The sequence below is a fragment of the Calidris pugnax genome, unplaced genomic scaffold, assembly GCF_001431845.1.
Source record: "Calidris pugnax isolate Ruff unplaced genomic scaffold, ASM143184v1 scaffold14, whole genome shotgun sequence".
In the NCBI taxonomy this organism is placed as follows: Eukaryota; Metazoa; Chordata; class Aves; order Charadriiformes; family Scolopacidae; genus Calidris; species Calidris pugnax.
Window position 1 is genome coordinate 1,921,279 of NW_015090793.1, and position 105,790 is coordinate 2,027,068.

General features: G+C 39.3%; 1 protein-coding gene across 4 annotated transcripts; it reads right to left on the reverse strand.

The window, feature by feature from the left end:
* Positions 1-27,836: 27,836 nt before the first annotated feature.
* Positions 27,837-102,571, reverse strand: EVC2 (Ellis van Creveld syndrome 2). 4 transcript variants are annotated; one of them, XM_014936074.1, is made up of 21 exons: positions 102,323-102,571; positions 94,594-94,754; positions 93,839-93,904; positions 88,811-88,997; positions 85,568-85,677; positions 84,384-84,446; positions 79,506-79,640; positions 77,377-77,525; positions 66,555-66,879; positions 62,607-62,846; positions 61,768-61,943; positions 55,473-55,632; positions 53,744-54,204; positions 50,469-50,673; positions 49,180-49,299; positions 41,779-42,006; positions 39,283-39,497; positions 37,748-37,835; positions 30,643-30,836; positions 29,742-29,843; positions 27,837-29,266 (listed from the first exon to the last, which is right to left on the reverse strand). In XM_014936074.1, exons 1-21 carry the CDS (start codon positions 102,342-102,344, stop codon positions 28,993-28,995), a joined length of 3,681 nt encoding a protein of 1,226 aa, XP_014791560.1. In that variant the 5' UTR covers positions 102,345-102,571; the 3' UTR covers positions 27,837-28,992. The 4 variants fall into 4 exon arrangements, with proteins under 4 accessions (XP_014791560.1, XP_014791558.1, XP_014791559.1 ...); XM_014936072.1 differs by having other exon boundaries at positions 49,180-49,302; XM_014936073.1 differs by having other exon boundaries at positions 49,180-49,302; positions 53,744-54,201; positions 102,323-102,570.
* Between the last annotated feature and the right edge of the window lie 3,219 nt (positions 102,572-105,790).

The following is a 105,790-nucleotide window of genomic DNA, read 5'->3' on the forward strand; positions in this document are numbered from 1 at the left end:
TTTTTCTTTTTTCCGTGGGGGTTGGGGGGGGGGGCGGGGAGCAGGGGTGGGGAGGGACTGGTGTTGGTTATAGATCTTGGCACACTGTTCAAAATGACATCAAAGTACATAATAGAGGAAATATTAAGCTCCAATCCACCCATCCATCCGTCCATTCATTTAGACATTTTCTGCTTGCAGAAATATGTGATCACAATTTCAAACTGATTTCTGTCAGTTTAAACTAAACCTAAACATAGATCTATTGGGATGCACTGAGGAACTGTGGTTGGCTGAATAAGACCTGAAGCATTTTTCTGTTTTCCAGTTGGGTAGCTGTGCCAATACTTCTGCTATGAAAATAGTGTCTGCCAACATAGGAGAAGCTTAGAGGTTTTGGTCAGGTACGTTTACAGTTTTGTTGGGAGTTGGAAAGGAAGGAGATATTCAAAGTGCATTTAATTAAAAAACCACAGGTATCCTCTTGAATCTCCACCGCTCTGGCACCTGCCTCAAGAGGAGACCTGGAACAAACTACTGGCCTGCAAATATCCCCTATTATTTCTATATCTGGCCCAGATTTCTTCTGTGGCTAAATAGGTTCATCTGTGGAGGCTCTGAATAAGAAACGAGCAGCAAAGGCAAACCCCCTCCTGTTTGCAGTGTGGGGCTGCCCAGACTCTGCCTTCTCGTACAGCAAAAGGAACAACAACTTGCAGCAGCCGCTGGAGCCAAAGTCATCAGTCCTGCTTGGAAAAGCAGAAATTATTTTTTCCTACGCAGCAGTTGCAGTTCAGTCCCTAAGCACATGCTGCCAAAAGGCCCTGTGGTAAATTTCGAATGAGGAATAATGTAAAGCTTTTATAGATCCTTCTGGTGCCACACAAAAACCTCCATGATAGATTGGTGTGATTTTTGAACTAGAGCTTTGCAGTTGTTCTTCTGGAGAGCATACTGGTAGCTAAACGACTAATTTCCTCTGCATATTGTGCTTAATCATCTTAGAGTAGTTATTTCTGTTTATCTCTATTTTAATGATTGGATCAACTACTCTCTGGCCAGCAGGGAAAAATGTTTTGATATTTTTAGCATTCGCTTAGCAATGCAAATTACCTTGCTATAATCGTGTTTGTGAGAAAACACACAGTACAATCAGGACCTTAATAATGACTGATATTAGCTATGCTCTATACATCAATGAACTTGGCTCAGAGTCACAAACTCCCTTTTTCTGTAATTTTTAATTGCGAAGGAGGAATGTGTCTAATCAATTAGAGTACTTTTTACAAAATAGCCAAACAACCCCTATGAGTCCTCCCAAAATCACAACACAGGGCAGAAAGCTTTGTTGCTCGATGTTTGGGGTTTTAAGTCTGTTATAAACAATAAAGTAAGCAAAAATCAAAACCTCTGCAGTTTTCAATAGCCATTAAGAGAAATATAACTGAGAACAATCCTAAAATCCAAGTCTTTCTAAACTATATCTCCATGAATATAGCATTATGTAAAATCGGTGCCCTTTGAGTGGAATTGCCTCAATAAATTTAGTCATAGGATTTTTCATGAGCAAAAAAATGTTGGAACTAGTGTTCTGGACTTTTTTTTTTTCCACTTTTTGATGTGTGCTATATTACATCCATGGAATTTTCCCACAGTGATTATTTTGTACTTGAAAAATCCCCCTTGGAGGAGTACTATACAATTTAATTAGTAGTTATAACTTTTCTATATAATTCTATAGCAAGGATAATATTCACTAGTCAATGTGCTAAGATATTGAGGCAATTTCAGTCTGGTTAATTAGTAATGAAAAAATGCTTTAAGTCTTGAGCCCTGTCATGATAAACATTATATCCACACATTAAGGTTAAGTTAGACTCTACCACAAGGAATTTACAGTTTGAACTAGCTTTATAAGATATATCCTGAAGCCAGAGATAAACTGGAGAAAGTGTTCAGGGCAGCAGGTAACGGTGAAATCAACTTATTAAATGTAATGGGTGGCCATAAAATGCAGATTTATGGATTTTGTTCTGCATTCAATTATAGGTAACGTCTCTTTTAAGGCCATAAATTTCCTGTTTATACTTGAAAGCTCAGGCTATATAATCTTAGTGAGTAGGGAAAGGGCCGAGGGAGTGGAGCAGTGGCAGAGCTGGCTGCAGTGACACTGTCATCAGCACCTTGTCCTCAGCCCAGCTCAGGCCAGACAGAGCACAAGAGGCTGGTTCCACTGAGCCAAAAATCTCTGCAACTGCAGAATCAAACCAAAGAGAGCTGTGAAGAGTTGAAATGAAGAAGTATGAAAAGAAGGTGAGAGCTGTCATTGGAGCTGGCTTGTTGGTTCTGCACCTCCTCATGAGAACCAACCTGGTCCTTTATAAATCCTGCCTTTCCCATGGTCTGGCAGGGGCATTCGCTCCACCGGGCTGTGGAATGCAAACATCCAGGTGCAAACACCGCAGCACAGATATCAATCCCCACTGAACACCATTTTGACTGACACAGGTCAATCACTGCCCTCCCTCTCACTGCCAAACACCACCTACAGATGTACATCCCCATCTCCTCTCCGCTCACCAACAGACCTGCCAGACAAAGGACCCCGTTTACCATCTACACAGTTACTTTGAGGATGACTCACAAACTCCAGGAATTAAAGGTCTTGGAAATGCCTGGAGCCTGCTGAAACCCCACCAAGTCTACTGGTCAGACTATTACAGAAGGTTTTCTCATAGCCAGCATTCCTCTTACTGCAGTACTGGGCTTAATTTTACATTTTTCAGAGGCACAGATTAATACCGAACAGCTAATAAAAAAGAAAGAACACTAAATAATAGAGCAAGACAACCAGCAAAACAACGTGCATTTTAAAGAGGCTTCTGAAATATGTTTTTGCTATCTTATAGGCACAAGTATTTGAATAAGCAATGTAACTTTTTTGCAAATGAGAGGCATAACGACTCAATCTGGGCAGAGAAATACTCTAAATGTATGCAACTGATAGTGTGCTCTCATTATTATAACAGTAACTTTCACTACCTTCTCATTATTTTCTTCAAGATAAAGTATTGGATAAAGCTTGTAGTAGTGATATTGAATCCTAAAGGTCAAACTATGTATTAAAAAAAAATAATAACATTTCACATAATCAGTCTTTAATTTTATTCCACTTTTCTTTTTTTTTCTGTTTTGAGGATGAACAGGACCACACAACTAGTCTTTTCTGGATCCTTCATTGCTTCATATTACCCTCACCTGTATTTGTCTTCGCTTTAAATACGCAAATATTCCCCTGGCAACACACAACACAAACACCCTCCTGTCACAGGCTTTTCCATCGTTCCACACAAATAAAGCTCTCTGTGTCTCTAAGACATCGTGCTGTCCCTCTTTGGAAAAAGTTCTCCATGATATGTGCTGATTGTTTACAATTGCCCCACCAGGACTGCAAGTTATTCATACAAAGCTGCATCATCATTTTTAAGATACATGAACCTGCTAGTATTTCATGCTATCATCCTTCATGACCCTACTGTAGGGCTTTGGGAAAAGGGTATTTTTAAGGAGGTAAGGACAGTAGGTTTTTTTCAGAGTCAGTATGCATTGAGCAGACACGTACATGACAAAGCGCTGGGCTATTTTATTGCACGGTTTTGCACATTTGTACTGCAACAATGCGTCTAATTCTTTCAGTTTGCTCCTTTCAACCTTGAATGTGCCAATACTGATTTTCACCTTCCACCCTGTTGTACTCCTCTCTCTTATTGGTAAGACAAAGATTATTGTTTTACTGAGCCAGTATCTATACCAGGGACATATCCCTGTTTTTCTTGAAGAACATACATATGTATGAACAGATTAATTGACTGTATTTTCCTCCTTGAAGAAAGAGAAGTATTTACTTTATTTGCACTACCTAAGATTAACAAATTAAATCTTTTCCATTTAGCACACTTCAAATAAAACCTTTTCTCACTTTCCATTAACTGTGTGCTTAGAGCCTGCTCTTTTCTTTTATTTCACAGGGGGGACATCACAGGCACCTCAGGGACCTGAGCAGCTGTGTCAGACACACAGAGCTCACCAACAAAATGTCCTAATCACTGTCTGAAAGTCCTACCTCTTCTGAGGCAACGGGGCCTCCATCTAGCTCAGATCTACAGCTGTCCTAGAGATAATATACTTCTAGACTAGCAATACCCGTGACAGCTTAAGACTGTCAAAATTCATCCAGAAAATGGGAAACTCAAATTTGAAACTTTCCACAGTCCAGGGAGCTTAAAATATGTCCTTCCAGGAAATTGGACAGACAGTAGAAAGTAACATGTCTCTCTTTTTTCCCAGCCTCTGAAGAATTCAAGATTACCATGACCGTGTTACAAATCTTCAACTAGGGGAGGAAAAAGCTATGAAAACAAGATACCATAATACAGAAGACTGTAAACAAGAGCACAATGCACACAGTACACTCAACATAAAATACAAAAAAAACTATAAATACATGCTGCTGAAGTTCCACATATTACTTGCTCTCAAGATCAGCTACAGGAAAAAAGTTACTGATTTCTAATCAGTATTCATATACAAGTGTTCAAACTGTAATTCAGGATCCTGAGAGACTGGAACACTTCTCAGTTCCACCTTTTTAAAAATGAGAATTAATTCCATTTCAGTGTTAGCTTTGATGTATTTCGGGCATTTTTTTCTACATTGGCTGAAAAAAAATTATTTGCTCCAACAAATCTTAATGTTTTGATTTTTGTCTTTCACTATACTTAGATGACAAACATTTTTTTTAGGAAAGTCCAACCATTTTATGAAAGCACATTTAAAAACATCTATCTCCTGGTTTTAAGACATACTAGAAATGAGTCTTGGGTTTGAATTTCTGTTATTTAAAACACAACTATGTTGAATGATCCCTTTTATGCATGAATACTTTGGGTGGAAGGAAAGGGGAAATGTTTTTTTAGCACAAAATACAACTGGCAAGAGCTCTTCATTAACACTCACACAGAATTTGGTTTTGCTAAAAGTACAGAAATGTGTATCACAGGGAAAGATGTGGTACATAAGGCTAGGGAAATTCATTCCATTTGCTGCAAAAACAAATTGGCAAGTGAACACCATTCAGCCAGCCTGTAAGGTAGTCCATTGACAACAAAATGTAGAGGAAAGAGAGGAACGTGCAGTGAGCCCAAAATGAGGAGCACTATGTCCCTTGTTCTTTTATCAAGAAGTCATATTACCTGAAAAGATCTCTTCAACGTAAAAGATGCAAGCGGAGATACTAGTGCTATTATAGATCCATTTCCATTGAAAGATCAAAGCAGCAACATAAAAGCAAGTGTCCGCTGAAGTATTTTCTTTTACTTTCAAGGTAAAAGGTAAAAAAGGTGCTGAATGGAAATCTATTAAAATGTTTTATTCCTGCATGTTGATGGTAATTATCATGACTGATATTAACCTTGTTAAATTGTCATCAGTGTCTGCTAGAAAAGTGCAGAATGGAGGAAAGATGGCCAATAAGGAAAAAGTCAGGTCTTTTCCTTACTACTAAACATGATCAGAAGCATAGAAAAACATAATTTATACTGGAAGTAGGTTTTAGTCCCTTCCCTACCATTTCATGTTTTCTGTAGCTTAATTCTTTCTCTAATTTTTAACCACTTCCTTCACTCCTTTCTTTTCTGAGAATGAAAATAGAGAACGTTGTTTTGAGTTACTCACCTTCAAAGAAGCTGCCTCCATCTCTAGCAGTTTTCTCACTTGCTGTTCCCACTTCACAGCTGCAAGTTGATGCAAAGAAATCACCACAGCCCAAAGTTTTGGCCCCTCCTCAAAGACAAAGTCCAAACACATGTGGCAACTGAGTATAATGCCAAAGTTCATGCTGTCTAAAGAATCAAGTAAAATCAAAGCCAAATGCTCTACAGCCTCAGACACAAGTAGCTCTCAGGATCCCATTTTATCCTATTCCTGTCCTAGATTTTGCACCCAGTTAATACTAAGTTACCATCAGTAGTCTGGGCAGAAGTGACACAAGTCTCAGAGAGTCTCATTCAGTAAAATGCTAAGAAACCTAACACCAAAATGGTGTATGATATCAAAACCTTCTCTGGTGTGTTGTTTGCTTAATGCTCTCCAGGGAGAGCTGGACCAGTACCCCTGGAAGAGAAGGAGCAAAGGTAGTGGTGGTGAAGCAGAAGAAAAATTGAAAATGCCTGAGCAAAGAAGCTGAGTCTGGGAAAAGGAAAAGAGAAAAAACACAGAGGCTACAGTGTGAGATCACATGAGGAGACTGGGCTGGAGATTAGGTTGGAACACAGCTGAGGGACAGGCAACACCAGGAGCCTGGGACCGATGGCAGATCTCAGATGGGGAGAGGCAGCACAGATGAAGGAGCCCAGGGATGAGTAAGTGAGGAGGAGAAGCACAAGGAGCAAGAGCAGGGAGCGACCTGGGATGAAAGTGGGTCTGACAGGACATGACAAAGCAGATTCTTGAGGAGTTGGATGGAAGAGTTGGTGCCCAGTGGATCATAGTCCCATTCAGAGACCTGATTTCTCGCTGTCCCTCTGGTGTTAGAAAACACTGTAAATCCTCCAGCAAAGCCCATCTCATCCCTCTCCGGTTCCCATGGAGAAATAAAGGGGGGAAACAGCTACTGCACAGAGGTCTGTGCAACAGAGCCAATGTTTCCAGGCTTGCTGAGGAAATATATGAGTGTGAACAATGTACTGCGATTAGAGCTCACCAGCTTCCAGGAAGATATTTTTCAAAAAACATCAGTCCAGGACCAGAAAGTGCATTTGTTCACTTTGAAACAATCAAAACACTTCACAGCAGGAGCTTTTGGTGCCTCTAAAACTGGAGGGCAAGAAAGCTGATACCTATGGGCTGCCAGGACTCAGGGAGTTGTGCAAAAGCCTTGACATTTCATGGAAATTGAGATATTCCCTAGGAACCTGTGGATTTCTGCAAATCTTCATTATCTGACAGAACATGCTGTCTTGAAAAATTTCAACCAGCTTAAAACAAGGGAATCCTGGTTTTCTGGCTTCTTGACAGACCTAGTGATTACACACAAAAATATTATTAAGATTGGGTTAAGGAAAAGCAGAGGAAAGTTAGAAAGTGCCAGAAAAAAGTAGGATTGGCACAAGAGCCCACAAAAAACAGAGTGAAAGTCCAAAGACAATTTAGCAGACTCAGTGGAAAAATTCTGGTTTTCTTTTTTTTTTTTTTAAACAAAAAAACAACAGTATTTTTCAGAAAGGTTTTGTCTCTTCTACAGGGGGTTGTTTAATGGCCAGCAATTATGGTCAGTGTTTCTATTACCCAAGTAACGAGAAAAGCAGCATCCCAGATTTATAACAACAAAGATTTTCAGATTCTCAGTAGGATATAGATGGACATAGCAGGATGTGGTGAAATCCCTTTTCACTGTCAGCATCCTCTTTTCTCATTTGCTCATCAGCGGTGGGGCTTCAGCAAGAGTCCTGCCAAATGCACCCATAGAGAAAACTTTGTCTACGGTTAATGGCCTCTCCTTTAATCCTGGATTAGATTGTCCTCAAGAAGAAGACAGCACTGAACAAATATTCCTCCCATACAAAGTGGGAACAAACACCCGCTTTGTGTGAGTTCCCTGATCATTGATTTGTTGAAGGGGAAGAACCACCTCGACCTTGGGAAAAAAGGTTTTAAAAGGTCTCACCTGCCCTTGTCTTCTTGCAGTCCAGTGTTACTGACCCTGAATGAGAAACAGGTGTCCCTGGGATCCTGAGGCAATCAGAGCCTGTGAGAAGCCTGTTGAAGGTTACTCATTGCTCAGGTGATGCACTGTGAACATGGGTATGCATTAGTTTTGAATGTAACAAGCAGAAAAGAAATGGTACTTCCTCATCTTTGATTCTGTTTTCCATGAAGACTGGATGTTCCCAGTTTTTGTTTTATTTGTTTAGGATCACGTACTATTTCAATAGTTAGCATCTGGTCTCAAAAAGCCCAACAGAAACCATTTACAAAAACCAGCAATTCCCAGACTGCAAATGCCATGGGACTTTGGCACTCTGCAACAGAAAAACATTCCAGCTCATTAAAATATCCTGATGGGAAAGGGAAACCGCAGGCAAGAGCAGAGCCCTGGGTCCCTCCCACGGCAGAAGATGTAACAACAAAACTACACTTGCAAAATCCCACAAACTTACTGCGCAATGAGGTAGGACAGTCCTGTGTCTGGTGAAAATGGCTGTTGATCGGTAGCGATTGGGAACAATTTTCCTGTGAGTAATCAGCAGCCTCTTAACCATATGGTTGGGCTGTTGCTCAGGGAGATGTGACTGCTCCGGCAGCTCAGGGAAAGCACCAGGGACCCAGCTTTGGTCTAATGGGGAACGAGCCCTGTGCTGGCTGGTGCCATCAGGCGCCAAGTGAAACAGGAGGAGTGTGGGATTTGGGTGCCTCATGCTTTTTTAATCAATGTCTGGATTCAGCAGGAAGGGAAGTGAAAGAAATCCCAATTTTCTAATCTTCCTTCATGGTGATTTCATGAGGTTTAATGGATAAGTATTGATAGTCTTTTAAGTATATCCATGTTAATCTTAACTTCCTACCGCCTTGTCTTTTATTTACAGTATTCAGCACCTGTGCCCCTCTAATTGTGATTCTGAAGAGCTATTGCACCTTTTTATCTTGCCTTATTGTACACTTTTATCAAAGCTGAGACATTCACATGGAAAGCAATCCACAAGAAGGAAAGATTCCTGGGCATGGCCAGTGCCCGGGATAGAAATAGTGCCCAATAGAAATTTCAAGTGCATGACCAGGTACATTTGATGTGTTGTTTAGGATTCTGACTTGCACTCCAAGAGTAAGCATTGAAGATCCTTGGTTTTGAACACAAATTGATAGCTGGTAACAGGAGCCCCACCAACAAAGTCGTCTAGCAGTATGCAGCAGATTTTGCACATAAATGCTAGAGGTAAACAAGAGGGAAAAGCCAAGGCAGAAATTAAACCAAAAGCCTTTACCTGTAGCTGCAGAAATCTCTTTTTCCTTTTACACACAGCAGCACGGTATAAAATGAGATGTGCAGTGTGCCCCCATTTTACCTCTCCCAGCAGCCTGGAAGTTAGAACTCGCTCTCCTGAGGCCTGAAAATGTGTATGGCAGAGCCTAAGGGAGGAGTTGCATTACTTGTGTGAATGCCATTTAGCAAAAAATAAGATGTGACTTCTCTTCAGGCTACAGTTTGAAATAAAAAAGTGAGCTGACCCTTCATAAGGAAATTAAAATGCAGGATCTGAGTCCATCTTCCTCTCCTGTGTGGGTCCATGCTGGTCCCCACCGGCTCGCATACTGGCTGCTCTGGAGGAACCTCCTTGCCTCTGCTCCCCCATGCTGCCCAGGGAACTGAGGGGAATGCCCCTGCAAAGCCAGGCATGTTGGATCTGACCACTAATGCTTTATTCTGACGTTACACTGTCACTGTAAGCCAATATTAATAACACTTTCTTAACTGTGCACCTGATAATGAATTGTTCTAATTTCCCAAGTTATCATGCATTCGTTATAGTCCTGTGTTCAGTTACATTAAGTGTCACTTTGAAATTCAGCTGCAAAGGAACTTTAAAACTCTTTGGAAAAAGGTTAATGATTGGAGAGTAGTTTTCTATTTTTAATATTTTGCTGGGATCAGCATTTAAGATAGCACAGATTGCTTTGTCTGAATCACACATTTCTGCTAAGCTCGACAAAGGAAACCGATGGCATATTGAACTCTGAGATATCTAGGTTTTTAGTGCACATAGACACAACTCTCATGTGCTTAAATGTACTCTTAAATCTGTGAGATTTTCCTAGATTAGATAGTATTTCTAGTCTTTGGTTTTCCTCTGAAGTGCATAAATAGAAGCTGAAAAGTAATGGTGAAAAATATTTTATTCTCTTGAACTGTTAACGTCAAGTTATTGTGTTTACTATTTTTGATTCTCTGTTTTAAAATATTATCCTTCTCATATTATCATTTTGTTATAGAACTTCATGGTTTTTTACAGTTTTTTAGTGTTCTTCTCATGCATGCTAGTTGTAGCCAACAGTTGTAGTCATACGACAGTGCTCAGAAACACTAATATGGGGATTTTGACTCTGGAAGAGGCATTATGGACAATTTTCTCTCTTGAATTATATTAGATGAAGAGAACATCTGTGCTCCTTGGCTCCTTCCAAGCAATACAGCTGTGAGCCTGTCGACTTCTTCTCCTAGCTTCTTAAGGTCACCAGGAACCTGACATACTCTGCCGATACTGTCATCTTTTAGAGAGAATTAAAATTCAACTGTTGTTGAAGGTCTTTCGGTATTTGCAACAAAAGAAGGTACCATAAAGTTGTAGAAAAAAATATAATTTTGAAACCAATGAAAGTTTTACCACTGATTCCCATGGGACCAGGATTTCACCCTCCCTAGTGTAGAAACTATTCTGTCCTGGTAACCTCCTCCCTAAAGTTTAAAAACCTCGGGGTAGTTTTGCTATCCCCTAGGAGTGTATGATCTACAGTGTTTAACTAGAACTTGGAAATGGGTAAGGAGGCAATACTAACCTGGAGATATGACATATAAGAAGAAGTCAGAACCCTTGCAGAACTCAGTTTTAGGAGTACAAAGCCTTTTGATGCTTCAAGCCCACCTACTGGTTGCCAAAGAGAAACAGGTAACATACACAGGAGAGTCTTTAACAGAGTCTCCATTTGATCACACCACAAAAATCCAGTTTAAACACCACTTGTGAACTTCAATTGCATGTAATTTGACATTACCCACTTCCAATGAGACAGCCAGAGGGACTTTTTAATATTATCAGCATTAGCATTCCTCCTGTAGGAATCCTGTATCTAGGTAATACATTTTATTCATGTTTCATCAAAGTTGTGTAGTAGATGGGGAAAATACTGATCAGTTGGTTTATACTGAGCAAGAAACCAAAGCTGAACCAAGAGGCTACAAAGACTTTTGTCTAGTAATCACACTTGATCTTGAAATATAAATAAATGTGCCATATTGTAATATTAGTCCTTATACAGCATTGTCTTGAAATAATTTTGTATTAATCTTTTGTTTCCTAGAAATAAAATGTACTTTTTTTTCACTATAAATAGAGGTAAAAAAGTAGGGGTGAAAACCAGCTACAAAAACTTGCAGAAGCCTATGGCAGATATAACAATCCTGAATTAAACCTCTGCATTTCATTATACTACTGCTCAGAAAGTTTTAAAATAAATACTGGCAGATTTAGAAATCAAACTTTCTCAGAAAATAGGTTACTTTTTTTTAAAAAAGCAATTTTCATAATTCTTAATTCTTTTGACAAAGGAAAAGTTCGGGTTTTGTCTTTTTGGAACTAGGAAAATTAATCTGAGACAATGTTCCAATATTCCATGGCAGGGATGTTGGAACAAGATGATCTTTAAGGTCCCTTTCAACCCAAACCATTCTATGATTCTATGATTTTTTGCAGGGTATTTCAAAATTCAAGACACAAAGTAATTGACATAGAAGAATATCCCATAGAATGTAAACCATGGTGAGGAAAGTTTGTAACTAGTTCCACTATGTATTCTCAATAGTTACAAAATTCCAGCTCTTAAAATTATTTTACGTCTTTAGCACGCTGAGATTCAATTGCTTGGTTTATTGCTAGCAATGTTAGCAATGGCCCACAGATTCCATAAGCACCTACATTTTTGAAAAAATAGGCTCATTTCCTGCGTTTCACTCCTTCAAGCTCCTTCTCAGCTAGCTGATTACTGTAATAACTTGGCCCCATGATATGGCAAATTTGCCCTCAGGCTAGTCTTATTAAATTACAATTTCAGGAGCTGTGTTACACAAGAGTCTACAACAAACATGGGGAAAAGGTCTAGTATTACATCGAGCCATCAGCTAAACAATTTATTTAGTGTGCATGGGAATAGCTCAACAGCTCTTCAATTATGTTGGGCGTACCTTTCTTTCCTTTTTTTTTTTTTTTTAAATCTGCAAAGGAAAACTAGAATTTAATGAATGGAAGGTTAGAAATAGTGTTCTTATCCCTTAATGCCTTATCGGTTATTTATACACCAAAAGCTGGTATTTGTATTATGTTTTCTATTCTGGAAAGTATCTGCTAGAGATGCTCCCCAAATCTGCCACGCTGTTGACCTTAGTTAGATGAACACAGCCCCAGCCCAAGCTGACCCGACAGAGAAGGGAATGCCTGTTATCAACATATTAAGGCCTAAGGGGGAAATAATTGGGATGGCAACATTTGCATTCAGGGGGCTGTTCATCTTCAAGTTTGTCACTGTTTACATATGATCCTCAGAGAATGGTTGGCTGTTAAACACCTCTCCATTTCAGCCATAACCTATTTAATGTGGGCTTTAGAACACGATAAGAATAAAAAAAAAAAAAAAAAAAGGCTTTTAATTGTAGAGCAAATCAGAAAATCTCTTGATTTTTCAGCCCAGGAACTTAAGCCTATATGGAGCAAACAGAGAAATAATTCATGCGAGACTTACACTTAGTAGTCTGTGCCGAAGCTAGATGAGACTCACAGCTAAGAGAAGCTCGGGGTTTGGGGACCTGGAGGAGGTAAAGAATGACAGAAATAAAAAATACAGATTTGGAGATTCAGTCCTCAGATCAGTGTTTTGAAATAAGCCTAAGCTCATTGAATTAGCCACTTAATTAAGTGAATTGAAATACTGAAATGAACTTCCCGCTGTAATATATTTTGTAATAGTTTCATTTGAACAATTTAATTGCTCTGTTTGAGGCTTTTATGCAGTTGATTGATTAGTGAATTCAGTTTTGCTGTTTCATAGTAAATATCTGTAGTGGCCTGCATGATTTAATGGCCAAAGAATTTGGTGCTAATTCACTATGAGACCAAAAAAGACAGAAAAACATTGTGTTTCAGTTGTTGGCAGTTGCTATGGCTGAGTTGTATAAATACAGGGGCTAATATCTCTCCAAGAACAGTGGTAGCAGTTAGAAGACCCAGCTGTGCCAGGCACTGCAGGCTGGCTGACAAAATGTGTTTCAAAAAGGCAACTGACGACCAAACCCAAAATTCTGTAAATTGAATGAAAAGCCTCCTAATGTCATTAGGAAATCCTGAATCAGGGTCTTTGTTTCACTATTAGATTTCAGGCAATGATTGTGGTCTGACACATATTACGAGGCAGTAATCCTTGGTAAACACTGAATGTTTTCCTTGTGACCATTTCTGTTAGGAATCACTCTGCCTAGATTTTAGCGCAACCAATTAGTACTAAGCAAAAAATACAGTTTAGGTTAGATAAGTTCTGTCCTACTTTTCTACTTGTTTGCAAGTGCATGGGTAGTGTCATCTAAACCCACAGTAACACTGAACAGCAAAAACTGCTCTGCTGAGAGTTATGATCTCTCTTTCCGTGTTTGCTATTGTTGCTAGCAATTTCTGAGTATTTCTCATGACTGTTTTAGACATATTCATCCAAAAATCCATCATCCTTGCTCATATCCCACATAGTTTGCCCTCCTCTGGAACTGCATCCAATATTTAAAAGGAGTGCAAAAAACCACTTGTGCTATTAACAACTTTTTCACTGAATATAAATACAGTAATGGAGTTACCTAATTGAATCAGGAAAAAAAAAAAGTAAAAAAAATAAATTCACAGTAATGTTGTAGGTTATTTTGGGGCAAGATCATGACAGTTTAAAAATGATATCTCATTCAGTATCCTAGAAAAAATAAGTCCATTGCCCTGCAGAGAAAATAAACTGAAATAAGAGCTTTGAGAATATACCCTTCTCTGTCATTTGCAAAATAAAAATAAGAGTTAAAATAAGAATGAGGGGACAGCCACCATATGACATTTATTAGTCACATATAAAACTCAATTTTGCATCAGAAAACAAATTATTAGTGGATTATTTATAACTGTAGAAAATTGTTAACAAACTTAGGATGTATAAGTGGTAGCAAAATACAGTAACTTACCCTACTAAATCTGCTTCAAGAAAAGAATATATCAGTCTAATGTTGTCAATACTTTTATATCCCCAGAGAAAATGAAATTGTCTCAATGCTCCTTCACCCACTGGTCTATCATTTTGGAAACTGCACTTTCTAACTGGTTGCAAATATTGAGCAGAAAATACATGACAGGTGCCAGAATATTTTAACAATACATCATCTTAGATATGTAGATAAATGAGTGAATTCAAGTGAAAACACTAAAAAACTAGAAATATGATGAAAAAGAGAGAGAATGGTTCAGAGGTTAAAGTACTGAGCTGTTATTCTCATCAGCTTTGCCACAGAGTCCTTGTTTGACCTTTAGCAAACAGGATTGTCATCAGCTTTCCCAGGTGCTAGACCAGACCTTGAATGCCTCCGCTCTCCTTCCATAAAAGAAAGATAATCCTTCCCTAGAAAGCAATTGTGATGATGCATTCTGAAAGGTTTAGACACTGTGGTGATGAGCACTGTACAAAAACAAACTATGTTGAGATAAAACTTGCACTGCCAATCACCAGCCTGCTTGGAGGTAATTTTCAAAGTGACACTTTCATATTATTTATTATAAAGAAGGGAAATTTTTACTTCTCTTTTCATTTAGCATAGAAAGCTATGGTATACTAAGCATCGACAGCTTAGAAATAAGACAGCTAATAGTAAATGTGTAAACTCTGAGTGATGACAAGTGGTGCTAAGATTCATCTTCAGACCTCTTCTTTTGGCACCCATGTGAGCTGAGGAGGAATGTGGCTCCAAAAGAGCAGCTCCTGCCAGAGCTGGAGTCGAAGATGGACAACTTGCAGTAAGGACTTGCTCTGAAGGGACTTTGCACACTATTATTTATGCCCTATGCCAACTCCTCTTTATACAAAACAAACAAAATGGTGTACTGCTTAACAAATAGACCTGCTGAACTAATGGCCAAAGGGTGCCATGGGCGCTAAAGTTACATGGGTACAAGGATGAAGAACCAGATGAAAGAGAAACCCACTGAAAACATAGAAAACACATCCAAATGTCAGAAAGCTAAAATAGCTGCACGTTGGGAAAGGATGACACCTGCTTGACCAGTTCTTGTTTTTCCCTTGGCATTAAGTTATGGTATCACTGGGGACACAACAGACTTCAAAAGACCTTTGGATAGACCAGTTAAAGCTTTTCTTAAGGCAGCTCAGAATAAACTTTCCAGGATACACACACATGCTTTCTTGTTGCCAAGACCTAAACCACACCTGGCTGTAAGGAGAGCATTCGAGGTGATACGCCTAGGCTGTCCCACGAAGGCCAGGAGCTTCAGTAGAGGCTTTCATCCTCGTTGACTGGTGTTCTACTCTTTCTCCTCTAATTCAGGCAGTCCACATTACTGAAGTCATCCTCTCCTTAGAAATAAGGACACAATTTTTACTTTTTTTTTTTGTCAGTCAGAAACAACATTTATTTTAGAACAAGTATGATTATCTGGTGAGAAAAGGTTTCCTGTCACAGAGAAAAACACTGCCATGTTAAATCAGAACAACTGCATGCCCCATGCATTACCTCTTGAGTTGTGTTTCTCTAGAGCAACAGGTTTACCTCAGGAGGGAAGATAAATATGTGACCTAAACCCTCAGATGGTACTTCCTAAAGAAATGACTGATACTGCCATCAGCTCATAAATGGAGGAACAGTACAGAACTACAAAGAATAAGATGTATCACCATCAGAAACACAAGCTCTTGCAGTTCATTGTGTATGTGCTCACTCATGTATTACCGTAGTTCAGCCTGCCCTATAGAAAAAATGGCCCCTTTTGATCAGAAAAAATAACACCGTTGGATCTAAACGTGCTTGAACTCCAAGATGAACATTTTAATGGAAGGTACTGCTACGTTGCTACAGATAAATGATACAGACTGCAGTTTAATTACACAATATTTCTTAGTGGACTTCTCTCTTTTAATTCTGTTAGAATACAATAATGCTAATTCAAGCCCTGACCTGACGGTGTGTTCAGAAAAGCTATCAGTCTTGTGTTGTGTTGCTAAGATTGGCTGTTTGCCACGGTGTCTGCACAGGCATTGGTGTGTGCAAGGGCAAGAGAGAGTCTGAACAGGGCAGCATCTCCAGAGGGAAATGCCACCCGTCACCAGTGGAGCTCAGCAGCATGACCAGCTCCCCAGAGCAAAGGCTGGACTTGGAGCTCAGCCCCTCACCTCTGGCCAGGGCTTAGATGCAAGACGTGTGAAGGGCTGTGAATTCCTTGGACCTTCTCCTCTGCTCCATGTCCAGAAGAAGGACTGGAGACTATTTCACCTTTTAGAGCTAAATGCCTGTGTGATCACAAAAAATTAAACTGGTATTAAAAACACAATGGGATAGATCAGATTGACTAACTTTCCCTTCTCTCTACAAAGCTCTGATGATGACATCATTCAGGATTATCTCTTTGCGATGTCAGCTGGCAAGGACTGCTCAATCAGTTGTAATGTTTAGTAAAGCTATTAAAAAACCCTGAAATAATTTGTCGGTTGATTTGCAAGCGTTGCCAAATACAGCATCTCTTGTGTCTGTCTCTGCACACACATGTTCTGAGTCTATGAAAAGACTTGAGAAGTGTTAAAAAAAGGCCCGCAGACCTTTCTTTCACATTACATTTATTCTGCATCTTCTCAAGGCAAAATCAAGCACACATTCTCTACCAGCTGGGGTGCACTGTGTAAATTTTGATAGAACAAATAGATCCAGACAAAGCTGTAAACAGGTACAAGCACTAACCAAGGTTCAGAGGAATGAATGCAGGCACCTTGGCATGAGCACCATAGCAACAACCTCCATTAAATCTTTTTAACCCTATCTTAAAGATATAAAGGAGAGAAAAACTGTTAAAGCATTTGAAAAGTGAAAGACAAAGTGAAATTAAATTTAACAATTCTGTTTACCTTTTCCCCTTCACCTGTAGAGAAGATTTATTTTAAATGAAAAATACATTTATTTGTCAGTCTTTTTAATGGCATTCAAGTATTTAGCTGTCTCTTCGGGGAAAAAACAGAGGAAGGAGAACGGTTGTTGCTCTTTGATGCCGATTTTCCTTCCTAAAAAGCAAAATGAGAGGGAACAAAAGAATAGCAGAGAGATTCAGTTCTTGTCTAGATCTGTTAAATCTCAGACTAGGGGAGCACTACATAGAGAACTGTATTCGCTGCCTCTCTGGTTGTGCTGTTGTTAAAGATATCTGGGCTTCTGCTTTTTTAACTTTTTCTTCTCTTTCTCCTGTTATTTTCATTCTTCTTTTTTTTTTCTCCTGTCTTTCCTTCTACTTAATTTCTTCCTTCCCATCTCCTTCCCTTTCTCTTTCATTCTTTTCTTCTTCATTTCTCTTTCTCTCCTTTTTCTTTCCCCTTTTCCCTAGCAGAAATCACGAGGAGACAGATGCTGTGCCCAGGAGACAGCGCAGGGAAGGGGCAGTATGTGAAAGAGGGCAGATAGAGGTGAGCAGAGTCCTGGGGGAGGCCAGGTCGCAGGTCATGGCAGGCCCAGCCTCAGATGCCCTCTCTCTGCTTCAGTCTTCACTGAGGAGCAGAGCGATGGTGTGGGGATGCAGCACAGTGGGGATCCTCAAGCAGCTCCCAGAGACGATCTCCCTCCTGTCAGCCCACCTGCCTTCTTCACACCACCTGAAGAATTATGGACCAAGGGAAGGAACTGAGACAGGGAACAGTTTTCACAATTTGTCTAGCAGTTAAGCCAAAATCAAAGCTTGATTTCTTTTTTGTGTTGTCTTCTAGGTAACTTTTGATCTCAGTAGCAGCAGTAGGCCTTTTGTTTTGCTCCTATTTTTACAAATTCAGAGTTTTGTACTGCTTGCAAAAACATTTATGCAAAAAGAACTCGTACTTTGGCCAGCTTGGGTTTTAAGCCTCTGTACGTCTTCTGTTCCCAGTAATCCCTTGTACCTCCTTTTGGTAATATGCAGAGCCCAGCAGTCATGGTGTGAGATGCAGTGGAAATAACTAAAGTAGATGCCTTCCCCTGTCTCCCAGTTATCCCCCTCTGAGCCCTGCCTGTAGCATGGGATGAGGAATACAGCCCTGAACAGCAATCTTGGGGGAGGAGAGACACCCCTGTTCAATCAAAACACTTGAAGTTTGAGCAAAATGTTACTTTCGTGATTTTGTGGAAACAAATCAAAATTTCCTTCAAGAAAAGGCAAGCAGAATAGTTATTTTCCAATCAACTACAATCAACAGTTATGATTATAGTAATTTGAATATCATTATTTCATGCTATTAATAACATCAGCACTTCAGACAAAACATGAAATGACTTACCCAAGACAATGTAAGCAATAACTCTGAACCCAGCGCCTGCTCCTGACTTAGTGCATACTCTGCTTGATCAAGAAATTCAGTGCTATTCCAGAATTGCCACCTGAAACAGAGCTTCATGAGGGCTGTATGCAGACACATCTTTTTAAGGCTTTTATACTCCCTGATGCTGATTACAACCCTTCTTGATGACTCTATCCATAGTTATGAATTTTACATCTGACATTATATCCTTTTAACATCGTGACAGCTTGAGCAGTTTTCTATTCACTGAAAAGAAAGAAACTCACATCCCATCCCTCCATCTTTCTCCACACACTTTTCACTGAAATAATAGTGGTAGAATTGGCTTGATATCCCTTAATTCCACACTAACTTCTCTGCAGTCACCTTTTTTTTAAGCGATTATCTTCACAATGGCATGTAAACCAAACAATTTTTGAAATATACAGTGTTTTCCAGTAATAACTAAAATTATATCAGTAATAAAGATGCCCTTTTTAATGACCTGCATTGTCGGAAGTGAGTTTCAGACTTACTTTCAAATTGTTGCATGCTCAAGAAGTACTTTTCTTATTGCCTTCTTTCACCCTCCACTGCTTGTGAAATGGCTTCAGCTGTTCTTCACTCCTCGTTGGGAAAGGATGGCATACTGAAGTTCGTGGGATAGATGCTAGACGATAGCACTTGCTGGAAGGACCACTCTCTATTTCTTTGAATCTATTTATTCTGTGCTTTATTTCTCCCTCTGTTAAATGGGAGTAGCAATATTTCTTTGCTGTTTTTTTTTCAAAACAACTACTGGCGGAATGGAAGTAATATAAAGTCCGTATTACTGAAACACAAAGAATTCCCTTTTAAAGAATAAAACCCACTGAAAGTAGGTGAAAGGAAGAGATTCAAATTACATTTTAATGTACATGCCCACAGTGTGCACTATGAGACCAGTAATTGTCATTCCACCTGCAATTCTCTATACGCTGGAAGGCTGCTCAGTATTACCAGAGAGTCCAAATGCAAAGGAGTAGTTAGAATTATTCAGTTTAACTGCGGTGGGAATCAAATGAAATTAAAATTCCCTAGTCAATGGGAGGGTTTACAAGGATGAATAGAGCAGAAATGGATTTCAGGTCTAAGAATTTGTTTCCAGTTACAATATGGAAATCACACAGAGATGTATTCATTTCTTCTGTTTATATGTTTATGCTAAAGCAAAAAGAAAAATTAAAAAAACCAGCCACAACTGACAGAGCAGAAACATATGAATCATCAAGAGAGCTTCAAGGGTATCAATTAGGATACATCTGTTAACATCAATGGATCTGTGCTCAAGATCTGGCTCCAAGTGAAATTGTCACAGATGTGTAATATAACAGCACAGTTTCATAAAGTACATACGCATACTTAGCTCTATGGTTATTTAATTCAAGCCCCAGGAAGAACCAAGAAAAAAAACCAACACATAAAATTGCCTCTTGGGACTGATGGGAAGATATGATCAACACTTTTAATTTCTGAAACGCAATCACATGGCATTTCAGCCCACTGCAGCGGCAGTTCCCGGGCACGATGGCATCATCCACAACAAGAAGAATTAGCAGATTTCTTATGTCAGCAATACAGCCATGCACTCCCAGGCAAATATATCTCCGAGACAGCCTTTTCGGCTCTGTAGATATTAACTGTCATGAAAGGAGTCTAAAGATTTGTTGGTGTTCATTTTGATTAACACAATCTGTGGCGATAAAACCAAGGCTCTCGCCCAGAGCACAGCGAGTTACAGCTGAGCACGGCAATGTTCTGAGCACACTGGCCTCATAAGATCCTTTGGTGCCCTGTAAATGGTTTGTACCTACCTTCCTCCAGGGCTCGGCCCCAGTTTTCACTCACAGCAGCTGGAGAAGGAGCACGAGCTGTGGGTTGACAAACTGGCAGCAACTGCTCAACGTGGCAAATTAATCGCTTTCAGGAAAGAGGTATTTCTCAGGGTGACAGTGCCAGAATTTAACTGCTCACCAGAAAGGTTTCATTCATTCATTCAAAAGTCTTATGATGCTTTGATTTCCAAAGTACCACTCAACACCACCAGGCGAAGAGCAAAGGGCTCACTCTGCTTCCCTTCAGACGGGCGGCACCAAGGGTCCCAAACAAGTTCAATTAATAAGACATTTGACTGATTGGATTTTCAGATTTCAGACAATTATATTAAGGGTTTCGGAGAATTTAGACAGCATGAAGGCTACCTCTCTGGCAATAACAGTATCGTAACTCGGCCTAGTTTGAGAGAGTACCTATGCTTTCAAGCTTATGTTGCCTCCACTCGTATAAGTAGGGGAGGGCTCTCAAGTTGCATCTTCACATGATTTCTATGGCTGCTTTTTATATATTTGACTGCTTCCTGAGGACAAACCATTAAAATATATTTAAAAAAAACCCCACACTCTTACCTTGTAAAGCCCTGCTGGCTCATCAGGAAGGCATTAGAAACTAAAAAACCAAAACCCAACAACTCTTAAATAAAAAAAGCACCTATATGTCTTGATTCCTCCAACAAGCATGACCTGTGTCAGCCAGCTACCCCCATGTCAGCCTGGCCCCACAACCAACCACATACAATATGCTGGTCTGGGAGAAGCACACAGATGTAGAGCCTCAACTGAGCCACCTCCATCAAGCTTCTAGGTGATAAACATGTTTCAGGATAAATAATACACCAAGCTATGCAGCCCCAGTGAGACTGGACTACTTTGGGATCATCGGCGCATAATTACCAATAAACATTTAGGTGAATGTGGAAAATAATGGTTCAAAGCTTATGAAATGTAGATGCCTTTAGGGTGAGACTGTAGTGGAGAAGAATTAATTGAAGATCACATTTGGGTATTGGGTAAATACATACCCTATTGTTAGTATCAAAAAAAGGTCCCAAGATTGAGGATTTAGCACTAAATGACTGGCTTAAAATGAAGAACTCTTTTATCCAAGTGTTTCATAACATGTTTTGCCTCTATTAAAAAAGGGCTTATTTTCATAAAGCCAAGGAAAAGCAAAAATTCAACATTTTCAGACATTTAAAAGAATTAAGCAAAAGAAAAGGAAACTGGAAACAAACCAGACTAAATGTTATTTCCAATTTTGTTTAATATGTGTTAAACAAGTTTGGTTTTGAAATGAAAGCCATTTGTTCATTAAAAATATTGACCAGCTCTAATCACATGTTTGTTTGAAATTGTTCCCCTGGCAACTGTAGCCAGAAGCTGAAAAGATCTGTTTTTGTTTGAAGAAACACTTGGATGCTGAAAAGCTCATTTGCTTTGCCCAAGTATATTAGTTAGTCTAATAAAACACAGTTCTCCTCCTTCCTAACCATCATGTCTGGCACTCAGTAGATTTTCTATAAGGAGGTTCTGAGACCCACCATGAAAATGTACGTCTGCTTTGCAGAAGTCACACACAGCAGAAAAGTCCAAGAGAAGGAGAAACAGATTTTTATGCGATTTTTATGTTTTCCTACGTGGTAGCATGGAGTCAAATTTCCCAGTTCTTCCGCTTCTCTAATTTCATTTAGTAACAAAGCAGTGAAGAGTTATTCAAAAGACAACCTATACAGCCTGTGATAAGATGTTAGATGAACTGTCCCAGGGTAATGCCTCTACCTGTCTCTCAGTTACGGGGAAAGCCACGACATTTAGCTTTGACTAGACACCGTGACATTTAGATGATCAAAATAAAGCAAAACAAATTGCAGCACGTACCCTGTGCATGGAGCGCACCTTGACAGCCAGAACATGCTAGCAGGATTTTGTGCCACACTGAATTACTCTCCAGTCTGATCCGACACTGAATCACAGCGCGCCGGGTTTGTACTAACCAACCCCTGACATCTCTATTCATGTAAATAGTATTATTGCATTTAAGGAACTATTCATATGCATAAAACTTGGAGGAGGCAGGAAGATGCCTGGTCATTTCTGCAGGGTTTTTTTTTCTCCCCCGAATTTATAAAGGTTTTGTTATCATAATTTTCTTATCACATATTCTTGGCAAATATTATTTCCAAATGCTAGAAGTGCTCTCTTCATATGCTTCAATTAGGAATAAAACCTCTCAAACACACACAAAGGCAGCAATACAATTATTCTTGGAATAAAGTCATTTCCTAATCTCATTTTATTCATTCCGTGGTCTAGGCTTGATATTAGAAATCAACTTCACTCTTGACAGCAACATGCAAGATGCTTTTAAAGATCTTTGTCAGCACACACTCCATTAGTATTACTGTTTCCTGCTCTGCATCAAAAGCCTACAGGAAATTTGCTGAACCTGTGGTTTTTCTGTGCCTGGTTTGGAAGAGAGACAGCTCCCGAGCCCTCTCTCCCCTCTGCAGTGCTCTTCAGGAGCCAATGCCCACGAGAGACGGTGCTGCATATTTATCAGCTGGCTGAGAACTGCCTTATTCCAGTGTTGGTACGATTTTTCACTTGTTTGATTCACAAGTGAAATGCAGTGCACTGGGGCCTGCGTTCCCAGACCTTTGTTGGTCCACCACTGGGATCAGAATCACAGAATCATAGAATTGTCTAGGTTGGAAGGGACCTTTAAGATCATCTAGTCCATCCATCAACCTAGCCCTGATAAAAAATCATCACTAAACCATGTCACTAAGCACTGTGTCGATCTATCTTTTAAATGCCGTCATGGATTTTGCCTAAACCACTTCTCTGGGCAGCCCATTCCAATGCTTAATACCCCTTCCAGTGTAAAAATTTTTCCTAATATCCAATCTGAATCTCCCTTGGCACAACTGGAGGCCATAATTCACACAGGTTTAACTCAGGACAGCAAATCTGGATAAAAGGAGTTGACAAAAAAAGCCCAGAGCCTTCCTTAGGTGTTTGGCTCCCAGTGCAGGTGACAAATTATCCAATCTCTGTGCAACCAGGACGAGACTCCAAAAGGTAGGGTAGGAGCTGACCTGTAAGGAATCATTTCATCCCATGAGGGTGCTGAGCAGAGATGGAAGAAAAAGGGATCAGATCCCTTTGAAAGAGATCACTTCCAATAATGCAACCCTGAATTACCCAGTTTCTACCGTACACAAAGAGCAATAACAGACAGACTCCTGTGCATGCAGCATCCATAAAGGCCAATTATGCAGATACAGCCAAGATGGCAATTTTAGAGGGACGAATTACCAATGATCAACAACAAATGAGTAAAAATCTGCTGGCAGACATGACCAGATTTAATTACTAGCAATGATCAAGCCATAAGCAGAACAAAAATACATTGGAAAAGTCTGACAATTATACATTTATTCCAATTTATACAGACATTGCACATCTATCCACTCAAAATATTTTCTAACAGCCTTTCAATTTATACTCCTGAAAGTAATTTTTCACTCCTTCTAAAAGACTCTGTGTAGGGATATTTTTGTCGTGTAACTACAAAACCACTCACACATTGTAACCAGATGTCATTCTCAACTACACAAAATCAAGGACTAAAGCCCAACACCAACGCTCAAACTTACCAAGTTCTCCCCTTTGATTCCGAGCGCTACTTTGGCTTGGAATGATACCTACCACTTCCAGGTTTTAATTTATTTACTTATTCAGCTACCCTCCTTCAAACAAAAGTGGCTGAAAATACACAACCCCGTTTCTGCAGAGAGCTTCTCTGGCATAATTGAAGAAGATGCTCCAAAGAAGTTGGCTTTTTTCAAAAGTAATTCACTTCCCTGCTCATATAACCCAACATCTGTCTCCTCCTCTCCAGAGGAATGTCTGAACCTTAGGGAGAACAAATTGCTTTCAGTCAATGTGGCCCCTTGAACGTTTTGATCCAGCTGAGGTGAGAAAAATAACTATATGCCAACAAGCACAGACTGCTCAGATACAGAGATGGACGTATCAGCTCTCGTGAAATGGACTGCTTATATCACAGCTTGTCTGCAGCACAAAGGCCAACAGCAAGTACGCTGTATAGTCTTTCACAAACGTTGAGCCTGACTTTCCCTGCCTTGTTCTCTCTGAATGACAGGAAAACAAGTGGAAAAAAAGCACCGAAGACCTGACCTGGTGGCCTTTGCCAGCCATTTTGCAGAAGAGGAGTTGACTGGAGAAGCAGAAGGTGGAAAAGGCTGGGTCTCACCTGGAGCACCCAGCCAGGAGGATAACGTTCATCACTTGCATGATACTGCTCAGCTGGTACAAGTGTTCGTATGAACTCTCCTACAGCTGTCAACAGCCTGTGACTTCTACTACCCAGCAAGGAAAATAAGCTTTATGCTGGTAGACCTACGTCTGCCCCAGTTACACCAGTGAAACATCTGGGCCAGCTGAGAGAGTGGGCTTGGCGTGGGGTGTTTGAAAATCCCACTGTCAGTCTCTCGGGAAGCGAGAGCTGTTGATAAAAGGCAATGCAATTACTGGCGCTGGGTTGTATTAAGATAACAGCATAAAAACTTAACATTCCCCAGAAGAAATAAAGGTGTTAAAATAGCAGCTGGGTAAATACAAGATAATGAAAGAAAGCAGCGTGATTTCCCCAGGTTCAAATAAAGCCGACGAGTATTTTGTAGGATTGACCTTATTAAAGAGACATTGTCACTTCAAAAATTAATCCAAACCCAAAATTACAATAGCAGTAAGTGAAGATAAACTTACCTGTTAAACATAACAATTAATTCCACAAAAGCATTAACCTTTTAACTTCCATTTTTACATTTTTCTGTAGCGAAGTGCTAGGTCCATGTATGTATTTTTAATTTTCTTTACAACTGATTGACTTTTTGACACAATGTTGAAAGTCTCTACCAGAAGATCCAGTCATTCATTCTTTGTATTAATTATTCTTCATTAGGCTTAGCATGTGTATTCTACTTTATAATAAATTAATACATAATACTGAGGAGAGGAAATGAAATAGAGACTCATTGTAGGAAATCTCAAGTCATTTCATGGAAACGTTTTCATCTCAGTTGCTGCAGAATAACATTTTGTGTACATCTTCCCTAAGATGTTTTTCCCCATGTGGGATCTTTTTTATTAAAAACCTTAAAAAATTAAAAAAAAACACTTTCAAAATTAAATCTTTTAAATAAAATCTTGATCATAGAGTTACACTAAACAATTGAGTGAGCAGCACATCTCGCATGCTAATCCAGTTTCTGTCTCTGACATGCCAAGCCAGAAACGTGGCAAGGAGAATAAACAACCTTTTAAAATCTTATTCTTTCTAGAGGGAACTATGCAGGCTTCACGCTGTTCTCTATGACACTGTAATTTTTGTTTCAACCTCCATTAAGAGATGTAGCAAAGAATCTCATTATTCAAATTAATTAGACTTCAGTAAATGCATTCATGAGGAAACTACAATGTACAACATGAACGACAGGATCATAATATGACACAGCAGAAAACCTGGTGAATAACTAATTACTCCACTGCTAATAGTTGCACAGGTCCAGAAGCATACTGATTCTGTTTCAATCTATGGACACTGAGGACCCTAACAATTTTAAATGTTCCAGCAAGTGCCCATTTAATGTTAAAAGGACTAAATTATTTTAAAATAATTTTATTCGAGTCTTTATATGGCTCTAGCATTTTCTCCCCTACCGATGCATATCTCTGCTTTGACAAACAGGACGTGGTCCTTCATGAGGGATAATACCATGAGCAGAAAGCTGGGCTAGTGATAATGCCGAGGAGCCTCCAGAAAATCCTGAACTGGGAGCCAGGCAGTGCCCTGGGCAGGAGGGATACGCTTAGAGTCAGAGCACAAGAGAACATTATTGAAGTGCACGTTGAAGAAATGATAACAAAACCCCACCGTTTATTAGTCCAGTGTGGAGAATAGTTCCTTCAATAAACGGTACCATTGTCAGTAAGTCAGTTTTCCCTGGGCGGATTAAAGCATCACTGCCCAAGGACAGTTACTTTTGTCTGTTCTTTGAGCATTTTGGCTCCTTGGTCAATGGCTTCAGGTTGAGGGGAGACAACACCCGCAGCTGAGATGCAAGTACATTGTCAACAGTCAGGGACAAGACGAGAATTAATGAACTTTCCGGGGAACACAATTAATTATGGGATTAATTAGAGGGTTCTTCATTTCAGTTAAAGGCATTTTTCACCCACGTAGAAACCAACAGGAAGAGCTGCTAAACAAGTGAGGTGTTTCTTTGAAGTCTCAATTCTACAATAAGCCTGATATTAGCACCCTTACCAGATACTTTTATCCTTTTAATTTGGCTACATCTGTTTAAAATAGGAGATTCAGCCAGACTATAAGGTGTCCCTTTCTGATGTTAATTATGTGAGATTGAAGAACAACTTGCCCCATGTGGATCATGTTCAATATCCTGAAGAATCTGGCCTTATATAACTTATTTTATTGATGACTATGAAGCTAATTGTGCTTAATTTGAATGGCTTGTCATTCTTTCATATGACACAAGAGATGTTAAGATCTAGACATTTCTTTTGGATATGTATTGCACGATATGGAAACTGATTCATCGCAGGGCATGACTTTCCCTACTGAGCTGCTTCAAATTTGTGATGAGCTGCAAGAGAGCTACCAATCAGCTCTGTGTTATTAGAAATACAGATTATCTGTTAAGGATAATAAATTGATATTGCAACCAACATTCAGATTTTCTTTCATAAGGCACAAGAGATGTTAAGATCTAGACGTTTCTTTTGGATATGTATTGCATGATATGAAACTGATTCATAGAAGGGCATGACTTTCCCTGCTAGCATACTTACAATCACTGAGCTGCTTCAAATTTGAGATGAGCTGCAAGAGAGTTACCAATCAGCTTTGTATTATTAGAAATACAGATTATCTGTTAAGGCTAATAAATTGATATTGCAACCAACATTCAGATGTTGCTTTGTATTATTGTAACTGATTAAAGCTATTGGCCCCAATGTCTTACCTGTGATTAGTACTGTCATTTCCCTTTTATATTATAACACTCTGGGCTTGTGAAGAAATTTTGGAAGAGACTCGTATTCAAGAGAGGGTACTTCAGTTCCCAAGCGCTCCTTGCAGACCCCAGCACAGCTCAGCTTTTCCTGTTGGCTTTTCTTGCACTGGGACAAACCCCTTTCTGAAACACCTGAGTCTCCTCTGATACAACACAACCTACCTCCAAGGCAGGACAGACCTTCACCTACCCACACCTGGGGGATGATAGACCAGAGGCATGAAAACACAGTGACTCTGAAATCCCACCACCCTGACGGGCTCCTCTTTCTTTGAGAGCAACAACTTCTATGAAAAGTCTGGAGAATGCAATCAAAAAATAATTAGGATTATCAGGCTAATTACTGAATACATTTTCTAATGCTAATAGCATTAGATATGAAACACTAATTGTTGTTTACTGTGGGATGAATACTTAAACTTGTCAAGAGAAGTGGGGAAAAAATATGTTTTTTTCCACTTAGAAGAGATGCCTACTGCAGACACATGTACATTGTAACATTTTTATTTTTATAATGAAATTGGCACCCTAGTAATAAAAAGAACCACAAACTCCATGCGTGAAAAATTGCAAAATATATGATCACAGTACCCTTAGAGCATAACATTTAAATGCAGTTCAAAAAAATTTCAAAACAGGCTTGAATATCATGAAATATTAATAAATATCTGTGTTTCTTTAATTAGCCTTTTCCTGTTCCTGTTTTTAGAGTTCATACTTAACAGGCTGTTTTCTGTCAACTAGAAAGGTTTAGAAATGAACTCTTTTTGAAATATAAAATTACATTCTCATCAATTTAGAGAAATCTGGGAATAAGAACTTCAAAAATACACACCTAAAATTGTGGCAAGTGGCAGTATTGCAATCAAAAAAGCTTTTGAAGGTATTACATGCCCATTTACAATTTTCCCTTTTCTGCTGAGCAAGTGTGAACATTGGTTCCCCAAGAAAAAGATTGCATTAAGTTGCAAATATTTAGTACACTTTTCAACTGCAGCCACATTCATAGTTCAACTGAAGTAATTTTAGAAAGAATAGCGAAAAGCTGAAGTGACTCCAGGCTGTAAGGCTTAGTTCGTGTGTATATGCTGAATATCTGGACTATGAGCTATCATTGTAGAACACAGACTGCAGAAGCAACCCTCAAAGCCTATAAGGAACACAATATTAAACAGTAAATTAGCTAGAATAACAGAAAATCAGAGAACAGAGGACTTGTGGGTCATCCACTTCATCTCTTCATGCCATCTGCTATACCGTAGCTTATTACAAGAATACATAAATACAAGAATAGTAAATCAGTACTTACTTTATATAATAAATAGCCTTCCTATAAATAATGAAAATACAGCTACAGTAAAATCAGTGCAAAAATGATGAAAATGTACTGAAAGAACAGTCCTGCCTGCCAGAAAGTGCGTCATAAAACATCCATATTTCATCTACTGCATCATACGCTGACAAGAATTAAAAAATGCACAATGCACGTTGCTAACTGCGGCGTTCTAAAATTACAGCTATTTACAATGTCAGACAAATGAGATTAAAACAATGTACGTGTTATTTAAACTGCACACTTCATTCTTTCTCATTATTTTGCTGAATTTTAAATAACTTCCTCTTCCCTAATTGATACTTTGGAATGGAAGTCGCCCTCACGAGTCCATATTTGCATGAGCAGCCTTTTTGGAATTCAGAAAGTTCTTTTTCTTTTTCCTGGGAGAATTATGCAAAGAAAGTATTGGATGACTCAGCTCACGGAACACCACCACCTTCTCCCCTGTGTCTAATAGCTCTATGGCTTCTGCAGCTGCAATGTTCAAGGGAACAGGAGGGTCAGACTGTTCCATAGGAGGACGTGTAGGCAAACATCCAAGATGAAGGAATGAGGCTTCTTCCAAGAGGGCAAGTTGCTTCTTCTTTACCAAGCTACATTAATGAAAAAAATTGAATTGGAAAATGAATACTTGGGCAAAAAAAGTATAACTTTCTATGTCATATCCTGACCTAGAAGTGGTGACTTCGGAAGCTAAAGAAATTCATATTTCAATAGACAGAACTGCAATTTGCATTCCAGTCCCTGATAATTTACATATAATTTTATGAGATACTAAATTGCATAAGGAAAGGAATCTTAAAATAAATACCCATACGGAAGATGGGCAATTTATAGGAAAAATGTGTGAATTTTGTGGATATGTATGGAAAAAAAATCTTTTTAGGCATACTATTACTGCTTATTATGTGCAAATACATTACAGCAAAACACAAGCACCAAACAGCAGAAGTGTCAGAAAATGCATAGTTATGAACTCATTTTCTGATTTCTAACAGAGGAACCTTTGGAGATGAAATGAAACATAAAAAAACCCCATATATATATTTCTTCCTGTTTTCTCCTTACCTGTCTTTTCTCTTGTTTAGAGAAGGGAACTTTTCCAAACTTCTGTTTATGAGATCTTGCCTTACTTTGTCCTCCAGTGTTTGCCACAACTCCTGGTTCTTCCTGAAGGAGCAGGAAAGAAAAAGATTCCCAGCAGAAGGTTCCCAAATATACACACTTTCCTCCCCTTTCTGATTTTAGCTACCAAACCCACGACAGCAATACCATGAATACAAACAATAATAGCATTCAAGGATTTTTCCTGCCCTGCCACAAATCACGTAAATCACATCTCAGGGCATTGTCCCAAGGACACTTTTCTGTTCCTTGACAACTCGTATCTGACACAGCATCTGCTTTTCTCTCCTTCCCATGTCATGGCAGGGAGTTTGGAGAAAGGGTCCATGAGCATCTCTCATAAACAGTGGAATGAACGCTCTGGGAGATTATCCATCTCTGAGAGTAAAGGGAAAAAAAGTCCCACTTGGTACTTTAGGAATGAACTACCAAGGGACAGGCATCTGCAAGGTTGAAACTTCCATTATTAGAAATGAGGATCTCCTTTATATCTTTAGGAGCTACAGACATCTGAAATCTGTTGTGCTATGAATATTATTAAGCTGGAAGGAAAATATTTTAATAAAATCCAATTAAAGTCAGCAGAAAATTATCAGAACGAGATGTATACATTTATAAAATAACCATTTAATTATTAACTATCAATCAATTTATTATAGTAAAAATACTTCACAAAATAAGGTAGCAGCTTCTAAGTATTTTTACTCCACAAACTTATTTCAAAAGGAAACTTATTCACCTGTGATTTTTCTATCGCTGTCAATCTGCTTGTCCAGCAAATACATATACATTTAAAGCAATAACCTTTTCTTGCAGTGTTTTACCACAAAACCACCACACCTACCTTTTCTTACAGCTGCCAGACTCATCTGCATTACTGTCACTTTCAGCAACACCATCTGAATATTTACTGATGGAATTGAGGACAGAAAGAACCTCACTTTGTGAGCTGGAGGGCAGCAACAAATTCAGGATCCTATGCAACATCCCCATTGGTACCCTCATGAGTTTAGCTAAATAACCTGCCAGACGGAGCTCCTAGAGAATTAACGAGAAGATGACAGATAAATTTAGCACTGAAAATAAAAAAAAAAAAGTGATAGTGAATTTTAATTACTATCATTAAAGAATTGTTCATTATAGAAACAAAAGATATTTTTGAAAATCATGTTAGTAGCGACAGTTTTGGTTTCAAGTGGACACAGAATCCTACAACGGTTTGGGTTGGAAGGGACCTTAAAGATCATCTAGTGCCAACACAGTCCCATGTTCACTGTTTCTGTCCACAATGGCCCATATATATTAGTTGTACATTTCATTCTAGATACAGGCAATGTAAACATTAACCAACCAGTTGATCTTAGTGTATGTGCTTTATATTCCAGCATGAAAAGTTGAGTTAATTTACAGACTGTACTATTATAAAGAAATCTTTTCAAGATATCAATGAAGCGATATGGCATTCCTTGGTCTGTAAAATTTGGGGGAAAAAAGTAGCCTCTGAAACCTAATGACAACATTTACATGTTGCCATGGTTGAGCACTTCATCACTGAACCTCTCTTAACACCAGATTCTGTGATGAGCTCAGAGAACAGCTTGTAACATTTGTTAAGGGGTGAAGGAAACATCTGCTTTTGTTTCGGTGTTTTATTTTCTTTCCAAATGCCCCCTCTGTTTTGGCCTAAAGGTCAGTGGTAAAGCATATTCACATGGTGTTCAAATAGACTAAGTTCAAATTTAGTTGTTCCCTAGACAATCAACCAGCCCCATTTCCTGCCCCCCCTCCAAACACCAAAATTCTGTTCTTATTTTCTGCTCTGTTGTCAAAACATGTCCCCAGGGCTGTTCCAGTGGATTTCTCATGCGTATCAAATATGAAAAGTCTACAATATATTGAGAACTACATGGAAAGAAAAGAGTAGAGCAAATTAAAGCAAGTTACATGCCTCAAAGGACGCCAGAAAAAAAAGCTGTTGTAGTCTGTTAAAACCATACTTGTATCTCAGGTAGCTGAAGTTAGGCAAGATGTGCAAAACGTTTGAGATAACTCGTGGCAGCTGAGCTGCTCAGTAGATCCTCCAAAAACCATTGACGGGGGAGATAACTACAAAGCCCACGTCACATAAAAAAACCACAAGGTCCCACCACACAGGAAGACAGCCAATTTCTTTGTCCACAGTAGATTCAAAATGTCACAGCAAATACCTGAACTCTGCCTCTTTTTTCACGATGAATTTTCAGGGAGTGAATGCAATGCACCTAGGAGATCCCTGTATTAAGTGAATCTTCTTTGAAAGAAACCATTTCACTATAAGGATGCTCTGTAAAGGACAATTCTTTCTGCTAAATCCATGTTAAAAGAAACAAAGCAATCACCCCCAAAGCAGCCCTAACCCAAATTCGGATGGCCACACACATTTGGATGGCTGTCAGCTCTATTTCTCATCCCAAATCCAAAACAGCACTATACCAGCTGCTAGTAAAAAAGTTAACTCTATCCCAACTGAAATCATGACATCAATAACCTCCCTTTCCCATAACCCCTCTCCAAGCAGAGAACTCTATTCCAAAAGGAAGGAAAACTACTCACTTCCCAAAGTTTCTTGGGCTCTTCAGTGTTGTTATAGGTTTTCCGTGGAAACCACCAAGGTACCAGAATGAACAACACAAAATCCAAAGACTGATAATTAGTATCTAAGAAGTCCAATATTTTTTACCCTAAACAGACACCAAAGTTAGGTAAAAGATATGTCTGTTGGGGCTACTTAGGGAAAGAAATTATTTTATTCTTCTCTGGAAAGGGATGTAAATAAAAGCTTAAATCTTAATACAGATACCTAAGTTGAATTTCTCTATTTCTATACAGACTGTGTTGTACTCTTGCTCTTTAAAAACTTGTCTAGAAATTTACAAAAGAACAACATTAAGTGAGAATAAGAATGACACATCTCTGTGATCGATTCTGCCCTTTTTGGCTAAATAGTCTCCGGACCTTTAACTCAGTAATTTATACACGGATGATTGAAACATCATGACTTCAGTACTGCTTTCCTCTGTAATAGTTTCCTCTAAAATGTTCTTTTCTCCACTCTGAACCTTATCTTTCTGCACCAAGTATGATTTGGACTGAGAGGCAACCCTTGATGCTTTTCTAACAGCAGAATTCACGATTAAGTAATCCTACAAGGTACCACAATGCTGTCAACAGCACCAAAAGCGGCAGAGGTGGCCATCGGGCAGGTGCCTCTGACATCTGCAATGCAAAGGGAGTGCTGATGTGTGAACAGGCACCAGCAGTGAGCAGCGCTGCCAGATGTTCACAGCTACCCTGACCAGCCTGCAGAAGAGAGAAGGAGAAGCGAATGTGCATGCAAACACAGGAATGGTCACACTAGTTAAAGCAGAAGCCCTCCAGGGTGGGCTGAATTTGATTCTTCAGGTATATTATACGGTACGGTACCACAAAGATTAGGAATTCACTTTTTTCATAACACCTAATGGATATAAATGATACTTGCGCCACCAATAACCTCATCTGTGTTCACAGAATCACAGAATTATCTAGGCTGGAAGAGACCCTCGGGATCATCGAGTCCAGCCATCCACCCTACTCTAAAGTACTCCCCTACACCATATCCCCCAACACCACATCTAAACGGTTCTCTGAATTTGGTCAAAATAAACATAGGAATGAACTGCAGTTTACAAACAGCAGAATTACTTTGAAGTATTCGGCCTGAGCAATGTTTACTTAAACAACTAATGAATCAATGAACCCAATCCATGCTGTGTTTCCAGTTTACTGTGCTGCTTCCACATGACAGTCTCTAAAATGCAACCAGTGTTCCTGGGGCTATAGCTATAAGGTTATTTAAAAGTATCTTCACAGGCTTATGATCCTGAACTCAATATCATTCAAGCAAGTCTCTTATTGAACTAGATCTTCCTCGATAAGGATGTCAGCTGAAACAGGAGATGTAGGAAAGCAAACCCAAAATCTGGTTTTCCAGAGTGGGCAGCATCCACTGTTCTGAAAACTAGTCTAAAGAGGAAAATCTTTCTTTAAGGAAAAGAATGAGTGAAGACACAGAGCCATAATAGCTACAGTTTCCTAATACTTGTCAATGTAACATGTTCTGTAAATTGTAAGAAAACAGGGGGGGAAAGACTTTAAAAAATCAGTTCCCATATCAGCTCACAGGATAAGCACATCCAGAAGTAGGAACATGTTACACTGTGAGCCTTAATAAATTACTCTTCTACTAAGCACATACTTCTTTACAGTTGAATTAAGAGTAGTCAGGTTTGGAATTATAGTTGGAATTATTATACCATTATACTTGCTGAGAACAGAAATTGCGTTTTGTACGTCTGCAGGGTAAATATGTATAGGTTATATGGAATTGCAATAAAGTATGTCCCAGAATATCTCTGGGCTACACTTTATATGAATAAATATAAACACAAAAACCCCAGTGGTATATCTAATGCATATTTACACAAATTAATTATTTCTTCAGGGAATCTTATGAACAAAACATAAAGCACAGTCCCCAAGTAAACACTAACAGTGCATCCACTTTTTCAAGTGCAGTGAGGTGACTGATGCTCTTAAATCTCCGTCTTCAAGATGTCAAAATCTATAATTATCAAAAGTCATCATTCACCTGCTTAGGGTGCTAAGAGGATTGGGCACTGTGAAAATTATGACGTATTCTATTTGCATGCATTTGTAATCTGCAAAACAATGATTTTAACCTCTCAACTTGCAGAATACATGAAATGCTGTTCAGAAGCTCTTTCACAATGTATCTGTGCCAAAGAAACTTAACAACCATCACAGAAAGACAATTAAATTGTCATCAACTTAAGGAACATGCTTTACATACACTGTAGAAAAGCAATATCCAGCTTCCCTCCCAGACAAGTGGTATCATCTTGGGGAATACAGAACAAGGAGCATCAGTATTTAATTATGAAACTTTCTAGGACCAAAATGAGCCACAATAACATGCAAAACAACTGTATTCCTGGTTAGTCCTGTGAGGTCGAACGATAAATATGACTAACACTTCCAAAAGAAAAAGAGCACTCTCTTTGAACTAAAATGATAAGAAAAGAGCTGAGCTCTCTTGGGATAGGGTGCAGCCAGCAGCAGCAGCATTCAGTCGCCAGGTCTGTCTCTCTTTGCTCCCACCAAGTCCTACACAGCTGCTTCAGTGTACATCTTAACACGCCACACATCTTGAATTCAGGCCTTCATGAGGGTGATAGATTCTAAGACTCTGTCAGAGGCAACCGAACTTAAGAGCATCACAAAAACATTTCACAATATCCTTTGGAAGATAAAAACTCTTCTTCTGAGAAGCTGGTTGTTACACGCATCTTCTTCCCTTCTATGCCCAGGAGTATGGCAAGCTAAGAACCACTGTATGAGATTAATGCAGTTTTCGTGCTATATTTTAAGAGTTCCCACTTAGCAGTGACTGTTTTTGCCAGCTTTTGAAATTGCTAAATAAACACTGTACAAGGTCTTTTCAATTAGTCCAAGATTGGAGGGCAATAGCAGATTTAAAAGCATTGAAATGAAACTATGATAATGGTCTCAGTAGTGCTAATCTGGAGGAGTTGGTCTGTGCTGTTTAAAGCCTTTATAATGGCCAGCATTTCTAGATGCAACATATTTTGTCAGATAAATATATAATGAACTAGGAAAAAAAATAACCCAAAAGTATAAAAAGAATTCGCAAGACTACGGTACACCACATCCAATGACTTAAACTACAGCAGTACAGCAAGAGATCAGCAAAGCCCAAAGGACCTTTCAAAGCATTTTCAATTTTTGTATCTGTTCTACTGTTTGTTTTCCACTAATGTTGAACGGAGTTTATTTTATCCAAGACTCATTTTATATTTATCACATTCAACATGTATCTGAAGCACTGTATGTTTCAGCAAAATATTCACACGAGCCTTTTATCTCCTTACCTGTTTTACAAAAAAAAAAAAAAAGGAATGTTGAACAGTAAAAAAGATCATCCTTTCTCCTAGAAAAGTGTTCTGAAATCTTGAGCTATTAGACAAACTGCAACTATAAATGGCAAATAAAGCCCCAAATTTAATACTGCCTCTGAAAAGCGTTATATAGCTGTTACTGCCCGCATCACCATTCTACAACTGAACAAATAACTGAAAATAGTGGGTAACTCCCTCATCAGCATTATGCAAGTTATTTTAAAGAAGCATAAATGAATACATATAATGTCTAAAGTTACAAGGAAATAACCAGGTTAAAACTCACCATCAAGTGATTATTTACAACGTAAGCACCCTACAAAGGCCTGCAGCAGAAATTTTTATCAATGTCAGCAGGATGCTACTTCTGTGAAGTCCAAATAAATGACTAGGAGCTCTGTGTGCAGCAGGCCATGGGGGCACAAAACAGTGAGAAGGAACTGAAGGCTGGAAGAGAATTCAGCAGCTCCTGACAGCCACATCCCCTTACAATACCCCAAACTGTCAAGGCCAACAGGGTAGCAAGCTGGTTTTAAAAAAAAACAAAACAGTTGCAACAAGAGGCAGGGGAGGAAATCAAAGAGGATAATAATAATACTAAAGAAATCTCAAACTCTAAGGGAACACATAGCTTGGATTTAAAACTGGAAGGCTGGATAATGCTGGTCACGACCTCCTAAGCAAATACCTTCAAATGTTACACTCGGCAAGACACACCAGAATCGTGTTTTGGTGTTTATATTATTATGCCCAAAGTATAGGATGCTCTTGGAAAGCGTTGAGGTGAGGTTGGAATTCCCACTCTGCCTGATTTAATTCATTAGCAGAAAGTGAGATCTTCCATTCAAGGACAACACCTTATCCACCAGGTCGTCAGATATTCAGATGTAAGTTTCTTCCAAAAAGGCTCATGGAAAGACTTCGCTCTGAATGGAGCCCGAGTGTCCCCACGAGAGGCAGAGACTGAAGCGTTTATCACGCTTCTGGGAGCTTCAGGAGATCGTGATGCAAACTCTTTACCCAAATCAGAGCAAGGATCTGAAAACATGTGCTGCCTTCCAGGTGAATCTCCCAGCACAGATATAATATACGGGACTCTCACTCCAGTTCTTCACAAGAGCAGCTGACCTCAAACAGACATCTAATTCAGGAGAGGAAAAAGAGTTCAGAAAACTGAACAGAAATAAGCTAAAGCACAGGAAAAGCTGAGAGACCCTTAGTCTAAGTGGTCCCTTCCTTTGCTTGCTGACCTCTGAAGCTCCCAATTTACGATACAGGGGATTGTGACCCCACTTGTCTCTGAGAGGCAAGATACCTGGATGCAAAAAGCTGCAACACCAAGTCTCTTTCTGACACTGGCTACATATCTCGACCAAGGCCTGCAGATAAAACTTGGGGACAGCAGCGATTCATTTTTAATGCTTTTTGTGGGACTGATAGCAGCAAATTACCTGAAGAGGTGATGCTCTTTTAGAAAACCACGTGAGTAATGATAACTAGAAAATTGAACTAGCAGTCCTTCTGTCTTTTAGTTTTGTAACAGAATAAACACAAATAATTCCTAGTGCTGATTAAAACCTAAACAAAACCCTTGTCTCATTACATGAAAAATCAGCCTGTACATCTGTCTGTAAACGAAAAACTCAGGCAATTTAGCTCTCCACAGAATCAAATGCAACAGGACAAACCCTGGAAAGCATTTGTAAGTGAACCAAGAGAAGTTTAACTCAGTAAAATTCAAAAGGCTGAAAGTAGGTCAGAATTAACTAAAGTGAATGATAACACAGGCTGCAAACGCCACAACTAGTAGCAACTATTAGCAGATAGTCACTCCAAATGCAGCTTTAATCGTTCCTAAAAAAGAAGAAAAGCTGATTTCCACAGATATAGCTGTAATTTAAACCTGGAAGCTTTGTTCAATTTCATGCTTACCTGACTATAAAGTGCCAAAAATGCATCCATTTCTATATTTTCCAGGAGATCTTCAAGCACCACGCAATTCCATTGCTCATCTCTCAGACTGAAGTGAAAGACAGAATTAACATTGAAATCTTCTCAGGCGCAATGACTGTATTATAGGAACAATATCTGAAAGTTGTCCATTCAGGAAGTGTATCTTTCTGTCAGCAAAGCTGAGTGAGCAGTGTAACTTCTAAAATAAGCCATTTTCTCCTCCCTTTTCCCCTGAACCACCAAGCAAACACCAGAGCAGAAACTAAGATTACGCTCTTGCACACAATTCAAATCTAGAATCACTCCAAAGCAAAGTGATTCAACCTGTCCCCATCCTCCTTTTTGAATTTCATCACCACACTTCATGGCAAATTGTGGATCTTTTTGTGACTGGAATATAGTAGTAAACAGTTAACTTCCTCACTACTGGTGATTTTTTGTGTTTCTGGACCAAATCATAGAGCCACCCTCGTGTTGTTTGGCAAAAGCACAAAACTTGTTTCTTCCATTAATTTTTCAGATAAATAGTAAAGACTAGTTGCAGTTTCTTTGAAGCCTTCACCGATACATCTCTACAGTTGCATCCACAGGCCAGTAACCCATCTGCTCTTCTAGTGACTCTCTACTTCTGCAATAGAAGAGTCCTTAATCTACATTGAGAACTCCAGCCCTTTCGGAATTCAGACTTAAGAGTGCAGCAATTCCACTCAAGGCCTATCAAAGCCATTGTAAATATATCAATTGTTTCATGGAAAACCCTTTTTGTAATGGAAAGAACCCTCATCTTGCATGAGCCTTGAAATGTGGTAGGCTTTTAATATTGTGCAACACACATGGAAATGTAATTTATAACTCCTGTAACCCTAATGAATTTTGCAAATTATCATCCATTTTTGCTAGGCAACCTTCAAAACAAGAGAGACACTTGATACTTCTATATACCTCCCAAGAGGCGCTTTTTTTTTTTTTTGTCACCAATATCTTTACTTAAAAACTGGCCAGGGAAAAGTGAAATGAGCCTGTTTCTGATAAAGAGTTTACATATCCCACCAAAAATGATTGCATGACAGGGAATTCAGTCTACAGTGTGACAGTGGAAATGGAAATTCAATTTAAATTGGCTTAGGTACTTCCTGTGACCCCAGCAGATCAGGTTCCACTGAAGTCCTTACCTATCTTCTTGGGAGACGAAGGAACAGGACTAAAATTCTTTTCCTCCTTACAGCTAAGGAGTACTGTTATTTTTCCACTGTTCCCCTCAAGAAACAGTGATTGCCATGCAGTATATTACAATCTATATGTAACTAAACTATTATTATTTCATGTTTCTTATTTCAGTATTTCCTCAATTCAAGACTCCTCAGTTACGCTCTGGGCCACATCACAAAAATGCACTGTTCAAACATAGATGTATAGTTCCTCCTCAACACAGCAGAGCATTCAGCCTACTGTTTCTCTCTGATATCTTATGGTCTATGCAGTAACCTAGTAAAACCAAAGATCAAAGAACTTACCTTTGCTGGTGCAGATTTATAAATTGCCCACATTTACTCATGGCCTGTCTTAGCAGAACTGTCACCTGTCTGTCTGCATTTGTTTCCACAGCTTCACTCAAAAGTCCAAATCCATCTGGGGTCCACCTCTGCCTGCTCGTTAGATGCTGCTGCCTCTGAGCTGACTCCTTATGCAACATCTCATACTCCAGCTTCCTGTCAAGTTCTTCAATCTCCTAGAGGTCGAAAACACGTAATGATAAAAAGACATAATTTAACTTGGAAGAACAAATTACAATTGGAGTGAAGAAAAAAGATGGTATCAGAATTTCTGATATTAGTTTATTCATTTCTCATTCTACCCGACCACTTGCAATCATTACACTTTCCAATTCATTGCATGGCTTCAGTAAACATGACTTGCATGCTATGAATATCAGAACAATGCTGAAAGATATGAGTCTTTCATTTTCATTGTGTTAAAGATATTTCATTGTGTTCAAGATATTTTTATTGTGTTAAAGGTTGATGCTCTCTGAAACTTTCCACTGTAGAGGACATCTAGAAAGCACACTACCAGCATCGCTGAGATCTAAACAAAAGAATGGCACCACTAAAATTCATCTATAAGCTGAATAAAGCCACTGAAACAGCTTGAGAAACCCAGACTGACTAGTTTTAGTTTTAGTTATACTGAATCAACAAGGCGTATTAAAGAAGTTTGAAGTTAAAAGACAATATTTAGTGTGATAAAATTAGGGTTAAAATACAATGTTTAAAAGTCAAGGGTTAAAACCCAAAGTCTTAAGTTGACTGGATCCCTCATGCCAAAGATCTCTCTTTGGTCACAGCGTTAAACTAAACATCAGAAGGAAGGGTTCATTTCCAGTTTTCCAATATCATTGTTGTCTGACCTCAAGCTTTAAATTGCTTAATATCTCAGTGCCTTATGCTTCCTAACCTCCACCTTGGAGAAAATGATGAATTTTAATCTATTCCTCTGCCTCATCAACTGTATTCAGACTACAGATTTATTGGAGCACGGCGTCTCTAAGTGTCTGCTCCCCGGTCAGGAAGATTTGACATTGAGGCTTGATCCACTCTCCAAATGTCAAAAACAAGTATTAACTCATTATCTTTAAGGGGATGAAGCAAATTCACATATAGCCAGACGTGTTTGTTTTACTGATTAGTAAAACTGATGTCCTCACTATTAGAGAATCCCATGTAATCTGATGTATTTGTTTCGAAGTAACAAATGTTAAAATTTGCTAGCCAGAGGGACAAAGGAGTTGGACAAACACACAGGAAGAGAGAGAGAGGTGTGATCACCACGAAACAGTCCCTGTAAACCAAGCCTAACAGGCACTTTGAAGAACACCTAAAATAATTTTTTTTGCCCCCAAAATAGCGCTCTATTCAGTTCCTGCACATTGGATGAAGAATCCAGTGTTAGGGTGCTCTAGATCTCTCTTCTGCCTCTCCTTCAATCCCTTTTCTTCCATCTGTTCAAGGACAGAGAAGCTAGAAGCAAACTCTTTGCAGAGACCCCATACACTTGTTGCATAAAAGACAGTAATTTCAGATTATTTTTATTATAATTATATAATAACAATTACTTTTTAATACTCTGTCTACATGCAACTTTCAATATTTCCTACAGATTTGATACAAATTTAAGAAAACTGGAAGCATATAAGCATTCTAACTGCCATTCTAAGAGAAACTGTGTGGAGATGACAGCATTAAAATTTATCCAGGAGTTTTCACAGCAATAGCTGTCTAATGATGCCCTCTAGCAAAAAGGTTTTGCTCTTAAAAACCCATTTTGTTTGTTCTGCTCCAGTGCTCTCCCAAGCCTCACTTGGATGGCTGCAAATAGCAGATGTAAAAAAAAAAAAATAATAAAAAAATAAAAAGAATCCTTTTGCATACAGAGCACTGAGGTATTAAAAAAGGATTAGAAAACTGGCACATCCCAAGGATGTAATGAATACGATGAAGGGAAGAGACCTTTCCAAAGTCTCTGCTATTTAAAGTGTATGAGTGTGCTAGGAGGAAGACAGACCCTTAAAAACTTGATGATTGAAGCATATCATGTGCTTATGGATTTTGCCATATGGGTAGCACTGTAACATGATGAATTTTGCAACACAGTCATGACAATTTGCACACTACCCCAGTCATGACTCACAACCACCTCCCAATTGTCTTTCTTGCAGTCAATAAATCTTTAATATTAATTAGCCACCAAAATACTGCTCTTTCTGAATGTAGATCTCTGGACACTACTATAACAAAAATAAATAATAATAATACATAATCTTTCCTGGCTGTAACATTTTCCTTCTCTTTATTTCTTTTACTGAGTGCATTAAAGTCCACATAATCACAGAAATTAAAGGCTGGGCTACCAGAAGCTGCAAACCAGCCCAGCTCAATCAAAGTCAAATAAGCTACTGCAATAGTTGCTGTCTCCTAACAGGAATTCTTCCTTTTCACAACTTCATTACTTACAGGATTATGTGCTTCTAAAATCTGAATACATTCCAATTTTGACAGGGTTTTTGACGTGCTCAGTTGTTCAAAGAGCAAAGCTTGCACACTTATGACAGCAGTATACAGCTCCAACATTTTGGATTTTTTAACAGTCTTTTGAAAGGCTAAAGCAGCAATATACTCTCCAAGTTTATTTTCCAGATCACGCAGTTGACACTCTCGCTCAAGCAGCAACTCAAACTGAACCTAAAAAATACCAAAACCACAAAAGATAAGATTAACAGAAAACCTTACACGGATGCTCATCATTTTACTACTTTGTAATTAACAAGTAGGATTAACACAGCAAAGTAATCAATATGGTTATATTACGGTGTAATACATTGTTTTAAAAAGTGCTTTTAACATTAAATTCCAAGCTTTTACTGTGTTTAAGTGATTAAAAACATATTACAGTAAGGTCAGACATTTCAAAGAGATCAGACTTTGTTTTAGGGTAGTCATAACTTTAATATTAAATACTGTCATAACTGATATCAAATACTAATCTAAAATAGAGGATCCATAATTTTTAATATAATAACAGTAAAACTTATAAATAGATCTACACTTACCTATATGATTGGTTAAATGGCAATAAAATACATCCTTCTGTTTAGCAAAACCACAAAATTTATAGAAAGACTGTACCCAGTTTCAAATTGGCAAGTGTCAGTTAATATCGACCAACAAAATTGGATCTACTATTCTTTAAGCAAATAACCAAAAATCCTCTTATAAAAAAAAAAAAGATTAAATCAAGAGTCTACTGGTAATGGATCTCAAACAAGATTAAAACTGTATCGAATGGTCATCAAGCAGGATTAAATCACAATGATTTAACTCAGTAACTGTGTTGCTGCCACACATCTGCTGGGACATCCGCAGAAGCTACCCAAGGGTGAAAGGCAAGTGTGACATATGCAAACATAGGATCCCACACAACGGGACTGACGAGCTCTCCATGCTCCACCAATGACATTCACAGCCTGGGATACTGCACTGTGACCATTTTTTCTGCAAGCCAATGTGGATAGGAACCAGCTGCAATTACCCCCTTTAAATGCTTCCTTCTGAGCTTGTCATTTTAAGTTCCCTTTATAGGAAAAGAAAAGGAAAAGGTACTTCTCGGTGTGTTTTGTATCCTGAAAAATTTGTTTCCACTGACATGTAAGTGTGGATGTCTAGGTTAGACGTTGATGGCTACACTGACTATCTAACATTTGGGGAGCTGAATCCTCAAAGACAGTAAATAATTATCAGTGTGGTTTGCCTCTCTCTCCCTGTATTACCCACACAGGCCCAAAAGCTGGATTGTAAGAGAGAGAAGACACAAAAAAGTGCACATGTAGCCATGAGAGCTCCAACTCCACTGCTTGGTGTTGGTATCAACTGCTTTAGCTTTGATTATGATTAGCTTTAAAGGAGCACTTAAGGAGACTTACACCAAGTTTTTAGATCCCTAAGATGACAAACATGTAACACGATGCCCATGAATTTTCTCTGGAAATTTTATTGATAAGGGACCTGCTAAGAGCGATTGTGTATCATCCAAATTCTATTATCCAGCAGATACAGCTAAATTTAATGTGATTTGGAACCACATATGCTTGTGATATTCTCACTCAGGCTCATGTGATATTCTCCAAAGTCCCCATTACATCATCTGGAATGTCTTTGAATGCAAAAGATGGAAGGTCACCTTCAGGAAATTTTTCCCACTAACATGAATTTAGCCCATTACAACACAAGCCTAAGAAGTTATCCTAGAGACACAAAGTGGAGGCAAGATTCATTTTCTTGATATTTTTAACAAAACTCCACCTTAAAAGACAGACATTGTCTTCAAACTTACTGTTAGATTTCTAACAAATCCATCTTGAATAATGTAGATGTGGGATACTAAATAATAAGTAAGCATATGGGGCACAAATAAACATATGGGATATTTGAGATAGGAGGAGAATTCAACTCAGAGATCATACTGGAATACGGTAACCAAAATGAGAAAAACTAAGCTGCTATTTCTGAACGCAGGAGGCAGAGATCTCCAGTGAAAAGCAAAAGAGATGGCCAAAATTGGGAGCTTATGGAAAAAGAACTGAGCTGCCTTCAAGTACTTGTTTAAAAAAAGTAGATGACATTTACCTTAGGATAGATACAGAAATATCCATTGCTTGTTTCTATGTTTCAGTTGGAAAAAAAATCCGTAATAATAACAATAATAACTTTTTATATCTATCTTCTATGTTTTTGCAGTGCAGACAAGAAACCTATTAAAGTGAATTTGAGGCCTTTTGTTTTCTGTAGAATGCTTTCTACTGAAAAGCAAGTAACTTTATTTAGCATCTGTTTAAGCTCACAGTCCAGCAGTTCTCAGGCATTCAAAGGTGTACAATAAACTCTAGCAGCACCGATCAGAAATTAAAAATAAAAACTTTTGCAGAATATTCTACAAGTCATGACTTCGATGCAAATTGCACAAGACAGCCAATCCCACCCTAAATCAGGGGGGCTTAGGGGACTGGTTTGTTTGGTTTATTTATCTTGTCAAAGCAAATTGATTTTCAAAATCTACAGTGTTATTTCAAGATATTCTTATGAGCTAGTTACATAAGATAAAGGCCTAGAAGCAAGACTATTCCACACCTCAGTGCCAAGGAAAATATTTAGAACAAAAATAATAAGTATTTAAAAAAAAAATAAATATCTTTCTTCAAAAGCCTGTGCACAAGACTCAAATTTCTCAAATAAGATTGAAGTTTTTGTTTTGAAAGGCACATTGAATGAATTGTTATACTACTGATCACTGTGACACAAGACAACGTTCTTAAAAACAATTAGCAATTTTCAGAGCCATATGGTCCAACTGTCCAATTTTTTAAGATCTCAGTTGTGAAGTTTCCATTGACTTGCCCTTACCCTTCTTTTCGGTGGTGAAACTTGCTTCACTCTTTGGTGATTCTTAAAGAAAGGATGGAATGGAAGCAAGTCCTTAACAGTGAAACAGACAGTTTAACAACTACCAGAAGAAATAGCCTATAAAGGCAGGCAAGGAATTTATATCCGATTTAGCCAACCACTTAATACTTCACTAACAGCAACTGCTCTCTAGCAAGGTGTTCAGGGAGATGCATCGCTAAAGCAGACATCACTTTAAGGGGCAATTCATGTTAGAAATGAATCAGGCTGGAGAGCTAATGCCACAAGTGACCTTTCAAAACTTCAGCAATCTTGTTTTGAGTTTGCCTAAAAGCAGGAAAACGAAGATGGATGAGAACAACTAATGTTTTTGTTGCGAGAGACTAAATGATTTATATTATGATTTTCATTACAATAACACCTATTCAAGGAATGGGGAAAAAAAGGCAAGCAGATCTACCTGTGTGGAAGTAAACAGGTCCATTTTCAAAAGGACTAATGCTTTAGAGTCAATGTGATGCTCCCTATTCAATGTATTAGGGCAGCTTCTTAACTAATAGAAATTACTACACCACTACTAGCTTTAATGAGTTACGACAAAATACACACACTGAGGAGGTGGTCCCTCTTTTCTTCCAGCTTTTATTTACATGCCTAAGACGCTGCCTGCCAGAATACACACATGTTTACAGTACCTCAAAAAAGGGGAAAATATATGCTTGAGCTATGATTTGTTTTATATGACACAAAATTAATAAGCAATATGTGAAGACTGCCTTGGTGGTTTAGGAACAGGATGCGCTATAAACCTTTAAAAATGCAGATAAAAAAAATTACACAGAAATGTTTTGACAGGTGTGTGCACACAACTGAATTTAAAGTTTGCTCTTTCTTCACAGGAGGCTCAGTTTCAGACGCAAGGATTTTAAATGAATTATACATACATGAAATCTGGGGATGAATGAATAATGAATAGATGAATGAATAAATGAGTGATCACCTTTAGTGTAAGTTTGAACCCATTAAAATGAATAATGAATAAGGATGGAAATGCAGTTTGACAACTCAAGTTCACTTCTAAGGAGACATAGGAATGTATATTTTAATTACAGCTGAATTCAAAGGCAAAAGAGATGCCATCAGTGACAGAAACACTTATACTTTTGTCATCCACTTCAAATAACAGGGGGTTTATATGGTATGTTCAGTGTATTCCATGAATCGTAAGATTTATGGTCCAAACTGCAAAACAAGATACTATTTACATATCACTAAGTATGAAGCCAGACACTAAGCATGCCCAAATATGAGGGATAGAGCACCTCTCTTATGAAGACAGGCTGAAATAACTGGGGTTGTTCAGCCTGGAGAAGAGAAGGCTCCAGGGAAACCTTATTGTGGCCCTTCAGTACTAAAAGGGGGCTTACAAGAAAGATGGGAACAAAGTTTTTAGCAGGGCATGTGGTGACAGGACAAAGGGTAATGACTTTAAACTAAAAGAGGATTGATTTAGACTAGATATAAGGAAGAATTTTTTTACAATGAGGGTGGTGAAACACTGGAACAGGCTGCCCAGAGGTGGTAGATGCCCTCATCAAGGTCAGGTTGGCTGGGGCTCTGAGCAACCTGGTCTAGTTGAAGATGTCCCTGCTCATTGCAGCATGAAGGGGTTGGACTAAACGTCCCTTGCAACCCAAACTATTCTATGATTCCATGGGAATGATGTTCAGCTTTATCATTCAGCATGTATTCAACATTATACGAGCCAAACACAACGTAGTATTGCTCAACTGGTACTTCTATCTATCCCCAGCCACCTAAGTTTCTTTCTGCCTTTTTATCAGCTCTGAAATCACAGCTCTGCAAATAGGAATATGTTTGTCAAAACCAAGCTTGCAAGTAGACCTGACTTCAGTGTGACACAGAAGGTGATTTCAGTAGAAGCTGGAACAAGTATTGATTATAAAATAAATTATAAACTATTTATAAACTAATATCCTCTGGCCATTTTTGAAGCCTTTTGTCATACCAAAAAAAGGACTGTAAAATACTGCTTGACGTTGTACTATTTGACATATTAGAGCATCACACCACTTTGGTTATGATGAATCCACTCCCATAAGTCGGAACATTTGCTGCCGATTCCACCTGAAGCATCCAAACTACATGAAAAATTGCTAACCCTATGTAAATGCACTATGATTGCTTGAAAGCATTGACTTCTGAATTCCATATTTAGTTCAGACTAACTGCTAACAAGTGTTGTCACAGTGCTAAATATTGCAAATAAAGAGAAAAGTCTGAAAATGTAATTGATTATCTGCAATCTGAAAGGCATTTCTCATGCCAGTACTATTTTTAAGCCCATCAGGCAAAATAGGCTAATGAATGTCAGTATTTTCACCACTGTTCTTCTTTTGAGATAGGTAACTGCTATTTCACAAAGGAACACCTACTTTCTCACACACTACAGTTCAAAACTGCCTTGAAATGCAAAAGAAGCAGATACAGTCTGCTTCTGAAGATTTTCATAGTGAGGTCAATGATACCCTCAGGTGCTCCAAGACCAGGCTTCAAACTTCTTGCCGTGGCCTCCCAGCTCACTGCCTCCTGTCTCTGAGCTGTTAGTTGTTCTTCTCTGTCCTGCCTGCTTTACGGTATTCCAAAACGCACCCCGCTGCTCTTTTCATAGGCATTAGCTGCAAACCGTTTTACAGCCATCTGTAGTGAGACAGAACCCTCGACACCACCTGAAGTTTGCAGCAGTGAAGGCAGGAGAAATACAGCTCCATCCTGCCTCGAATTGGCTGCACAACTTCAGATGGTTAATTTTGAGTGAGATGACAAAAGTGTTCATGTTAACGCAAAATTTAGAAGTGTAAGATTCTAAATGAGGAAGGAGGTAACAGATTGCAACAGCCAAAAGAAATAAACTCCAATTCTGTGATCAAGGTAAGGTTTGTTGCTTACACTTCTCTGTCCTAACAATGTGTGAACTGACGATTTTCTTTAACAATAGTTTAGCTTCTTTATTGGGAAAAGCCCAAAGCATTTAGCTTTTTATAACTAATGTGCAGCCATACAATTAGAACAACAGGTAAGCCAGATGGCGCATATAAAACTGAAACAATGAGGCTTCGAAAAGCTACCTTTCCAATTTTAAAACAAGATTCTTACAAAAATATTCATACCAAACAAGTATTCAGTACTTCTTGTAACGTAAGAGCTTAGCCCATACTCCGTTGTACTTTCAAGTAACAGTATAAAAAAAAAAAATATCTAAATTTTGGGGGTCAGGGCATTGGGTATTGAAGTCAAAAGTTTAAATGCCTCCATTAAATGATTAAAGTATTCTTGGACGAGAGTTACAAAATTATTAAAGAATGCCAGAACACACTTGCCCACTTGCTGCATTATTGACATGCACCTGCTCTCACTTTCAAAGATTGCCTTTATCATCTGCAACCAATACTGACAATGTGTTGCTCTCATATAAAAGACATTATTTCTCAATGAACATGCTGAACCAGTGTTTTTCACTCCTTAGGATGCAAGTATAAAAAGCACAGGAAAGAGGTGTAAAAAACAGATTTTTTCCAAATTGGTAGTAAAATTGATATTGCAATCATTTGAAACAACTTGAAATTCAAATCAAATTGAAAAACAATTTGAAATTATTTTTTATCTACCAATTTTAACTACCAATGATTCCTGCTTGTTCTGCATAGTTCTTATAGCTGTGCACCACCTATATCTAACACAGTTATCACTGTAATGTTCCTCTGATATACAGAAGTGGTATTACCCACATTTTACAAGTGGGAAAGAGAGGAGAGAACTGTTAAAGAACACACACAAGACCTCATGGAACATCTGCTGGCAGAGAAGGAAAAAGCCTCAAAAACACCTGGCCCCACTCATTCCTTAAGGATTAACTCTAGACTGGGACTGTGAGCCTTTTAAATGATACCCACCAGAATCAAGGGTCCTTTCAATAAGCCCTATACAAATAAACTCAGCCCCTACCCAAAAAGCCTTTGGATCTAAGAACCCATTTCTGGGTTTTCAGTAGCGTTAAGAGAGGTCCAAGAACTAAATCTTGCTCAACTGAAGTATGCAGTGAATCACCTCCCAAGTTTTGGGCCTTACTAAGAAAACCAGAGGATCTAGGGGAGTCTTGCAATCATGCATACGCCAAGCCCCAGAATCACCAGAAGACAAAAGCGCAAGACATGAAATCAGTTATATAACTAAGGCACAAAATTTAAATCATAGCAAAAACTATTAAGCTTGAAATACATCATCCTGATAAATTCGGACAAAACTAGAGAGATGCATCATGCCACTACATCTTATGCCTTTTTTTATATGGTTCTTATTCACATTGATAGAAAACTGTCTTTTTTTAATTACGAAAGATCAAGGTTTGACCTCAGTACAGAAAAAGTTTGCATTTACCTTATTCAAATTTTCATCTTTCACTGAGTCTTCATAAATAAGTATTTTGTCCTGTAAAGATTTCTTCAGAATATCTATCTTATTTCTGTTCCTGGATCCTGGTGCTTTCATTTTAGAATGCTGCTGTAAGAAGATGAACACAGAATGCTTTATTGGTAAGAGATATATAAGGATGCTAACATTAAGACTATTACTTGCTATTATTGGCAGATCCACCAATTAATGAAACACCTGCCAAGGATGGCTTACACTGAGAAAAAATAATTCCGAAATGAAGGTGCTGCCTATTGATTCAGAAGATTCCTTTCAGACGTTCAGACAAAGTTGGAAATTTCCTTTTTCATTTATTTCAAGTAGAATTATATATTCGTCCTTTCTATGAAAGCTGCTAGCACATAAATTTGATTTTAAACAAGTTTTAGCAAAGATAATAAGAGAAGATTTTAACTGATAGGTTGTCTCTGTTGCATGGTTAAAAATGAACAAAGAATATTAATTTAAGACTACATTGTTTTCAAGACACAGTATATGAATCACAAATGAACCATGATAGTATTAAGGGGCACCGCTCCATGTAATCAAATTATTCTTGACCTTTATATTTCTTTACAAGAATATCAACTAAGTATAGGGTACTCTTGGGGAAATGATAACATCTGTTCAACTATAAGGCTTTGCAAAGTCATTTCCTTACTTTAGAAATTATTAAGGTTTTGAACTAGGCTAATTCCTAGTACAATTAACCCAAGTTAGTTTACACATTTAGAAAACAGCTGAACCAAAGCAAAGCAAGGGAAAGTCCTCTTTTTTATGATGGTATCAGATACAATTTGTACAGGAAACACTCTTTTCCCCCTCCTATTTAAGAACTGAAAATAATTTACGACTCCACAAGTTTTACATTTTACTGAAGGAATTAAACATCCCTCAATTTTTTTTTAAAAAAGTGCTAGATTTGATAGACAGACAGACTTCTTGCTGGGAATGCCTCATCTTTTATGTCTTTAGATTTGGCAAAAAAAAAAACCTGAATCAAAACCCACCTTCTGTATACACCCAACTCTTTGGGAAAGAAAGAAACAGAAATCAAGCCCAAATTCTTGCCAAGAAAAAGCAGCTCATTCTGGAACTTCACCTTCCTAAATGGACAAGACAACATAGGAGAAGTGTGCACCACTGTCGCACCTACAAAGAAGCTACAGACCCATATCTGCAGCCGAGGCCAACGACCTGCAGATACACCCATGAACCTCTCGCACATCCCCACACTGATCCCACATCATTCTCACCTGTTTATTGGTCATTGCTAAAGTCTGATCGACTTTCAGCATCTCTGCATCCCTCTGCTCCATCTCAAATGTCTGAAGCAAGGTTCTGGCTCTTATCTTGGGCCAAGCCAAGCTGCTGTCCACCTGAGAGAAGCAGCAGTGCAGCTCTTGCCTCATTCTAAGCAATTCCTCTTCTGATAGTGACAGGGGTAAACTTAGAAGATGCCTGTTAAAAGAAGCAAAAGCCATTTGCTGTTCAGTGATACAGGCAACATTGCATAAAATATAAGCGACAGCACACAAATGCTTCACGTGACAATGATCATCCTTTTTTGTCTTACTCATATATCACTTAATGATTCCACTCATAGGTCTGAGCTACTCAGCATGTTCAAAATATCCTCGAGGATACTTTACATTCTGCATACAGAACTTCCTGGACTGTAAAATCTCATTTTCAAGGAGAAACAGTTTTTGAATATTTAATAAATAAATAACTTCCAGCACATTCCCTATGCACACAATCTTTCCACCTCTTCAGACAATAAAACCCCTGAACTTAGGGCTGAAATCGAGATAAGAGCTTCCCGCAAAGCCTCCCTGTGCTGTTTCCCAGCACTTAGCAGTCACAGCTACTGAGAGGGGAAAAAACTAAAATAAAAGTCTCTCTCTGTTATAAACTCCTATATGTCATTCCTTCCATCACCAAGTCACAAGGGTTCCAGCTGTTCCCTGTAAAAAAGCTTTTAGCAGTCTGAACAACACGGAATATATTTTAGCAGTAATTTGAATCACTCAGAGTTCCCATTTTGCAGAAGGAAGGTTCTCAACATAGGCATCTGGGGAACTAACCCTCGGGTCAAGCTAAAGCCGAAATTCTTCTTCCAGTGGTGAATAACCTTAGACTATAGTTATCTTCTTATCTTGTGACTGAAATATTTTCTTAAGAGTGTTTAATAAAAAAATAGCATAATTTCTTGTTTGGAAATGTTCTCTATTTCCCCAAAAACATATTTGTATTTAAAGAATGAACAGCTTATTTTTTTAACAAGTAGTTTTCTTTTAAAAATATACTGTATGTTCCATTAGGACTGATGTTTTTATTTAGTGTATCACAGGCCTATACCACCTCATCATTTCACTAAAATATTTCTGAGTTTAGAAATCCTTATTTCGCAAAATACAGTTAAAACCTAAATTAAAACATTTTTAATGCATAAAGTTTTTATCTTCAAAAAATTACTTACTTTAAGGCAATATTACTCCAAGCAAGCATTTACAATATGCTTAACCGTTTCTCATATTGTCTTTGAATTTTAGAAGAAAATCCATACTATATATCCCTATATACAGAACCACAGAGATATAGAAGACAATACAGTCACAGTTTTGTCACATCTGTGTTTAAAAGGGACTTTAAGCATAAACGATCTTCATAAATATTCTGGACTAACTCATGGTTTCTTTGATAAGCAACAAAAATGAAAAGCTATCATTCAAAATAATTCTTTGTGAAAACTTGATAGCAGATGAGAACATAAACATGAGAGATGGCATCTGTCATTGAAATATCAGAATTGACAGGCAGCGGACTGAACATAAAGAGAGTGACAGATTTTAAGGGGCTTTTGATAGGACAGAGTTGCAAATGCTGCATTTTTTGTATATATTTTCCAGTATTTTACTGAAGAAAGCCAAACATCTTACTGTTGCTGTAAATAAAGATATCATCTATCAAATACAACAGGTGACACTGCAGGCTGGAACACAATTATCATGGAATTGTAAGTTAGAAACAGGAAAGATGTGTTGGGTCATACAATCTACTTCCCTGCCCCTGTGAGCAATGTGAGTAAGAGATAATAAGACACGCTAGAAAATACATTGAAATGGCTTATAGAAAAGTATGTAAAATGCTGAATAAAATACACAGCCCTTGAAATTAGAACCAAAACAAGACAGAAATGGATTCTTTTTTTTGACAAAGAAAACATAACAGGCAAGGTTTCTTTTTATATTCCTGCTATATGGTTTTACTCTGTGCAGCAGGCAAACTTACACAGATGCTGTCTGGGCAAAACTGCCCGTGCAAATCTGTTTTGCTTTAAAGAGGTATGAAGGCGAAACCCTTACTAATGTCTTTTTGGGGTTGTTTTGAGGGTGTTTTTTTAACTTTCCCCCTCTGCCCTGCACCTCTGTTCTACCTCTTATGCTTGGTACCATTTGCTCCAGGGGCTTTGTCTGTTCCAGTTGCTTCCCCTACAGCTGTGACTTTGACAGCAGACTATTTTTTCATGTTCCCATGTCGCTAACAGTGTCTATTATTAAATAGACATTGCATAGGAAATGTAGTACTGTAAATATTCAGATACTAAAACAACTAATTATAAATGTATTTGAAAGCTAAGAAGAAATGGTGCAAATCTCTCAGGGACCTTGCTGCCTGGTCTGAGAAGCACCACACACGACCACTCTTGGCTGCCACAAGGTCTCTGAATGGTGGCAAGGCCACCACCCATCTTTCTACCTCCTCAGCCAGGATCATGTCGTAGCAGGCAGCAATGGCCATAAGGTGCACTCGGGGCCAGCAAACCTCTCTGCAACATGGCCCATGCTGTGATGCCTCTCTGGCTCGGGGCTTTGTGCCAGGGGCACTGTCAGCAGGCCAGATTGGCCAAGTCTTATGTGTGGAGCCCACAAGCTGGAGAGATAGGCTATCACGCTGTGTATTTATGGAACATGTGGAAATACTGGGGCTGAGCTTAAAACAAACCCAACAAGTAAGGCTTGACTTGTGGTTGGAAGGAATATTTTGAAATTGGACATGGCGCTAATTGGATGGGGAAGCATTCAAGGCCAGGCTGGATGGGGCTTTGAGCAACCTGGTCTAGTGGGAGGTGTCCCTGCCCATGGCAGGGGGGTTGGAACTCGATGATCTTTAAGGTCTCTTCGAACTCCAACCATTCTATGATCCTATGATTCTAATTGGGCCTGACATAGTAGATGACATTTCCAAAGTGTCCGACCTCCGAGAACAGACTGAGAATAATAATGAAAGAAGTGCAAGTGAAACCTGATGCAGCGTAAGTGGAAGCATAAAAATACCACTCCATGGTTTTGGTTTCAAAACTGCTGTTTCCTGGGATTCCCACTGTAGGACTAGGCGCTCAAAACAGTCAATTCTCAAGTGCCTGACAGAACCAATCATTAGGAATTATACCCGGACAGGTGTGGAAACTCCTAGTTCATCTCTATTTGCAATAATAACTATGAAAAGGGTGCAGAGGGATACTTGCATGAATACTGATTGTTCCCAGCTCCTTAATTTTTTTTGTTCCAAAATGCTCGTTTCTAGTTCTTGGCTGAGCTTCTGCCTGGTGAGCTGAAGCAGCTCTTCAGCTGCCACGCTCTTATCACGCTCTTCCCTTTCAAGCTGCTCGTGTTTAACAACCATTTCTTTTTTATGTTCCTCCACAGCTTCCAGCAGGAACATCTTTGGCACACTGAGCTTCACCAGTTCTTGCACAAATACTCCATACTGAACACGTTTAAGCTCTTCAACAGTTTTCTCTGTTAGACTAAATAGAAGCTCTTTCAGCTCTTCACTGGCCTCATTGTCAAGCTTTTCAGTAAGTTCTTCAAATTCAATGGTGTGATCGCTCAGAAGATTTTTCCACTGGCTGAGGTAGGGAGTGATCTCCTTAGTAGTTTTGAAAGGGTCTCCAAGTGACAGCTGCTCCTTCCGATGCTCTTTCTGCTGATTCATTTGCCAAAAGGAGGAAGAAGGTTAAGAGAAGGAACATCTCAAATTCTAGCTCTTTAAATGTGTATTTCATAGCAACACAAAATTTCATACTTTTATTTTTCAGTGTTTTCAAAACTGCTTTTCAGTGTCTAGAGACTTACCTAGCCCTCAACATGATGGCTTCATGTGTATTTAGCAGGCCTGTGACAATTCAAATTATTGTTAGATAGAAGGGCTAACACAGGCCTGGGATAATTTAGATTATTGTTGGACGGAACGGCTAACACAGGCCTGGGATAATTAAGATTGTTGCTAAATAGAAGGGCTAATACCTAAACAAATGTGTGATACTGTGTTTTGACACAATCCCAACTGGCTGAACTGCAATGATCTGGCAGCGTTCCAGAAGTGAATCTGGATCAAATACCAAGGGCAAAAAAAGAAGGAAAAAGAAGTGAGAGGAAAAAAAAGGTAGTGTTGTTGGTTTTTTTCGTTTTATTTTCCCCACCTTACATCATGCAGCAACTTCATTGGAAAGCTAAACCAAAGCTACCTATACTGAAAAGAAATAAACTCCCACTGATATCTGTTAAATAGCAGATATATCCCACAAAAGGTAAAATTAATCTCACCTAACTTTGGTCATCTAAAGAAATATCACCTAATCCAAGATCCTGTAGGCAGAGAAAGACAGTAACCTTGGGATACGAACTCCCTTCCATTTATCTCAGATCACCTGCAAGTCATCTTCCATTGTGAGATGATTTGGAGCTTTTGGAGTTAGCCTGGATTTTTAGATGGCTGAGGTTAAAGGTAACATGAGTCCTATCACAAGCAGCCAAAGGTACAACGCCTTTTAAATAGCTTTGTTTTGTAGCTGAATTTTAACTGTGCTGTAGAAGTCATTAAGTCACACATATCCAGGAAACCCATAGAAAACCATGACTCACGAGCTCCAGAACCTCAGCTGGCCTTTGCCTGTCTGTACATTACAGAGGCTTGTCACAACCCCCTCGGACAGGTTAGACTAAGTAGAGGAGCTTCACAAGTTTCTCCAGTTATATTACTTTCTGGCACATTTTTCTAAAAGAACAGCAATTAATTACTGCATAATTAATACAGCACATGGCAATACACAGCTAAAAACAACGGACACTTCTTTAAACCCATGCTCCTGGAGATGTTGACCCCTGTCCTAAGAAATACACTTTATTTTTCAATTCACTCCATTGTTAATTCATGATAAGCCCTGTGAAAATAAATATACTGAAAATAATTACCTTTTGTAGCACTTCCCGCCTTCGCTTGGTAATGAGTTTCTGGCGAAGCTTTTGCTTTTCTTGTTTGAAATCATGATCGAATTTCTGTTTAACAGAATTAATTTCAGCCTCAGCTCGGTCCAGCAGCACTCCCAAATGGCTTTCAGGTAGATGGCCTGCTCTGTAATAACAGTGTTTCAAGCCTGTTATCCCCAATTCTTAAGAGCAAAAGTATATTTGAGGCAATTAGTACCATAACAAAGTAGACACACAGAATGATCTTTGTTGCTTTAGCAGTGATACCTGGGGGGATCAAACAAGCAAATGGAGAACAGAAAGATAATCTCAGAGATGAGTGTAGAATTAACGCAGTTTGTGAAGGTAAAGTGAAGCAGTATGAAGAAGGAATGGGAAGAAGGAAGGAAGGGAATGCAAATGCAAAACCAATTACATATCAGTGAGCAATGTGATATTCAAATGAGACATTTTAAACCTTATATATTATTCATAATATTTACATTTTTTATTTAAGGCCCCTGGAATGCAATTCTAGATGTCTTTTATAACTCCTCCTCATTAGAAACAATTTTCTCTTTAAAGGATGTAATCTAATCAAGTAAAACAACTAAAAATTATTTTAAATACACAAAGCAATCATAGCCATGAAAAGGTTTCTATTCCAATTTCCTGTTACATTTACATCATCAGAAAAATATAAAGATTTCAAATTAATAGTGAAATACAATAATCGAACAGAGCAAATTCTCAGTCTTAAGCATACAGTGCTTTCAAAGGGAAGTTTGAGACCATGGTCTACCTCCAGTTGCTACAGTAGTTAATTTCAAAGAGTAAGCAGGATCCCATTCATGCCTACAACAGTCAGAAAAACCTCCCTCTCCACAAATTCAAATTGAGTTTCAAAAATTACCTGCTATTATATTTACACCAGAAACTCCACAAAACTTTACAGACAACAGAAGAATAAAAGAACACTTTAGTTCAGACCAGGCTGTTGGTTGTCAGTGAGTTATAATTTCTAATATTAAACACAGTGGACTTCCAAAATGCGGGGTTTGAAAAGGTCCATGTGGAACTTTGAGTAAAACATACCAGTTCCTGACCTGAACCTGGATGTTGTCCAAACACTTGCTGGAATATTTTTCAAATCCCCATTTTTTAGAAGACATTACCATTACGCGCAGAGCCTGCATTCAGGTGAATCCAGGGCTTCCAAGTCCCTGTTCCAACATGATACCTTCATACACTTGAGTAGCAGCTAAACATTGCAAGCCCTTCTCCAGAAAGGACAGAGTCTCGTTCTGGTTTATTAGGATTTGTTGGTACCGTATCAGCTTAATTCCAAACAAAATCTTCAAAATAAAAGCTAAAAGAACAGAAGACTAATGTACTAACTCATCTGCAGTCACTGCACGGTAACCATGGTGGCCAGATTCCACAATTCACACCTCTCCATCTACTGCTCCAGCATCCATAAGTATCTGAGCAAGTCACAAAACATTATGCCCTTCAATAATGAATACAATGGATAGAGATCTCCTTTATCACAATGTTATATCAACCAGAGAGTGTCTCCTTTTGCAGAGCTTTGCCAATGTCTATCTATTGTATTTCTTTACTCTTCCGCAAAGAGGATGAAAATACCTCTCAGAACCTTGACAGTAACACACCAGCATCATTCTTGGATCTTTTGGCCAAGTCATTTTTGCCTTGAAAACAATCAATGTTAAATTTCAGTGTTATGTCAAAAAAACAAACCATCTCCAATGCCCTACCCGTATTTGGCAACTTGCCCCCCATTTTGATCAAACCCAAGGCTAAAGATTAGTGAATGAAAGGTAAATTTATTACGGTGAGGAAGTGAGGCAAGATAATAACCAAGGTATTATTTTTAACACCTTCATCCTGTCTTGTACCGAGGAAATAAACCCAGGCTTGCTGCATCCAATTAAAATCCCTGTCCAGAGAAGTGAAAAGGGGCTGCAATAGAAAAAGATAGATGTGCTGGAACCACACAGCAAATAAAAGACACAGGAAAATCCATGAAACACAGAATGACTGGAAGATGATATATACCTACCTATTCTTAGGATGAAAAAAAGATTTATTTTTTTTTAAAAAAAAAAGCTTACATTATCCAATATGATCCAGTATGACCACAGCTCACTCACACTGAAGGTAATGCAGTGTGGTAAATCTGATCTACTTATTTATTTGCAATATACTTATTTAGAAATCCCAGAAAACAAAAATAATGAGCAAAAAGCCTACCAACACAGAAATCTATAGCAGTTTATGTGGCAACTTACATTAAACAATATTACAGTAATTCCTAGAAGTCTCAATCCTGGCAAAAGACCTTCATTTCTGGTTTCGTATAAGTATGATATAAAACCAATTACAGTATTAGAATTAAAAGATGTCCTCTTACCAAAGGGCTCTGAACTGAAATACAAAATAAAAGGAGAAGAGAAAGATAATGAGACAATACAGACTGTATGATAAACTGCTTGGTCTCAGCATACCAGACATCTAATCACTGAAGAAATGTGCAGGCACATGTTTAATGTCTTTGAACAAGGAGAATTTTAATGAAGGAGAACACTGCAGTAACGACAAGGATGTTTACAGGGAGATCCTCCCAAATGCAGTGAGCACCAGTGGAAGGAACAGAGATGAAGCATGTGGCCAACAGCAGCAGTATCACAGGTCAATCAGAGGCATTCCTTGATTTCACCTTACTAAACAAAAGCCAACAAAATGAGGAGAAAATGTGAAGTGATGGCACTAAAACTAAACAGCAGTTTGTTTTTGATGCGATGGAGAACCATCCAAGTGATGCTGAACCCCAGCAAAGGAAGATTGTTCTATGAAAGCTGGAGAAGGAACAGGAGTGTCACTAAAACATAATGGAGATAGACATGAAGCAGAGAAGTTGTACCAGTATGGACATGCACGGAGGCTGAATCACAACACGATACAGAAAGAACCTGAAGATGGGGCCCACGTTACTTTGCTTCAGCTACTTCAGGATTTCACCTGCTGAACTGGCATCTTGCCAGTACCCAGATCAGGACTTTGGTAAATAATTCAGAGTAATAAATTTTCTACGTAGCAAAGTGCTACAAGCAGAAAAGGATTTAAGAGATTATTAGAAATCTTTATACTAATTCATTACTGCTGGAGGCATTCACTTTCAAATACCAACTTGCTGAAGGGTCCAGCAGGACACACATCAGAAGACTACTTTGCTTATAACAAGGTTTATAACAATAAATTGAGATTACTCAGCAGAATAAGTAAGAGACCAACATGAGATGTTTTGCTTTGAACTTTTATGTCAAAGATAATCAGTCGCCTCCTTTAAAAAACACAGTTCACAAGAAATGTTGAGGTCTTACAAAAATTAAATTTTGGGAGAAATTTATGAAGGAGCTTGAGTTGTTAATACCTAGAGAGTCAGCAGAACTGGCTTCAGTTTTTAAGAGACCAAAGAATTAAAGAAACTTTTTTTGAACAAGCACAACTGGCAAATCCCTAGCAGTGTTCAAGGCCAGGCTGGATGGGGTTTTGAGCAACCTGGTCTAGTGGGAGGTGTCCCTGCCCATGGCAGGGGAATTGGAACTACATGATCTTTAAGCTCCCTTCCAACATGAACCATTCTATAATTCTATAAAAGAACAATGCAACAAGTTACAGCTGCTGTAGTTGAAAAATGTCAAGAACCTCATGACTCTGTGAATAGCTGGAACAACCTGGAACAAATACTGCCTCAAGTATCACTCTCCTGCCCATTTATTCTTTAAGGGAAAGCACAAAAAGCCTTGCTAAACATCCCTGAAATCTATCATTATGGATTATATTTTAAAACTTGCTTTCCTGCCTTTTGGCACTGCAGTCCATGGACTTCATTTCCAAATGGCACTGAGTACCCACAGCCAGTCTTGACAAACAGGACAATTTAAATACTGTCTTTAGAAAGCCCAGCTTGAAAACTGGCTGCTTCTATTTCATTTAAAACGTTCACAACCCTCCCTAGAATTGGGTTTATTTTATTTTTCTTTTTATAACCTTTATTTCTGGCCACACATAATCTTTTTCATGTTAATTTGAAATTGCTTTGCTATCTGATAAATTTTAAACATCCTATTAAGCTCCATTTTTAAAAAAAACTCTCATCATTTATCTGCTCGTTTACGTATTCCCGAATCTGTTGATCTGTGGTATTTCTAATCTACCTCTTCTCCCAGCTTCTCTTCTGCATATAAACAGCTCTGCATTTTAAAATTCCATTTATAACAGTAATTTTAAGGCACACTAAAGCTGGACACAATAGATTGAGACCTGAATCTATATTTAGACAAGCAGATTCAGTGCCAGAGTGAAAAATAAGAGGATATTATGGATACATAGTTTAAAGTACCAGCTCATTGGACCAGACTTCTGCTGTTCAAATTTTAATACTCCAATTTGTAAATATTCCCTCAAACACTTTATAATTACGAACTGAAATTCAAGTCCACCTGGCATAGATTATAACTTCCTCTGGGTTTGTACAAATATGTATCCAGATCCTCGAACTATTGGACTACTAATAGTACATGTTTACTCTCTGTTTTGTAGTTGATCTGTTTCATGACTGTCAGGTGCAATAACAGGCATTAAAAAACGTGTGGAATCTATTTTTCCAGCTTGAGAAGTCCCAGTTGCTCATTGCAATGATTTGAGCCACAGATGCAGTGGTCATACAGGTGAGAGTTTCTTGTGAAGGCTTTTTACCTAACCACAAAATCTGGGAAAATATCACAGAACATTTCTTATAATCTGATTGCAAAGAGAGGCATGAACTGAGGAAAAGGAATTCTCTGTGAAAAATGTGTCTGAACTGTATTTCCTACACTGGGAGATTTATTTTTGTCTTTGAACCATACAGCTGCAGATGTTAGCAAAATAGGCCAAGCAGTGTGAGCATACTAGAAGAACATCTCTCTGATTAACAAATCTTGAGACTAAACTTAGGGTGCAATTCCAATGAGGCAGCACAGAGGAAAACTTTAAAAAAAAAAAAAAAAGGGCAAGGAAAGGTTACTAATATTGGCTAAATTACTTTATCGTATCAACAGAAACAATCTTTGGTAGTTTTTAACAGTCCTCCCATTTCCTAATATTAAATTATTTTTAACTGAAGTCAACATCATGAAAGAAAAACCACAATGTAAAGACTGATGTATTTCTACAGTGCTGTCTCTTGCTGTTGATGCCAAAAGGCTGGTACTGCATTACCTACTTTATACTTGTTCTATTAACACATGCTCCGCGTGACGCCAGTGACTGACACCAACACAGATGTCTGAAATATAGCACTGGAGCTGCATGCACAGAATGAACAGCAGCAATGTTGGGTTGTTTTCCCACCCACTGATGTATTTTACAACACTGTCACACTCCTCACTACCTTCTCTGTATGCCCAACTAAGATACGCCACAGTCCTCTGGGTAACAGCAAGAAGTTTCTCTGACATGTAATTTTAAGTAACTATGTCTCAGGTAAGTCACAATTTCTGTCTCTCCACCGTGACTATCATGGAGCTATCATGGAGCACTTGAATCAGCCCAGATCCAGTATGATATCCCAAATAAATTAAATGAATGTATTACAGCAGTCCATTTCAAGGTCTAATTTTTATTTCACCTGTACTTAACTTTTTATATATTGTCTGCAACCATTGCTAGTCAAGACCCTCCCCAGTTACTTTATTTATAGACTTTGTCGACTTTCTTTAGAAAATATTCATGCATTCCAGCTTGAGACTGTACATCCAGCTCCTCAAACACATTCAATCACAAGTGAATGAAAATTGTTCTCTCCTGTTAAATGCAGGTATTCATGCATAAAGAAACCAGACAAATGGTCTTAAACTGGTACATGTTGCAATGGTCTTTTCACATGATTGAGAACTATTTACATGAATAATGGATATATGAAGACATGGAGACTCTTACATGAGTCTGGTTCCCACTGAAATCAAAATTACAAAGTTCCAAATCAATATTACATGTTCCCAGCAATTTATCTCCATGCTGTACAAAGCGGACACAGACAACTAAGTCTCACCTTCATGTCTGCTGGGATAGCAAGTAACAAAGCCATTGGTTGTAAAATATTTTTTTACAATTAACTTAAAAGACAACATTTTTATGAACTTTTCCTGTTAGGTAACAGATAAAAATACATTTGAAGACTATTCTGTTGTCATTGAGATAACATAGGCTGCCAAAAAACAGTTGAGATATTTACCTTTCCATCTTATTAATGAGACTTGATATCTGGGTTGCTGCTGCATTTATAAGAGCAGAAGCTTGAGAATACCTCAAGTGTATCTTACTTATAAGATATTTTCTGTAGGCAAATCTTCTATTCAGATGGTATTTCTTGCTAGCTTGCAAAAAATCCATTAGCTCTTCAATGTCTCCCTACAGGAAAGAATGTGAACAAATAATTAGATGTAATGTTAATGTTAATTTCAGCTAACACCTATGGGTTTCAGAACAGATTTGTTCATTAACAGGGCAAAGTTAAAAAGCTCTTACAAGTGAAAACCAACAAGCTTACATCAATTTAACTCCAATGATCATGTCATATTTTTACGGCTATTTCAACGAAACAAAATAAATAATATGCTGAGCCTTTGGCCTGAATAGCTCAATGTTGTGTGCACTCTCCTGAATAGTCATTGCCCCTCAGGCGAGCCCTGAGTTAACAGGTCACTTGATCAGGTACCCACAATTAAATACACATGTAACCCTGTCAGTGTTAGTTGAACTGTTCCTGCTTGAAACTAACCACAGGCTGAAAGGTCTTCTCGAACTGGGACCTGAAGACAGCATGAGTTCAGTAGCAGCAGTAAGTGGCATCAAGTCTTCTCTTTTTTCTTTACAATGTATTGTATGACTAAATAAATAAAGGATAATATTTTCAAAGGTGTTTAAATTGAATCCAAAGCCGTGGAGAAGTCATACACATGTCCCGTACAGCGTGGAGAAAGACAAGCTCACTGCACACCAGCTGGCTCAGAAGCTCCTGCTTCAAACAGTGGGGAACTGGAAGGGTTAGGAATAGAGTTATCATCCCATTACCTGTATTTTAGAGTAATCTTCCACTAAAGTTTTAGCTGCTTCCAACTTCAGTTCTCCCTTGAAAGTAGCATTTGATATCTGTGTAAAAAAGATGTTATGGAGCTCCTTTCTCTGGGTAACAGCCAGCTGCCTATAAGCCTTTGCAAAATATTCTTCCTGCTTTACCAGAAGGAACCTCTTCAGGTGGTCCTGCTCCAGTCTGTGAAGTCTGTCAAGAAGACTTCTGTACTCTACAGCAGGCTGCAGACAAGAGAGAAATAAATAAATCTGAAGTGATTTTCAGTATTCAACATTTTTTGAAGTATCAGTGCTACTAGCTCATACATATTTTACGCATACTCTGATTACTGTCATTTCAGGTTTGAATGAAGGCTAATACTAAATCAGTGTATGCTTTCCATGGTTTTTGTCTGTTTGGAGTGACAGGGACTCTACAACTGTCAATCTCTAATCCGGATAACACTTCCAAGGCATAATGAAGTCTTTTTAGAATTTAGAAGCATTATTTAAGATAAATTATACAAAATGGCATGAAATTCAACACAAAGACTACATTTCTTAGGTTTCATCAAACCTGAAATCCTATTAAAACTTAATAGACTCATGTAAGTCAGAACAATGAAACAACAATAAGCATACATTTTAAAACAATATAAATTAGAAAAAAACCTATTCAACTACAAATCTCTAAAATTTCTTATTATGATGACCTGTTTCATGTATTGGTTTCTACAAATTAATCCAAGAGCACCATTTTAGAATTACAACAATGGAGCAGAATTAAATAGTCATTAATTTAAAAGCTTCTTTGCAAGAAATACTTTCTCCTAGTTCTCCAGTAAGACTTACATATTCATAGTTTTAATCTCAGAAGACATAAACTCATTATAGAATCAAAACATACATCTCCCACAGAGCAAAGAACGCTTCTTATGCCAGCAGAGCTACCCAACAGTAGCTATGTTGGTCTTGTTCTAAATTTCATACTATTTATCTGGGGAGAACTGTTCTCTGCACTGAGGCCCCTACATCTCACCCCTCATTCCCAAGAGACAGACTGTAGACAGCAAATAATAAATCAAAAAGACAGGGAAAATACATTCTGTGGTTTGGGTGATAAGGGGAGGAGGTCACTGCTTTGGCTGTTTTTCACTGCCTTCTCTCCTGGACGTCAGTACACCCGCTGCCAGGAGCACGAGCGAGCACCATCCCTAGCACTCGGGCACGTCCACGGACCAGGATCCTCAGCAAGTACAAAACCAGGTCCTTTCACAGACAGGAAAGTGAAGGGCAAGATCTTAGTATATGATAAATGGATGAGGACAGGTATTGGATTGGCCTTAATGCTTTCTTTCATTCCTACCATACAGGATTTCCAGTATAAACCAGACTGAAGCAATACCAATGTATTTTGTGCAAACAAAAGCTGCTTTTCTGAGAGCATATTTAGAGTGAGTTCAGATACCAAGTCACAGTCAGGCCCCTCTCTCTGCAAAGGCAGGATTTATCTTAGCAAGGTCTAAGCGTTAGACGTGTAGTCTAGGCTCCTTCTATAACCAGAAGAAGGCTTCTGCGGAGTACAATTCACCTTATCCTTAAAAAGATGTCCAGAAGCACCCCTTCCTTCCTGTCTCCTTTGACTTTCTAGCACATCTAGTTCAGGACATTCATATCCTACAGATATTTGAAAGCCCCCTAGAGTAACACTTTAAAATTCACCTGGAAACATCAAAGAAACTCAACTGGCTCACTGGCATCGTGCCATGAACCCTCTCCACACAACAGCCTGATAAACCGAAGTTCTTCTTGAGAGCCTCAAAATACTGTAGTGCCTTTGATGAGCCACACTTAGCAAAATACTTCTTTTGTCAAAACTGCAATCATGAATTGTCATAGAAGTCCTTAACAATTTTAGGTATAGGACATGCAATTTTAATTTTTTTTTTAATTAAAAAAATCAAACAACCAGAAAAACATATCAGAGGGCCAAAAACTTCACCAACGTCTACAAAGAGAGCACAAACAAGCAAGGAATATAGTGGTCTAAGGGATTATACTCCTAACATAATTTATTTTGTCTCTGTAATTGAACTGAAACAGACAGCTGGAAACTCAGCAACATCACATTCAATACCCATGTATCCCCTTGTGCTCCAGAAGCAAAGCCCCACTGGTAAGTAATGAACTGCACTATTTATTCCCAGCAAGTCATCCTCTTAATATGAGTTATAACGTTAGACAAGCATGAAACATTAACTTGGGTATTTTAGCATTTTAAGCTTACAGAGGTAAAATATTCAAAACTTAACAGAATCCTCTCAAGACACATGAAATAAAAAAAAAAAGATTAAAAAGCGGGAAAAAAAAGTGGAAATCTGTTTTATTGTAAACATTCAATGTACTTGAATAAAGGAGTACTGGAGCGTAATTTTGTATACGGGATGCTTGACTGCAATCTATTTTCAACGAGTGACTACCTTTGAAATTCTGGGTAATGATACCCAGTTGAACAGAGATCTTTGAATGAAAGTGACATACATAAGCACTAAGCTTTTACTTAAAGAGAGACTCTAAACCTGCAAAGAATCATGCTCTGCCTTAAATTATTTATCTCACTATTATCCAGGGACTATTTCCAAGGAAGACCACTCCCTGCTCTGCCTAAAATATAGCTTGTTCTGCTTGCCTTCACTCGGTTTGGAGGAAATAGGCCTTTGGTTGCTCTTATATACTCATTTTCTTCAAAATAAGAATATAAATATTGCAGGCTTTTTACCTAGATTGTATGGTTTAGGATACAGAGTTTGTTCTGCTCTGAATGTGCAAAACACTTTACACAGTGTCTGACTGGAGTTGTTAGAAACCACTGCAGTAAAATGTAATAAAGAAAAATATAACACTTTGCAAGGGTTTTAGTGACTATAAAAAAAAAATCAGGGTATAGAGAACTGGTTGTTTTTCAGGTGTCGTGGATTCTCTTGAGATAAATTGATTTTCTGGTGAAGTAAAACACATTTTCTTAATAACTACTACCCTAATTGTAACACCTGACTTTTTGAACAATTTAAATTGTACAGCTTTTCTCTTAGAATCAGAGTAGTTTGGGTTGGAAGGGACCTTTAAAGGTCACATCTACTCCAACCCCCTCCCGCTGCAATGAGCAGGGACATCTTCAACTAGATCAGGGTGCTCAGAGCCCTGTCCAGCCTGACCTGGATGGGGGCATCTACCGCCTCTCTGGGCAACCTGTTCCACTGTTTCACCACTGTCATTGCAAAAAAAAAATAAAAGTCTTCTTTATATATAGCCTAAATCTACTTTCTTTTAGTTTAAAACCATTACCCCTTGTCCTGTCGCAACAGGCCCTGCTGAAAAGTTTGTCCCTATCTTTCTTATAAGCCCCCTTTATGTACTGAAGGGCCACAATAAGGTCTCCCTGAAGCCTCTAAGGTTGAGACCCCTACCACCTCTCTGGGCAACCTGTTCCAGTGTCCCACCACCCTCATTGTAAAGAACTTCTTCCTAATGTGTAATCTAAACCTACCCTGCTCTAGTTTAAAACCACTGTCCTTTGTCCTATTGCTAAATGCCCTTGCAAACAGTCCTTCCCCAGCTTTTTCATCCTATTGCTAAATGCCCTTGCAGACAGTCCTTCCCCAGCTTTCTTGTAGGCCCCCTTCAGGTACTGGAAGGCCGCTATAAGGTTTCCCTGGAGCCTTCTCTTCTCCAGGCTGAACAACCCCAATACTCTCAGCGTGTCCTCACAGGAGAGGTGCTCCAGCCCTCTGATCATTTTTGTGACTCTCCTCTGGAACCACTCTAACTGGTCCTGTGCTGAGGACTCCAGAGCTCTTTACTTTTCTGAAGTCTACTTTTCTAGACTAAAAGAGAAACCAGTTATATAAAACCATGACATACAAAGTAGCTTGGATTTTATACCAGATTTACCTTTTCATTAGTTTTTTTCATTAATTCTTCAGCCTCTTCATTTGCATTTTTTGCTTTTTGGTGTTGAGCCTCCATTTTCTTCCTAGTTTCCAGATTACATTCAGCTGTTAAAGCCACCATCTTCCTTTCATACTCTTCTTGAATCTCTTTCTCCATTGCAAGGAACTGCTTTTTGAAAATTGAACTCATCCTCTTCTCCACATGAGGAAAGAGGCTGTGACTTAAGACCATGTTCTTCATCATCATAGCGATCACTTCTTTACACATCTGCATTCGATATGCCTCCAGATCAGCATCTGCCCGCGTCAGGCTGGCGACCTCCAAGCTGCAAAAAGGCAATCAGAACTGTTTGAAATCACAGATTACAGGAAATTTCTATCAGAAATCAAGTATTCATTCAATATTGGGTAAGTGAATGGCAGTCAGAGAAGTGCACAAATGTCACAGAATATGAGTTTACTAATCATGACAGAAATCCTTCATTAAAGCAAGGCGAGCCAACATTAACTACAGCAAGTTTAATGAAGAATGTCCATTCTTGCATTCCATTTTAGACAGAAAAAGGAAAAGTTTTTCTTTAGAACTCAAAACATTCCCTCAAGTTTAAAAGTAAACAAAAACTTCCTACAAAAAAACCTCCCTCTGTTGGGAAGCAGATGAAGTGAATATGTGAACAGACTAGAAATTTCACCGAGTTTGTAAAATAGCTCTGAACTCACTGACCCATCTTCACTAATACATCACTGCTCTGTGTTCTGCACTGCTGTATTCCCTTCTCTGCAGGGAAGAGGGGAGAGTGTTTTGATTATGTGCCGATACAAATAAATTAAAAAAGCTGGTATCTCTCTCTCTTGTGAACTTTTAATAGAGTTCTAGATAAGAGATTAAAACCAGAGGGAAATAGAAGATTTTTTACAAAATGCAATAAATAGCATATTGCATATGAACACATCCTCATTTATTTTTAGTGTTCATTAAACTGGAATGATAATTAATCTCATTTCATACAGTACAAAACTACTGTAAATTCTATAGCTGTGCATATTCTGCACTCAATTCAGGTTTGGAGAATTAGGTGGTTTTTTCCCTTGCATGTCAATTTACATGAACACACAGCACTGTATGCTTCTCTATTTAGATTAAGTGTACAAGAATTTCTTTGTGACCTACAAAATACACTTGTAAGAGCTTAAATCCATTCTTTTTTCAGTTAAGCTAAATTATTGTTTTGCTTTGTTCCATAGTCAAATTTTAGAATTTATTTCAAATCCATAGCAAAGGTCTTGGCAAGATTTGCAAAACTGAATGATAATACATTCAGAATGGTATATATCAAAGCATGCAAATCTATAAATACTTCACCTTTTTGTCAAATGAACTTTCCTTATGTAAGCATATAAAGTTTTACCAAGAAGTAAATCAGTGATACATTATCACCACTGTCCCTCTGTCAAACACAAGTGATGTATTTTTCCCATTTAGAAATCAATGGGATGGAATTAAGTTGTTTTCTTACCATGAATCAAATACTTGGAAGTATTTAAGAGACATTAGTTTAAGCTATGATCATTGATCACAAAGAGGCAGAGAGATTTGTCTGTTGCAGTCTCTCGAAACCCCCAAAATGCACTGGTGATGCCCGTATTTGTCTTGGTGATCTGCTCCAGGGCTGGCTGGCTGCAGCTGCAAAGCCTCCTCCTCCTCCCATTCAGGAGCAGGAATCACTGCTGTATGGGGCCAGAGCCTTGGGACCGAAACACTGTGGGACCAAAACATTCTTCACAGTCATGATGTAAGAGCTAATATTTTCAATAATGACCCCAAGCCAACACAAGAATCCAGCTTCTCTGTGCTGTGTAGAGATCGACATCGCAGGACAGCACCTGAAGGTACGTAGCCTTCTCGGGTGGTGTTCAGCTACATCCATGGTCAAGTCCCCCAGGGTGCTGACCTGCTCCCTCTGCTTGAGGAGAGTCCACTTCAGGACAGTGGGGCAGCCACAGAGGATATGCAATGGCAGGCCCAAGGGAACAGGATGCTGAAGCAACACAGCAAGCACTTCAAAAGGGCACCGCAGATGTGTGTTTTCTCTTAAGCCTGTCTGTTTACAGAAGTCCTTGGACTTTTGCTGACATTGCCAGCTGGTACTAAGCTGTTTACTTACGACAACTAACTTCAGAAAAATAAGTGTTTCAGTTTTGTGAAAATGCACTTAAGTAAAAAGATGGATCCAGAAAATGGGAGCTTTATGCTATGACATTTCCCTAATGACTGCCCGGCAGTGGTAGGAGGCTCCCCTTTGTAGATTCACCAATTTATTATCAGTCTGTAAAATCCAAGCCACTGGATTTATTTTTCTGTTTTGATTCCTGCTTCAAGTCTCCAGTAGCTCTGATTTAATTGAAGCATATCTGTCTTCTGTGAGAAACATCTCATCCTGGTTTTCAAGCATCCCCTAATAGAGAACTAAACAACACTTTAATTAATTGCTCCACTTGATAATTCCTTTAAGACCTAAAAATGGTCACCTTACCCTCAGCTTGAATTTGATTAGTTTCAACTTTCAACTTTCTTTCTTTGCTGGAATAACAAGTTTCTTAGTCATTATTTTTCTGTTCTTCACGCGTGCATTGATAGATGGTGGTCACAGCATCTACTAACCCTTTCTTACTGAAGTGTGAAAGACTGAATTCCTCCTCTCTCTCCCTGGAAGGCAACACTTCACAGCTCGATCACGTTGATACATAGTTTGTAACACAACATTTATTTCTTACCACAAATGCAGGATTTTTTTCAGCATGCTTTGAAAAAAGAGTAAGCCACTCCTCACTTGTTACTTTTCCAGCCTTCTTCAGCAGTGATCCCAGGAACAAAGGTGAAAACCATCATCACAACATTTCCTATTGTTATCTTTCCCTCAGTCTTTCCCAGCATTTCTTCTTATTTACTGCAAGTCATTACAGACTAGACCCGATTTCATTTCGAGCAAAATTCCCATGCTCTTCTTGCCCTCAAAGAACTTTGCTACCGAACTAACTCCACTCCTCAAGATCAAGATGCCAAAAGCAGGAAGAGCAATAGGTGTAGTTCACCCGATGCTCAAGTGTCATCAAGCTAGTGATGAGGCTGCTAAGATCTCAGGTGTATCCAATCTGCAACTCTCACCCTCCTTTGTCCTGACAGCACATCTGTGAAGAAGGCAATGAAGCAGAAGCAGCATGTGAACTGTTCCACCAATCCATGGGTAATAGCATGAAGAAAAAGCAATTACAAGCCAAAGCTTTCCCTGATCACATCGTGGAAGACAGCAGCCAGACCACTACTTTTTTTTTTTTTTCAGTGGCAGCCAAAGAAAGGCCATGTCTGTAAAAATGTGAAATCTACCTTCCACCTGATATGCTCTGCTTCTGGTCTGCCTCACATGCTCCAGAAACCTTGCTTCAAGCTCTTACTCCAAATGAGAGGTTGAGGGCAGCCTTAACAAGCTGCATCAACACAGTCCTGGAGTCTTAGATGCCAACAGTCAGTACAAAACAGGAATCTTGTACATGTAATAAACCGAATGCTTTCAGACACAAGTCTATCAGAAGCACAATGCTTACACACTTCCAGATTAAACATGCAATGTTCTGTGACACCTACGGAAAAAAAAAATCCTAACCTGTGCCTCCTCAAACTGAGGTAGATTTAATAAGTTGCTTTAAATGCTCTGCACTCTGCTTGTTATGGCAATTCATGTTTAAAAGGTCTCACATCTCTTCCTGAGCATATTCAGCATAATAGAAACATGAAAGCCAATGAAGTACAGGTAGCAGATGGCAACCGACTGATGAAAAAGATCAAAGCTGCTGTTGGACAAAGCACGCAGAGAAGGGATGAGGGTAGTACAGAAGGTAGGCCGTACGAAAGTGTGGGGGGAGGAAAGGTGAACAGACACACAGAAAAGGAAACTGCAAACAGCAAGTGTAAAGTTTTTCACTCACTTGAAGAGGAAGAGGATTTAAAGATCTGTCAGAGAAGATCTGGGAGGGAAGAATCCCAGACGCCAAACACAGAGAAGCAGAGAGAGTGCCTGAGCATCTGATGTCCTCCACAAACCTAATAAAAGAATACAGGAAAGCAGCTAGGGTCAGGAAAGAAACAACTGTAGTTAATTTGAAATAAAACCACAACACAACACATCACAAAAAAGGAAACCTCTCATTAAACTACAAAATAATTGTGTCCTTAAGTCTTATTATTCAAATTAGAGGCCCACAGAGGGAAATTTTTGAACAAGAGAATTAATAGCTGCTGAATTTAACAGTCCTAATGGCTGACACATTTTAAAAACAAATCCAGAGTTCATAAAGGTAAGAAACTACTGTGATACCACTTTCTGAAGCCTAAAGGGGAGAAAAACGTCAAGCAAACTCCCCTTTGGTGACATTTTCTCACCAAAACATAAAAAGTCATCATTTTCATAAGACTCATCTCTCATCTGCGAATGGTAGCCAATTAGTAGCATCCATATTACAACAGCATCCCGAGGAGACCGGAGCCCTGTGGCAGCAGTTTCTGCAAAGGCATCCCTTTGTGATACACAATGCTCCTGAAAAGCGTGTAATTTAAGGCCATTTGTGGACCAGTTTGTCTCCACTGTCCCAGATGCCCCACTGCAGCCATCACTCGGAGCACCACGGCACAGCTGCTGCACCAACTCTTGCTGGAGAGAGGAACACAGCTGGGAAAGGACAGACAGACACACAACTGCCCCGAGCCCGGTGGCAATGGGACAGCTGCAGTGAGGAAGGGAAAAGGAGGACAAAAAGGAGGGAAAAGGAGGTCCGTGTTGCCTTGACACACTTCAGAGAAGTGGAGATGGAGAGAGAGTCTGAGAGGGAGAATCACACAGCCCAGACGTGAAACAGTCGGTGCCAGGGCTGGCAAACAGTAAGCGAAGAAAACCCATTCAATTATAACAGGCATCCAAGGTCTTCACTGCAGATGTGGCTGGCTTCCTAAATCATCCGTTTCTCAAGGGGTTAGTAATACAACATCAATAAGGTGGGTTGTGTTTTGTTTTCTTTCTTGTTTGGGTTTTGTTTGGTTTTTGTTTTTAATTGCTCTGCCAACACGGACCCTGTGTGCAGGGCTGCAGCTTCCTCCCTCCAGACTCTCCCTCCTTTTTTCCCCCCTCCTCTGCTTCCCATGCTCTCCTGCTGTGTCCAGTCACAACAGGGACCACAAACACTTCAGGGCAGAGATTTATGAGGTCTGAACGGCCACCAATGGCTACTGACTGCTCAAATTCTTCAGCCCCACCATGCCGGAGCGGGGCACGTTGCCTTTCCCTGGTCCCTGCCTTCTGCCAGGCTGGGCACAGCCTGCCCGTGTCAGAGCAGGTCTGAAGATGCTCTGTGCTACACCAGAGGCTGTACTGGTGTGCTGGCCTGCAGCCAGCTCTCAACTGGGGGAGTCAATCCCTCAGTCCTGCAACACTCGAACAGCTAAGCGTAGCTGAAAACTTGAGCCTACAGAGAACATGGGGCATCTCCCCAGGCGATAAAAATAATACATAAATACAAAAAAATAAATGGATGGAGATTGCTAAGAAAGGTATGTTATGATTATCTGAGGATGCTTTCGCATGGGTGAGTCATAGGTTAAGTTTAGCTTTCCAGAAAAAGCCAAGATGCTGACAAAACCAGTAACAGGATTCTCGTGATATATAGCCAAAAATTTTAAAAACCCCACAACACTGGAAAAGATGATAAACTGAGCTGAAAGACCAGTGACTCTTCAGGAAAAAAAAAAAAAAAAGATTAATGAAAACCTGCCAAAAGTCTAAGCACTACATTTGGCAGCAGCTTCACTACCAAATTCTTTTAGCTGTCCACAGCAACATGGAGAGAGTAAAGGTATTTCAACTCTTAAATTAATCTGTTTAAAAAACATTTCGAAAATCCTTCATTTAAGAGACTCAGAACCTCTGCTTTGACTGCAGAACATAAGAAAACTGATAAATCAGTGATTTTCAGCAAACCAATTTAAAAAATACAGCTAGCTACAATACAGCTGTTGCAACAGAGCTCAGAAAATGGTATTTCACTGAAAAACAACTATGCAAAAAGAGCATAAAAGGACTCCAGTCCTGCTTCCAGTGAAGTCATCACGCATTTTACCATTGATTTTAAAAGCATCAACTTCAGCCTGGCTACTAATAAAAGCATAAATAAATATTATGGCAATATGCATTAATGCCTGAGGAGCTTCCACTCAGATTCTTCTGATCTACTCAGATGGGCTGAGTAGTATGACAGAAACAATAGGAGATACCAATCTTCCTTCAAAATTACATGGAATTAAGCAGCACTGCTCTCAAAAGCAGACCGTTTTCTGGATGAGATAAATTGTTCTGGGTGGACAGCAGAAATGATCCATATAATTCTGAACACAATTTCTTCATAGTTAGCCAACATCAAAGAAAAGTGCCATTTTTTAGATGAAAAGAGATACTAATTCATTCATTTCAAATGACTTGCTTTCTTCTGTTCCCGTCTTATAGACTCCTATCACCTATTAAGCAATTGAGTTTCTCCAATGGAAAAAAACCATATGGTTTACACACTTGTCAACTTTATAACAGCATTCATAACACAGAACTACAAATTCAGGGTTTGGGGTTCATTCCATGTGTATTCATTGTATCTTATATCAATGTGATTATTATTTATTGTTGTATTCTTGCATTGTACACATCACACAAAAACAGAGCAATAAATACGCTCTCCCTTCAAAAATTCTAAAATTACACTTTTTTAAAGTCATGAAAATACAGAAATTTAGCACCTTTTTTTTTTTTTTTGTACTAATAATGTAACTATTTCTCACCTTTTTCTATGTAGGAATATTCAGATTTAACTGCTGTGAGAATGTGATCTTTTATTCTTACTTTTCATTTGAATTCAGGGTTAAAAAAAACAACCACCACATTTGCTCCCTAGCAAATTAAATTGAGATGTACAGCAAGAAATTTACATTTAGAAAGAAAAAGCAAACTTCTAATATGGTAGTAAATTGTTTTTGACTTTTCTGTCAAGGCTCTCTGGAGACAGCTTGATCCTGTTCTCTAGTACATTGGCCTCAATGCCCTCTACCACCAGAAAAAAAATCAGCTGCAATGCATACATATTACTCAGTGATTTCCCAAAATAATTGGCAGTCTGTATTGTGTATCAGCAAGCAGGTTCAGGTTCAGCTACAGCTTTGCCAAACTCAAGGAAGCGTAGCTGTACAAAATGAAGATGAAAAAGAAAAACTGTAGTAGTGGAAAGCCATTTAGAAATTAAGTTGCCTTTAACATATCTGTATCTTCTGAGACTATGTGCATGGTCAGACTTCATCACATTGGACGCAAGTCCAAACTGCTCAGCTCTCCTCATATTCTGTACTAGACATACAGAAAAAGAGACCCACAGCATTTTGGAACATGATCTTCTACTGCGCACATCAAATATTCAAACTGTATAGCTTCTTCTCATTATCATTCATTGCCAATGGGCCAGTCATTCAGGAATATACACAGTAAGGAATCTTCTGAGAATAAAAGCGAAGCTATTTTGCTGCATACTATACATCAAGGATATGACTTATTAAGACAAAACTCACAAAATGAGTAACTAAGAAGCTTCTTTATGAAATATTAAAAGTATGTTTTGTTCTCTAGCTAATCCTCCTGACATCGTAAACTGTCTATGCTCCAAAGATGTCCCTGTCCATAAATATTGAACACATGCTCCTAATGTATTTGCTAAACCATTTGGCACTGTCACTTCATAAAAGACATTAACTATTAACATAGCTTTACATCGTAAAGAGGACAAAAAAAAAAATCCTGTGGCTCTTTTCTGAGTAATTTTCTCATTTGTGTCTGGACAAAAGAACAAAGCACCAGAATGACTCCATTTGTGTTTACTACCATAGTGCAATTTAAAAAGAATGTATCAATTATCCTGGAAAGCTTATAGGTATGCCACGTAGAGAGAATGGCACACAGCTGCACCAAAACATACAGAAGGAATTATCAAGCAAGCATACAAGCAAGATGTAGTTGTTTGGTAGAAAAGATCTAAAGCTCTCTAACAAAAACCCCTATACCTTTGCCTCCCCTAATAATAAAAACCAGGATTATGATGATTCATATTGGTATATATATGACATGAATAACTTGTGCTCAAAACAGAAGCCTGGTTCTTACCCTCAGTACACTGCCACTGCTACGAGACAATACAAACCTCATTCCTGAGCTCCTTGCAGAAAAGCCAACTATTCTATTGGGTGATGCTCAATGTAATAAACCAAAATGCAATATTGTTGAAAAACTGATTGTGATCACAATTAGTAAAATTACAACATTTCATTCAAGCACCCAGTCTGTTCAAATTGACTGCAATTATCTATTAATAAATTACAAACACCCCATATTTTCCCATTACATTTTGCAAATCACTATCCTTAAAGCAGGTAATTCCGTAAAAAGGAGGATTAATTACTCCATTCTGGTTTTAGCCTAGATTGCTGTCATAGAACTCCTAAGGCGATGGTATATTATTTTACCTTTGTCTTTGGAATCAGCTGAAAACGTGGATTATGTCCAACAGTTTCTGAAGTACAAGACTAAAAGACTAAACTACAACCTTAAGAAATGTAGATCAGAAATTGAAGGACTGCTTTCCCCAATTTGCAGAATGAATAAGGGACCAACATTACAAGATGAGAAAGCACCATAAGCTAAAAATCAGAGCATTAACACTGAGAGCTACAACATGGGGTGCATTATAGCTACTGAAGCAAGCAGAAACAACATGGCATGCATGTAATATAGGCATTAAAGTAATGCTGTAGCCTTTTTGACCAACCAGCCTGCAAGACTGGGATTTGTCTCTCCCACCTCCAGGCCCCTACAGCTGAGCTCATCAGCCCAGGCTCCAGGCTTTAGGGTCAGTGGGTGCAGCACCCACACGACTCATTTTTGGAAGTCTACTTGAAGATGAGAATAATCATAACTTAGAAGCGCCCTTCTTCACCCCTGAGTAGAAAGGGGAATTCAGGGCAACTTGGCGTAGGAGTTCACATTGCAGAGATCCTCACTCACTCAGATAAACTGCACCACCAGTACGAGGGGAGAGGAACAGGTATGTAGTGACTGAATACACATATTCAATGAGTGACAATAAAAAGAGGGAAAGGACAATAAAAAACACGGTAAGTGCATCTGTATGTTCACCTCCAAACAGCAAACGAGTCAGAAGGTCCAGCTTAAAACTACAAGAAATGAGAAGAATTGGGATAATCTAAATAGGGATTAGGAATCCTCATTGCTAACAGGTAGAGGCTGATTTGAGCCCTTCACAGAAATGCCTATCACCCTTTCAATCGTCTTTTGCAGAAGGAGCCACTACGGATGCCTTTGTGGTCCATCTACTATCCTCATCCTGGAAGAAGGAAAAGATAACTCAGAAGGTGAAGCTTATTGACCGTTTTGTTAATGGACATCTATTTTATTCACTGCAATGCTCTACCTCCTTAGAGAGAGAGAACATAGAAACTGTGAGGAAAGAAGCAGCAGCAAGAGAGACATTTGTGCTAACTGCATAAGAATATTAAAAAACTTTAGCCCCTGGATACACACTCAAACTAAGAAATGAATTCTGTTTTATGGTTTTTGAAATAATCCAGTTATAAACATAATCCTATCCAAAGTTTTGCAAGAATATTTATCTTTCTAAATCATTACATATCTACAAATAATCCAGCATTAGTTTTTTCAAACTAGCTCGATATTCACTGTCCCTGAAATAAATTAATACTAAAACGAGTTAAAAAAAAATGTTTGATCCTGTTCTTCTTAATATTCACATGATGGTTTTCAGGATAAGTCTTCTCAAAGCCTGAGTTGCTATATAGTTATAAAAGCAAGGACTAAGGTGCAATTTACAGACATAAGTATCCCAATTATCAAGGAAATACAGGAAATAATAATGCTGTTGGTTACCTTTTAAGAAAGAAAACTACTTCCATTGTCCTGTAACTTTTCCTTTTTGGCTTCTACAGATTTTATAGTTGCATTATACTGCCTGTAACCTGACTTGCCAGGAGCTAACAGTAAGACTGAACAAACAAAATCTGCTCTGTCCTCACATCAGACCTTTTTATCAAATTCAGCTGAAGAACAGATGACCTTTAACAGCAGCATGTTTCTGTCAAACAGCCCTGACTGGCCTTTCAACAACATCAGGAGAGTTTCTCTGCTCTACCCAGTGGTCCTTCCAATTGCAGCTACGTGGTATCTTTCTGGCAGCACTACAAACTGTCACTCTTTAGCCTCTGATTCAGGTGTTTCTGAAATATGCTGCCACACAGCAATGCTGGCACCCACTAGGGACTCTCTTTTTAGGACAAAAGCTACCCCTTTGAAAGCAGAATGTGTTCAGCAATAGCACAATACAGCCTTTCAACATTTTCTTGTACAGAGAAAAGTTTCCTTTTACTTAATAAGCCACAGAGAGGCAAAACTAGATGTTTGGGTGGATTGGAAAACTTGGATGCACAAGGCCCAGATGGAGCTGGGACTTCTACAGGTGAAGCAATATGAAATATGAAGATTTTCAGTTCCCACAAACAGCTATTTAACACAATTCAAATACGTATGGCAGTGCAGTCATATGTGTAAACAGATACAATCTAAAACAAAAATAAAGGGCAGATACTCAAAACAATATTCAAAGGTTTGGTTGATGATAAATGTAATAAATGCGATGTAATAGCACTGAACTCTTACTCTTCTAAAGCCTGAAGCATATTCCCAGATTCTTCAAAGGACAGAATATCGATGATTTGGTCATTCATAATATCTTCACTAAAGAGATCACCTGAATTAAACTGAGAATGCTCCAGTTTGTGATTTTGGTTGAGTTCATGATGTATCTCCTAAAAAAATAAAAGGTAAGCTTCAGATTATGAAAAAAATATACACTAAGATAACTCTGGGTGAGAAGGTTCCTACTTGTCATCAAACTGTACAGCTGGAAAGGGTATAAAGAAATTGTGCAATTCAGATACATATCTGAATATGTCTCTGAATACAGGCTGGACAGAGAATGGATTGAGAACAGGACTTAGACCTGTTGGAGCAAGTCCAGAGGAGGGAAACAAAGATGACGAGAGGGCTGGAGCACTTATGTTGTGAAGACAAGCTGAGAGAGTTGGGGTTGTTCAGCCTGGAGAAGAAAAGGCTCCAGGGAGACCTTATAGCACCCTTCCAATGCCTAAAGGGGGCCTACAAGAGAGATGGGGAGGGACTCTTTATGAGGGAGTATAGTGACAGGATTTGGGGTAACAGTTTTAAACTGAAAAAGGCTAGATTTCGGTTACATATTAGGAAGAGATTCTTTCCTGTGAGGGTGGAGAGACACCGGAACAGGTTGCCCAGGGAAGTTGTGGATGCCCCATCCCTGGAGGTGTTCAAGACCAGGCTGGATGGGGCTTTGAGCAACCTGGTCTGGTGGGAGGTGTCCCTGCCCATGGTAGGGGGGTTGGAAAAAGATATCTTTAAGGTTTGCCTCCAACCCAAACCATTCTATGATCTGAAATCAAATATACTCTTTTTGGTTCAGGCTGAACCGATCTGGAATACAAATAAAGAAAATAATAGAGAAAACAGAGGACTCTACATCAACTTCAGTAAGCCTTCTAGGAGGTTATCATCTTCTTTAAACTTTCTAGGCCAACTTTTTTTTTAAATTATCATTGCGTGCAAATTGTATGTGGCAAGATTACAGTATTATGAGGCGAACAACATGAAAAACTAATTCTATGAATGTTGGAAGTGACTCAGTTACTTCACAGTTCAGTGAGACCCTTGAGACTGAGGGCTAATAAAATTACTGTACAAAAAAACCACGATGAACATCTGATGCTAAGACCAAACTGGCCCTTTTTAATGATTTTATTACCACAGCTTTTCCTGTATAAAGAAACAAGGCACGCCCTTTTCATTTAAAGGGATTATTTTTTCAGACCTAAAAGTTGTAAAATTTTTTGATGCAGATGTAATTTTCAACTGCAGAAAATAAGGTTGGAAGTGATTTGTGAGCTCCTCCGGCCATTCCAGAGGGATGAGCATTCCACCACCGTCCAAGAAGAGGAGGGGTGCAAACCTCTTACAGGACTGCTCCAATCTCTGTAATGTTCTGATCGAGGTCTCTAGCTCCCTGCCATTGAAGTTGCCCCACTTTACATAAATACATAAATAATTAATAGAAGCAAGGGCTGGAACTTGGGCCAATTTGATGAATATTTATCAGACTCTGTATTTTCTCCCTCCGTCCCACTACGTACTGAAATACCAGCTCCAAATTGGCACAGCTTGTATAAAGAACACTGAAAATGCTCCATCCCCAAACCCAACTGTTTTGCTTAATCACTCAAGAGATTAAGGCACGTCCAAGGAACTAAGCGACCTACATTCAAATCCCTATTCCTGATAATCAGAAATACAGTTTGGACCCAAGTCTGTTGTGCTCGAGGTGAGTGGTCTACTCAACTGGGCAACTGCTTATAACCCACAGACATCCTGCCTCTCATTTTGAGGGATAGAGAGAAGGAAGGGAGGAAACACGAAAAGAAACTAATAGCCAAAAGGGTAATTTCCCTCCAGTCTGAAGCTGACATCCAGGTACTGACAGCGGTTCTTTTGATCAGATTATCATTCTTACACTCCCCTCTAAACCTAATTGCGCTAAAGATTAGAGGTTGTGGAGATTACATTAACCTGCAAAACAAATCCATCACTTGGTGGCTTTTTGTCTTCAACTCTTTAGACAACCTGTATTAGTTAGGAAGTTATATCATCAGATAAGATCAATGAAAAAAATTCAAATAAAATACTGTCCAGACAGTATGACTCACCTCGTTTTTACTACGGAAACTCCATTTTAATATTTGGGTTCGGTAAACAATACAAAAAATAGCACTTGTCAATACAAGGGAAACAAAAAAAGCAATGAAGAACCCAGAAGCATGGATGGCAAGGCTGTACGAAATCTGAAATTAAAAGACCATATTATTAAAGCCACATTTTAAATATATATAAAGATCAGACACAAAGATTAGAACTGTAAGCAACATAGTAAATTATTTTTAAATGGCTTCACACAATTTTAAGCTCAGCATTGTTATAATTACTACATTTTTATTAATCTTTTCAAACAAGTGTCTATTTTCCATAGGTTTTCAAGTCAGCATGCTTCATTATGATCAGCTAGTCCAAATTGCTGTGTAGGTCCAAGCAACAGAACTCCCACAGATTGAACTGTAGGTGCTGTGACTTTTGGGTGTCCTGTACTTAACAGCCTATTTTGCAGTGTTGCCAAATTCTCCTAAGTCTTGCTGAAAGCGATGGCATTTCATATTGCTTAGAGGGTCTGAAAAATCAGTCTAATGTTGGCTACTTTAAGTTAACGGCCATTTCTCCATTCAATAAAACTGAATAACCATATTAGGGAAAAAGCACCAATAGGAGTTCACAAGTATGTAACTGGTAGTTGACAAAACCACCCAATTTGTGTGCACCTTTGCAGTTTCTGCATAAACCTGAGTCAGAAAAGAATAGCAGGAACACCAGCACTGTGAGCCAGCTAACAACTTTGTAGGCCATTCACTTTAGCTCTTAATTTAATCTTCAAATTGAATTGCATTAAAAATTAATTTTTCCTTCATGCTCCATGTAGCAAAAGTTAGTTCAGTGTTTGTTTGGTTCTTTGAGATCTTTGGATAAAAACACAGCACAGCTATTGGTATAATGTTTCACCACAAACTAATCACTCTGCTGGGGCTAGGGTGTAAATAATTAACATGCTGCTTGCAAGCTGGGCTTGGTCACCTCTTGGAGCAGAAACCTGAGAGCATTCCATGGTCCTAACAGTAATGCTGCATAGGAAGTGATAATCAAACGCAGTCCGCAGTTTGTAAAGGATTTATTCCAGTTTAACAGCAGAATTTTATCCTTTTACTACCTAGTTTTTCTCCCTCTGATGTTTTGTACACTGAAAATCTGTCATGTCATTAACTGAAAGGAACTGCTTCACATCAGACTTTGCTGTTTCACAGACCCAGCTCCTCAAAGCTGCTGGAGATGCTCAGTGCTCAGTGATTTCACCATGATTTCAGCTGAGTTAGGCAATGATGATGCCCTTGATGTATAAAAATCATGAAGATGTTAATACATGCTATTATTTGGCACTTTCACAGTTCCAAGAAGATCCAAGGTTTACTTCACGGTATTGTACATGCAGAATCAACAGTTTCTCTGACTGACAGAGGTATGCTTGGTTTGGTTTTTTTGTTTTTGTTTTTAATGTGCTTAGTCTAAAATAATGAAACCCTTGAAGTTCTTTGAGGTTCACTAAAATGTTTTGGGACTAAGTATTTCTCTGCATAAGCCAGCCATGTACTGAATTCCTTCTAATACCTTTTAATATCTTCCAGTTCTAAACGGAAACAAGAAAGAAAAGGAGAAGCAACACATTAATTTCTCAGTTCCGTGTGCAATTACCAACACATTGTCTGAATGGTTTTTTCTTAATGTAGCTTCCTACTACTTTGACCAATTACTTCTCTTATGCTCCCTTTTACCATGGCCAGCTGCTAAAGGCATCCATCACACCTACATGAGCATCAGTACCAGATCTCTCCTCCTCTGACTCTGCACTATTGCCCCCCAGTTCCTTGCCATGAGCTCGGTTAATGAGCTCACTGTGCATCAAAGTATCTTAATCTTTAAATTTATTTGAAGGATGACTACGAAAATATCCAGTAACTCCCTTCCCTAACCCAGTGTTTACTCCCTTCACGGATCAAAAGGGTTTAGCTTATATCCCTTGATCAGTCACAGAGCCAACTAATATCATGTGTGACATGGAAAAAACGCAACTTCTCTGAAATCAAACTGCTTTCCCCAGGTTCTCTGGTTGCACTAGCTGGTCAAGAGGGAATCACAGAAGGGGTCTCCTTGAGCTTTGCCACACCGAGGCTCTGCCTGAGGTCCCCTTGCTTTTGAGGAACAGGAGGTGCTGTAGGTAATACTTGCTGCTTTGGAACCACTTCATTTTTCCTGAATTCACTCTTATTTGTCCAATTTCCAAAACACTCTGTGAAATTCAGGGATCTCTCTAGGCTTCTGGGGAAAGCAGAATCTGGTGAAGCTATAGCTTCAGTGAAGCTAAAATGACACTGGTTAAGTTTTGATGGAGAAAAAGTGCTAACTAGGGAATGACGCTTTGCTTTCTAAGTAAAGTGAAAGGTAAGACCTACGGCAGGACAGTCAGTCTGCATCAGGGCAGGTAGTTCTGTCAAAGGCTAAGCTCTGATTGAGAAAAACAAACAGGGAATTATCCGTGCTTTTAAACGTAAAGAAAATGGGTTTTTGAAGGAGAGTCCGTGTCATTGGGGGGCTGTAAACCCAAGCAGGAGGGTACAGCAGCTGCCTAACAGCACCTGAAAGCATCACAGCAGATGCTGTGGGGCAGGTGCCAGAGACCCTGCACAAGCCATGGCACAGGACCAGTGTCGGCACCGCAGGTTGAACTTCAAACCACTGACCGACTACTCAAAACCCACACCCTACACTAACTTCTTAAGCAATCCCAAGAGTGGGAAGAGGCATTACAGGCCCAAGCTTCTTTCAAGAACTGCTGTGCTCCCACTGATTTGAAGGATGCTGAGTGAAGCAAGCCTGGTAAAAATCTGATCATAGTAATTACTACATCCATCCCATGCAATGTGCATAGATGGGAGAACTTCCCTCTGTCCTTTTCACTACAGCTTCCTACTCTGCATCAAAACCACCCAGCCACAGGCAGAGGCAGGCAGTACTCACAGCCCCTGAAGGCCTGTGGGAAGACATCTGGCATGGACACTCAGATGAGCAACACCTGTATTTTTTCATAACACACAAAACCACCTTGTCACAGGCAACCAAACACTTTCTTCCAGTGGGGCAGAAGAGAAAAACCACAGGGTTTGTAAAACTTGAAATAACAGCACAGTAGCCAAGTGTGCAAGCAAACCATGTGAAAGCTGATGGGACCAACTGCCATGAATCAAAATTAATTCTTCTCTTTTCTTTCCCCTAAGTCAACCTCTAGTATCCACTTACTCACATATGTGTGGTGGTTTCACCACACTCATGAACAGGTTTAAATAATCAGTTTTCATAAATAAAATCTGAGATTGAGAGCATTTATGGCAGCTAAAGTTGTTAGATGAAATATAATACATCACACCTTTTCAGCTGATCATAATTTCTTGCACAAACTGATTTCACTCTGGAACACCTTATGTTTGGCCACAGCCCAAAGGCAAATATTATGCATGTGAAACATGATGTGTTCCATAATTTCCAAGCTTTATTTTTCAAAAATTAACATTATTCTCCACACACATTTTTAACAAAATGACATTAGTAAGTTCAAATGAAGCTGAACCAACTTTACCTAAACTGTGGAATGGTCCCAAAGAACTTGTTGAGGTCCAACTATCAAGTTCAAGTTGGAAAAAAAAAATAAAATATCTCACTATAAAGGTTTTAAGTATAGTAATAGATTGCAGGAATTTTCATGGTGGGCTGAGACCAATGTAGCTTACAGCCTTAGTTTAGACATCACCAACTGCTGCAGATCAATTCACATTGAACTCCATAGAAAACTACTAAAGCTACTTTCCTAAGCCAGTCTTAAAGATATAAGCCGTGCAGTAGCTGTCTAAGAGTTTCCGTAAAATATATTTATTTTAGTTCCAAACATAATTCTTAGCTATACAAACATCCAATCCTTTTAAATCTTACTAGATCTTCATCCAGGAACAATGAGCTCTCTAGCTCATGCATAGTTTTACTTCATATCATGTTTAATTCTTGCTTTCATTTTAACAGAATAGGCACTTGATCTTCAATTATGAGAAAGCCAAGTCTGGACTTATATCTATTACACAATAGAAGCTAAAGGGGCAAGAGATCACAAATAATCCACAAGAAAGCCACAATTCCTTAAAAAGGCAATTCCTTTGCAACTCAGCAGCGTGTCAAGGAAATTAGGGGTTGGGGGAGAAAAAACAAGTTTGAAGAGATTACTCTAGCAATGAAACTGAATTCCCCCACTGCAGTGGGGAATTCTCTGATAAAAATTATCTAGAAGAATAACACTCTTGGCTGCAATCAATGTAGTTTTGAAGGTTTATTTGGCCTCTTAGAAACCACGTTAATTCAGAAGCCAAGAACTGGAAGTCATATTAGAAGGATGAGTAGAAGGTAATCAAAAACTATGCTTCTCTCACTGCAGTATCATTTCTCAGGGTCCCCACACAGCCATGTCTTGATTTGCGTATCAGCATAATACAGAAACCTCTTCTCAATAGGTGAAGAATAACTATAACTCCACCCTTTTGGAAAGACAAAAAGATTTCTCATGGTGGCTTTACACAGGAGCAGGTGAACATATGATGTGCCTGGATAATTCTTTAAATGAAAAAAACACGACTAGAAATATAATGGAAGTTTGTAGATATTCCTTATTAAATATTGTTGCTTTAAGACAACAAAGACTCCCTCTCTTGAGTCCAGTTTTCTCCCTCTTAAATATTAGAGAAGGCAGAACGTGTGTATGATTAATAGGCAGTAGCAGAGCGATGAGATACAAGTACTGAAGTACATCCTCTGCTCCTAGGATTTAGTTTAGATTGTCCATAAGTTTAAGCAGGAGAGTCAATATAATACCAAATAACAGAATTTACCTTGGTCTTTTCTTCTTCAGTTATGGTGAACGATGCTGTCAATGATATGAGATCCGTTTTATTCTGAGAGAGATATAAAAATATTATATGTATTTAAAAATGAGCAATATCCACTGGCAAGCGGCCCAGAGTCTCTAGAAAAGCTTCTCCTTACAAGATAAGCTATACTTCTCATTAAGCTTAAAGCTGAAATAAATCTGATAGGAAAACGCAGTGTAGTTACGGGTAACACTAACATGGAAGCAGCTGCTCTGTGGGATACACTTCCCCTTCTAAACAACACAGAGGCATATTCCAGTGCTCACAGAATTACATTTTTCTGTTCCTATAAAATCTGGGTTGATTGAAACACACAGAAAAGGAGCCAAAATCATTGTATACATCCAAAGTCAGTATATATACTTTCTTGTTTCTACTCTTAAGATTCCCTGTTTGTTGAAGTCTTGCTCTCTACCACTATAGTACCACTCTCATTTACACTGAACACTTTTTCCTCTAAAACAAAGGAGATAGATCTGCAGGTTCTAATTACATGCAATTATGAAAAACACAGAAAAAATACCAAGACGTATTTAAAAATCAGAATATTTTACTTGGGAAGAAATCGCTTGTCCTGCATCCTTAGTCCTGCCTCCTACTCAAAGCTGGGCTACCTGCAGTATTAGATCTGTTTTCTCAGAGCCTGGTGTAACCGAGTTCTCAAAAATCACCAAGGATGTAGATTCTTCAGCTTCTCTGAAAAATCTGATTCAGAGCTGTCATACTAAAAAAGTGTCTTCCTTATGACCAAGCAAATTTTCCTTTGCTGCAACTTGTCCTTTTCTTAAACAAAATTATTTTCTGATAAAAATACAGCAAAACTTTCAACCTCTCACAGACTACAGGAATACACACATAAATATGTGGAACACCATTATTACTAGGATACAGGGATAAACTAGAGAGAAATACAAAAAGTAGGAAGAAACAGGAAAACACAAAAACATACTTCACCGATTTCAGAAAGTCTAGGATTTTCTAAGCTATGAAGAACTAATTTATTTATAAATTCATAGTAAACAATCAGAGAACATAAGAACTTCATTTTATTATATACAGGCCCTATGGCTTAGGCAGACAAGAACCACTTTGGAGACATTTTACAAAAAATTGTGAAGAGCAAAATAAAATTGTAAAGGAAATACCTGTGAAGAACTCCGGAATGTTAGCTTCACAGGTAGTGTCAAAACCCTGCCATCCCACATTTCCTTTGCATCAAGAAGTGCAGAGTAGTTGATTGCAAAGTACTCTCCACCTGTTAGAGAAAAAAAAAAGCCCAACTGTGTAAATTAAGCAGGTGAGGTACATCTACCAGCTCAATAGTAGCCTCCAAGTAATTGTGTGTCTGGATTTTCTTAAATAGAACAGTAGCTACATTGCCTTGAAAACAACCCAGTAGAGTTGCACATCTTTTTTTACACAAGCAGACTTGGTGTACATCTCTGAAGGGTTGAACACCCAGCTGAGCTCAACTGCAGTTACAGATGTTTGCAAAATTTGAAAAACAAGTTCGACATGAATAAAACATCTCAGGAGCTTTTTAGGTTCCCCTTTAGACTGTGCTTCCTCACCAGCAAAAGTGCTCTCCTAGGAGCCAAGCTGCAGTAAGCTCACAGTGCTGACTTCAAGGGAATTCAGCAGAAGAGGCAGCCAGAGACGACCAGGCACACTCCAGAGAGAAGAAATATGGATAGATCTGCTCGTTCCCAGGAAATTGTCTCAAAGATCCCTGGGGAAGGCTTAGGACAGCACTGGAGCTTTTCCTTTCCAACACAGCAGATGTTCCACATCCAGAGTAGACAGTTCCCGGCCACAGGAGCCCAGCAAAATCCTTTGTATCTGCTGCCTCTAAGAACTCAAGCAGATTTGGCCCAGAATCTGGAAACTGCATTAAATGATGCCTCAAGCTACTGAAAAGCAGCTGCTTTGACTGATACTAAAACTCAATATGAGATATTGTCGCAGTTTGGGCTGGGTTGGCCAATGACACGACCAGGCACACTCCAGAGAGAAGAAATATGGATAGATCTGCTCGTTCCCAGGAAATTGTCTCAAAGATCCCTGGGGAAGGCTTAGGACAGCACTGGAGCTTTTCCTTTCCAACACAGCAGATGTTCCACATCCAGAGTAGACAGTTCCCGGCCACAGGAGCCCAGCAAAATCCTTTGTATCTGCTGCCTCTAAGAACTCAAGCAGATTTGGCCCAGAATCTGGAAACTGCATTAAATGATGCCTCAAGCTACTGAAAAGCAGCTGCTTTGACTGATACTAAAACTCAATATGAGATATTGTCGCAGTTTGGGCTGGGTTGGCCAATGACAAGACAACAGATGCTCACCCCCACTTCTCACTCCAAGGAGAGGAAGGAAAGAGACAGATTTATGAGTGTAGAAAGAACCAAACTACTTCAATGGAATATTAATAATAAAAAGGAAAAAATGCAATAAATACAATATATAAAAATATATACAAAACTGTATCAAGCTCCCAGGGAGATGTCACTGGCAGGCACCGGGGAAGTCCCAGACTGGACTCAGTGACAGATAGAAACTGGATACCAGATCCAGGAACCCACAGATTGGGATCAAAAGCAGAAGAACAGGCAGGCAGAGCCCTCCTTGAGCACAAGTCAATGAAGAAAGAAGAGATGCTGTAAACCCCTCACTTTTATACTGAGCATGGGCAGATGGGATAGCATACCCCACTGGTCAGTTTGGGTCACCTGCTCTGTTCCCCACCTCTCCACAGGTGTGACCCCTCTACGGGGAAACATTTTTCACAAAGCCCAGCCTTGTAATTGGCACCACTACTCGTAGTGCTGTTATTAGCAATGGAGTCTGGCTATTCATTTGCAATCAGACAGCAGCCCCGGGTCCCCCTATTTCCCTCTCCTATTTGGAAATCTTTCACCAGTAAAAGAGTAGCATAGCCCTAGGTACTTCAACCATAAACAGATATTACCGAACACTTCTGAAGCCCCAAGAGAAATATCATGACTCTCAAAAGCAAGTGGCTAATTTTCTATGTGCTTGTGCTTATGCTTAGGAAAAGGGAGATAAAAACTGGATACCAGATCCAGGAACCCACAGATTGGGATCAAAAGCAGAAGAACAGGCAGGCAGAGCCCTCCTTGAGCACAAGTCAATGAAGAAAGAAGAGATGCTGTAAACCCCTCACTTTTATACTGAGCATGGGCAGATGGGATAGCATACCCCACTGGTCAGTTTGGGTCACCTGCTCTGTTCCCCACCTCTCCACAGGTGTGACCCCTCTACGGGGAAACATTTTTCACAAAGCCCAGCCTTGTAATTGGCACCACTACTCGTAGTGCTGTTATTAGCAATGGAGTCTGGCTATTCATTTGCAATCAGACAGCAGCCCCGGGTCCCCCTATTTCCCTCTCCCATACCCCACTGGTCAGTTTGAGTCACCTGCTCTGTTCCCCACCTCTCCACAGGTGTGACCCCTCTACGGGGAAACATTTTTCACAAAGCCCAGCCTTGTAATTGGCACCACTACTCGTAGTGCTGTTATTAGCAATGGAGTCTGGCTATTCATTTGCAATCAGACAGCAGCCCCGGGTCCCCCTATTTCCCTCTCCTATTTGGAAATCTTTCACCAGTAAAAGAGTAGCATAGCCCTAGGTACTTCAACCATAAACAGATATTACCGAACACTTCTGAAGCCCCAAGAGAAATATCATGACTCTCAAAAGCAAGTGGCTAATTTTCTATGTGCTTGTGCTTATGCTTAGGAAAAGGGAGATAAAGAAAGGAAGAAAGGTGAAATTTTATGAATGTGCAATGATCCAACTGCTACCAAAGGAACAGACTGGCTCCAAGAGTGGAACGGGTTTATCTCTCTATTACTTGCTTTGATTTTATAATTTGCTCAGTTTGGAGAGAACAGATACTGAGAAGAGCTGCCTTATTTCTGATGAATAATCTTTCCTGCTTGCATGGCCTTTTGCAATTCCAATGTACCTCAATACCTCAGCAAGCTGATCTGTCACGCTTGGCTCGGGAAAGAAGACTCATCAGGTTGATAAAAATGGCTTGTGCAGCAGCTTTTAAAAATATCCAAAATGAACAAATACTGTCATGAAAGATTCTGTTTCATTTTGATGGCAGTGACTTTTGCAGAGTACAGGGGCTCACTTCTGTGACTGGGAGATCAAAAGCAGTTCAAAGGTAGGAGCCAAAATGTGAGTTAATAGAACTGTAAACTGCAGCACAAAACCTTTCCCAGAGTTTTTCAGCTGTATTAACTGATAGTCAAAGAATTTATACCACCATAAATAAATAAAATTAAAAAAAAAAATTGTCATGATTTGAACAGATGCTTTTCCACATGTGTAAGCAGATGTATTTCCCTGCAGATTTTCTTACCTTGCAAGAATCTTTTCCTGTAAATCTGTATACCATCTGTCGTCTTATTACCACTGTTTTTTTGAACATCTAGACCAGTGATATTGTCCAGGAGGATAAGGTCTGTAATGTTTGTTGAGAACAGCATGTTGGTGTTATTAATCAGAAGTGTAATGTATGCAGTTTGAGGGTCATGTTCAACATCCACCTGAAAAGAGAAATATTAATGGTGCAAAATAGCTGTGTGTGCATCCTAACAGCAAAATTCATACTCCTGATTACTAATAAAAGTTCATTATATGCATAAACTCATTTTCTGAAGTCATTCTGAGTGACCTGCAAATGGCACTACACTCAGTTTGATCCCAACCTCACGAGGAGATTTTAATTGTCTGTATGTCAAGCTGTTGCTTGGAGACAAAGGGACAGAAAACCAGAAGTTGGAAATCCAGCTCACACAGAGCCAGAAGTGAAAACAAGAACCTGAATATCCTCATCGATACCTCATACAACACAGAACTGGATCACAACTTCACAACCAGAGTCTGGAAAATTCTGAACTTTGAACTTCTGTACCACAAGGATGTTTCTCCCCTGCTGTGGAGATCTTCAAGACCCGCCTGGATGGAGTCCTGAGTAATGTGCTCTAGACGTTCCTGCTTTAGCAGGGGAGTTGGACCAGATGATCTCTAGAGGTCCCTTCCAACTCTGACAATTCCGTGATTCCATGATTCTTTTGCAAGCTGCCCAATGCAAATTCATTCTCTCCATGCAGTTTTGGTCTCCATCTCCCTGTTTTCACAGCAGCCACATTCTTCAAAGGGTGCTGGCTGCCTCCATTTGCCCTTCACATGGGAGAGCTGATGGAGCCACCAGCAGACCTGGAGTTCATGGCTCTACGTCCAATTAGTGGTGAAGTTCATAAACTAATTACCAATTAGCTCATGCGATTTTATTAATTTATTCCATTAGGCCATTAACTCTTATTGAATAATTACATCCTCTAAATGAAATTACTTCTAGCATAGAGTTGCTTACTGACCTCTCACCTTTCAAATCGCCTTCTCCTATAACTCATATTAAACCAGAATTGTCTAAAACTTTATCAGGTGTGTAATATGCTGGCCTATAGTATAGCTGTGATGGTATATGAGGCTTCTAATAATGACGCCAAATTAATACTTATTTAACTAACCAAAGCATGATTCAGGCCCAGCCTTTCATCTCCTCCTTTTTAGGAAACGTCTACTCTGTATCGGGACATCAGCAAATATAAGTAACAAAGCAGCTCCCACAGAAATGAGTTCTAAAAATATGAATTGTGAGAGACTTCAGAAATTACACCAGAGTTCATGGTAGCCACGGGGTTCAACACACGTTGTTATGACTTCATTGTGCACCATTAAACTCTGGATTTCATATTGATTCAGTATAGAAACAGATTACATTTTTAGGATATCTTATGAATCAAGGAGAAGAAACACTTTATTGAAATTATTGTTGCATAGTTTACATTTTTCTATTTAAGTGACAATAATTAAAGTACATTTGAATAAATCTGTTTATATAACTAATTCTCCCTGGTATACTTACAACACTAAATTTCCCAAAATCATTACAGCAAGTTCAACCTCAATTATATTAAACAAATATTATGGAGAAAAAACCCAACTATTTATTGTACTACATTCTTCATATTTTCTGCAAAGATGTCAGCACATATAAAAACAGGCTTACTCATATTTGTGAAGAAAGCATTACCAATTTCATATGTTTGTATATCACGAATTACATGCCAACATTTATGAGACTAAAAATCACCAAATATTAAAAATGTGATATATTTTGGGCAGATTTTCTCTCTCCTGGTTTCTGAACTGGCATGATGCAGTCAACATGCCTTTCAACCTTTCCTGTGCCGTCACAAAGGCTAGAAAAGCTTGCTTTAAAAAGCAGAAACAAAATGAAAGAGGGGGAAAAAAATCCTCAGAGCCACATAAAGAAAATCCAAATCAAAAAAGCAGAGACCTTGACCCAAACACCAAAACAAGAAAACACACCTTGAAAGAGCCAGGTTCAAACTGCACGAGTTGTTAATCCTCTGTTATGCTCCACAGTACGAGCGGATGGGCTTGTGCAGACAAACGTTTGCACCAGCAACAGAGGGAGCTGGGGAAACAGGGGGAAACAGAAAACCTTTTTCCTCCCTTCATTTTCCCATACCTTTCCCTTGCTCTTCTGTGAGATGAAGGCAAAAATGAGGATTTCAGGGTCTCCTCCTGTGCTTCTAATCAGTCACAAATCAGGCACTTCCCTTTACATTTGAGGAGAGGGGATGTAAACAGTGATTTAGATAAACTCTTACAATAAAACAGGCAGAGCAAGTACCATGTGTACATTCAGAGGCAGGTGGGGGAATATGGCAGCATTAGTCCTCTCCTTCCCCTAGGCAGGAGGTGTAATGCACAGTCCCACACACTATTAATTTTCTTTCTCCAACCAATTTTGCACTTTCTTTTAATTTTGTTTCATTTAATACAATTCTTAATTCAGTGACTAAACGAAGCAACCCTCTAGAGGAACCCCAACCATACAGCCTCTCTCCTACTGCAGTCTTCCCCAGGTGGCCAAAAGGCCACATTTGTTGCATTGCTGATTAATATAAATACATGTTCTGCATTCTTGATTTTTGACTGGCAGACAATTTTAAGCAAAATTGTAAAGGGGTTGAAAGAATTTGGATTTTTTTTGGGTAGCACTGGAGAAAGCAGCAGATGGGAATCAAGCAGTTGGGAAGCTCTTGGGTTTGATTTCTCCTAGAAAGAACCTCCTCCATACACCGCTCCCATTGGGATCAGTGGCCACTGGACACCTCCTTTAAATTCCTCCTTTAATTTGCCTGAAGATGTTTTTTTTCCTTGTTTTCAGAGCAGATGATTATGCTGCCCACCATCTACAGGAACCAAACCCAATGGCGGTCACTGATGATGCCCAACCCAACGGCGGTCACTGATGATGTCTAAGTGTGTACTCCATTTTCTCTCTGCTGCTGAAGCACAGAGTGTGTGTCATCACTCCCTGCAAGTGATGCCACTTCAGGTACTTGGGAGAGTGGAATGAAAGAACCAGAGCAAGAGCAAGGGCATGTTAGGAGAAAGGAGAGGAGGAAGGAATTGCCATGAAACACAAGGAACACAAGACTTTTGGGAATAAGTTAGAACAACCAGAAACAGGAAAGGAGGAAAAAAAACACAGGATGCTTGTATCATAGATTATTTATGCAAGAATGCTTAGGAGATTGAGAAATGAGACAGGTAAATGGGTTAAAAGCCAAACAGTCAAATTTAAAAATTTACTTCATCTCTGCTGAAGATTATGGTCGTTATGAAGTACTATCACAGAGCAGTTCAAGTCACACCATAGAACGATGCGATGCTCTTATAGAAGCACATTTCTGGAAAGCAGGAAGAGACTGGGAGCTGGAAGCATAGGTAGAATTTAAACACTTCAGTTTCAATAAGGGTATTTCTGCAATAAGGTGCTGGAAAAATCCTGCCTCCAAGAAGTAAACATATGTTATCTCCATGCTCTGAGGGGCCACTCATGGTAGGAGGAGGAAAATGTGCAAAATTCACTTTTTTCCATTTAAAACAGCTAAAGACCACCATATGGCCAGTCTGTCTCTTAGCAGGAAAGCATCTGTTCAGAAGAATTAGGATTGAAGTAGATGACAAGGTAAGCAAAGGAAAAGAAAATGTGAACTGCATTTGAAGGTGGAAGACAATCACATACAATTGCACAGTTTTCAGTTATTTACAACTAACAGCACAGCAAAATTATTTTCTGATAATCCTAGCATCTACAACAGACTCTCTTTGATTTTTTACAGCAGGATTTCACAATTTTTAATGAGCTTGTGTGGTGCTATGCTATAAATAGCACATAAAAACAACATGTAACTGTCTCAAACTCTCTTTCTGAGAAGCTCTGATACAAAATTTGGGAATCTACAGCCAGAAAAGCAGAATATTCTGTGTTACTGCATCTTATGCCTGAAATGCTCACTATTAGCTATTCAGTTAATTATGATATGCAGCCATTTAAATAACAACATTATAGGTTATTAGTGCCATGAGATGTTATGCATATTCATTCTTCTCTATGCAAATGATCTGGTGCAGGTTATAATGTCACCTCTTCTGTAGTGGTTACTGAACCCTCGACCCTCATATGCAGCATTTCAGTGGCTGGATTCAGATTTGTCTAAAGTTGTATGCACTTTTGCTCTCCAAGGGACAGGCAAGATGAGCTGTCTCTAATTATAAATATTCAGACTTGCTTCATCCAGTGTAAAAAAAAAAAAACAATGGAAAAATAACAGTCTAGGTAAGTCTATCAATCTATGCCACATAAAGTAAAAATAAAATGGAAGGTTTAAAATCTCCTTATAGTAGGGAGGTCTTTGCTCCTCATAAGCATTTTACACAAGTCAAATGAAACCTTTTTTCAGTAAATACTGTGCTGCAGCTGAGTCCCACTGAATACACAGAGTAGGAGACATTAGCTCTTCTATGGCTGTGTGACAGGATGCCCAAAGACACAGTGGGCATCACAGGGCTCAGTGGCCCATCCTTTGAAAGGACTCCATACTAGACACAGCTAGGGCACCCATGGCTGAGCCAGGAGAGTATCTCAGAAGGCTTATCTCAGCCTCTGAAGAAGTCTGTCTCTATTTACACCCAGCCTTGTAGCTTATTTTTAGAGCTCACTGGGCTTTGCCCCTTTATAGTTTTACAAATTCTCACCGAGGTATTTACTCTGACCATAATCCAAAATCCCCTGAACTCTGAGAGAAGATTTCACTGACTTCCTTCAGTTTTGAATCAACATTGCAAAACTGTGCCTCTTATAGAGGATACAAACATCATAATATCAAAATGGACGTTCTTCCAAATACTCAGCATGGGCACAATTCCGTTTCCAATTTTTAAAGGACATTTGGATACAAACTCCCTATCAAATTAACAAGACAATTATAAGAAAACTTACCATGCCACATTTCTGAAGGGTTATTCCAAGTCCAGAAGACAATGACATACTGGACACATCTTCAGGCTGTGGAGGAAGGGGAAAAATCTACATAGTGTATGAAAATATCATAATTCACAAACTGCAGCACAAGTTAAATTATGTAAATAATGAAATTTAAAAAAATATTAGAGGTATTAATCGTCTTCAAATTTAAGAGCTTCATTATCCCAATAGTTAATCTTTTTTTCTAGTCCAAATTTGTATGAACTACTTATTCCCACAAGTAATTACTATTATCTTAATTGATATAATCATCTTTTGGCTAACACAATTCCCACAAAATACGCTATGCCCAAAGTTCATCAGACTCTACAGATGTGTTTCATTCCTAAGTGCCTATCAGAATTTACACAGCAATCACATAGCTGTAACTGTCACAATAATTCTTTGGACGTCTCACAACTAGTTGTTGCTGAAGCCATCTCAAGTGAACATAATCACCTGGGACAGAGTTAGAAGCATACTAATTGGGCAGTAAATTCCCAGCGATGTTCACTTTTGATATAATTGCTTACAAATACAGAAATTGGCAAACTCGCTGAGACAAATACAGAAACTGGCAAACTTGCCCTGGAACTGTTCAAGGCCAGGCTGGATGGGGCTTTGAGCAACCTGGTCTAGTAGGAGGTGTCCCTGCCCATGGCAGAGGGCTTGGAACTCAATGATCTTTAAGGTCCCTTCCAACCTGAACCATTCTATGATCTATTACTGACCAGCTGGTGGTTAACAGAAGACTCTCGTTTGAACAAAATCTTCCTTGTCCATGAGGGTATCAAAGCAAACAGTGAATGGCTCCACTGATCATCCGAGGCTGCAGATGTCAAGAGCCGGTGAGGGGCTTCACTCGCTTGAAGGACCAGAGGTAAAGGCATTGCTGAAAACCAAGGCAACATTCTGCATTAGAGCTAACGCTGGCTCCTGTCCGGCAGCCCCTTGGTGCAGATTCCAGCCAGGGATGGGGCTCGTGGTACCCGGAGCTGTGTGTGCACACAGCAACCAGCACACTCTCCCTCAAAGCACCTAAAACTAACACAGGTAACAGAGACGTGAGGCAGACTTGAGGCCAGACAGGAAACAGAGGTGGGATTTGCCCCACAGAACCCAGCAGGAGTTAGAACAAAACCATTTCCTACTTAGGGAACTCACGTATACCCCACAGAAAACTTCTTGCCATTTAAACGTAAAGCATCTAGTGCATGAATTAAAAGGTTTCGGCCTTACATCAACCGCTAATATTTTCAGCACAAAGAAATTTTCAGCAAAGAATAAATAATTGAAGCACTCTACGACACGAGTGGCCTCAGTGCTAAGGGTGTTCTGCTTCAGAGATACAGTCTGCCAATTAACCATTAACCACGTTAATACATATGCAGAACAAAAATACTTCTCAGCTGAGTAAGGGTCTCAGTTACATTTTAGCTGAACTGGAGTGCCATGAAATCAAACTCGCCTCAATTTAGTAATTAGCAATATAAATGCTAGCTTATACTCCTGTATTTTTATGAAAGATTAGTCCATGATATCACACAAAATTACAGGAACAGTCTTGAAATCATATCACTTTCATTTACTAAAGTGAAAGTACCAATGACATCAATAAAAGGAGCTTAAACTAAAAATCAATAATTTAATATACTAAATTGTCAAAAGGCAAAGCTGCTGAATGAAGAGAAAAAATGTCATGAAAATTTCACAATGATAGTTGGCTGCCTGTTTAAAGATACTTTTTTCATTCTTTACATAATAGTTCTCATTTATTACTTTTTTTTAAATCCCATATTTTAATCATTAGCAATATATATTCATATGAACAAAAACTCTCATTGAAAAGCCAGGTTTTTTTGGCAAATGACATTTTTCTATAAAGTTTCCATTTTTAAAAAAATGTATTATATGTTAATGAAATATGAAAAGATGAAGATAGTTGAAAAGCTGAAGATACTAAAATCTCATTAATAGGAGGAGCATTTTTTTGAGAAAGACATTGAAAGAACAATACAGAGAAATACTGTTTGCTGTAAATAGAAAAGACAAGCACAGAGCATTCAGCATTGGACCCTTAAACAGAGGTCTTATAAAGGGCCTTGAAGTATTGATGCACATGAAAATCACTGAAAAGGTTCTGTTAACATAAAGAATGAGATGCAGTCCTGCTGCTTACAGAACCCAGATGGACATGTGCACCTTGGGGAGTTTCACTGTCTTCCCATGCTGGAATAGCATGCTTTTTATTTGGGAAAGACCAGGAAAAGCTAGCTGTTTACATTTTACAATCAGTTTTAATTCACTTCTATTAAATTTTACTTAAACAACTGTTTATGCAACAGACTCAGACTAATTCAGGGGCTGTAAAAATAACAAGGTAAAGTTGGTGAGAACAGTAATATGTATAATTACAATACCAAATGTCTGCATATCGTTGGGATTGGAATTTTTTCAGGGTCGTCATGCATGGCATAGTTCTGTTTCAAGACTAAGCAACAGCCCAAGTCACTCAGGATGACACCAGTGCTGAACCACCTGGCCATGGCACTGCCCAGCAGATCCAAGTATCATGCTATATGCCACCTCCAAGGCCTCTAAACCTACGCTCTGACTACTGAATCAAGCCTCTTTGCAGTTTTGCATAGATATAGCCAAACACTGAAAAAGATCCATTTTATATTTGCCGTGTCTCATATATTAATGCAATTACCACCCCACTCCTATGGAGGCGGAGCACTAATTCTCCTTTTTGTTCTCTTGCCAGACTATAGGAGATGCATTTTCCTTTATAGGAAACAGAAGCCCTGACTGAAGACATGGAGCTTCTTTGTAGGGCTTCATAAGAGTCAGAAGTCAAAATGGCAAAATGTATGAGCTGGGCTGAGCAGTTACTGCCTTGATGATGCTTTCTTGTTTGCAGATCCTTTCCTTCTGTATTTTGGATGAGGGAGGTCAGCCAACAAGAACGGTTAGTTGCTTCACAAAATATCTTTCGTTCTTGCTCCCTATGCAGCACGACATCTCCATCAGCACACCCAACTGCACTTTTCATGTGACAGCAAATCCTGATACTCCCCTCTGGAGAGTATCTAACCAATTTAATTAACTGATCATGTTCTTTGACTCTGAAATAAATCTCTGGATTACTAATTACACAGATGAGTCTGTTTTCAAGTTGTGCTTTGTCATCACTTACAATCCCAAGATAACGTGCCCAGCTCCCAGCAGAAGTCTCCAGGCATGTTATTTGGCTGCTCCATCATCAGTAATTGGTGGTTGGGGATTTTGTAGGTTCTTGACATTATGCTAAGCAGCCTCAACGTTGATGATGATTACAAGGATACTTCTGCAAATTCACTTGTATCTTCCCAGCACTCAGTGGAAGGTTTTGCTTAAATATATTCAATCAGTGAGACACATGTCCATACAGCAACATGTGCCACTGCCTTCCTCCAGATTTCCTCTCATCCTTCCTATTAATTTTTAGCAATACAGGCTGCCTTATAATACCCGGTTTCCCTTGCCAGTAAAGCAGCACTTTTCTATCTCATTATTTTTTGTAGTATCGATTGTCAGTTAAATAAAATAACCTTTTCCTGATCCATATATATTTAACTGTCACTAGAACATTATACAGCTCAGTCCAGCTGACCTACAAGAACATAACTGCTTTTCCACATAACTTGCTGCATGCTCTTACTATCAAGACAACATAATTGTATTTATCAATTCACCTGCTGTCTCTTTTCAGATAAGGTCCTAGATGGATTGTAGATGGCTGATGATTGCTTGAAAAGCTGGATGCTGAATATCTGAGAAAGGACAGTACAGGCATTACACGTTTTGTGGTTTTCACATCTATCCTAGATTTCTGTTCTGAAATTGCCTTTTTTTAACAAATAGATTCATCTGAAGTTAGGTAAGACTAATACTTGACTCCCGAGGCCTTTGACTAACAAACATCGAGCTTTCTTTTGGATATCTTGCTGCTCAGAAGTGTGAGCACACCACTGTCAGTGCCCCTTCAGAGATGCCTCCCAATTCTGACACCAACCCTGCCGTCTCCTTGTTCCCTCCACTCTCCTTTCTTCTTACAGTTTCAACTTCAACCTCTGCCATTTTTCTGGCTGTTCTCAGAAAAGCCATTATCAGAGCTGCATGGTCTTCACTTCCATTAGTTTCTAAGCGGAAACTATTCCCACTCCTTTTCAAAGGGGAAACTTTGCAAAGCAGGGCAATGGTTTCAGCTCTATGTACATCCCAAACCACCGCCTCTCAGTGGGGCTGGCCAGGCTGCCACCCAGCACCCCTGGACCACAACACCTCAGGCCAAAACGCTTCCTGACAAGCAAAGCAGCATGGCATGAGGCTTCATCTGGAGCTTTCCTGCAAACGTCTCCAAAGATGCCAAGTGAAACAGTTCATCAAAGGCAGCAATTTTACTTTCTTCTGAGATGCGAGACAATATCACCATCTTTAAGAAGAAATTTTCTCTGCTTTGTTTTCCTTAATGACATAAAATAAACATTCCACATTTTTACAACGTATTATCAAGTTGTTAAATATTTTATCTTACTTTTAATTAGCACATTTCTAAAACGTTTTCCTGGGATTTAATCCTCCATAAAGCCAATATAAACAGATATACCAGAACCCTGTCTTAAACTGCATATTCCTAGCTAATTACCAGTGCTGCTAGGTCAGCTTTGTATTGAATTACAAAATGAAAAGGTGAAAATAAATATTACTATAGCTGAAAGAGCTGGGAGATTGGTTTACCATTTTACCACTCATGTCAGTATAGCACTCTGTCTTTCATATGTGCTGTGCCACGACAATATGAAATGACAAATGCTCAGTTGACCAGAACAGTCCCTGCTATTTAACGATGTTTGTTTTTCTTTGCTATGGTCCCCAGGTAGTGATTTGCCACTCTTCAGTTGGTGCACTGTTGCTCTGGGTGGTGACCTTTGGCTCTTCTGGACCTCCAGCAGCCACACTCAAGGTACAGGCAATACACTTAGGGAGGAAAGATCCCAATTCCTGTACTCGTTGCTCTGGGTCTGCAGAGAGGATCCGACCTGGTACAAAACGCAACTACCACATGGAGACTGTGGAGACAGGGGGGCTGTGCTCATATGGGCTGGGGGTGGAAGGATGGGTATCTAAGAAAAGAAACTGTCCTTTGTTTGTGGTCAGCCTTTGCTAAGAAATTGGTTTTGTGTAATGACAGGGACCTTCGGTGCTAAAGCACAAGCATTCATATAATCATAGAATGTGTTGGGTTGGAAAGGACCTTTAAAGGTCACCTAGCCCAACCGCCCTGCAGTAAGCAGGGACATCTTTTAACTATATCAGATTGCTCAGAGCCTCATCAAGCCTGACCTTGAATGTCGCCAGGGATGAGGCCTCCAACATCTCTCTGGGCAACCTGTTCCAGTGTCCCACCACCCTCATTGTAAAGAACTTCTTCCTAATGTCTAATCTAAACCTACCCTGCTCTAGTTTAAAACCATTTCCCCTCACCCTGTTGCTAAATGCCCTTGCAGACAGTCCTTCCCCAGCTTTCTTGTAGGCCCCCTTCAGGTACTAGAAGGCTGCTATAACGTTTCCCTGGAGCCTTCTCTTCTCCAGGCTGAACAATCCCAACTCTCTCAGCCTGTTTTCATAGCAGAGGTGCTCCAGCCCTCTGATCATCCTTGTGGTCCTTCTCTGGACCTGCTCCAACAGGTCCATGTCCTTCTTATGTTGGGGACTCCAGAGCTGGATGCAGTACGCCAGATGGGGTATCACCGGAGTGGAGCAGAGGGGGAGGATCACCTCTCTTGATCTGCTGGCCATGCTTCTTTTGATGCAACCCAGGTTCCAACTGGCCTTCTGGGCTGTGAGTGTGCATTGTTGGCTCATGTCTCGCTTTTCATCCACCAACTGGGCTTTTTCATTCACCACTGGACTAAATGGGCTGAGTCCTGAATGTGTTAGTGGCAGAGATGGACCACTATTAGAAGGGTAGGTGTAACACCACAGTGCCTTACTTGTTCTTGATACATGTTAACATGAAGGTTATTCTCGGCCATGGCAATTAAATAGCATGATACAAAATTAAAATAGTGCTGCAATAGTTTGGCAGCAAAGACTCCAGTATGTCCTGACAGCTCCTGTACCTTTACAATGCATCCTAACCTGACAAATTACAGCAGGTAGGTGAAGACTCTGACAAGTTTGTGAAATGTCAAGTTCAGAATTAAAAATTACCTGACACTGAGAGGAAAAAACGCAATTTAACTAAAATAGTCATTCTAACTCTTACCTCTCCAGTCCCACATCTACAGTCTGATTTGCTGTCCCTCCAGAATTTATCAGCAAAACTTAGAATAACCCTGCTATATTCCAGTCAGGAAGAAAAGAGTTAAATATACTTGCTTACTGTATTTCTGTTGTTGTTCTGAATTATTTCCTGTCCTGAAAACCATCCAGGATACAAGATCCAATTTGAAGTCTGTTCAATTACACACAACAATGAACAGGCAAAGGTAGTAATTTACTGTATTTCAGTTTTGAATGTTGCCATTAGCTTTTCTTGTTACAATGTCAAAGAAACTACCGGCATGAACAAGAAAAAAAAAATCTACTTTCCAGGCCTGTTTTGAGGCAGTCAGAGCAGACTTGAACGTAATTCCCCAAAATCCATTGTGTTCCCCAATCACAGGGCTATTCTGGGATTGCTTTTTCTCATCTGATCCAGAAACAACTCAAAAAAGCTTCCAAAAGAAACCCTGAGATGAGTGTGCTGCCTCAACCTGTTTCACTTCAGCACACTGCCATTTTCAATGACAAAGGTGTTATGCAGAAGCTCTCAACTTGCTGCTTTCACCGAGAACTTCTTCAGTAAGAAATAAAGAGTTTAGTACCTTGATTAAACAAACCACTGAAAACTTAGCTTTAACTATGTTAAAAATTAATGCATAAAATGGGTCAATTCTCAGTTATAAAACCAAGCATACAATTCAGTGCTTGTAGCAGCCCCTCATTACACGTGTATATTTACCTACTAACAAAAAGGCAGCTTAATAGAATCATTTAGGTTGGAAAAGACCCTTTAAGATCATCAAATCCAATCGTTAGCTTAACACTGCCAAGTCCATCACTAAACCATGTCCGTAAGCGCCACATCTACACGTCTTTTAAATACCTCCATGGATGGTGACTCAACCACTTCCCTGGGCAGTCTGTTCCAGTGCTTGATAACCCCTTCAGTGAAAAAGTTTTTCCTAAAACCCCAACTGCATGCCTTTCCTCTTTCAGTGGATGGTACATTAATAATTTGCACCCATCAGAAAGCAAGATGCGAGTAGCAAAGATGACATTGAATACATACAGGGAAAAAAACAAGGAAGCTCATCAAATCTGAATTATTTGCTTTCGTATTTAAATTAATAAACTCATTTGTGAATTAGCCATGGTAACAGGCAAAGAAATTAGAGGCATCTCACTAGATGACTTCTCCAGAGCATGTAATTTTTTGGCAAATTCATGTTATGAAACTGTCTCTTGGGGAGAGAAACAGCCATTGGGGAGTGTGTCTGTTTCAGACATTGCATTGCCCCTGTTACTGTGCTATAGGAGGAAGTCCTAACCTTTCAGGATACTCATCTCCACTACACCTGGTGAGAAAGCATTCTATTTATTATACAAATAAAAAGAAAACAAACACCAGAGACTCAGAGAAACTGATTTGTTCAAATGTACACAAAGAGCCTCTGGCAGTCAGACCCCAGGTGCAACTCCTCCAAGCTGTAAGGGACTTCCCTGAGTATCAGGGTACCCTATTTTGATCAGATTAGGCAACAATAACTGGAGATGCTTGGCTTATCTGAGATCAGCAACAAGTATACTTGATACCTGCTGGCAACAGTATTAGCATCCCAGCAACACTTCAAGACCCCCTACATCTCTGAGTCTTTAACTATGTGGTCCAGGAGGAAGTATATTAGTTATTGTAATTGCAGAGGTCTTTGAAAGTAGCTTCAAGAGTAGACGTTGCAACAGTGTTAGTAATTGCATAGAGATGAAGTTAGCTTCTGAAAAGGAAGAAGGTCTTGATCAGCTTTAAGTAACATGGGTTTTCCACAATGCTGGGAACACTGGGCATCAAAGGGTGCTTTCCTACATCATGATGTTTAATGAGGAAAAAGGGCTCCTGAAAATTAATCAGAGCAGGGTGTGAACTATGGTCTTCTCACAGCAGTTCCACTCTAGATGGGCTGCTTAGGGAGATTAGAGCACCTCATTCCTAAATTCCAAGCAAACGCTTCCCTGTGGCCCAGGATCAAGAGTCCCACTGATGACAGAGGGCCACAGGGGCACAGCTTCAATCCCCTGCCCAGCTTCACACCCACTCCCTGGGAGACCTGGGACTCCCACAGCACTGAAAAGAGAGAGAAAACAGTAACATACCAGCCATTCCCAGACATCCCATCTCTTTTTGAAGCCACAGATCATCTTTAATAACCTAAAGTTAACACAGAAGAGAGCAATTATAAAAAAGAATTGTTTTCATAAACCTCCAATATTGAACTCTTATGCTGAATTTATGCTTTACAATTAGACAGAACCCTGTTCCACAAAGCCTCGAGTTTCAAAATTAACTACTAGAAGAGACACAACACAGATCTAGAGGTCTCCCACAGCTTGTCAAGCAGTATGAGGCTCTGCTGTCTCCCAGTATGGCAACGCACACTTGGGGCTCAAACTGTACTTACACTTCATATTATCAGGATGAGCTTCTGTGCAAAAGTGGAGCAGAAAGGTTTCCTTTTAATTTGCTCTTATAAATAATCTTTCTTTGCCATTTTCAAAGACAGATTTGAGGGCACAGGAAAATCCAATCACAAGGAGTCAGCAGGAATGTGTCCATATTAGATCATCAAGTCTACTGACATTACGCTTATTTCTCCTTCGGAGGAAAATGACATGGAGCCTTTCAAAGGGACCACAGGCTAAAAACTGCAGCTTACAAGGCAATTGGTGACAGCCTCCAGACCACAGAGATTGCTACAGCAATCACAGCTCTAAAACGTCAGTAAAAGAAAACAGTGTTTTTAAGGATTGTTAATGCCCAGTGTTTTGATCAAGATGTGGTAGTCATACAAGCAATTTTTCATTTAATAAAAATGCTTCCTTGCAGGAAATAATAGAGAGTTAGGAATGTTGGCTGATTAACAGTGATCTTCTAAGTCTGCTGAGCGACGTGACCCGCACTTGCTGTTTCTGTTTGCTCCCAAGCACTGCATGTGAGTAATGTTAAGTACTGACTTATGTCAACATCACTGTTACAGTACAGCAAGTTAGGGGCAATTTTCTTCTTTGCCTGCTCGGGGAAGCCATCACTTTGATTATTGCTAGAGCTGTAACTTTAGTCAACCTTGTGGGAAAATAGTTCTCACTTCAGGCAGGGCACTTTCCCTCGAAATAACAGAAAATGCATAAATTTGGATGCACCAGGAGCCCAGGGTTTTAAATGGACACTGCTCTAGAAAACAAGTATATATAGGATTGGAGGCAGCTCTTATGGAAGAGGAAGAAAGGACATAGAAACGAACGTAAGAGGGAACATTCAGCACACTCCAAGAAGCCTTGGGAACAGCTCTGGGAGACCCCAGACACTGAGCTCTTCACTGGGAATATTTGCAAATACCTGGTTGTACAGCTCTCCCTGAACTCCACAATTCTTGTAATCAAACTCATTTATGCCAAAGTTCTCTAATGCCATTAATGATTTTTTTTCTTATTGGTTAAACAATCTACATGACCCTGAATTTTGAGTAGCCAAGCATCTCAAGAAGACAAAAAGAACAGGAAACTCCAGTGGCAAACTTGAACAAAAAATTGCCTCGTGGATATATATATATGTATGTATTTACATACATGCATATCCATATGCAGCAACAGAAATCACATGTTAAAAGGGAATTAACCTTTGCCAGATATTTTTAGAGCAGTCCAGAGCCCTAACTGCATTAAGGAAATGCGTAGTAATACACCAGACAGATGTAATGATGCCAGTGTAAAACACTGATGAAAATATAAAATAGCAATCATAGAATGGTTTGGGTTGGAAGGGACCTTAAAGCTCATTGAGTTCCAACCCCCCTGCCATGGGCAGGGACACCTCCCAGTGACCAGGTTGCTCAAAGCCCCATCCAACCTCGTCTTGAACACCTCCAGGGATGGGGCATCCACAGGTTCTCTGGGCAACCAGTTTCACTGTCTCACCACCCTCACAGTAAAGGATTTCTTCCTAATACCTGATCTAAATCTACCCTCTTTCAGTCTGATGGTCTATTGTATTAAATGTTGAAATAACTCTTGTTCATAAATCCCAAATATTACTCATATGAATTATATCAGCATAGATATGATGTGAATGTTAAACGTCAACCGTTCCTCTGTCAATGAGCCTGTAACAAAAGCAGACAGTGTTCTAAGCGTGCATAAAGGCATGCAGAAAATGTGGCTTGCTAGATAACAAGCTTTATTTCCTACTTCCTAGGAAATTAGTGTACAAATAGCTCCTGATTTCCAGACTCCATGCATCAATTCACCTGGGGTTTTACAACAGCTCACGCACAAAAATCTATGGTGCTTGTACGTCCATGTGCGTCAACTACAAATGATATTACAGCACTCCTGGTTTTTTCTTCTGCCTTATCTGACATTCAGTTCTCAGCAGTTTGCAGTGGAAAATATAGTCCGGATATTCAGCACAATTCTTCCACTCTGCTACACAGTGTGTCCATAATACCAGGGGGCATCAGAAGGGGCTCCGCATCGGCAAATAGTGCCAATTCTACAGGCCAGCCCATCTCATTATGCTTCAAATGTAATTAATTTAATGCAGCAATACTGCCAGCAGACATTTTCCAAGTTTTACATTCATTTATTTTTCTGGTGGAAAAATTAGGTGGTTGGTTTTGTTGTTGTTGGTTTTTGTGTGGTTTTTTTTTTTTTCATTTTCCTGCAATACTATTTCCTGCTGATTAGTATTCTCGTAATTGCACCTCAAACCATCGTTCATGTCTCCCTCCATTCCCAACCTCATGCTCTCAGGTGCCCTCCACACGGGCAAAAGAAAACGACGCTGACACATTTTGAGACAGATTGGTGTATATATATGTACCCAGATGAGGAGAAAAAAAAGAAAAATAAAAGCCGTATCCTAAAGTGCTGGTGGCACTGCTAATAGCGGGCTGACAGCAGTGGGCAAGGGTGCTGTGACCAGACAAAAAACCCACCAAATCACAGAATCATAGAATGGTTGGGGTTGGAAGGGACCTTAAAGGTCATTGAGTTCCAACCCCCTGCCATGGGCAGGGACACCTCCCACCAGACCAGGTTGCTCAAAGCCCCATCCAGCCTGGCCTTGAACCCCTCCAGGGATGGGGCAGCCACAGCTTCTCTGGGCAACCTGTTCCAGTGTCTCACCACCCTCACAGCAAAGAATTTCTTTCTGGTATCTAATCTACATCTCCCCTCTTCCAATTTAGCACCATTACCCCTTGTCCTGTCACTACAACGTCTCTGCTCGGCAGGAACATCCAAGGGGAGCCATGGTGGGCAGGGGGTCCCGCTGCAGCGGCCCCACCACCCCGACCCCTTGGCCGCTTTTCGGGCCGTTTCCCCGCAGCCCGAGTGCCGGGGGAGCCGCCGCGGTCCTGCCGGGCCACCGCTCCTCCCGCAAACCTCACACGGGCCCTCTCCTTCGCCCGCCATCGGCCGCCCCGCCGAGGGGCTGTGCCGCCACCCCCGCAGCGCCCCGCGGCCACACCGCCTTCCCCCCACCGCCGTCCGACCGCCGGGCTCCCGGCGCCTCCCCGCCGCCCCGGCCCCCATCTCCGCGGGACTCGGCGGGGGGCGGCCCCCGGC

Bases quoted from the DNA above. Each gene is read 5' to 3' on its own strand.
- EVC2 (XM_014936072.1), bottom strand. From the start codon at position 102,344: ATGGGATGTCTGGGAATGGCTG. The intron at 88,998-93,838 runs GTAAGTTTTCTT...TTCTCTTTTCAG, and splicing joins CCCTTCAGAAATGTGGCATG to GTGGATGTTGAACATGACCC. The intron at 55,633-61,767 runs GTAAATATCTCA...CTGTTATTACAG, and splicing joins CTCATTAATAAGATGGAAAG to AGCAGGCCATCTACCTGAAA.